Below are 144,179 nucleotides of genomic sequence, written 5' to 3' on the forward strand. Positions count from 1 at the left end.
TTGCCAGTCTCAAACACCGCATCTTGATGCCCGGTTTGCTCAATAAGTGCACACCACAAGAATCCTAATCATATTTGGAACATACAACACATTGGTCAAAAAGAAATTTCTTTCCGAATGGCCATCCTTTGACTCTTCAAATGTTTTGAATATCTTCCTATCATAAATTACATGAATGGTGGCACAAGTGTCATACCACCATCCTTGCACTTTGCCTTGGATGGCATTCGCCTCACTCAAGGTTGCAACCAACTCCTCTTCGGTTGTGTTGACCTTGGATCCATGGTTGCGGGACTTTCAGAACTTGCATTCTCTAGCCATGTGGCCACTCTTGCCACAAACAAAATAAGGGCCTTTATCACTTTTGAATTGCCATTCATTGTTCTTAGAGGCTTGATGAGTGTCCTTCTTCCATTGGGGTTTCTTGTGGGCCTTCCCTTTGGATTAAGAGGGTTTCTCTATTGTGTTAGCCTTGGATGGCCCAACATTGGACTCTTCCATACACTGGTCTCTAGAACGAGACTCCTCTTCAATCCTTAGGCTCTTTAGGATCTCCTCCAAAGATATCTCTTTATTCTTACAGAGAATCTTCTCTCTATAGCTCCTCCAAAATGGAGGCAACTTGGCTATGATCCCACCCACAATGAAGGTTTATGACAATGTTATCTTAAGAGTAGATAACTTATTCACAATAACTTGTAACTCATGTACTTGTGGGAGTAATGGTTTTCCACCAAAGAATTTAAATTTCATGTATTGAGACATGAGGAATTTCTTGGTACCTTCTTCTTCGGTTTTGTACTTCTTCTCAAGTGCATCACATATCTCCTTTTTTGATGTTGTATTGGTGTAAAGATCATTGAGACAATCCCAGAGGACATTGAGTATGTGGCCTCTACATATAGGCTCATCTTCTTCCATCTTCTTCCTTTCCTTAATCCCTTCTTGAGTATCATCATCCTTTGGAGCATCCAATGTATTCAAATTTTTGTCAAGGATGTAGTAAACCTTCAATGTTGTGAGAAGAAAATTGATCTTGTCTTGCCAACGAACAAAGTTTGAGCTATCAAATCGATCTAGTCTCACTAGATCTTGAGACGTGAACTTGAGGGCTGAGATTGGGGAGCTTTCTTCCATAGCCTTGGTAAATAGATAATCCTTAGAGATAGACAAACTTTGATACAAACTTAGGTTTGGGGTTAGATATTTTTTAATGTTGGAATTTGAGGCTATAAACCAAGCTTTGTAAAATATAGCCCAAAGAATCAAATGATGATAATCTATACTCTAATGGAAGAATAATACAAAGATCATAAGACAAATAAAATTGGTAGAATTGACCTTTGGTATTAAAGAACCTTGATGCATAAAATGACAAGTCTATGATTTTATGTGAATCACAAAATGTAACAAAGGCTTGACACAAATGAATATTTGTTGACTAAAAATCTTTAGTCCTAGCCTCTTCCTTGAGATTGTTTGAAGCTACTACAATGGAATGAGATTGGGATTCATAAGCCTTGAATCTTCATGCAAGTCAAGCTTCCTTGATGAAGATCTTGGAGAAAAATAGTTACTTGAAAGCTAGAGAGAGAAAGAGAATGAGAGGATTTTAGAGAGAGAGAGAGAAAGAGAGAAAGGTGAGTGGTCAATCCACCAATTAACTCAAATGACCCTTTTAAATAGTATAGAACCTTCATTAGATTCAACCAATAAGATTAGAGCATTTTTATTTGAATTTTGGAGTAAAAAACATGTCAATGTAAGGTCCTGTATGGACCGCCTAGGTGATGCGTAGCCTATGTAGTCCTTCATGGGACCAGCGACACGTCACCTCCCAAAGGTGACGCAATGCAGGTCCCACTGAATCGGCACCCCAAAACTTGCCCCAAAACATCTCCAAATCCCTTAAAACGTTTTGGCTACTCTTATATACTCGAAAGAAACACTTTGGACCCAAAAAGATGATTTAAATATGCCTATACCAAAAGTCAACTCTCAGATGTTGACTTTAGTGAAACCGTTATGGTTTTTGTACCTCTTCATGTCTAACTAATTTCACTATGTATTTAACCAATCATAACAAAACCCGCTTGCAATTTTTTTTCAAGGCAAGCGTATAAATACTACTTTTTGCAAGACTGTTTACACAGTACTGGAAATGATTGTGGATCGCGTACTAGCTCATAACAGTCTTCAATGTTCCTTTGTCTTTGTATATTTGAGACAAAGCAATCTCTTGGTGATAGTTTTTGGTGATGAATAAACCATCATCAATGTCAATCACTTCCTCTTTATTATTTATGTTTCTTTCATCTATCATTTCTCTAATCTTCTTGGAGACCAGTTTTGTATAATCAATAAAGTCTGCAACCTCTTCAGCAGTACAATCAACAACTGGTTCATCATCTGAATTTGATGTTGCTTCTTCTGTTTATGCAACTTCATTATATAGCTTATTATGTGTTGATGTATTCCTAGTTGACAAAAAAGATTGCTGCATTGAGTTGATTTCAGTTGTGAGACACAGTGGGTATATTGTGTGATTCATTTCCTTTTTCTTCAACTCTATGTAGAACATTAGTTGCAAATCATCAACTATTTTCAAAGGAGGGTATCCACCTTTAACTTGATACTATCTTGTCTATAGAGTTGATTCAGATTGCAACTTCAATTGATTGCATACCAATCAGGTTGTTGTCATTGCATTTAGCTGGAATTAGTAGAATACATACATCAAAGTTGATATAATTTTTGTTTTGATCCCATTGCCCATTGTGCTGGAGTATAAATATAAGGCTATCCATTTCCTGAAACCAAGAAAAACCTTATAAGCAACATATAAGCAAGTTATTCTGCAACCCTTAAAGTGACACTTTCAACTCTAAAGCAACCTTATATAGCAACTTGTTAAGAAAAACTTAAAACTTTAAAACAACCCTATGTAAAAATATAAAAAACATATCAAGCAACACTTAAAAACTATTTAAGAAATCCTTGATCAACCCTTAAGCAACTAGTAAGCAATCTATTCAACAACCCACAATCTTTATTATTAGCATATACAACAACATTTACAACTACTTAAGTAACTTATGCAGGAACCCACCATCTTTATTATAACCTAATTATTAGCAACCCTTAAAGAAACTCATAATCCTCATAAACAACATATAAAGAAACCATTAAGCAACCTATTCAGCAACTACCAATCATTATAAGCAACATATACAATAAACTTTACTATTAATTTAGCAACCCAGAAGCAACCTAACCAACATACAAAGAAAATCTTAAGCAAACTCTTTAGCAACATTTACAACCTCTTAAGCAACTAGTAAGCAACATATTCAACAACCCACAACATTTATTATCAACATATACAACAACTTTTACACTACCTAAGAAACTATAAAGTAACTTATTCAGCAACCCTTAAAGTAACACTTTCAACTATAGCACGACCTTATACAACAACATGTTAAGAAAACCTTGAAATTTTAAAGCAACCCTATATAAAAAATATAAGCAACATATCAAGCAACACTTAAAAACTATTTAAGCAACCCTTGATCATCCCTTAAGCAACATATTCAACAACTCACAATCATTATAAGCAACACAAACAATAACTTAAGCAACTTTAAAGCAACCTATGCAGCAACCCACCATCTTTATTACTTAATTATTAGCAACCCTTCAAGAAACTCATAATCTCCATTAGCAGTATATAAATAAACCCTTAAGCAACCTATTTAACAACTATCAATCATTATAAGCAACATATAAAACAAACTTTACTATTACTTTAGCAACCCATAAACAACCTAAGCAATATATAAAGAAACTCTTAAGCAACCTCTTCAACAACATTTACAAGCCCTTAAGAAACTAGTAAATAACCTTATTTGTAAACCATAACCTTTATTATCAACATATACAACAATATGTACAACTACTTAAGCAACCTATGTAGTAACCCACCATCTTATTTATAACCTAATTATTAGCAACCCTAAACTCATAAGCAACATATAAAGAAACCCTTAAGCAATCTATTCAGCAACTACCAATCATTCTAAGCAACATATATAAAAAAAAAATAAAAAAAAACTTCACTATTACTTAAGAAACATATACATCAACCTATTAAGTGAAACCCTTGAAACACCCAACACAAAAACAAAGCAACAAAAGTAATAACATAGCAAATTAAGCTACCAATTGATCTAAGGAAAGTATAAAATTAGATTTACCTCATTTCAAGCACTCCACCTTAAATCCCAGGAACTTGGCAATTGCTTGTTGTCCCACCCTCTTCCAATTTCTTGTTTTAATAATATTATTGTAGCAACATAAGCATTTAGAACAACCCATTCAGATTCAATGATATAAACCAATTGTTTTGTTTTTGAATTTTTTTTTCAAAATCCACATTTCAATGGTTAGTGATAGAATAATAATCCAATGTGCATCTGTTTTGAAATAAATTATATGATATTCAATTAAATTAGTTGATTAAAATCATATTTATAAGTGAATTGAATTTTAAGCTTAGAACTTACCTGAAAGTTGCAGAGATTTGAGTGGTTGGGTACGATTTTGAAGTCAAAATTCAATAGGAATTCAACCTAATTGCATATTTTTCTGAGATTAGAATGATTGGTTCCTCAAAATATTTGCAGAAGTTGATTCACTTTTGATATTTGATATGAGATTTTGCTTAATTTTTGAATTTTCAATATGAACTTGTTTGATATGGTGATTTGGATTTGACGAGAGTAGAATTCTAATTTCTTTTCGAAGGCTAGTAGCTACGACAATGGATGTCGCCAAAGCTGGTAGAGAAGATAAGATGAGATCGTGTAGATGGGAGAGGTGGAGATCGTGTAGAAGGGTGAGTGGGAGACCAAATATGACTTGAAAACCGTATTTTTTAAATAAAATCTTAAATTTATATATTTATAAATGACATATTTAGATACCATATTTTTGCATATCTTTACAATTATATGCATATAATATAAAATAATTACAAAAATCACCTACAAAATTTTATTTAGAAAAATGCCTCGCCACATCATTAAAAAGTATCTGATTCTAAAAATAATATACCTGAATTGGAAATATTCCCGAAATCCTTAATTTTTCGTTTTTTTTTTTTTGTCTTCAAAAGTAACATTTTGGTTACTTATGATGGAGATAAGTTACCAATTAATCACTTTTTTTATTAAAATTTTTATTTTTAGATCATATTATTTAAGTACCTTTTGGTTACCTCCAAAACTTATTTGTAGACATCTTAATATATCAATCAGTTATTTTTAGGTAATATTATTGTATCTTATTATTTCAGATACATTTTGGTAACCTTCAGGTTTATTTCAAAAACTAATGAGTTGTCATATAGTATAATAAGTTATAGTATAGTTTATTAATAAAAATTAATTTAGTATACTACACGTTAACTTTTAATAAACTTTTTTAGTCACTCATGTAATTTGCATGTCTTATTATTTAAGATACTTTTACATTACCTTCAAATCTATTTTAGAAACTAATTAGTCATCATATAGTATACAAAGTTACTCTAATTCTAAGTGTTGACGCTGTTTTTCGTCAACTTAAAATGTAGAGCAATTAAACAATAGGAACTATGGCATAGATGAATAATATGGTAGAACAACAAGAATTTTACGTGGTTCAGCAGTTAACACTGCCTAGTCCACGAGTCTATTTTCTTAAGACTTGGAGTTTTCTAGAAATCCTTCAGAGATAAATTCTCCACAGTTTCTCCCAAGATATCAGAAGATCGGTCCCTTACAAATGTTTATGAACTCTCTATTTATGGAGAGTTCTCAGAGTTCATTCCCACATATTTTGGGAAGATACTTCTGCTTATTAATTAAAATAATGATATTAAATACTGTAACTCCTATATACAAGGAAATATCCCCTGAAGACCAGGAAACGGGTAACAAACTTGTTAATATCCCTTTAATGTTGGGATGTTACAACAACAAATATCTCTAAACGTACGGAATGCATTACATCAGATGACTCATCAAATCTTCAAGGTCAGCAACCAACATCATGTCAGTCAAGGTTTACGGATAAGTTACGAACTAGCCGCCTTATTCCAAGACCAACTCGGAGCAGATAGACACCATCGAGGCTGTTACATTTCGAGCTTGTACTCTTTAAGCTCGGGCTACTTTATCCGAAGACACCCGACAACAGATATATCCCGATGCCATGTTCTTTCGAGCTTAGAAAGAATTTTGAGGTTACATGTCTTCGAGGTTGCCGTCTTGCTTCGAGGGTTTGACATCTGGACCACGAACATGCATTTTATATATCTCAAGCTCACACTTGACGAGTCCAACTTTCGAGGTCACAATCTCAGGTCTCGAAATCTGGGTGTAACATTTTGCCCCCTCAAAAGTATTAGTTAGAATCCTATGAGAAGGAAACTTTTGAACTACTTCCTTCGGGAACCATTCCATCAAACACACTCAAGTGTGGACACACGTCAGCTGGGTATTGCTCACTCAATGTACTTGAGTACCTTGGAAACCTGCCCACGTCTATCCGGCTGCCATCCTTTTGGGTACTATCACCTCACGGGTTCCTAGCCACTTGATCTGATACGGAATCTAGCCAATGGCCCATATTAATCCAACCCTTTGTATTCTCACAGGCTTATAAATAAGCCCTCAGTCGTCTTCTTCCTCTTTTATCTTCACATTCATCAGAGAGAAAAAAGGAAAGAAAAAACCAAAAACCTCCTTGCCCACTTCTTGCATGTTCTCCAAGCCGAGAAGACAAATCCACATTGGACTTTTTGACTCAGTGAGATCGCACTTGCAACCGCTCATACAATCATCCATTTCTCTGTTTTCGCCGATCACATCGTGTAAGTTTTCTGTTCATGGCTTCTTTGCGTTATATTTTTTTCTTTTTTCTATGTTTACGCTTCTATTGCACCATGGGCACTGGGATTTATTTTTGATCCATTCATTAGTTTAATGTACTAGGATGCTTTGACTGATAGACATTAGATTCAAACCCAGTTCTTGTGTAAAAAGATTCAAATATAGTTCCATCTCTGGGTTTTCAAATTTCAGAGTACATATCTTGCACACCAAGATATCGGGTACAAAATCAGGGTTGTTTAAAGAATGCACGATTCCCAAAAATATCACCTTTTTAATAACCGCCACCTTTTTTCCCTGATATTTTGAGATTTCCCATAACATATCCACCTTCCTTCCTTTTGGTGGAATACACGATCTGAGATTGGACTCATCTTTTGGATCGAGCTTGCCTTGTAGCCTCGATCATTCGAGCTTAGGTATTATTTATCTCTTTATTTCTTGTTCGCTTGGCCCTCACCCTTTTGCTTTCTTGTTAGATGCTGCAGAATTCAGGAAAGTGGTGGGGGTCAAAGCTCGCGATGCCTTACTCACCAATAGCTTCAAGCTCAGAATCTCCTTTTACTCAGAACCAGCGCTTAATTCGGGAGCACAAACTGAGGCATGAGCAAGAGGACACTTGAGACCACTTCCGACGTCAGATAGACGAGGTCGAAGAAAGGAAAAGGAAAAGACTAAGGGTCGCCCTTTATCCAGATCCGGACACCGAGCTTAGACCGATTCCTCTCGACCCTATGCTCAAAGTAACAATTGCCTTCAAGCTGGATGATCTCCAATTCTCGCTGAGGGGGAACCTTCTACCTCGCAATCGAGGAGAGAATTCTTCGAGGCCGAGCATTATTGGAGCTCGGTTACATCACTAGGTCAGATAACTGATATTCTGGCCTTTCATGGCATAGGACTATTGGGTTCGCTGAGGTGTCGAGCTCCGACCTCCCATGAGCGGATTTTCCGCGCTCCAGGAGATGGAAATCCTGACAGCAAGCTTGGAGCCAGAAGCATATGAAGGCAAGGGCAGTACTGCCCTTGAAGTCTTTTTTCAAGGACTTCACAAACTTTGTTGGGCTGGCCCTCTTCCAGCTCAACACCAATTATTACAGGGTTCTGGCTGCCCTGAGGTCACTGTACCATGAGCTGAAGTGGGCAGGACCTTCACCAGAAGAGATTTTATATCTCTTTTGCTTGAAAAGAAATCCCTCCCGAGCTCGGGGAGGAGATGGATTTTACTACCTCCCAAGCCATCCCAAGGAGAAAAAGATGTTCGAGGATTTTCCTAACCATCCTCCTGATTTCAAGAAGGCCTTCTTCTGGACCAATGGCCTAGCCTCGTCTAGATTCTACTCATTCAGACGGATTCGTAAGTATCTCAACTCCTCTCTTTTTTGTGCTCAAACTTTATTTTAGGCTCGTACTTAGTTGAAATGTGTTTGATCTTCTAGCCAATTACCATTGCCCTACCCCCACCTTCCCTACGGCAGGAGATCCCTCTCCTATCTCCTACATGAAGATAAGCTCTGGTCGTGCGGTCTCTTGGGGGAGGATCAGTCTACATCTGACTGGTCTAATAAGAAGTACGACCAGTGGGTGCTCGTACCTCTGCTAACCAGCAACCTCCCCCCAAGGAGAGATGCGAGGCCTCCATCTCCAGCTCAACGTCAAAGGAGTCCATAATCGGGGAATGAGGCCAATGATAAGGCCTCGAGCTCGGGCTCGGATGAACAAGGTACAGTCATCCTTAGCTCGGATTTGTGGTCTCCCTCACTACTAAAACATAAACCTGATAGATTAATATTGTGTGAGGATGATGGGAACCATTTCTATGTATGGTCTTGGGTAGATGAGAGAGTACATAGGTTCGATAGCTGGCTCGGGAAATACGACACCATGTATAGCCTTAACGAGGTATGGAACGGAATAGACGTCCAATACGGGACTAACGACTATAGGGACCTTTCGAGGTTGACATCAACCTATAGGTAAGGTACTCCCCCCGCCTCTTTTGAAGATGGGGGAATTTCATGGTCGCCAAGCACAAGCTCGGGGGAGAGTTCCAGTTAGGTTTCTCTCCACTTACCTTTTTATCCCTTGTCTGTCTGCATCATGTTAAATTATTTTGTTTTAGGATAACTCATAATGTGGTGTAAATGTGCAGGCGAGATGGACTCCGTCCTTGAAAACATTCTGGTGAGTGGCGAAGCCAAGAGGAGTAAGCACCCGAGGGGGTCGCGAAAAATAGACCGGCCTACTAAGGTCCTTAAGAGGACTGAGAAAATGCCACCTCCCCCGGTTGCGCCGAGCATGGCTTTGAGTCCACCTGCTCATGCCGAGACTTCCTCGTCGACCTTACCTCATGCTCCTCCTGCACCCCAGGTCAATCCCACAGTTGGCCCACCTCCGAAGAAACCCTCGTCCTCAAAGACACCGCTGCTTTCGATTTCTACTCATGTTGATGAGTATGTGATCGACAACACTGCTGGACCTCACTGGGCTACACTAGGCTTGGACGTTTTGTCTCGGGTGGGTCAGAGTTTTGGGAGCTTCGACGCTCCTCACTGGCAGTTTCTGAACAATGCCCAAGACTGCAACACTCTTTACGAGAAGAGCATCGAGCTCCATGCTATGGTAATCTTTCTTCCCTCACTATTAGCTGTATTTACACTTGGTCCATATGCTAATTTGATTTCTTTGTATGCCAGACTCTTGCTATCTCTGCTAGCTTAATTATAAGTTGAACAACGAGGTCCATTCAAGCATGTCTCTTGCTCAGGAGGCGAAGGATCTTCAGCTTAAACTAAGTGACGAGCTCAAGGCAACAAAAGCAAAGGTGGAGGCAGGAGCTGAGGAGCTTAAGGCCAAGACATCCGAGCTTGAAAAGCTGAATGCCCGACTTGCAGAGCTTGAGAAGGAGAATGCTCGGGTCAAGGAGATCAATGCCAAGCTTGAAGAAGAGAAGGTCGTCACTTTCGAGATCATGGAGGGTGAAAAGGCGCGCCTTCTTGAAGAGTTTAAGGAAAAGAAGGACTGGGCAGTCGACATGGCCATGTACAGAATCTGGGCCAACAATGACGACCTCGACACCAGCTTCTTAGGCCCTCTTGAAGCAAAGCTCATGGCTAAATGGCAAGCTCGGATTGATGAGGAGGAGACTGCTCGGGATGAGGCTGAGGGAGCCAGGGATGATGCCGATGCTGAGAAGGCCAAGGAGAACGCTCCTTCTTCTTAAATCTTGCCTCGGGGCTGCGTCCCTCTAAATTTCTTGTAATAGTTTTTTATGTTTTATGCCCCCGGGGCCAAGACAATTCTACAGCTCGTGAAAGAGTTGCCTTTTTATGATATTTGAGATATCATTTTTTTTTTTACTTTATTTTAATACATTTGCGTTACATTTCTTGGGTTGAAATATTTTGCACAATTTATATTAAAGTGTCATATATGACTATTTATTCATACAAACATAGTTTGGATTTAAGCTCGAGGTTCAATGCATTCATGCACAGTTTGCTTGAATTATCCGCTTCCGATCTCGTTATTTGTCAAGGTCGGATATTACTTTTATCATGCACCCGAAAGTACTTATATGGTGTGTAATGCAAATGGTTTAGTTATATCTTACTTTTTTAGTTACTTTTTCTCATCCTCGAGTAGCTCCCCGAGGTTATGAGGTCGAAACTATTATTTTGCAAGATGCTCCAGCCTCAATCTCAACTTAATGCGAAGTGGGTTATGCTCCAACTTATTGTCGAGTAATTTTAGCTGGTTTGTTCCAAACCTATTAAGGTCGTGTTAGGTTTGTAATCCATACACTTATATTTTTATCTCTTGATAATTTGATTATGTTCAGATTTTCTTATCTCGCTCATTTGGTTACATCCAAACACTTGTATGTTTTTGATAGTTTGGTTATATCCAAACTATCTTAGCTCGCGCATTTGGTTATTTCCAAACACTTGTATATTTTTCGTATATGCTTTTTTATTTTTTCAAGCTGATGGTATATGTACCACTAATTCCCCCTTAATATCCTATGAATGTGACCATAGGTTATTAAATTAAGAGAGATTGCAAAAAATACAGCATATTAAAACGAAATCAAACTTTATTTGAAAAATCCAAAAATAGAAAAACAGTACAGATAAACAAGCATGGTTATAGGTGACACCCTCCCTACATTATTGATAGTAAGGTCGTAGGTGTTTGCCATTCCATGCTCGTGGTACCAGACTTCCATCCAATCTTGCCAACTTGTACACGCCAGGTCGGATGACTGATTCTATCTGCTAAGGTCCTTCCCAATTTGGCCCGAGCACGCCAGCTGATGGATCCCATGTTGCTAAGAATACATGCCTCAACACCAAATCTCCTACGCCAAATTTTCTATCTCGAACTCTTTTGTTGAAGTATCGGGTAGTTCGCTGTTGGTATGCAGTGTTTTTTAATTGAGCTTCGTTCCTTCTTTCTTCGATCAGGTCCAAAGTTTCTTCGAGATGAGAGTGGTTCGAGGTTTGATCATAAGCGAGAGCTCAAATTGTGGGAATTTTGACCTCAATTGGCAACATAGCCTCGCAACTGTACGCCAGAGAAAATGGGGTATGTCCTATTGATGTACGGGTCGTGGTCCTATATGCCCATAGAACTTGGGGCAATTCTTCGGGCCATCTTCCTTTAGCTTCTTCCAACTTTTTCTTTAGCGAACTCTTTAGGGTCTTATTTACAGCTTCGACCTGGACATTCGCCTCGGGATGGGCCACCGATGAGAAGCTCTTTATTATCCCATTTTTTTCGCAAAAGTTGGTAAACAGATCGATGTCGAATTAAGTACCATTATCGGACACAATCTTCCTTGGCATCCCATATCGGCATATGATGTTCTTCACCACAATGTCAATGACTTTCTTCGAGGTTATTGTCCCCAAAGGTTCGGCTTCAGTCCACTTCGTGAAGTAATCTACGGTGACTACTGCATATTTTACTCCGCCCTTACCAGTCGAAAGTGAGCCTATGAGGTCAATTCTCCAAATCGTAAATGGCCACGGAGAGGTCATCATAGTTAACTCGGATGGTGGAGCTCGAGGAATAGTGGCGAACCATTGGCACTTATCACACCTCTTGACGTAGTCGAGCGAGTCTAATTTGATGGTAGGCAAGAAGTATCCCTGACGTATGATCTTCTTGGACAGGCTACGCCCCCCAGTATGGTCTCCACAGAACCCTTCATGAATTTCTTCTATGATTTTCTTAGCTTCGGGTGGGGTCACACACCGGAGTAGTGGCATGGAATATCCTCTTCTATAGAGCTTTCCATCTACAATGGTATACCTAGGGATTTGATACATCAATTTTTGAGCCTTGGTCCGTTCTTCCGGGAGAACACCGGTCTCAAGGTATTCAACTATCGGAGTCATCCAGGTTGGCTTGGAATTTATCATACACACATCCTCATGTTCTGGCTCGTCAATACTGGGCGTCGGAGATGTTCGATTGGCACGAGATTTAGTTCGTCATTCTCGGTAGAGGTAGCAAGCCTGGCTAAGGCGTTCGCGTTTGAGTTCTGTTCTCGAGGAACCTGTTCTATCGCATAGAACTCGAAATGCTCCAATGCCGATTTTGCCTTTTCTGAATATGCTACCATTCTCGTACCACGAGCCTGGTATTCTCCCAAAATTTGATTAACCACCAGCTGGGAGTCACTGTAGCAATGTATTGCTTTGGCTTTGAGTTCCTTGGCTATGCGGAGTCCTGCCAGTAGAGCCTCGTACTCGGCCTCTATATTTGACGCGTCGAAGTCAAATCTTAAGGCAGAGTGAAATCGGCTTCCTGCAGGGGTGATCAAAATTACTCTTGTCCCGATCCATTTTCATTAGAAGACCCATCAACATAAAGTTTCCACAGCTCGCGGGTCGGGGTTATAACTTCATCGTTGGCCACGCTAGTGCACTCCACTATGAAGTCTGCCAGGGCCTATCCCCTTATGGTCGTCCTTGGATGATAAGTGATCTCAAATTTTCTGAGTTCAACGACCCATTTGAGCAGTCGACCTGAGGCTTCTGGCTTGGACAAGACTTGTCTTAGTGGTTGATCAGTAAGTACATGGATGGGGTGTGCTAGAAAATAGGGTCGGAGCTTTCGAGATTAGTGAATTAGACTGAGAGCTAACTTCTCCATCAAGGGATATCTTGATTCTGTCCCCAGTAATCTTTTATTGACGTAATACACAGGCCTTTGCACTTTTTCTTCTTCCTGTACAAGTACCGCGCTTATGGCGTGCTTGGTCGTAGCAAGGTACAGGTACAGAACTTCTCCCGTAATGGGTTTTGACAAGATGGGGGGTTCTGCGAGGTGTTTCTTGAGCTCTTGAAAAGCCAACTCGCATTCCTTCATCCATTCGAATTTCTTGCCTCCCCTCAAAAGGTTGAAAAATGGAAGACAACGGTCCGTAGATTTTGAGATAAACCTACTTAGTGCCGCCATCCTTCCAGTCAAACTTTGGACATCCTTATGTTTCCGAGGTGAGGGCATATCAATAAGAGCCTGGATTTTGTCTGGATTAGATTCTATCCCTCGAGCATTTACAATGAAGCCCAGAAATTTTCCTGAAGATACTCCGAAAGAGCACTTCTGAGGGTTAAGTTTCATGTTATATCTCCTTAACACGGCGAAGCATTCTTCCAGGTCACCCACATGGTTATTGTTAAGTTGAGATTTGACTAACATATCATCAACATAAACTTCCATGTTATTACCTATTTGTTCGGAGAACATCATGTTTACGAGTCGCTGGTAAGTGGCACTAGCATTTTTGAGCCCGAATGGCATGACGTTATAACAATACAGCCCTTTGTCTGTTATGAAACTCGTGTGCTCTTGGTCAGGGGCATGCATGGCAATCTGGTTATATCCAGAATAGGCATCCATGAACGACATGAATCCATGCCCTGTCGTGGCATCCATGAGTTGGTCGATCCGTGGTAAAGGGAAGCAGTCCTTGGGACAGGCCTTATTGAGGTCCGAGTAGTCAATACAGGTCCGCCATGTCCCGTTAGGCTTCGGGACTAGTACCGGGTTGGCTACCCAATCGGGGTAAAAAGCATCCCTGATGAATCAGTTTGCTTTTAACCTGTCGACTTCCTCTTTAAGGGCCTTCTTCCTATCGTCATCCAGTAGTCTTCGCTTTTGCTGCTTCGGCGGGAAGCTTTTGTCGATATTTAATGCGTGGCTCACTACATTTGGACTTATCCCTATCATGTCCGAATGTGACCATGCAAAGACATCCTGGTTCTTCTTCAAAAAGAAAATTAATTACTATTTGGTTTCTTCGTGGAGGTTTTTCCTGACCTTTACCATTTTCGGGGGGTTTGATTCTTCGAGCCTGATTTCTTCGAGCTCTTCCAATGGTTCAAGATCAGCTCTTTCCTCTACTCTTGGATCGATTTCTTCATCTATCTCCAAGACTGTCTCGTCCTTCTTCTGAATAACGACGAGCGCTTGTGCGCTCGTCAGCTTCATTCCTCTTATGGAAATGCTATAGCAATCCCTTCCGGCTAACTGGTCTCCCTTCAGTCCCGATGCCACTAGAAGTCAGGAACTTGATGGCCAAATGCCTTACAGACGAGATTGCCCCCAACCCTACTAGGGTGGGTCTCCCGAGCAGCACGTTGTAGGCCAATGGTAGGTCCACTACTACAAACTCCATCATCTTGGTTGTTGAGACTGGGTAGTCTCCCAAGGGCACAGGGAGTTCAATGGACCCCATACAGGCAATTCCTTCTCCTGAAAAACTGTACAGTGTCGTTGCACAAGCTTTTAGGTCACGAAGCGTGAGTCCCATCTTTTCTAAGGTGGCCTTATAGACAATGTTCACTGAGCTCCCATTATCAATGAGAACTCGGTGAACCCTCTTATTCACGAGCTGGAGAGTGATGACCAGTGGGTCGTTGTGAGGAAACTGAACATGGGATGCATCATCCTCAGTAAAGGTTATAGGCTGAGATTCAACCTTTTGGTACTTTGGAGCTCTGGGTTCGGGTTCATAAGGGGACCTATCCCCAGTTTTCAGCTCGTTCACGTATTGTTTTTGGGCGTTCTTGCTCGATCCTGCGAGGTGAGGCCCGCCCGAGATGGTTACCACATCTTCTCCATCAATTGGAGGGGGTCTCTCTTCTTCCCTAGCCCGGGAATTGTTGTTTTGGGCAAGCGGCAGTGCAGCTGTCCTCTGGTTGGCAGAAGCCTGATTATTGTTCTGGTTCCTGACATATTTCCTGAAGTATCCTCTCGAGATCAGTCCTTCGATCTCGTTCTTTAGTTGCCTGCACTCATCAGTAGTGTGCCCAGTATCTCTGTGAAATCGACAGTATTTACTGGAGTCTCTCTTGAACTTTTGATTTCTCATGGGATCTGGTCACCTGAAAGGGACTTGGTTTTCATTAGCTAGGTAAATATTCTCCCGAGACTCGTTGAGCTCGGTGTACACCTTGTACACGAAGAAATACCTTTCCCCTTTCTTCTTCTTTCCCCCTTCTACCTCAGAGTTACTTCCTTCATTCTTCTTTCTTTTGGAAGGGTTTTCTACAGGGGGTTTCGAGGCTGATGGGTCCGCCGAGGTCAAGGAAGAGTTTACGTTTGTCGTTGTAGTTATGGGCTGAGAGGTCATGTTCAATGTTGACCTCGCCTCGTCTACATTGACAAACCTCTGAGCTCATCTATTAAACTCGGTTATTGAGCTTACAAACTTCCTTTGCATATCTTCCCAGAGGGGACTTCCCGGCATTACCCCAGCTCGGACGATCATTAAATGACCGCTGTTGTCTACATCCCAAGGTCGGGCGACTTCCAGATTGAATCTTGGAAGGTAGCTCTTCAACGTTTCATTTGGTTGTTGTCGAACGTTGGTCAGGGTCTATGCCTCGGGCCTTATCCCGATCATGGCTCTAAACTGCTTCTTGAAATCTTTTGACAACTGATCCCAAGAAGTGATTGAATGTCTCTTATATTTTTTGAACCAGTTTTTCGTTGGTCCTGTAAGCAATGCTGGAAATAACATGCATCTGAGCTCGTAACCCACATTACTTGCTCTCATTATAATGTTAAATGTACTTAAATGACTGTACGGGTCGGATTTCCCTTCAAAAGGTGGGACATGAGGAATCTGAAACCCTTGAGGAAATGGGGTGTTGGAAATGTGGGGAGCGAATAGTTCGAGCTCCTCATCAGAATCTTCATCCCGATTCCGACCTCGCTCATTCTGTAAGAGCCTAAATGCTCTTTCCAGTTGATCAATTCTTTCCTGAACTGGGTACACAGGGGGCCTCGCCTAAAATTGGTTATCATTGATCACAATTCCAGGCTCGCGCCTTCGCAGGGGATCCTTGCGCCCATTTAGGCGATCTCTCAGGTCTGGGTTCGAGGGATTACCACCACCCCGGTTTTGATTCAGGTGTTCCCGCAAGTCAAGGTGGTTCCTTTGGTTCCCTGTATTTCTACGTCCTTGATCATACTTACTGACTGATCTGGTGTCCCCTGAGTTATCTCTGGCGAGGCTCGTCGCATGATTGTTTTGAGATGGATTCCTTTTAGGCTACCTCATCTCTATAGTGTGAGACCGAGACATTTGGCTTCTCGTAGGCTGAGCGCCTCTTCGTTCTCTAGCAGCCTCTCCATTCCCCTGCTTCCGTCCAGCCCGCCTTTCCCTATGACCCTGAATCGGTTGTGTGTTCCTCCGAGGCGGTGAGGGATATCTTATTGGCGATGGAGGGAACCGAATGGGTGATGGTGGCTGCCACCCATTTCGGGGTCTGGATGGTCCCGAGTTCGCCTGTGCCGGCTCGGTAACATTCTGCATGTCACCAGGATTCTGAGCCCGAGCCTTTGCAGGGGCTCGGTTATTCCTAATTTCAGCTGGTAACTCAACAGTTGAGTTAACCGGAGCTTTAGCCTTGGTGTTTCTTTGGGGCCTCGAGGGAGCAGGTTGCTCTGCCGGTGGCAGAGGTTGCTCCGTTCTTCTTGTGGCAGCATTTTTGCGAGGCCGCCCACGCGGCCTGCGGGGAGGAACATGAACGTCTCGTGGAGGTGGGGCTTGGACCTCAGGCGGAGGTTGGGGCTGTGACGCATGTGCCTCCGTAGCCAATCTAGCCAACTCCTCGTTACGCTTCTTGGCCTCAGCCAACTGTTTTCTTAACTGTCAGTTTTCGAGTTCCACAATGGGGATATACCGCTTGGGATTATAATACATGTCCTCGTCGTCCCTGGGAGCCGGAGGTGCCGGTGGTCCTTGAGAATCGGAGGACTCACTTCTCTCTTCTAGTTCTGGATTCGTCATTGGCTGCTTCCCAGAGCGGCGTGGATAGTTTTCTTCAGGACTATTCTGATCATTTGCGGCCATATCTAATCAGGGATTGTACTGCTTAAGGCTCTCAATGAAAGCACCAACTGTTGACGTCGTTTTTCGTCAACATAAAATGTAGAGCAATTAAACAATAGGACCTATGGCGCAGATGAATAATATGGTAGAACAACAAGAATTTTACGTGGTTCAGCAGTTAACTCTGCCTAGTCCATGAGTCTATTTTATTAAGACTTGGAGTTTTCTGGAAATCCTTTAGAGATGAATTCTCCAGAGTTTCTCCCAAGATATCAGAAGATCGGTCCCTTACAAATGTTCATGAACTCTCTATTTATAGATAGTTCTCAGAGTTCATTCCCACATATTTCGGGAAGATATTTCTGCTTATTAATTAAAATAATGATATTAAATACTGTAACTCCTATATACAAGGAAACGTCACTTGAAGACCAGGAAACGGTTAACAGACTTATTAATATACCTTTAATGTTGGGATGTTACAACAATAAATATCTCTAAACGTACGGAACACGTGACTCATCAAATCTTCAAGGTCAGCAACCAGCATCATTTCGGTCAAGGTTTACGGATAAGTTACGAACTAGCCGCCTTATTCCAAGACCAGCTCGGAGCACCATCGAGGCTGTTACATTTCGAGCTTGTACTCTTTAAGCTCGGGCTACTTGATCCAAAGACACCCGACAACAAATATATCCCGATGCCATGTTCTTTCGAGCTTAGAAATAATTTCAAGGTTACATGTCTTCGAGGTTGTCGTCTTACTTCGAGGGTTTGAAATCTGGACCACAAACATGCGTTTTATATATCTCGAGCTCACACTTGATGAGTCCAACTTTCAAGGTCACAATCTCAGGTCTCGAAATCTGGGTGTAACACTAAGTTACCATGAATAACTTATTAGAAAATAATACCGATTGGTTATTTTTTTCATAACATAAACTTAGAGTTACTCCTAAAAAGTTACTTTTCATACATAACATAAACCAATTAACCAAATTTTGAAAATAAGCTTAAAGTTAATTAACTAAAATAATTATTTTTATAAAAAGGTAACTAATCAGTATATTTAATTGGTATTTATAAGCAATCAAATGGTTACTTTTGATTCCGGTGACGGCGAGAAAACATATGCTTCCAACATATCAAAATGATCACCTTGAATAGTAGGTCGTGATAGTACCACTCTTGAGCCAAAATGATCAACAGTGTGACCATAATTTTTTTTAAAATGTTATGGACAAGAGAAAGAATTAAATGATTATTTTAGTGTTGGCAATTCTTATACGAGGTATGTATTATTTTTATATGCGGTATAAAAAATGTTATTTTTGTAATTAAATTTTTTTAGGTTAAATTTTTAAATAAAATCAATTATTGGTTGTGAAATGTAATTTTCTCTAAAAAAAAATTCACTATATACATATTTACAAAAAAAACCCTATAGTTAATCCCTTCACCATAAATCTTGACTTTGTTTCTATAAAAATTATGAGAATAATTAAAGCAAGAAAACTTAATTGATAAGAAATAATGTGATGAAAGAAATTGATTAAATAAAATAGTGTACAATGTAAGTAATTAGAGAAAAAAAAAAGTGATGAAAAAGAATCACGTTGAGAAAAATGAGGAGAAAGATGCCTTGAAAATGAGAATAGAGAAAATTATGAAATTTATTGAGAAAAATGAAATGAGCAATGTAAAAGATGTTGGCTATAAAAGAAATAATAAATAAGTGATTGAAGAAAGCTTAGAATGTTATTTCAATTTTTTGTAGTACTATAAGGCGATGCCAAACATTCATATTGGTTCTCATAGAACAATATTTAATTTTTTTTTCTTTTAGTTACGATGTTAAACAAATAACTTGTATTTTTTTTCCTTCTACATAATTTTAAGATTTTGGGTGCATAATTTGTAAGTTTGATGTTACTTTGAATTGTTTAAAGTTTAATCATCGTCTAAATTTGGTTTTGATATTTAAATTTAAACATTTTTTTTAAATAATGATGTAAATTTCATTATTTGAGGCAGGTTTCTCATAATTTGCAATACTTTGAGGTAAGAGCTAAGAGTTTCCCACTTAATATTTAAGTTAAACCAGGAATCAAAAATTTCTGTCTCTATATTACAGGTCTTCTTTTCTGTCCCATCATTCATAATTTAACAATTCACCTATTTTATTAAATTCATATACTCACATATTTATTTAATACACATTTTCATGTATAAATGATAAGTTGTTAAACTTTAAATGGTGGAACAGAGAGAAGACATATAATTTGGAAACATAGTATTTCTATTTTTAGACAGGAGAGGTCATATATTTATACTACAATATTTTATTTTTGGTTTGATTATTTGAATTTTTTTTTCTAAAATAAGAGATTTTAACATTAATTTTTATTATATTTATAGGATTCTCATATATTTAATTTTTGCTTGATTTATTTTCAAAAGTCATATTTTATTTATATATATATTTGCAATTAAGTACAACCAATCGTGACCTTGCGAGGAGTGTCGACCTAAGGGCTCTGCTAAGGATCCGAAAGTTCTTGTGCTCGAAGGGAAACCCAAGAGGCATCCTTTGAGTGGGATGCATATCCCTTAGCGAGAAAACACACCCTCCGCTGGGAATTTCCCCACTAGTTAGTCCGAGTATGATGGGGACATCGACACGCGTGCCCACCTACCTCTATCATAAGTGGTGGTTGTGCAGGACATGCCTTCCTATACGTACAACCAACAAAGTAGATTCTTAGGAAAATGTGGAATCTTCCTTGGAAAGGGGGAATCAACCATCTAACACCTATTTGCGCCTTCCCCCATCAAGGAGCCACTTAAGAAGCATGGAAATAGTAGTCTTGTGCCACACACCCTTGATCTGGCCCACGGGCCGACTTCTTGTATTTATTCCATAAATTCTCTTGCAAATGTCAAGGTTACGAGGAGAATAATCACAATAATGTAAGTTAGCTCTAATCAGTGAGCTCTTAACTCCCTAAGCTGCCTTTAAATAGAGTTTGGGTTTATTTTGTAATGAATTCGAACTTTTGGTGCATGCTAAAATGTTGCAAAAATACCCATAAAGCTTGAACCCTTGCGAGTTCTTCATCCTGATACAACTGACTCGTGGACTATGATTAATTAATAACCTGAACCATATAAAATCATTGTCGTTCTTTACACTCTAGCTCTTATTCTCTTTTAAATTTGTTGTTGATGAAAAAACTAAGTCAACAACAGCCTATTCAAATGCAGGCATGAAACCAAATTCAAGTAACCACCCCAACCGCATTAACCAATCTAAAGCTTTGCAATTGATCACCTCCTGTATTTCCAACCACCATCTTCAATTCCTCTAGTCATCGCCTTCATCCATCAATAAATAAATAAAATACATTATCTAGCTTTAAATCCATAAGATTCATCAACAATTTCGATCGACTTAATGTTACCCAATATTAAAATTAGTCGATCTACAATTCTGATAAAAGAATCAAGACTACCAATAAATTTCATGGTTAAATTTGAATTTAAATATGAAATTAAATATGAATTTTTTTTTTTCCAAATATGAAAAGTCAATCACAATAACCAATTTCCATAAGAAAAATTGTATCTAGCTACAACATTTCTCGGTTTCAAAGTGGTGAGAGGTTATTAGACTACATTTTTTTTTTCTTTTGGCTATAGACTAGTAACTGATTATCACTATAAAGGTGAGAAAAGTTTCAACAAGTTACCATTCTGATAGTAAAAAATTATTTTTTTAATTTTTAAATTAGTAATAGAACAAAATTATAAGGATGTTTGAAGTTCCTTTGACACAACAATTTTTTAAAATTAAGTTAAAATAAATGTTTATATATATAGTATTTTTCATTATAATCCTTGGATTTTCAAAAAATTATGAATTTGCCCCCCTCATAATTTTTTTATCATTTGACCACTCTAAACTTACTTTTGTCTCCGTCCATGTTCACATTGTTAGGGTTGGTTAAATACATTGCATAAGTTGTTTTACACAATGTGGTGTGCAACATTAATGGTTTCACATGGTGGAAGTGTGAAATTTGAGTTTTTGTTATAGGCATTTAAAATTTGATTTTTCAGGTCTTAAGTGATACAATGAGGTATCCAAACATCCCAAAAATTTTGAGAACATTTAGAGTTGATTCGGCATGAAAACGAAAACGTTAACCAGACCTAGTGGCCAAGAAAAGAGCCAGCAATTTTCAATAGTGGGGGCTTAATTACATATACATATAATAGTATATAAATATTATGATACATTTGGGGCTAATGTTATATGTTTTTTTCTTGGACTAATATTATATATATATATATTTTTGTAAATGGACTAATATTATATATTTAGGAGCTAATATTTTATTTAAGTGGGCTTTATTATATAATTTCTTATAATTTTTATTTATAATATTCTTCATATTCACTTAAATTTAATATTATATAAATAAAATTTAATAATTTTAGTAGGTGTTCAAGCCCCCACTTGCCTCTTACTGGCTCCGTGGATGCTAGTAGCGATGTCTTGCCTCTTAGGAGGCGACACGTTGTCTATGGCCTTAAAGACAAATGATTACAACATGTGACACGTCGCCACTTGTTGAGTTGGCAAGGTTGCTTTTGCCTCCAAAATTTTGCGATTTAAATACTTTAATTCCATTGGTTGAGTCTAATAACAGTGTCTACACCATAAAATGGGTCATTTAGAGTTGTGTAGTTTTGATCACACTTCTCAACTCTCTCTCTCCTTCTAGATCTCTAAAAGCTCTTATTTTCTCCAAAAAAACTGATCAAAAATTGCTTGCTTGTATGAGTTTCAAGATTTGTTCAATCTCAATTCTCATTTTATCTTTGTAGAAGCTTCAAGCAACTTGAAAAGTCTTAGAATAGAGAATTTGGACAAAAATTCTCATTGTGTACAAGCTTTGGTACCAACATTTTGGTTTTCCGACTTCAACACGTTTGCTTTTCATTTTTGAGTTTGCCATTACTTTTTGTCATTTCTTTTGTGATCTATTAGTTGCATTTTCATGGTGTTGTAATCTCAATTTCGCGAACACATTACTTTCACTATCATCATTTTCTCTCTCCTTACTTTCTCTATCCTCATTTTCTATCTTCTTACTCTCATCACTTTCTAGCTCATCATCTGTCAGTTTATTGTTTATGATCTCTTATTAATTTTTTTTAACTTTCACAATTTTTTATTTTAAAAAAAATATATATTTATTAATTTTTTCATTTTAGATTTTCTCATTAGTCAAACAACAAAAAACTTTTTCGATTCTTATTCTGTAAACACATCTTAAATAACTTTTTTTTTTTAAATAAAATTAAAATAAAGCAAAGCCTTACATTTCATGGTTTTATCGACTTCAATTATGTTTTAATTAAGTCCAAACTCTCTGGTCCGCGTTAAATAATGAGGAAATTACTTTTTTCTTAAACTTTGAAAAATATGACATTTTTTTCCCTTAAGTTTCTTATGGCATATTTTTTTATTTACATTTTTATAGGAGTTTTTTTCCCATATAATTATAAAAAAAAATTGTATATCATATTTTATCTTTTATACATTTTTAGTAGTTTGTTTTGAGATACTTTTAATCTATTTGTATTATTTTTTATCATTCATATTTTATAAAATATATATTTTTTACATAATTTTTTGAAGAAAAAAATCTAAGACCTTTGTCACCATACATTTTATTCTCATTTATTCTTCTTTTCTTCCATTTGTTATCTTCTTCAATCAACATTTTATCCGCAGTACTTGGTTAACACTATCAAAACAATATAGATTTTTTTTTTTGGTGATAGTCATCCAGTGTCACTGTCAATTTTTTTTAGTGATGTGTGCTAAATGGTTATATCAATATAAATCTGTTTTAATTTTAAGTGGTTTTGTAGTAACTAGTTACAGTTATAAAAATAGTTTTGATTTTTTTAGTAATGCGCCATTATCAAAATATCACTTGGATTGTAACTGGTTACTTAGTGAGATTTGGAATGAAAAAAAAACTAACATAAAAAAAATTATTAAACTGATTGCGAAGATAACTGGTTACATCTAGGTCTGAAAAACAAAATAGATATGAAAAAAAAAGAACCACTTGCGATGGTAACCGGTTACTTAGCCAGGCATGGAAACAAATAGGATCACAAAAAAATGCTAAACTAGTTATAATTGTAACTGGTTACAGATCAAATCTAAAAAAAAATCCAATCGCTATGGTACCTGGTTACTTAGTTAGATTTGAAAACAAAATCAGATCTTAATCAACACAAATATAAATTAATTATTATTGTAATTGGATACAACTAGATCTAAAAAAAATCAGATATGAATAAAAAGAATTAGACGCCATTGTACCCGGTTACTTAAATAGATTTGGAACAAAAAACTCAAAAATCATAACAGATCATGACTGTAACCGGTTATAGTTAAGTTTAGAAGTAAAAAAAATATGAAGTGCAAAATCAGGTTTGAAATGACAAACCCATATTTGAAAAAGAAGAAGAAGGCCAAAGAGAATAAAAATAAAACTAGATCTGAAGAAGAAGAAGAAGAACTAGAGAGGTGGAGATACGTGGCAATCAGAGGCGAGGGTGGAGGTGCGTCGTCGTCGTCGGGGGCGGGGGCGGAGGTAGCATCGCTGACGAATGGCTGATATGAGAGAACCAAATGGGTGAAGAGAGAGGAAGAAATGAGAAAAGAGAGAGTGATGTCGTGAGGGTGAGAAAGGAGAGAGTCAGAAAGTTTTGTGTATTTATGATTATGACAATTTGTTTTTTATATTCTATGGAATTATCATATTTAAATTTTTTTTTCAAAACTTACCATATTTTGTATAATTATTTTTTTTCATAAATATAGAAACTATGTTTATTTTTCCCTTATTTATGTAAATTTCTCTTAAATAATAGGATATGTTTTCCTAAATAATTTTTTTTTTTTAATTTTGTTTCATTGTCATTTATTCTTATAAATGATTTCCGATCATAACAATTTTATGGGTGAAACTACCAATTTTCTGAAACAAACAAAAATAAATAAACTAACACTAAATCCAAATTCTCTCTAAGACTAAGAACACTATGTCAAGTTTCAAATCCTTCATTACAAATATACAACCAAGAATCACATCATACTTCATCACATTAATAAGAATTATTTGAATTTCCACGTAAGAAAATTACCATGAATAATTGTCCAAACGTCTTGACAACCTTCTTAACCCCCGTAACAACTTCCAATGCATAAGTACCATTGAACCATCTAAATCCAAACTCCCCTTCATCACCCACGTGCCCACAAGCACGTGACAACCACTCTTTCTTCAACTCAAGGTACCTCTTACCAGCCTCATTGACTTCCCCTTCAGCCTCCACCAAGTGAGAATTTTCCCTACTCATAAACAACTTCCCAAACCCCCAAAGCATCACGCCCTCCAAAGCCAGGTGTTTTAGACTTAATACATGTAGGTTAGAGCTGTTATTAGTTAGTTTGTTGGTTAGAGTTACTGAACTGTAATTAGTTAGTAATCTTTCTGTATTGATTAGTATAAATATTGTGTATCCTTTTTCATTTCAATAATATAGAGACTTTCATTCTCTTTCATTTCTTTACTCTTCTATTACTAAAATGGTATCAATTTAGGGATTTCTTGGGGCATTTGTTCTCTCCTCTTCTTCTCTGTTTTGTTCTTGGATTTCTCTCAAAATACATGGCTCGTACTTGTACTGGAGGCCCTCCTCGCACTGGTAGTACTTCTCAGAATACCTCCAATGGTGATACTGTTTTGACTTACGCGAATAGGATTTTTGCTGTTGATCAGACTGATCATTCTTCCAATGATGATGCTCGGAATCCTTATTTTCTGGCTTACAGTGATCATCCTGGTGCAAATCTGGTTCCCAAAATTCTCACTGAATATGAAAATTACAGTTCTTGGAAGCGGTCCATGACTGTCGTTCTTCTTGCTCGGAACAAATTGAAGTTTGTTCATGGAAAGATCACTCAACCCAATCCCAAAGATGATGACTATGATGCTTGGTGTCGATGTAATAGCATGATGATATTGTGGATTGTACATGTTGTTTCTAGTGATATTGCTGATAGTATCATGTATCTTGATGAAGCAGCTACTATTTGGTCTGAGCTTCATGACCGTTTTCATCAAAATAACGGTCCTTGTGTGTTTGAGGTGAAGCAATCCATGCAGGTCCTTTCGCAAGGAAGCAACTCTGTCCAGACTTACTTTACTCATCTCAAAACTCTTTGGGATCTGGTTCGTGAGTTTCGCCCACAACCTGTTTGTACTTGTGGCGCAATGAAGACGATTGTAGATTATCAAGAACAAGACCAAGTTTTGGAGTTCTTGGTGGGACTCAATGATTCTTATTTCGCTGCCCGTTCTCAAATCTTGATGCAAGATCCTCTTCCAACAATCAACAAGGTTTATGCTACAATAATTCAAGAAGAACGCCAAAGGGGTCTCAATCCTACTACTTCTGAATTTGTTGCTTCTACCTCTTCTTCTGCTTCTACTCGGTTTGTTGGGAGTGTTCAATCTGTTCGAAACAAGATTGTATGTAATCATTATGGTCTCACAGAGCATACTATCAACAAGTGTTATAAGCTTCATGGGAAAGGTCGTGGCTCTAGTTCTACCTCGGGGAAAGCAACTGCTAATCATTTTTCAGGTTCTACTGATGATAGAAATGGCGAAAATTCGGACACCTCTACAGACCTTGTGTCTTCTCTGTCTTACTCTCAATGCCAGAAAACCATAGCCTTTCTAGCCCATAAAGTTCAAGCCTTTTCATCCAATAATTCTTCATATTATTTTGGCCAGCCCCTCGTTTCTAACTTTGCTAGTAAGGAATTTCTTGTTCTTCATTTGAAATGGATTATTGACACAGGAGCTACTCATCATGTTTTCCATGACATGTCTTTGTTTTCTTACACTCACTTAAATGCTTTTTTAACTTCTGCTGTTTTACCAAATGGTCAGTCGACTTCCATTTCTTGTCTTGGTTCCGTCACACTTTCTTCCTCTATCACTCTTTTGAATGTTATATGTTCCATCCTTCAATTACAATATTTTATCTGTTAGTTCCTTAACAAAAGTTTCTCAATGTTCCTTCTCATTTTTTGACAATTATTGTGTCATTTAGGACACTACTCGAACTCAACAGATAGAGATGGGTGAAAGGCTTGGCAATCTGTATTACTTGGCTACTTCTTCTTGTGATTCTACATCTGTTTTTTCTTTTACTGATTCAAAGTCATCTATAGAAACTTTGTGGCACTATAGATTGGGCCATCCTTCATGTATTAAAAACCATTCTTTGAATAAAGATTTGCAATTTCAGTATTCCTCATCTTCTGAATTTTCATTGCTCTATTTGTCATTATTCCAAACAAAAACGATCGCCATTCCTTTCTATTCATAATGTTTCAAGTGCTGTGTTTTGATCTCATCCATGTTAATATTTGGGGACCTTTCCATACACTTACTGTTGATGCCCATAGATTTTTTCTTACCATAATTGATGATTGTTCTCGGTACACTTGGGTCCATTTCCTTAAACAAAAACCTGACGTTCACCAAGTTATACCTAACTTTATTTCTCTTATCAAAACTATAATGCCCCAAAATCCCCAATAAGGTTTAGGACCTTGATTAGGAGGCCGGGAGGGCCATAATTGATTTATTATGTTATTAAATGATTATATGCATGTTTATGTGAATTATATTATTATATGATGATCAATGCATGCATATGGGTCCATTTCTAATTATAAGGGCATTTTGGTAATTTGGCCTGTTGAGGGCGTAATTGTGTATTTTCATGCATGTTGGCGAATTATGAATAATACCACATTATATGTGGATTTTTTCGAGCCATTCGGCATGAGACGATCTTTGAATGCAAGTTATCGGTCTGGTCATAACGGGGTTCATTTCGGGGCTTGGGGTAAGTCTCGGTGTAATTTGAGGATTAGAACATTAACAGGAATTAAAAAGTAATGGGATATGATTTATTATTATTTAAGGATATTGAGAGTAACGGGAATTGGAGGGTGTTAATTATGATTAACGAAATAGGTGGGAAATGACGATTTTGCCCTTGGTGGCTGTTTAGGGTTTTAATTAGGCTTAGGGGCAATATGGTCTTTTCACCCTAAGGTTATATTTAGCCATTACAAGGCTGTGGAAGGCTAAGAAAAATAGATCATCACTTCTTCCTCTTCAACCGTTCATCATTTCTTCTTATTTTCTCCTTGGATTTTAAAGCTCTTTTGAGGAACCAAGCTAGGGAGCCAAGCTTTGATGATCTAGGGTTATGTTCTACCATTGAAGAGGGTGTGATTCTGAGATTTAGGTGAGTTTCTAGCCATTAAAACTATGGTTCTTGCTTTGTTTTTCTTATTGAGTTTCAGCTGGATTTTTAAGTTGGATAATGGGAATTGATGGGAGTTTTTGGCTAGGGGTACTTGGGTTGTGATGCCTAGACATGTGTAGATGTTATTTGGGTTCATTTGGGGGTTTGGATGATGTTTGGAAGCTATTTTTTCAGGTTGGAAATGGAAAACTCGAAGGAGGGAAAAACCATGGCTGATCAGCTTGGTCCTAGCGCTACAGCGCCCAATGGAGGGCGCTACAGCGCTAGCCAGGGCAAATCAATCCTGGTTGTAGCACTAGGGCGCTAGAGGGGCAACACTGTAGCGCTTCCCTGTTTTCCCTAATGCATATTTTGGGCACTTTTGAGGGTTTTTGGCTCGGGGTTTCAATTCCTAAGGCTCGGGATCGAATCTACTCATCGTTTGGGTACAATTTGAGGTCTTGGGAGTGACGTTTAGGTCAAGACCCTTTCATTGTTTATTTCATTAATCGGAGGTTATATTTGGTTATGACTAGGTGACCATTAAGGGATCAAAGGATCGATTGTTCTCATGGGTCGTTCAATTGTTATTTCTCGCTCGAACCAGAGGTAAGAAAACTGCACCCATTATGTGATGCATGAGAAACATGTGATTATGGCATGACATGAATGTTGAATATGAGATTGTTCAGAGCTTGAGTCTCTACATTTGTGCATGATCATAATTATGCTAGCAACTGTTAAGTAAGCATGTTGAATGCCCTACATCTGGATATTTGACATATGATATATGTCTGGCTGCATTGCTTACTTGTGCATGGCACTGACTCATTAGTCAGAATCAGCAATGGTGTCGGGTATTAATTGTGAAGTTGTGACTCATTAGTCAAGTTTGGTAGTAGTACTGAGCACTGGTCGTATGGTATTGACTCATAAGTCAAGAACAATCTTAGTGTGTTTAACGCAAGCCAATAAAGATTATATGTAATCGACATTAGCATTGAATGACTCATCATGAGCATTAATGTCGGACCGACCTCAAGTTCGATGAAAACTAAAAGCGCTTGTCTAGGCTATGGCTAGTCACTTAGAGCCAAGGCTAGAAGGCCCAGGTCATTGCATCATCACATGGCTATGGGTGCTGAGCCCACGTAGTGACTCACTCATCAGTCACTCATCTGATTAGGGCTATACGCCCCAGCATGGTTAATAGAACCTCAAGCGTTAAATAACTCATTTTATTTGGGATATAAGCCCCAGCATGGTTAACAGAACCTCAAGTGTTAAATCACTCATCTAATTAAGGCTATACGCCCCAACATGGTTAATAGAACCTCAAGATTTAAATCACTCATCTGATTAGGGCTATACGCCCCATCATGGTTAACAGAACCTCAAAGAGTTAAATCACTCATTTGATTAGGATTAACTTGATAGTCATCCATTCAGGAGGGCAGGATCCCCCATCATTATTTGAACCTATTTGCATGCATGAGTAGGGCTATTATTGCTAGGCATGCACATTATGATTAAAAACATGTTATTACTGTTCATTAGCATATTGAGTTTTCTTGTTCAGCTCCGTCTCACGGGTGCTATATGGTGCAGGTAAAGGCAAAAGAATGTTGGACCATCCTTGAGTTGGAGAGCTTAGGTGATGATGTGTACATATGCGGTTGCTCGACCGCCACAGCCGAGAGTTGAAAGGGGAACTAGGGTTAAACCCTATTTTTTCGCTTAGATTGGCTGGTTGTAAATATTTTGTTGTAATTAACATTTAAATTATATTTTTGGGATCCCAATGTATACAGTAAATGTTTTAGTGAAACGTTATATCTTAACAAAAAAATTTAACCCTAAATCGCTAATCATACTTAGATACACGATTATGGCCAAATGACTCGATTAGCGAGTTTAGCATTGTTTAAAATGCATACCTTAATGGTCCCTGGAGTTTAGGGCATTACAAACTTGGTATCAAAGTGAGCCAAGGTTAAGGGTTCCTGAAGACAAGCTGGGCATGTACACTCATCACTAAAGATAGCTTCACTCAGGGTATGGTAACTATTTATGTAGTTATGTGCTTAACTACTTAAATGGAATGTAAATGCTTTACCTACACATTGTATTAGGGAGCATGAGATTCTGATAGAGCCTGGCTCTTAACTATATGATTACCTGAATATATAAATATGATTATTTGCATGCTGGAGTTAGAGGCATGGTAGGTATGTTGGAAGAGCAGAGATTATGATTAATGTACGAATGCCATGGGCATGTTTCTACCACTGCAGTGGGTTTGTGTATGTGTTTTGTGAATGTAGTGTGGTAAGATTGTTCTCGTGGGGGGGAAAGCGCGTGATATGCTCATCATGTTTAATGGGTCAAGTTATTGATTGCAGATTCCACCAGCAGGTATGTATCCATGGCAGATAATGAGACCTGGTGGTGTTTATACAGTGGCTAGGAGTTTTAGCCAAGGGTTGAGTTCTTCATCTGCCCCTCAGAATTTTCAGCAAATGTTTATAGATGTGCAATTAAGATTTCAGGGGCAAGAGGAAGAGATTAGGAGTTTGAAGCAACAGTGTAATCTGTCGGGGAACACCTCTTCCTTTTTTATGCCAGGAGTTGCACCAGTTTTGGCTCAGCCTAGGGTTGAGAATAGATGGGAATTTCTCTATGGAAGCTTTCAGGAGTATTACCCTCCAGTCTTTGAGGGAGGCCTAGATCCATTCAGAGTTGAGCAATGGATTGGCATGATCAGTTCCATTCTTGACAGTGTGGGGCTGGTTGGTCACGATAGGGTGATCTGTGCGACATATGTATTGCGGGATGATGCCCAGACATGGTGGGAAGTAGTATCCCAGACACGAGACACAGTTGTGATGGACTGGAAAGATTTTAGGCAGCTGTTCAAGGAAAGATATTACTGTGATGCAGCCAAGACTACAAAGATGAAAGAATTTTTTAACCCTGTTCAGGGAAATGCAACAGTAACCGAGTATGTCATCAAATTTGATGGGTTATCCAAGTTTCCTTTAAATATGGTACCCACAGATTTAGCTCGGAAGGAAATGTTTATCCAGGGATTGAATCCCAGAATAGTTCAGGGCATTAGAGTTGCCCCAGTGCATGAAATCTCTACCTACGCTCAGGTGGTTGGGAAGGCTCTTGCTGTTGAGAGCACATGAAATCAGATTGAGCAAGAGAGTGCTAGAGAGCACGGAGCTTAGGTAGTGATACCTCCATTTATTGGAGCGAGTACGGAAAAGAACTGGAGGACTTACCCAAAATGCACTCGGTGTAAGAGGCGTCATTTGGGAGAATGCCGAGCAAAGGCATGTTTGTTTTGTGACATGGTTAGGCATTTCAAGAAAGATTTCCCAAGGCAAAGAAAGGATGACCAAAATGGGGTGGGTAGCTCGACTCCAGCTTAAGTGTTCATTTTGAAGGAGTCAAATTCGGAGACTGAGACTGAGACTGAGGCTGGTTCCTCAGGGATGGCAGGTCAGCTTTCTTGTTTTGATTTTTGTATTATGCTCACTGGTTTTGGTACCATGCTGTTTCTAGGTTTGGTCAACTATTTATTGGATTAGAACATGATGGATGGCTATTGTTAATGCTTTGTGACTAGGTTTTCAGCGAGGCTCGGGTTAGGGGACTATGCTTGGAACTGTGGTGCTCAAGAAGCTTAGGACACAGGTAAGAGAACTGTTTGTACCCGTAGAGTTATGTGTTGTATTGTACTGTGTGTATTGTTTATGGTTTGCTATGTCATATATGTGAATGTGACTGATCGGCAAGAGCCAGGAGCGGCAAAAGTCGGGGGAGGCAAGATTCGGGAGTAGCAAGGGGCCTAGAACGGTGTTGAGCACATGGTGTAACAACCCAAATTCACTAATTAGGCTTAAGGGCCTTGATTAGTGTGCCTGGAGGGCATAATGGGAATTATGTGTGATTTTAATGATTAAGATGCATGATTATGACTTAAAGCACGTTATATAGCTATGTGTATTATGTTATGTCATAATTAGGTTATGTGATTTGTACCACGTGGGTGTGGTGATATCAATGTGATGCACGTGCCGAAACGGTCCTAGAAAGCTAGATAATGGTAACTGGTGATTTGGTAACTTGTGTAACTTTTAGTAACCATAGAGAGTAACAGGTTTTGTTGGAGAAGTGGTAGAATTGTAATGTAAGTAAAAGGACAAGTGTGCCCTTGAGGTTTAGTTAGGAAGGGGTATTAGTGGAGGGATAAGGTGGTCTTTTGGCAGTGGTTTAGATGAGTTTCAGCTGAAGGAAAATGTAATCACGTATAACACTTTGGAAATTGATTTATGCTGAATTTTGGAGGCCTAGAAATAGAGTAAAAGAAAAGTAGAAGAAGGAAGCTGAATTTGAGTCTTGGAAGGAGAATCGAGGGGTTTGAAGTAATCAAATCAAGCCTAGGCCAAGATTACTCAGAGGTAAGGATTTGTCTATGATTTGTTTAAGTTTTAAGTCTAATTTTTAGAGAATAAGCATGAATTGAAACAAGATAGTGGTTGGTTTTGCATGAATTCAGAGTTGGAATAATCAAAAGAGAAGGTGATTTGAAGCTAGAGTTGAGGTGAATTCAAGCTGGGTTCTTGATTGAGGTAAGAGTGTATCATGTTTAATTTTCGTAACTGTTATGGTTTAAGAATCTAAAGGTCTGGTTTGCACTTTTCTCAAGTTTTGGTTCAAGGGTTTGAATCTGAAATTTAAGTATGAATTCTGTGAGTGGTTGTGTAATTGAGCTAGATTATAATGTTTATAGGTTGTTGAATGGTCTATTTGGGGTTTTGAATTGGTTTTAGGGCTTAGGTATGAATTCGGGATGGTTTGGAGTGGTTTGGGTTCGGGAAAAACGCAAGGGAAAACCCAGAAATCTGGGTTCGCGAAGGAGCGCCACGGCCCTGTTCTTGGGCGCCGCGGTGCAAGGCTCTTTCTGGGCAGAGCAACCTCTCTGACTTGCTGGGCGCCGCGGCGCTAGGCCAATTTCAGAGCATGGGATTTTGCAATTTTGAGCCTTTGCTCCGGGGGTTCGGGGGATGTCTTCAGTGCATTGTTTTAGGGATTTGGGGGATTCCAAGAGTGTGGGATTGGTTCCGGGAAGTAGTTTTGGATTGGTTAGTGACAAAGGATGTTTTATTTGTGTTGTGACTAGGTCTTTGGAGAGACTCGGGGTAGAGGACCGTGCTCGCGGCTTTGAGGCATCGAAAGCTAGTGAACTGAAAGGTAAGAAAACTGCACCCGGTTGTATGATTGTGATGGGACTAAGTGCTCCCGAGAGTTGTATCGTGTCAATGTTGGTATTACGCCATGGGACATGTAAAAGCGGTCTAAGAGTGTCGTACATGATTTTAGCGCACAGGGCGCGGATTGGCCACTGGCAGCCAAGGGCAACGGGATAACGGAGGGAGCAGCCCGAGGGCGCTAGCCCTAGTTATCATTTGTGAACTGTGTTTGATATGTTTTGACATGTTTAGTATGTGGAATACTTGATTGTACCGATTGGCTATATGGTTGAGATTATGTAATGCAATGTGAGATACTGACTTGTTTGCTAATTGCTTATGCTCTGTTGTTGTTGTGTTTTCTTCCTGGGCCTTGGCTCACGGGTGCTACGTGGTGCAGGTAAAGGCAAGGGCAAGCTGGACCAAGCCTGAGATGGAGAGCTCCGAGGTGGAATGTACATAGCCAGCTGTTCGATCACCACGGTCAAGGAGTGGACCAGGACAGGGATCACCTAACTGCTTGTTTTGCCTTAGTATGGCCGGATGTTGTATACAAACCTTGTGTCTTTTGTAAACGGTCTTTGAACTTAATATTTTTGGGATCCCATGTAACAGATGATGCTTTTTAATGAAAATGTGGCTTTTGAGACCAAAACGCTTTTAACCCTAGCTCCTTTATAGTTTCAATAACACGATTTTATTTAAATGACTTGATTAGCAAGTCTGGCACTTTATAAACACACAGTGTAACGATCTTGGCTATCCAGGGCGTTACACATGGAGTGCAAGCCGTTAGGGCAAGACCCTCCTAGGATGCTGGAGTCATCCTCTCGGTGCAAACCGCAAACCCAGGGCTCGAAAAAGCACTTGGGAAGGCATGGCTGCTATATGTTTAGCTTGTTGGCTGCTTCGTTATATGATGTTGTAACACTGAACTGCTGCTATATTATACTGCTAAGATGTTATGCTATTGTGCTTATGTGTTAATATGTTGCTATGATGCTATGTTGATGTACCTATGTGCTACGATATTGCTATGATGTGATGTTGTTGTGCTACTGTGCCATTGTGTATTCTAATAACAGTTTATAGGTGGTTTATTTCCTTGAATTAAGTGTTTAATTGTTGGGATAAATTATAGTATGTTGTGCTTTAAGGTTCTCTTGCTAGGCCTTGGCTCACGGGTGCTCTGTGGCGCAGGTAAGGGCAAAGGAAAAGACCAATCAACCATGAGATAGAGGGCATGGAGCGATGCGTACATGTTTGGCCTATCTGGTCGCCACGGTTGGGGTATTTTGAGGAGCTGCTCATGAACATTGATTTTGTCGCCTAGGTCGACTGTAAAGTAACTTTTTGAGTTGTAAATATGTTTTTAAACAATATTTTTGGGATACCAATGTAACCTTTTTCATGATCTAAAAGAACGACCGACTTTTTACACTGAAATCTTATTTAAACAAGTTTACATTTTAATTAACTACATATTTTAACCTAAAACCTTGATTAGTTGTTGATTAGCACATTTCAAACTCACTTAGTAACGACTCTAAGGAACTAGGGCGTTACAACTTGGTATCAGAGCATGCCAAGGTTTATGGTTCCTGGAAAATTGACTGAACATGTACGCGCTTGTTGTCGAAGACAAGCTCGACTCAGGGTCGGTTAGTATGGAATGAAATATTTGTCTAATTTCTTAATATAATGACTTTATCTGCTTGTTAATCCTCTTGTTTGTGGCCTTGCTCGGGAGTGGTTCCGAAAGGGATGATCATATCTGATGGATTGAGTCATTGACTGCAGACAAATTTAGAATTTATGCATCAGAGACATTCAAGGGGTGCAGTCATTGTTAATGCTGGGGTTGCAGATAGTATTCGGGACGGGAATTCTCCATCTGTTCCTGGGGATTGGCAGTAGGTGTTCGATGATATGCAGGCTAGATTACAAAAGCAAGAGGAAGACATTAAGTGGTTGAGACAGTGGGTTCCACCTGGAAATGTTGCTCCGTGTGTTTCTACGACATTGGCATAAGTTTTGATTCAGCCTGAGGGTGGATTCAGGTGGAAAATGATGTCTGAAAGATTCCAAAGGCTTTATCCTCCAGTTTTTGAAGGAGGTTTAGATCCGTTCGGGGATGAATAGTGGAAGGGCATGGTTAGCTCCATCCTCGACTATATAAGAACATAAGGCAATGATAGAGTGGTTTGTGCCACGTACATGCTACGGGAGGATGCCCGAACATGGTGGGAGGTGGTATCACAGACCCGGAATGTTGTTATGATGGGTTGGGAGAAGTTCCGACAATTACTCAACGAGAGGTACTATGGTGACGCAATCCGAATTGCGAAGACCAATGATTTTATGAACTTGGTTCAAGGCAGTAAAACGGTGGCAGAATATGTTGACAAATTTGATGAGTTAGCCAAGTTTGCATTTGATTTGGTGCCAACAGACGTGGCCCGAAAGAAACGATTCATTCAAGGGCTAAACCCTGGGGTGGCCCATAGAGTTAAGGTCGTTCCAGTTCATGAGATTTCTACTTATGCTATGATGGTAGGGAAGGCCCTTGCCATAGAGAATGTAGGAGGTGTGATATGGAGCGAGGGTGTCGTGGGGCTGGAAGCCCAGGCAAGGGTCCCCCCATTTGTAAGAACAGGTTAGGGCGGAGGACCTAGTAGTCAGAAAAGAAAGACCCCTGATAGTTCTACCACTGTCGGTCATGATGTTCAGGGCAGTCGCCAGGGCGGCAATGAGGTCTGGAGAAGTTATCCAATGTGTGTCAGGTAGAGGAGACGCCATTTGGGTCAATGCCGAGCGAAGACATGTTTTCTGTGTGGAATAGCTGGGCACATCATGAAGCATTGTCCAGAATCAAAGATAGAAGAATCCAGAAGTACAGATTGCTAGACCTTGGTTCGAGAGTCTGCCTGGAGGCGGCCAGAGCCCGAAGTTGGTTCCTCGAAAATGGCAGGTTGGTCTTCTAGTTCTTGTTTTTTATATTATGTTAACTGAGTTTTGTGCTACGTACCTTTTAATGGAGATATAGACATGGATACCTACCGAATGAATAGAATGTTGTGGGGCTTGAGATTTTGTGTTTGATTAAAGTTAGTAATTTCCAAGGAATGAAACAGAGTAGTACAGGCAGAAAATTTGTAGCAAGAACTGGTTGGGATGGTTATGCGATGGCCCTAGTATAGTCCGAAGTCTGGATCAGTTGGCTGCTAAGGGGACTCGATTATGACTTTGAAGTGTCTAGCCGTAGTGGTAGGTACCACTAAGGTTATGCTAGGTAGATCAAAGGGAACTGGACAGGTCAGTGGAATTTCAAATGGGTATGCAAGGGTTTTTCGAGATTGTTGTCATGAATAGGGAATGAAGCATACTACGGGAATAAGGCAAGAATAGAACTAGCACCAGAGACATCGTGAAGAATAACACTAATTAAACAGCTAAATTTAAAGGTTCAGTCAAGGGAGTTTCTTAACTTAAAGGTGATCAGACAAAACATCTTACAATAAGGCGTGCCAACGTCATGGGTTAAGGAGAAGGTCAAGTCTGCAAGAGTTTATGCTATATGTGGAAGCCAAATAAGGTAATTGTTAGGAGTGGTTATCCACTACTAAGAATGAAGGATTTATTTAGGTAAGCTATATGTATCTCTGTCAAGAATGGTTTGACTACTTTCAGTTAAGAACAGAATATGGGAACCCCCGGGTTGTCATCGCCGAGGCTGGGGAAACGAAGATTGCAGGTGAAATTTCAAAAAGGATAAACTCTGAATTCTCTAGTTGGTAGTTAAGGTTACCTAATGGAAAGTTATATGATTATGCATGAATCAGCTAGGATTGAGCCCACAAGACAATTGTTAAAGGAACACTTTAGGGGATTAGAACACTGTGGGACCGATCAGGCACCACGACTTCTGTCTGAGACGTCCTTGGGGATGGTTATACCCTTGATAGAAGTAATATAGAAATCTAAAATATGTTTGTGTGGATAGTGGTGTGATGGACTTCCAGAGATGCGAATAAGGGGCTTGATCTGCACGTCATGGTGTGAGGGTAGGCACAGGATGGACGAGTACAGGAAGACAGCACGGTGGGCACCGTCCTTGCTTGGAACATGGGGTGTCAGTGTGGTGCATCAAGGACTAGGGTGCGCCTGTATACACATTGAAGGAGTGATCGTCTGTATCCTATAACAGATATAAGGATAAGGACTTAGATGTTCTACATGGGAAGTCAAGTTGACAAGTGGTGCTGGTTAGCCACAGTAAGGATGAAGAAATGATTGAGACTGGCCCGAAGCCTGAGATTGATGAGTAACAGATACACTTCTAAGAATAAACAGTTGAACTCAGGAAGAAGATTTTGTAAGAAATGACTAAGAATTTCACCACCTTAGTACAGACGAGTTAGATATGCGAATTGGGTGAGTGATTCGGTGGGTGCTGGTATTGAAGATAAGACACGAGATGAGCTTTGGGTTATCTCTTTATAACTATTATATCCATAAAGTTGAGTACTGGGAGGCCCACGACTTGATCTTTTGGTAAGTAGAAAGTGATCATTAGAAGCTAGAAAGGCTATTATGACTCTAGGATATCCTAAGGTTAGTATGAAGAAATATTGCTATGGACCATTAAAGGTGAATCACCTCAGTTTGTAGGTAAGGTGAGTAAATGCGAAAAGCTATGACCAAATCTATTGGATTAACACACTATGGTTGGTGTGAGCAAGATGTCAAAGAGGGGGTGTGTATGGAAGAAGACCATGCGTCCCCACTAGACACCAAAGTCGACAATGTTAGATTGAGACTCTTGGGCTCCCATGTTCGGGAAAGGGTCATAAAAGGGTGATGAATATGTGGATGAAACCTAGAATTAACTGTGACAGTTATACGTGGCTCACATGGAAGAATAGCTCAGGGTTTGAGTGTTTACCTTACTGAAGGGTGTGGAGTTCGCAAATTTGAGTACGGAAACGTGAGATTCCAAGACTAAGGACTGTGCACTTCACTGAATATTGTGGGTTAAGTATAGTAAAATAGTTTGGGGAAAGGAGGAAGAAATTTTGGATCCTAGGTTGGGATAGATCTGCAAGATCCTAATAAGGATTGGGCTAGGAGCCTACAGTTGGCCTTACTCCAACATGGGTGGTAAAGGCTCATGAGATATTATCGGTGTCAATATTAAGGGGAGAGGTGTGAGTACTACCCCCGGGCAAAGAGGTCTTGGAGGTTCAGAGGAATCTGTTGTACAAAAGAAAGGTGGTTAAACCCTAGACACAAGAGATAGAAACATACAACTTAGACCATCCTTCTTGTGTTAGTATTGCAAGTAATGATAAGGTGGAGAACCTGGTTCTAGGGTTATAACCAGGGTTATGGAATTATTATCCTGAGAGGTTTGAATAAATTTTGAGGACGAAATTTCTGCAAGCAGGGGATAGTTGTAGCATCCCAAATTTGCTAATAAGGTTTAGGGCCTTGATTAGCGTGCCAGGAGGGCAATAATTGATTTAATTATGTTAATATGTGAATTTGATGATGATGTGATAAAAAATGCATGTTTATGTGAATTAATTATGCATGTGGGCCCCATATGGCTTATAGGGGCATAATTGTAATTTTAGCTCATTGAGGGCATAAATGTAATACTTATGAATATTGTGATCTTTACCATGTCCGAGTGGTGATATATCTGTGATGCACAATTTGAGACAGTCCTAGGGGGCGGTTTTGTTAGAATGTAACAACGGGGTCAAATGCCCAGCTCGGGAGGAGCCTGCGGTACTTTGGGAATATAATATGTGTTCGAGAATTATCGGGTAACGGGTAGTATTTTGGTAATCATTTGGTTATGTTGGGATTAAATGGGGATTTATAGGAATACTCGGGGACTTAACGGGAGTGGGTAAATGACTAAATTGCCTTTAGGGTTACTTGAGGATTTAAGATAAGCTTAGGGGTAGATTGGTCATTTTAGCAAATGAGATATACACTTAGAAGCTTAGGAAATTACTGGAATTCAGAAGAAGATAAAGCATAAAAACTCTCTAGACTCTCTCTCCTTTGGTTCTCCTTTCTTTTCTTTGTGTTTGAAAGCGTTGGACTAGCTGGAAGATTTTAACTAAGTTCTTTGAGGATTGGGAAGCTTTAAGCTCAGGGAATCAGTTCAGGAACTGACCTAAGTGTAGAGGTAAGCTTTTAAATTGAATTAAATTGTTGAATTTTTCTGGTTTTCTTGAGAACTCAAGCTTGTTTGAGGTTTGGCTTGATTAGCTATGTTTGAATGTGATTTATGGTATGGGTAAGGATTAGGGAGCTGTTCTTAGGTGGATGTGATGCCTAGGATGTGTAGATGAGGAATCCAAGCTTAATTGTGGGTTTAATTGATGTTTAAATGTGGGAATTGAGGTTTAGGCTTGAGGATAATGCAGGAAGAATGGAGGTTTTCTGGGTTTGGGGGTTCGAGCCGCGGCCTAAGGCTGGGCATGTCGCGGTCCGTGTGTGTGTGAAGGCCAAGGGAGGCCTCTATTCTTGAGGCGCACTGCGGCCCTAGGCAGGGCATGCACGGCCCATGTCTCCCAGCAGGGAGGCATTGTGCCTCTGTTTTCGGGCGCGCCGCCGCGCTTAAGGGGCTGGGCCGCAGCCCTAACTCAATGTTTAGGCCTTTTGATAGTTCTTGGTTTGAGAACCCAAAAGCTAGGGCTCGGAATGGGTTTTATCACCCCGATTGATAGAATCCAAGGTTTTGGAGATTAGAAATATATCTTAAAGTTATTTATTGGATTAGAACTTGATGGATACTATTGTTAATGCTTTGTGACTAGGTTTTCAGCGAGGCTCGGGTTAGGGGACTATGATCGGGACTATGGTGCTCAGGAAGCTTGGGACACATGTAAGAGAACTGTTTGTACCCATAGAGTTATGTGGTGTATTGTTTATGGTTTTCTATGTCATATATGTGAATGTGACTGATCGGCAAGAGCCATGAGCGGCAGAAGCCGGGGAGGCAAGAGCCGGGATCAGCAAGAGCCGAGAGCGGCAAGGGGTCGAGAACATTGTTGAGCATGTGGAGTGCAAGCCGTTAGGGCGATACCCTCCTAGGATGCTGGAGTTATCCTCTCGGTGCAGACTGCAAACCCAGGGCTCGAAAAAACACTTCAGATGGCATGGTCGTTATGTGTTTAGCTTGTTGGCTGCTTCGTTATATGATGTTGTCACATTGAACTGACGTGATATTATACTGCTATGTTATGATATTGTGCTTATGTGTTAATATGTTGCTATGATGCTATGTTGATGTACCTATGTGCTACGATATTGCTATGATGTGATGATGTTGTGCTACTATGCCATTGCGTATTCTAATAACAGTTTATAGGTGGTTTATTGCCTAGAATTAAGTGTTTATTTGTTGGGATAAATTATATTATGTTGTGCTTTAAGGTTCTCTTGCTGGACCTCGGCTCACGGGTGCTCTGTGGTGCAGGTAAGGGAAAGGAAAAGACCAATCAACCATGAGTTAGAGGACATGGAGCGGTGCGTACATGTTTGACCTACTGGCTTCCATGGCTGGGGTATTTTGAGGAGTTGGTCATGAACATTGATTTTGTCACCTAGGTCGACTGTAAAGTAACTTTTTTAGTTGTAAATATGTTTTTAAACAAAAATTTTGGGATCCCAATGTAACCCTTTTCATGATCTAAAAGAATGACCGAATTTTTACAATGAAATCTTATTTAAACAAGTTTACATTTTAATTAACTACACATTTTAACCTAAAACCTCGATTAGCGAGTGATTAGCACATTTCAAACTCACTTAGTAATGGCTCTAAGGAAGTAGGGCGTTACAGAATAGTGATTGGATTGGTGCCAGGAATGGAATCAGGTCTAAGGCACTGTATTGAACGGCTTTAGCAAAGTCGTTAGAGCTTAAGATTCAGTTATTGGATAAGGTGGTATTCTCCAAGGTGAATCTTTTATCTGGTTAGTACCAGCTAGAGATCAGGGAGAAGAATATGCAGAAGATTGATGTTATATTAGATAAGAGCACTGGGAGTGCTGGATGATGTTCTGAGAATTTGGTTAATGCCACGTTGTTTTGATGAATCAGATGAATAGAGTATTCAAGGATTATCTTAATTGGATTTGTGACCGTCTTGATTGATGGTATTATAGTATATTCTTAGTTGGAGATTTGCCAAGGTCAAGGAACACCTCAGAAGGCAGGAGTTTACCTGGATAGGCAGGATATTATATGTGCTTTGGGAAAGAGTTCTGAGTCTTCTTGCAGATCAGAATCAGTTTGCAGGTTGTTATGACACCTCAGTGACAAGGAAAAAAGGAATTGCGTATGCATCATGTTGGTTAAAGGATCTGACCAGAACTAGAGTAGAGTATCTGGTGGGCTAGGTGGCTAGTTTTATGCTTGAGTTTACTCCTTCAGAGAGGATCAAATGGAAAACAATTAAGTGAACCACATATAGGAATATTGAGGAGAATGTCTTAGCTGGATTAGCTAAGGATTATGCAGTATCAGGTATGGGCTTATTGTGATATAAGGATCAGATTTGGAATCTGATGGACACTGAGATTAATAAAGAGATTATTGATGAATCTCATACTACTATCCTATTCTCTTCATCCAGGCATAATGGAAAATGTACAGAGTTTGACAGCCTTATATTGAAGGCCTGTGATGGAGAGGGACATAATAGTATATGTGGCAAAGTTCTTAACCTGTTAGTAGGTCAAGACAGAGTATCAGAAACTAGTAAGGCTATTGTAGCATTTGAGTATTCCATAGTGGAAATAAGGAAACATTGCGATGGGTTTCACAGTGGGGCTGCCCAGGATAGGGGTTAGTGTGATTTGGATTGGGTCATTGTGGACCAGTATTTAAAGTGAGTTCACTTCTATCAGTGAGGACAAGTAATACAGTGATCGGTATACAGATCTCTATGTGAGAGAGATAGTGCACCTTCATGGAATTCGAGGTCTATCTTATCAAATGAAGACTCAATTTTTTAGTTCTAAGTCTTAAGGAAGGTTGCATAATGACATGAGTATATAGATGGAATTTAGTACAGTTGATTATCCTCAGATTGATGGTAAATCAGAGAGAAAGAGTTATTCAGTATCGGAGCGGCACTTTATGAAACGTTGTATAGTAAGAAGTGTATATCACCCATTCATTGGAATGAGATGGGTGAGATGTTGATTTTGGATCCTGAGGTAGTTTAGGGGATCATTGAGATTATTAAGAGGTTAGAGCTTGGATGCTCGCTTCTCAGAGTAAATGGAAAGGTTTTATTGAATTGAAAAGCAAGAACATGAAGTTCCAAGTAGAAGATTGTATCTTCCTTAAAGTATCACCATGGAAAGGGGTGAGGAATTAATGGCAAGTTGAGCCCTAGATTAATATGACTGTTTGAATCCTGGATAGGATCGGTCAAGTTGCCTTTGGATTGGCCTTAGTTTTGGCATTGTTAGCTGTACACAATGTATTTTATATTTCCATGTTGAAGACATGGGTTATCTCTACATATCGATTCCTCTTTGATTTGAATATGCTTTTGGATCTCCTCCAAAGAATAATCCTCATTTTTATGACGGATTCTTTTCATATAGCTCTTCCAAGTTGGTGGTAATTTAGCCACTATAGCACCAACTTGAAAGGCCTCGGGAAGCTCAATCTTTAAAACTTTCAGTTTGTTAACAATTATTTGCAATTCATGAATTTGAGGAAGAATAGGTTTATCACCAAAAAATTTGAAATCGAAGTATTGAGATATCAAAAAAAATTTGGTGCCTTCCTCTTCTGCCTTAAACTTTTTCTCAAGTTCATCCCATATCTCCTTGACCGATTTGGTTTCAGTGTAGAGGTCATAAAGCCTATCGGAAAGGGCATTGAGGATATGACCCCTACAAAGGAGATTGTCCTCCTCCCTCTTCCTTCTCTTCTCCACCTCCTTGGGAGTGTCCTTGTTGGATGGCGTTGGGAGAGGTTCTAGAGTGGATTCTAGAATGTAGGCGATTTTGAGAGTGGTCAAAAGGAATCTCACGTTGTCTTTCCACCTAGTGAAATTGGATCCATCAAACCTATCCAACCTCACTAGGTCTTGATTCATTATTTTGATGGTCTCACCTTCCATTGAAACAAACAAAGGGTTAAGCTTTTGAATGTTAGGAAAATATATATTTGCCTCAATGGAAATAGGTAAGATAATTACAACTCTAAACTAAATATTACAAATAAATATTATTGATTAAAAAGTGTTACAACTCTATGACAAAAATTACATGTAAATATAGAGAAAGAGGTAGAAGATGAAACTAATAACAGATACAACTCTAAGACAAAAAGATACAAATAAACTAGAAGTAGTAGAATGAAAGATATAGATGAGATTACAACTCTAAAACAAAAGATACATATAAAAGAGTAAATATAGAATAATAGAAGAAATGAAAAGCAATAGAATAAAAGAACAAGAATAAGAACAATAAACTAAGAACTCTCACTCACACAACCAAAGTGAAGAGTGTTGGGGATCACCAACTTGAACAAGGTTTGAAACCTTTGTCCAAAAGCTTATTTCCCCCTAACTCAAGCACTAAGGGATCTCTCACAGATATTGGAAATGCTTTCTGGAATAATCAAGCCTCAAGGTGTTTCTAGCTAAGTTCTCTAATGGATAGAAATGTTGTGTCTTACAAGTGAGTTATAGGCTCCTATTTATAGAGTTTAGAGACACCCTTTGAATTTCAAATTCCACCAACCCCGATGGCTGTTACCAATGTTTAATTGGATTAATATGGAATTAAAAATGAGATTTGGGAGTTATTTGGGGTTTTTGAGCCGTTCAACAAAGATTGAAAAAACTGAAAAATTGGTCAGTTTTTTGCCTGTGGCCGCGGCCACTAGTCTCTGTCCCACAGGGCGCGGCCACCGACCAATTTCAGGACTTAAAATGTGTTGTTTTTCCAAACGGTTCCAAACCCTCCCAAATGATTTTGTAACTCCAAAAATGCATTATTGGGGTTAAAATCATATCTCTAACAGCCATTTCACATATGGCTTTATGAAATTCATCTCAATATTGTGTAACAACAAATTTACACAATAAAGGGTAATATTTGGAAGTTACAAATTTGTAACACCAAATATGTTACATTATTTCGATATATCTCATACATCTAAATATTGTAACTCTCTATTATATGTTACAATATGTGACACTCTTTTTCACATTTATTTAATCTAAAACATTATATTATAATATAATATAATATTACATTACATTATAAAATAATATAACAAATTGTACCTTGGGTTAAGGTATGATACAGAAACAGTGAGGTTGAGGGGACAACCTGGGAAACTGGAATCAGTTGTGCAGAATTATTATTCCGGGCAGTTCACATAAATTTCGAGGACGAAATTTCTGTAAGGAGGGGATAGTTGTAATTCCCCAAAATCCGTAATAATGTTTAGGACCTTGATTAGGAGGTCGGGAGGGCCATAATTGATTTATTATGTTATTAAATGATTATATGCATGTTTATGTGAATTGTATTATTATATGGTGATAAATGCATGCATATGGGTCCATTTTTAATTATAAGGGCATTTTGGTGATTTGGCCCATTGAGGGCGTAATTGTGTATTTTCATGCATGTTGGTGAATTATGAATAATACCACATTATATGTGGATTTGTTCAAGCCATTCGGCATGAGACAATCTTTGAATTGCAAGTTATCGGTCTGGTCATAACGGGGTTCATTTCGGGGCTCGGGGTGAGTCTCCGGATAATTTGAGGATTAGAACATTACCAGGAATTAAAGGGTAATGGGATATGATTTATTAGTATTTGAGGATATTGAGAATAACGGGAATTGAAGGGTGTTAATTATGATTAACGAAATAGGCAGGAAAGGACGATTTTGCCCTTGGTGGCTGTTTAGGGTTTTAATTAGGCTTAGGGGCAATATGGTCTTTTCACCCTAAGGTTATATTTAGCCATTAGAAGGTTGTGGAAGGCTAAGAAAAATAGAGCATCACTTCTTCCTCTTCAACCATTCATCATTTCTTCTTCTTTTCTCCTTGGATTTTGAAGCTCTTTTGAGGAACCAAGCTAGGGTACCAAGCTTTGATGATCTACAGCTATGTTCTACAATTGAAGAGGGTATGATTCTGAGATTAAGGTGAGTTTCTAGCCAATAAAACTATGGTTCTTGCTCTGTTTTTCTTATTGAGTTTCAGCTGGATTTTCAAGTTGGATAATGGGAATAGATGGGAGTTTTTGGCTAGGGGTACTTGGGTTATGATGCCTAGGACATGTGTAGATAGTATTTGGGTTCATTTGGGGGTTTGGATGAAGTTTGGAAGCTGGTTTTTCAGGTTGGAAATGGAAAACTCGAAGGAGGGAAAAACTAGGGCTGAGCAGCCCAGTCCTAGCACTACAGCGCCCAAGGGAGGGTGCTACAACACTAGCCAGGGCGAATCAATCCTGGTTGTAGCGTTGGGGCGCTAGAGGGGTAACGTTGTAGCGCTACCCTGTTTTCCCTGATGCATATTTTGGGACTTTTAAGGGTTTTTGGCTCGGGGTTTCAATTCTTGAGGCTCGGGATCGAATCTACTCACCGTTTGGGTACAATTTGGGGTCTTGGGAGTGAGGTTTGGGTCAAGACTAGTTGACCGCTAAGGGATCAAATGATCGATCGTTCTGAGGAGTCATTCATTTTTTATTTCTCGCCCGAACTAGAGGTAAGAAAACTGCACCCAGTATGTGATGCATGTAATGCATGAGAAACATACGATTAGGGTATGACATGAATGTTGAATATGAGATTGTTCAAAGCTTGAGTCTCTGCATTTGTGCATGATCATAATTATGCTAGCGACTGTTAAGTAGGCATGCTGAATGCCCTACATCTGGATATTTGACATATGATATTATGTCTTGTTGCATTGCTTACTTGTGCATGGCACTGACTCATTAGTCAGAATCGGCAATGGTGTCAGTATTAACTGTGAAGTTGTGACTCATTAGTCAATGTCGGCAGTAGTACTGAGCATTGGTCATATGGTTGGTGATTGTGACAGTCAAAATCTCGTGATCCGTTAGGGGAAAGACCGGGTAAAAGCTATGCAATCCCACATCGCCTACGGAAGGTCAAGTATAATGATTTTGAGACTGTGTAGGTATGGGACTACACAGTTGAAGAGGGCTTAAATGGATTGATGGGTACTACCTATGCCAACAAGATGCATCTTCTTTTCGGCAGCCCATCACTTGAGAACTCCAAAGTTAAGCATGCTTGACCTGGAGTAGTCTCATGATGGGTGACATCTTCTGAAGTTTTCCCAGGAAGCGTGCGAGTGAGGATAAAGCACGCTGGAAAGACTCATGTTGGTTTGTAGGGCCAGTCGTCATTCTTGGAAGCATCCATGGTGACGTGGGGCGCTACAAAAACCCAATACAATACATAGCAATCTGATCCAATAATGCCAAAGAACTACAATTTCCTCAGCTTTTTAGCTCCTTAGGAATCATCCATTATCATTCATGTGTTGAGAGACCTCAACAAGATTCAATTGTTGAACGTAAGCATCTATACCTCCTCAATGTAGCCCGAGCTCTTCCTTTTTAGTCTCACATTCCACTGGTCTATTGGGCTAATTGTATTGCTACAACCACTTACCTTATTAATCAAACTCCAACACCCAATTTAAGGTTCTTCATAAGAAACCTCCCACTTATGGTCATCTTAAGGCTTTTGGTTGCTTAGCATATGAATCTACTCTTCCTAGTCATAGATCAAAATGTTCATCACATGCTACTTCTTGTGTTTTCATTGGTTATCCTCATGGCATTAAAGGGTATAAACTTCTTGATTTAGACACCAATCGGATTTTTGTTTCTAGAGATGTTCAATTCCATGAACACATTTTTCCCTTTGTTTCTACTCATTCTTTCTCCTCGAAGTCATGCCATTTTTTTTCTTATTCTATGCTGCTTGTTCATGTTGTATATCATGATATTTCTGATGCATCTAATCCCACTTCTGTGTCTACTGATATTTCTCTACAGCCAAATTTCTCATCTTCTAGACCTTCTCACAACACCCGAAAGCCTTCATACTTGAATGATTATCACTGTAATTTTTCAGCTAATGCTTTTTCTATTCCTTTACAGACTGCTGCACAAGTTACTCAACATCCTCTTTCACATGTTCTTTCTTACAATCGGTTGTCTCTCACATTTAAGGCATGTTTTCTTGCTATTTCAAGTCAGAGTGAGCCTGAATATTTTTCTCAAGTAGTTGGGGTACCCAAGTGGGATTAGGCCATGGCTGAAGAGCTTGATGCTCTAGAGAGGAAAAAGACTTGGACTATGGTTAGTCTTCCTCCTAACAAACATATTGTTGGCTGCAAATGGGTCTATAAGATCAAGCATCATGCCAATGGTTCCATTGAATGTTACAAGGGTAGACTTGTTGCTAAGGGATATACAAGAAGGTATTGATTATAATGATACCTTTGCGCCTGTTGTAAAACTAGTTACTGTCAAACTTGTTCTCGCACTTGTTGCCATCAATGGATGGTTTCTACACCATTTGGATGTCAATAATGTATTTTTACATGGTGACTTGCATGAAGAAATGTATATGACTCTACCTCAGGGGTATAGTCCTAAGTGGGAGTTATCATCTAATACCGTTTGAAAGCTTCAAAAATCTTTGTACGGTTTTAAAGAAGCATCACGACAGGGATTTGAAAAGTTTTCTACAGCCTTAAATGAAGAAGGTTTTATACATTCTGCAACAAATCATTCCTTGTTCATTCGCCACTCTAATCAAGGTTTCATTGCTCTCTTAGTCTATGTTAATAATGTGATTATAACAAGCAATAATCTAGTTGAAGTGGAAGCTTTGAAATCAAGATTAAATACTTGGTTCAACCTGAAAGATTTAGGTAACTTGCGTTATTTTCTTGGCTTGGAAGTGGCTTGGTCGCCTAAGGGAATTTCCATATCGCAAAGGCCTTATGCTCTACAAATTTTGGAGGATTTTGGCTACTTAGGATGCATGTCGATCAATACTCCCATGGAACCTACTTGAAGCTTAGTTAAGAATCTGGTGAAGCTTTAGAAAACCCTCAGCTATACAGAAAAATCATTGGCAAGCTCCAATACTTGACCATAACAAGATTGGACAAATCTTACTCAGTCAATAAACTGAGTCAATTTCCTTCTACACCACGTCTTCCTCACTTGAAAGTTGCTCAAAAGTTACTGCAGTATGTCAAAGAGAGTCCGGTTCTTGGCATTTTCTTTTCTGCAAGTTCTAAAGCCAAGCTGAAGGTGTATACGGATTCAGATTGGGGAGCTTGTCAATATACCAGAAAATCAACTATTTGTTTTTGTGTTTTTCTTGGGAACTCGTTAATCTCATGGAAAATTAAGAAACAACAAACAGTTTCAAGGTCCTCGACTGAAGCTGAATATAGGGCTATGGCAAATGGAACTTGTGAATTTGTTTGGCTGACTTTAGTGTTAAAAGAGTTGAAGCAATACTACTACAAATATTAGCCTTCTCTACGCTTTCTTTTCAACCTTAAAGAAAAAACGCAGAGAAAAGGTTTGAATGAGTCTAAATATCACATTTAATACTCACCCCTATTTTATTGCAGTTTTAAAAAAACACAATGTAAAGTTTGAAGGTTGGGGGAGGCAGGGACTTTTCTCTGTGGTTCTTTACAAAAATCGCAGAGAAAAGATTAGGGTTTTTATCCACGATTATATAGCAAAAACCGCGGAGTTTTTGCTATATAACCGCGGATAAAAACCCTTGTCCCCTCCAAAACAACCCGATACCTTAACTTCCCCTCACTTCCCACATTGGCCACACGAGAAGCAGCGGCTCCACCTTCGTCCCCAGCCATGGGTAAGTCCCATTTTCACCATTGTACTTTTTTTTCATTTTCTTGCATATTAAAGCTTTAAATCATGTAAATATACCTAATAAATATTTATTTTGAAGTTTAAGGGAAAAAATGAGGAAAATATTGAGTGAGTTTAATGGGGTTTCAATGTATGTTTATAGGGTGATTTTCAAAAAAAAAATCTAACGTTTTTTTAAAGTTGATATAGGATTAGAAGACATTTTCATTGTTCAAACACATGTATTGATCACTAAAACTTGATTTTTTTTAATATATATTTCAGTTTTTGGATATTTTTATATTATCTACCTAATTTATTAGTTTTTCTAATAAAGTTAATATTAATTATGTTAAATCTTTAGAATGTATTGTATTTTACATAATTTTTTATATTATAATAATGTTATTTACATAATTTTTTATATTATAATATTATTTCTACATAATTTTTTTTATATTATTTACATAATGAATTTTTTAAAAGTTTATTTTTGTTAATTATATTATTTGATGATCAATTCAATTACCATATATTTACTAACCAATGTTTAAACTTTTATTGTTGGAAACATTTGTTTAAATTTGAGGTGTGTTAAAATTGTTGACAATTAATTTTGAAGGTGAGTAATAATTACTACTTTTTATTTTTATTTTTGATAATTACAAACTATTCTTAGAGGAGTTTGAATATATTAGATATTCATTCGTAGTGAAGTAGGTTCTAAGATAAAATTGTGTGATGTGGAGATAACAGAAGGTTGAGAACATGTGTGTCTTAGTGAAGTAGGTTCTGTGAATTTTGTGTGTGTTGCGGTGGCTTAATTATGGTTGAGAACATGCATGTTGTTTGTTGTATGTTTTGTTTGATTTGAATTTATAGGTAGAAATAACTTGGGACATGCTATAAAAACAGAGAAAACTCTACCCAATTTTTTTTTAAGATTAATATATTAATTGAAAATGTTTTATAGGTTAATATATGTAATAATTATGTTTGTTTATGTTGAATTTGTAAATACATATGAATTTTGGATATGTTATAGAAATATAGGAAACTCTGCCCATTTCATTTTAGAATTTATTAATAGAACATAATTTTGTTCAATTACAATATTAATTTTCTTTTCATTATTGACCTAGGAATTAGGTAGATATGATCATTATGGATAAATCATGGATTCTTGAGAATAGAGAAACACAACAATTTCAAGACAGATTTAACCAATTTTTAGAATTTTTCCGAATAAATTGTAGTGATCCGGAAAGAATTCATTATCCATGTATAGATTGTGGTAATGGATCAAAAGGAAATATTACCATGATAAAGAATCATGTATTTTATCGGGGATTTGATACAAGTTATCGTACATGGTGTTGGCATGAGTAATCATTCAAAAATAATAATCCATATCCATTCGGGAGACGAGGGGTTGATGATTTGGGTTATAGTGATTTTGAAGGTAACCCTATGGAATTGCTCGATGATGCACAACAAGAGTTTGTTGATGGTCCTTCACAATTTGATAAATTGGTTAAAGATGCAGATAAACCATTATTCAATAGTTGTCTCAAACAAAGATTACCAATGATGGTAACATTTTACAACATAAAAGCAGAAAATGGATCAAATGGATGATGACTATGGATAGACGAGGCCAAATATATTTCATTCCTTGGATTGTTGAGTAAGAACTACTAATTAAATATTATCACAACTATGGTTGGATTTTAATCCTATAATAATTATAATTTATTATTGTTTTAGTCAACATTTGATGTTGGTGCTCGTGATGATGCGGGGGATGACCATAATAATGGACCCTTTAAAAAATCATAAATCTCCACCAATAATTAAGGAGGTTATGGCAAAAGTAAGTTTTTCAATTTTAATGTATTCGTTGTAAATTTTTAAGAGTTGAGAGTATAATATATATTTAATTAATTTTATGTTTTTGTAAAGCATACGCACAATGTTCGGAAAACAAATACATTGGCACATTTATAAAATTGTTGAGAGGTTCTTGTCCAAAACAGCTCGAAAGTCATGAATGTTGTTATTATGTACTAAGATACATTTATGGCCTTGTAAATGCACCGAATCCGGCAGAAATTATCAAGAAGAAAGTATGTTATTTTTTATACTCTTTTTTGCTTAAGAAAAACTAGATATAATATTTAATCATCTAATCCACATTGTTTTCAGGAAAAAAACCGCAGAGAAAAGTTTTTTTTGTAGTAGTGCAAGTTCATGAAGAACCTGTAGAGTTTTATTGTGATAACCAAGTTGCTCTACACATTGCTGCAAATTTTGTTTTTCATGATAGAACAAAACATATAGAGATAGATTGTCAATTGGTGAGAGAGAAGATACAATCTGGACTTATCAAAACTGCACATGTCTTTTCTCAAGAGCAGATTGCAGATGTGTTCACTAAAGCTCTATTTCCAAATCAGTTTAAGCTTCTTAAGGCCAAGATGGGTTTGCAAACTATATAAAATCCATCTTGAGGGGGAGTTCTAGACTTAAGACAAGTAGGTTATAGCTGTTATAGTGTTTTGTTATTAGTTAGTTAGTTGGTTAGAGTTATTGAACTTTAATTAGTTAGTAATCTTTATGTATTGATTAGTATAAATACTCTGTCACCTTTTTCATTTCAATAATATAGACTTTTGTTGAGTCTAGTTTTTGTCATGTTTAGGTGATATTTTAAGTTGCCTTTTATCTTATTTTTCTTTCATTTAGTGCGGGTTTATGCTTTGTTTGTTTGTCTTTGTGAATATCAGGAAGAATTGAGTACTTGGAGGAAAATGTCAAAGAAAGGGAAGAAATAACCAAGTTTTTCAACATATTTCGAGATAGGATGAATCTCAACATGATTTGGAAGTGTTGGTGAATTTTTGGGATGAAATCTTGAAAATTTGAGAAATCCCTTAAGAGCCACGGCATGAGCAAAGTAGAGCTGCGGCTAGCTGGTGAAACAGAACCACTGTTTTGACGGAGAACCACGGGCCGCGGCATGGCAAGAGAGGGTCGCGGCATAGATGGGCATCAACCCAAAAATATTAGACACGGGCCGCGACATGGAGAGAACAAATTGCCCAGAATTTTAGACACGGGCCGCGGCATGGTGCATGTAGAGTCGCGGCCCGCCTCTTTTAAAAATTGAATCTTAGGTTTTTATAAGGCGAAAAAGAGAGAAGAAAAGGTGTACGGACCTGGGATGGAAATTTGCTTGAAGGCTGAAGGCTTGGAGTATTCAATCTACATGTTTTTCTTCTACTTTCTGATGTTATCTTTAATTGTCTTTGTGATTAGTATTATGATTATGAATTAATTTTCTGTTTAGGATTTTTAATTGAATCACTTGAATCCTTATTATGAACTAATGCAATTTCAATTTTCTTCTTTTGCAATCTTCTTCAATTCCATATAACTTGTTCTTATTGATTGATTATTGATTGGCCATCTATAGTCATTATATATATATATGTTTTTTTTAAATCAAAATCTGAAAAGTGAGATTTGAATCTGATGTGGTTATATTGGACATAATTTTAATTTGGAACGAAAGTATCCATATTACTTGTGTAACTGTTTATTAAGTTGTCGAGATTAATGCTACCTTTGTGGTTCAATTTACCATAGAAATATAGGAAATTGTCACCTAGGTTGAGTCTATAATTCATAGTATGATTATAGGTTGTTGTATCAACTTGTTAATTGAATTAGGCAGAAAGAAGAAGAACTTAGTACTTTGCATTAGGGAATGATAGGGAGGATAGTTGATGAGATTAAACATCCTAATTATTTTGTCGGTGTTAAAATCAAAAGTTTTACTATTAGTTGTTATTCTATTTAATTTTCAATTATTGTTTCTGAATATTATAGTTTCTTTTGCTGTGTCTACAAAAATCAAGAATTTTAATTAATCAAATAGAAAGAGAAATTAATTGACTGGTAATTGAGAATTCAGTCCTTGAGGACGATACTTGGTTTCTTTACCATATTATTACAGATTGCGACTGTGTGCACTTGCATAGCATATAAAAATTCGCAACAAGTTTTTGGCGCTGTTGCCAGGGACTGAAAAGAATTATTAATATCAGTCTGATTAATTTTTATTCTAATTTGATTTTAATTTCTCTTGTTTCTAACCTGTTTAGTTGCTTAATTTGTCTATCTCATGTGAATTGTGTTATATGCGTAGCAGAAGAGGAGCAGACAATCTTGTTCCTTTGAATCCTGAGATTGAAAAGCCTTGCAAGCAAAACAGAAAGAACAAGAGGGAAGCCCAGAAGTCTGTGAAGATGGCACAGAATGATGGGGATGACAGGAATGTTTTAATTCCTGGAATTGCACAAGGGGGTTAGGCTCAGAACAATGCTGAGAGGAGCCTGAGAGACTATGTACTGCCCACTCTGACGGGAGTACAAAACAGTATACGCCCACCAGCTATAGAGGCTAACAACTTTGAGATCAAGTCAGCTATTCTACAAATGATGCAATCCTCTGTTCAATTTAATGGGTTGCCTTCTGAAGATCCTCACACCCATTTGTCTAATTTTCTGGAGCTGTGTGGAACTTTCAAATACAATGGGGTGAGTGATGACGCTATTAAACTTAGGCTTTTCCCATTTTCTCTGAGGGATAGAGCTAAAAGTTGGCTGAATTCTTTGCAACTGAACTCTATATTTACCTGGCAAGATTTGGCTCAGAAGTTTTTATCAAAATTCTTCCCTCCTTCCAAAGCTGCTAAATTTGAGGGGAGAAATCAATAATTTTTACCAGAATGATGGAGAATCATTGTATGAAGCTTGGGAACGGTTCAAGGAAATATTGAGAAGATCTCCTCATCATGGCATTGAACAGTGGATGTTAGTGCAGAATTTTTATAACAGTTTATGTCCTACTACTAGAACCATTATTGATGGTACAGCGGGTGGTACTTTTATGAGCAAGAGTGCAACTGGTGCTTATGAGCTGCTGGAGAACATGGCCACAAATAATCATCAGTGGTCTGAGGAAAGATCATCGAGGGTCAGAAAGGTAGCTGGAGTGCATGAGCTGGATGCAATCACTGCTCTAACAGCACAAGTAGCCTCCTTGACAAAACAGTTACAACAGAGCACTGTATCTGCTAATGCGGTTCAAATGGCAGTTAGGTGTGAAATTTGTGGTGGTTCTCACTCTGATCAGTGCCCTATCAGTATGAATAATAACACTCCGATGGATCACGCTCAGGTTCAAGCGGTGGGAAACTTTCAAAGGCCATTCAATAATCCATTCTCCAAGACTTACAATCCTGGATGGCGAAATCATCCTAATTTTTCTTGGAAGAATAACTAGGGCCAGCAACCTCAGTTTCTGGGCCAATTTCATAATAATATGCCTCAGCCACCAATGCATCAAGCCTCTTCATCACAACAACCTAGGCCTCAACAATCAATGAATCAAGCTCCACCTGAAAGGCCTAATGAACTGCAAGCTGCATTATTGACCCTCACCAATACTCAAACTCAGTTTATGATAGAGACTAGATCTTCTATCAGAAACCTGGTAACTCAAGTAGGGCAGTTGGCTAATATGCTTAATAACAGACCGCAGGGAAATTTGCCTAGTAATACTGAAGTCAACCCTAAGGAGAAAGTTCAGGCAATTACTTTGAGGAGTGGGAAGCAAACTGAGCAGTCTAGATCTCCATAGGCAGTGATTCAGAATGAAGAGATGGGTGAACAGTCTGATTCAGAAAAGGTTACTGAAGACCACCAGCTTTCAGAAAATAGTCCGCCAGTTGTTAATGAGCAGCCAATTCGAGTTCCATACCCTCAGAGGCTTAGAAAGACTACACTGGATAAACATTTTTCTAAGTTTTTAGAGGTGTTTAAAAAGATGCATATAAAGATTCCTTTCGCTGAGGCCTTAGAGCAGATGCCCAGCTATGTGAAATTCATGAAGGAGATTCTGTCCAAGAAAAGGAAGATGGAAGACTATGAGACTGTAGCACTCACTGAAGAGTGCAGCGCGATATTACAAAGGAAGTTACCCCAAAAGCTGAGAGATCCGGGGAGCTTCACCATACCTTGCACCATTGGAAAATTTGAATGCAAACACGCTTTATGTGATCTGGGGGCGAGTATTAATCTGATGCCCTTATCTGTGTTTAGAATTCTTGGTTTGGGGGAAGCAAAACCAACAACTGTCACTCTACAACTAGCAGACCGATCGGTGACACTTCCACGGGGTATTATTGAAGATGTTCTTGTGAAGGTGGATAAGTTTATATTTCCAGCTGACTTTATCGTTCTAGACATGGAGGAGGATACAGATGTACCTATTATTCTCGGCAGACCATTTCTAGCCACAGGTCAAGCTCTTATTGATGTTCAAAAGGGAGAGCTTAAGCTTAGAGTTCAAGGAGATGAGGTGGTCTTTAATTTCTTCAAGGCTATGAAGTATCCGGTGGCTAGTGACAGTTGCTATAGTGTGGATGTGATAGAGAAGGCAGTCTCGAAGAGAAGGATGAATAGTGATGCCTTAGAGGCAGTATTATTGGGTGATGAGGCCGACGATGATGATGCTGAGATAAGAGATTGTGTAAACTGGATAAATTCCTTCCTACCATACTGGAAGAAGTTTCAAGAATTAGCAGACGCGCCTGATAAACCGCTAACATCCATTCAGTATCCACCGCAGCTGGAATTGAAGGTTCTCCCAGATCATTTGCGATATGCATATTTGGGAGAGAATGAAACTTTACCTGTCATTGTGTCAGCTGACCTGTCAAAGATAGAATTGGAGAAATTGTTGAGGGTCTTAAGGGAACATAAATTGGCCATTGGGTGGACATTGGCAGATATTCGAGGAATAAGCCCATCAACAGTAATGCATAAAATCTTATTGGAGGAGAATAGCAAGCCATCCATAGAGGCCCAGAGAAGACTCAATCCAACCATGAAGGAAGTCGTACTTGAGCAGATTCTTAAATGGTTGGACGTTGGGGTGATCTACCCAATTTCTAATAGCGCATGGGTGAGCCCTGTGCAAGTGGTACCTAAAAAGGGTGGTATGACAGTGGTAAAAAATGAAAACAATGAACTCATTCCAACAAGAACTGTAACGGGGTGGCGGATTTGTATAGATTACCGCAAGCTCAACAAGGCAACAAGGAAGGATCATTTTCCTTTGCCTTTCCTTGATCAAATGCTTGACAGAATGGCAGGCCATAGCTACTACTGTTTCTTGGATGGGTATTCAGGGTATCATCAGATCGCTATTGCACCAGAGGATCAAGAGAAAACAACTTTTACATGTCCTTATGGCACATTTGCTTTCAGGAGAATGCCATTTGGACTATGTAATGCCCCTGCAACATTTCAATGGTGCATGATGGCCATATTTTCAGATATGGTAGAAAGGTGTATTGAGATATTCATGGATGATTTCTCTGTTTGGGTAATTTGGAGAACGTGTTGAATCGTTGTGAGAAGGCAAATCTGGTGTTGAATTGGGAGAAATGCCATTTTATGGTAAAAGAGTGGATTGTTCTTGGCCATGAAATTTCGAGTGAGGGAATTGAGGTAGATAGAGCAAAATTTTCTACCATTGAAAAGCTTCCTCCACCAGTTTCAGTCAAAGGTGTAAGAAGTTTTCTTGGTCATGCTGGGTTCTATCGAAGATTCATAAAAGATTTCTCTAAAGTGTCCAAGCCTCTCTCGAATCTGCTTATGAATGGAGTTGTCTTTGATTTTAATGATGAATGTTTGAAGGCTTTCAATTTCTTGAAAGAAAAACTTATTTCTGCTCCAATTGTGATAGCTCCAAATTGGGAATGGCCTTTTGAGTTGATGTGTGACGCTAGTGACTATGCAGTGGGGGCAGTTTTGGGACAGCAAATTGACAAGGTATTCAGGTCTATTTATTATGCTAGTCGAACTCTAAATGATGCTCAACTGAATTATGCTACTACAGAAAAAGAGTTGCTAGCTATTGTGTTTGCCTGTGATAAATTTAGACTGTATCTGATCGGTAATAAAGTGATTGTCTACACTGATCACTCTGCCATTAAATACTTGATGTCAAAGAAAGATGCCAAGCCCCGCCTCATTAGATGGATTCTTTTACTTCAAGAATTTGACATGGAAATTCGTGACAAGAAGGGTAGAGAGAATGTGGTAGCTGATCACCTCTCTAGGCTTGAAGTGGAGGAGAATGAAAATAAGAAAGTAGTGCAAATCAATGATTACTTTCCTGATGAGCAGTTGTTTGGGGTAAGTGAGAATTTAGCTGTCCCTTGGTTTGCTGACATAGTGAACTTCTTGGTTGCCAAGATCGTGCCTCCTGAAATGTCGAAGCAGCAATTAAAGAAATTCTTTTCTGAGGTGAAACATTACTATTGGGAGGAGCCTATTCTCTATAGGCACTGTGTTGATCAAATTATCAGACGGTGTGTTCCTGAAGAAGAGATGCAGTCAATTCTCAACCATTGTCACACTCAACAATGTGGTGGGCACTTTGGTGCATCCAGAACGACAGCCAAGGTATTACAAAGTGGTTTCTATTGGCCTTCATTAATCAAGGATGCTAATGCTTTTGTCAAGGCCTGTGATAGATGTCAGCGAACTGGTAATATCTCGAGGAGAAATGAAATGCCTTTACAGGGAATTCTTGAAGTGGAACTGTTTGATGTATGGGGCATTGATTTCATGGGGCCTTTTCCACCATCTTACAACAATGAATATATTTTATTGGCAGTAGATTATGTATCCAAATGGGTGGAGGCTGCAGCAACTAGAGCCAATGACGGTAAAACTGTGCTTAATTTTCTTCATAAACATATTTTAACTAGATTTGGCACTCCCCGAGCTCTTATTAGTGATGAAGGGAAACACTTTGTGAATAAACAACTTGATGCATTACTGGCTCGTTATGGAGTATATCATCGAAAAGCTTTGCCTTACCATCCTCAATCGAATGGGCAAGCTGAAATTTCAAACAGAGAAATCAAGAGTATCCTTGAGAAGACCGTTGACAGTTCGAGGAAAAATTGGTCGAAGAAGTTAGATGATGCGATTTGGGCCTACAGAACTGCATTCAAAACACCAATAGTGTAACGCCCCAACTCCAGGGACTGTTACGGTGTGCCTTGTAAACAGTGCTCAACTCGCTAATCGAGTCATTTGGCCAAAAACGTGTAACTAAGTATGGTTAGCGGTTTACGGATCAAACATTTTGGTTAAGATGTAACGTTTCACTTGAACGTTTAATATATATATTGGGATCCCGAAAATAAAGTTTCAGAGTTTATTACAGAAAATATTTACAACAGATCGTTCTAGCGGCAAAACAGGGTTCAACCCTAGTTCCACTTTAAACCTCGGTCATGGTGGACGAGCAGCTGCATATGTACATATCATCACCTAAGCTCTTCAACTCAAGGATGGTCCAGCTTCCTCTTGCCTTTACCTGCACCACGTATCACCCGTGAGCCAAAGCCTAGCAAGAAAACACAATAAAGCATGATATAATATCAACAACGATCATAATAACCATTCAGGACTATCAGTCCAGGAAAATAGGTGACAATAGCCAAAAGTCAAAATAATGAGCATAGCTCCCTCTAGCCATGTGACGATAGGTTCACCAGGGCTTAAATGATAAGTGATTCGTTCATAAGTTTGATCAGGACAGGTGCATGGTGAATGGTCACTAACATAACCTTCCTCCCGACTCTAGAGTCGTGCTATGGACAGCGTCCCCTAGCCATGTGACAAATAGTCACCGGGGTCATATACCTTGGCTATAAACATCTGGTCATAGACCAGGCAAGCGCTTATAAGTTCTTCGACTTTAGGGTCGGTCCCGCATTAATGCCATGGAGCTATTCAATGCGTGATCATCGACCTTAGGGTCGGTCTAGCATTAGTGCCATAGAGCCACTCAATGCATGATTCTCGACTTTAGAGTCGGTCCAGCATTAATGTCATGGAGCCATTCAATGCATGATTAATCGACCTTAGGGTCGGTCCCTAACTAGTCAGTGTCATACACAAGTAAGTCATGCCACCAATCATATATCATATGTTCTATATCCATAAACAAGGTATTCAGCATGCTTACTAAATAGGTATTAGTACGATTAGGACCATGCATAAACACAGAGGCTCAAGCTCTGAACGATATCATACTCAGTATACAAAACATGTCCTAATCACATGTCTCTCATGCATCATATGTAATATATCTAGCAATCCAACATGCACCAATAACAGCCATGCATGTCACGCTTAATAATCAACCAACATGCATCAAGAATAGCCATGCATGTCATACTCAATAATCAACCAACATGCATCATAATAGCCATGCATGTCATATTCAATAATCAACCAACATGCATCAATAATAGCCATGCATGTCACATATACACAGGGTGCAGTTTTCTTACCTCAAAGTCGAGCTAGAACGATTAAGAGAACGACCCTTGAGAACGATCAACTTTTAATCCTTTAGCGGTCACCTAGCCATAACCAAATATAAGGTATCATCAATAAAAATGATCAACATAAGTTCCCAAACCAATATCTAGCCTCCGGGACATCAATCCCCACTTAACCGGGTACTAGGATCAACCCCGAGGCCTATGGTAAGCATCCCTAAGCTAAAAACACAATTTTAGCCAAAAATACCCTGATGGGCCGCGGCTCACCACAGCCATGCCGCGGCTCATCTCCCTGACAGAGGCATTTCTGCCTCTGAAGCCACCTTAGGCCACGGCACACAAAAGCCAGGCGGCGGCTCATTACCCAGATCAGCCAAAAATCAGCAACGCACCAGCTCGACCTCCCCTGCATTTTCCCTTAGAACCAAGCCTTCAAACCAGTTCCAAACCTTCTCTAAACACACAATTAAACCTCTAAACATCACCCATAACTCCCCCTCATCAAAACCCAACCAAACATACACAAAAACTCCCCTTGATTCCCACTTTCTACATCAAAAACCATAAGCTGAAAACCAAAAGGAAAACAGAGCATAACCTGAATTTAATGGCTAGAACTCACCTTAAAAACGATTTTGAATCCCCTTAAATGTCTGAATCAAGTTCCCTAGCTCCCACCTTTGATCTCCTAGCTCAACTCCTCAATTTGGGCTCTCAAAATTCAAAGAAAAGTGAAGGGAGAAGCTTGTACGGGAAGAAAGGAAGAGATGAGGATGGGGCTCTCTGTTTTATTTTCATTCCACAGCCTTCTAAAATTCCCTTAGGCTGATATAAATCCTTAAGTTCAAAAGACCATAATGCCCTTAAGCCAAATAAACCCCTTTAAAAGCTTCCGAGGGTAAAACCGTCCTTTCCCGCCTATCTCGTTAATTATAATTAACGCTCTCCAATTCCCGCTATTCTCAATATTCCCAAATACCAATAAATCATATCCCATTACCCTTTAATTCTCAATAATGCTCTAATCATTAAATTCACCCCGAGACTCACCCCGAGCCCCGAACTTAAACCCGTTATGACTAGACCGAACACTTACATCTCATGATCGTCTCATGTCAAATAGCTCGAACCAATCCACCTTATAATGTGGCTATATTTATTAATCACAACCATGCACCCAAAATATACAATTACGCCCACAGTGGCCAAATTACCAAATTACCCTCATAATTAACATATGAACCCATATGCATGCATTCACCATCACATAATAATATAATTCATGTAAACATGCATATATTCATTAAATACTATAATAAATCAATTATGACCCTCCCGGCCTCCTAATCAAGGTCCTAAACCTTATTAGGAAATTTGGGGCATTACAAATAGGTATGTCTCCTTACAGGTTGGTGTTTGGTAAAGCATGTCATTTACCAGTTGAGTTGGAGCATAGGGCATTCTGGGCTATGAAAAAGTTGAATTTTGATTGGAGTGCAGCTAGTGAACGAAGGTTGTTGCAACTGAATGAACTTGATGAGTTCAGAAATGAGGCTTATGAAAACGCCAAGATTTATAAAGAGAGAACAAAGGCTTGGCATGACAAGAACTTAGTCAGGAAAGAGTTCCAACCAGGGCAGAGGGTACTTCTTTTTAATTCAAGATTGAGACTTTTTCCTAGAAAATTGAAGTCAAGATGGTCAGGACCATTCACTATTGTCCGGGTCTTTCCATATGGTTCTGTGGAAGTTCAAGGCAACTCAGGTGATTCTTTTAAGGTCAATGGTCAGAGATTGAAGCCTTACTTGGGTGGTAATTTTGATCAAGCAAAGTCGATCCTCCTTTTGAAGCCTCTCTGAAGAGGGGTTCAGCGTCCGGTTAAATGACGTTAACGACAGCGCTTGTAGGAGGCACCCTTTTTTTTGTGTTATTTATTTTACTTTTGCATCTGTAAACATTGGATATTTGGTTTATTTTTGGACTTTTCGAATCGTGAAAAACGTGAAAAATCAAAAAAATCAAAAAAATTAAAGAAAAAGAAAAAAAATAGAGAATCCTTAAGGGCCGCAGCATGGCCATATAATGTCGCGGCATTGCTGATTTCAGAGGCCCACGAATTTTGAAGAGAAGGGGCGGGCCGCAGCATGGCTGAGGAGGGCCGCGGCATTGAAACCCAATTTTCCCATAAAGGAGAGGCGGGCCGCGGCATAGATAACATAATGCCGCGGCATTTTATGCTATAAATTTGATGCGGGCCGCGGCATGGTGCTCGTAATGCCACGGCCCGTGTCCAAAATCAGGGGTAAAAAGCCCTAATTTTGCCCTCATCCTCATTCACTCTCACAATTTTCTTTTTACCAACACTCAAACCTCATATTCTCTCTCAATTCTCACAATCACTTCTCCATCTTGAGAATTTCGTCAGCCAAAGAGACAAAAAGGAGAAGCCTTGTGACAAGCAAGTAAGTATCTCACATCAATTCTAGAAGCTTTGTGAATGAAAGATATATTACATTTTGGCATTGTGGGCTGTTTTATATTTTTCTTGTGAGAAATCTAGGGGTTTTGTTGTTCTTAAACCAATTGGGGGGATTAGTCTGTTATTGTATTGAAAAAAAAAACATGGGTCCTAAGTGCAATCCTTCTAGAGATGCCTCCTCAAAGAAAGCCTCCTCATCCCGAACTCAACCAACACCACCTCCTCCTGCTGATTTTGATACGCAATTATTTGTCAATAAGGAAGCGGCTGACATGTTCAAAAAAATTCATAAGAAATCGGTGGTTAGGGAACGGGGATTTGAGTTTCAAGAGGAACCTTTTGCAAATAACCCTGCTTATGATATCATCCGGGCTGAAATAATGAGACGCAATTGGGGTTTCTTCTGCGACTCTACCTGTGTGGGAATGGCCAACTACTCTCAAATGTTTGAATTCTATGCCAATTTCCCATACCTTGATGCAGAAAAGAAAATTTTTATTAGGGGTAAAAAGGTGCCTACGGAAATTTATTCATTTAACCAATTACTGCACCTCCCTACATTGTCTGCGCTTGATGACGAGTATTGGCAGTTGGCCCATTTTAGCGAGCCAGATTATGATGTTGTGGCTGAAGTTCTGAGTATGGAAGGTGCTCGGTTTAATTATCATAATGGCAAGCCTAAAGACATGAACAGGTGGCAGCTTAACCAAATTGCTAAGGCATGGGTTTATTTTTTAATTTCACGCTTATTGCCGACCTCTCATGTTTCTACCGTTGATAGAGAGCGATGTTTGCTGGTTTATGCTATCATGACCAAGATGACAGTTGATGTGGGCCGAATAATTCGTTACAGCATTCGCAACATCAGCAAATTCAATACTACTGTTGGTTTTGCCCATGGTACTTTTCTCTCGACCCTATGTAACACTTATGAGGTACCAGTCTTCGCCAGCGATCTAGTTCGGAAGCCAATGGGGCCAATTAATCAGACTCTGTTTACAGCATTTCCTTCGACTTCTCTTACGCCGCCTTCCCCTGGCCAGCATTATAAGCGTAGACGGGTTGATGAACCAGCTGACATTGATCAAGCTGAGGAGGATGAAGCAGATGAAGCAGGCCCTAGTAATCCACCTTCGAATTTGACAATTGGTGGGCCTATTGATGAGCACACGCAGCGCACGCATGATCGCTTGGATTACCTTATTCGGCAAAATCAATACTTAATCCAATCACATCATGCGCAAAATCAGCATTATAATGAATTCCTGGCGCAATAGAATGAGTATGGGCGGGTTCGTATAAAGGAGTTGAATGCCTTAGTAACGCGGTGGACTACGAGCTCAGCTGATGAAAATTACTTCACTCCTCCACCGCAATTCAATCCATACAACCCGCCACCTCCACCTCCGCCATACTAACGTGGCATGCTTTGTGAGGTAGGTCTTCTTTCCTTACTCTTCATGTCACATTGGGGACAATGTGCAATTTAAATTTGGGGGAGGGGCTTATCAGTTATTGTGTTTCTCTTTGTTCTGTTAATTTTAGTTTGCTAATACTTTGTTTATAATATCATTTGTCATCAATTTGTGAGATAGTAATTGTGTGAATAACCGTGTGCTTGGTTGATTACTCTTGGGATTTAGTTTAAATGTTTTTTTGGAAATTTGAATATTTTCTGTAAATTGGGACAATTAGTATGTTATATATGTTTTACTTGGGTATGAGGAATGAATGGTGGAATCTGATAGAACTTGCATTACTTGTCTTTTGAGACAAAATCGTTGATAACATGTGTTTTGGAATATGATATAGGCAATCTTTTGGAATGTTTGGGCCTTTCAAGCTTACCCTTATCATTATTTTCCCTAGTTTGCTCATTTGTGCCTTAACTTGTTTTGTTGATTGTTTAACCACTTCATTAAGCCAAAATTGTACCAATTATTTTTCCCTGTCCTATGAATTATGCCATAAGTTTAGAAATAAGTTTAGGGGAGCGATTTGTGATTGGGTAGAGCGAAAAAGAAGGAAAAACATATTGGTGTGAGTGGATGAACAATGTAATTTTATCTTTCGATTGAGACAAGTGTAAAGTAAAAAAAATACTTGCAACATCACTGTAAATTAATTTCAATTTTCTTCAATAAAAAAAAAGAAGAAAAAATATATATATATATATAAAAAAAAATACATAAATAAAGTGATGTTGGTGTATTGGTTATGAGGTCTCAATCGTTGAAAAATGAGTTAAGTTTTGGGATGAAATCTTGAAATGCAATGTGGGTTGTTTGATTGATTTATTTTTAGGTGCTTTTGGTATAATGAAGCCTAAATGTCTTTTTATCTACCTTTACCTAAGCCAAAAATGCATGAACCTTAAAAGTCCTGTTGATTCCAAAACATGTGTTATTAACATTAGTGGAGAAATGCAAGTATGCAAGCATATTGAATTTTGGTGAGTGGATTGTTGAAAGAGTTAAATATGTATGATGTATTCTAATTGTTCATTTTGTTATTTACAACTCATATTCTAATTTCCAACTGAGGCATTTGGGTTAATTGTGAGAGTGATTATACTGAAATTCTGGTTGAAAATCGCATTTGCTATTTCGCGATTGATGACAGTGTGTTGTGGACAAAGTGGAGGCTTTATTTTTTGTGTGTTTTGTTTTGTTTCAAGTCTAAAGGCAATCTTTACTCGAGGGCGAGTAAAGGTTAAGTTTAGGGGAGTTTGTTGAGTCTAGTTTTTGTCATGTTTAGGTGATATTTTAAGTAGCCTTTTATCTTATTTTTCTTTCATTTAGTGTGGGTTTATGCTTTGTTTGTTTGTCTTTGTGAATATCAGGAAGAATTGAGTACTTGGAGGAAAATGTCAAAGAAAGGGAAGAAATAACCAAGTTTTTCAACATATTTCCAGAAAGGATGAATCTCAACATGATTTGGAAGTGTTGGTGAATTTTTGGGATGAAATCTTAAAAATTTGAGAAATCCCTTAAGAGCCACGGCATGAGCAAAGTAGAGCCGCGGCTAGCTGGTGAAATAGAACCACTGTTTTGAAGGAGAATCACGGGTCGCGGCATGGCAAGAGAGGGTCGCGGCATAGATGGGCATCAACCCAAAAATATTAGACACGGGCCGCGGCATGGTGCATGTAGAGTCGTGGCCCGCCTCTTTTAAAAACTGAATCTTAGGTTTTTATAAGGCGAAAAAGAGAGAAGAAAAGGTGTACGGACCTGGCGTGGAAATTTGCTTGAAGGCTGAAGGCTTGGAGTATTCAATCTACATGTTTTTCTTCTACTTTCTGATGTTATCTTTAATTGTCTTTGTGATTAGTATTATGATTATGAACTAATTTTCTGTTTAGGATTTTTAATTGAATCACTTGAATCCCTATTATGAACGAATGCAATTTCAATTTTCTTCTTCTGCAATCTTCTTCAATTCCATATAACTTGTTCTTATTGATTGATTATCGATTGGCCATCTATAGTCATTATATATATGTTTTTTTAAATCAAAATCTGAGAAGTGAGATTTGAATCTGTTGTGGTTATATTGGACATAATTTTAATTTGGAATGAAAGTATCCATATTAATTGTGTAACTGTTTATTAAGTTGTCGAGATTAATGCTACCTTTGTGGTTCAATTTACCATAGAAATATAGGAAATTGTCACCTAGGTTGAGTCTATAATTCATAGTATGATTATAGGTTGCTGTATCAACTTGTTAATTGAATTAGGCAGAAAGAAGAAGAACTTAGTACTTTGCATTAGGGAATGATAGGGAGGATAGTTGATGAGATTAAACATCCTAATTATTTCGTCAGTGTTTAAATCAAAAGTTTTACTATTAGTTGTTATTCTATTTAATTTTCAATTATTGTTTCTGAATATTATAGTTTCTTTTGTTGTGTCTACAAAAATCAAGAATTTTAATTGATCAAATAGAAAGAGAAATTAATTGACTGGTAATTGAGAATTCAGTCTTTGAGGACGATACTTGGTTTCTTTACCATATTATTACAAATTGTGACTGTGTGCACTTGCATAGCATATAAAAATTCGCAACAACTTTCATTCTCTTTCATTTCTTTACTCTTCTATTACTAAAAGGGTGGGCATAGGCCTCTCGAAGCATCACTTCAAGATCGTCGGCTCGTATGTACTCATTCTCAGAAGACATGTCCAGTTCAGTGAACCAAATTTGAAGACCAAGAATCCCAAGGTTGTCCAGAGCAAACTCACATTGGGCTCAATTGGGCTACCAATGTGGCCTTGGATCCCAATACCACTAACAGGTGCACCTTGCTCTTACAGGTCCAGAATATGTTGGATGTACTTCTCCGGACAGGATCTTGTATCACACCCAGAAGAAGGACCTTGTACATAAACCATAACCTTGGAAGGATGCTTCTCAATTCTAAAGGAGCCAGCAATCTCATGCCATCTGTTGTCATCATTACTAGAGCCAATCTGAACCCAAGCAGACACTTGATATGTCAAGAATAGTTTGACTTTGTCAGTGATCAATGAGCTGGCCCTGGCCACGTCTGAGTTCTATTCTTTACATGTATAAAATGATCGACCACTTAAAGGTTTTTGAGGTGGAAGGGAGTCTCTAGCCATTGGAGGAATTATATGAGGTGACCCAATTCCAACATTTAAGCTACAGTTTCCAAGGCTAAGCCCCCTATTTGTACCATTTCTTGGATTGTTGTTATCAATTATGTCAACTCAAAAGGCTGGGTTTTGATCAAAACAAAAGTTGTTGTGTTAGTTTTCAAGAATGATTGTCATAAGTATATGACTGACTATAAGCTCATCCTCATCTCAACTATCTTGGTAATTCTTAAAACATAATACTATACATTAATCTTAACCTGGATGACTATGCAAATTAAAAGAGATAAAAACACTGCCAATATGGAGGAAAATTGAAAGTATTATTGAACCAATCTCAATTACTGGCAGAGGTAAAGGAGGGGTTCTTTCTGCATGCTTGACGACTAAACTATTTAAAAGAATATCAGTTCCTAAAGGAGGGCCTTCTAAATATACGACCTCCTTTGATGGGGAACCATTTAGAAGGAACTTTCCTTTCAAGTTCAACTGCGTCCACTTCTTGTCTGTTGCTTGAACACTAAGAAAACAAAAACCAACCTTTTCAATGAGGGACTCATCATGTCATTCAGATGAATAAAGAAGAAGACTAAATAGAATACTAACTTGGCAATGCCAATATATTGATCTCTTCGATTTGGTGTTTGGACACATAAAGTGGCCCTCAAATCTGCACTTGTGTCGTTGTTACCAAATATGCGAACAACAGCAGTAACTTCATAAGCAAGCTTTCACTGAACTCTTCCACTGATATCCTGCTGAATTCCATTACAACTCTGCATGCATTCAGAAGATGAAGCAAAAACCTTTTCAGAAAGTGGAACGATTCTCCCATCTCCCGTAGAATCATGTAGAGCAATCTTGCATCCCCGTCCAGACCAATTAATCAAGCCATCCTCAAATGTTGGTTAAGAATGATATTACTGCCTCCAGTAGTAATTACCTCTGATTTCTTTGTTTTTACACAGATAACGATTACAGAATTGATGAGTAAGTCAACTCCTGGAGAAGGCCCTTCAAAATAGATATAGCCCTATCAGGCATTGTTGACAATGAAAAAGAGCCTTCCAAGGTTTCCCAAGTATGTTTTTCCACAGATGTTCTGCATGTTATAGAATCATTCAAACAAAACCTTCAACTTTTTCTTTTAAAAAATATCACAACAAGATGATGAATAAAACAACATCCATTACGTTCTAATAAAACAAAAGCTAGTTGTTGTAAAAACAATAACAAAAAGAACTAGCATAAAACAGAGAATAACAAATCAGATTTGAGCCAAAACAACACAAACAATTACTTGGTTCAGATCACAATGTAATTCTACATCCAAGGGGTAGAACAGCCTAAAAAATGGCTGAGAACTTCATTCATTAAGCTTGAGATCAGTACAAGAGTTTACACCAAGAAGCCTTGCTTCAAATTACAAAGAGAGCTCACACAATGAGAGATCAAGATCAGATACACTTGAAATCTTTACAACCCTCCAATCTCACTTAATTTCTAACTCTTAACCAATGTCCCAACAGACCAAGGTTCTCAAGTATTTATAGCTAATTCCCTTAACATAACTAACTAACTAAACATAACAATAAAATTGAAAGAAAAAGAACCTGAACTCCACATCAGCATATCAGTTAAAATGGCTTAACTAACACCACAAATCCACCTTAGACAGTCACTTTAGCTGAAAGAAAAATAAATTATAAGCTGAACTACCTTGAGCCAAAATGGCTCATCAGCACTAGTTAATGCTGAGTAAGTTTAGGCTATGCCTAAACTTTTGTAGGCTAACACTTTTAGTGAGCATATTAGCTGGGTTTTCTTCAGTACTGATTTTCTTAGCTTGAACCTCTCCCTTTGCTACAATGTCTCGGATAAAATGAAATTTTATGTCTATGTGCTTAGACCTTTCATGTAGCATAGAATTTTTTATTAGGTGTAATGCACTCTATTTGTCATGTGTCAAACCTTTGAGCCATAAAGCTTCCTTAAAAGCTTCTATAGTAGCCATGTATTCTGCTTCATTGGTTGACAAGGCAACTACCTTTCACAAATTTGACCTCTAGCTAACAGTTCCACCAAGTACTGTGAATACAAGTCCAGTTAAGGACCTTCTTGTATCCAAATTTGCAGTACAATCACTGGTCAACATATCCTACAACCTCTCCTTTTGATCCTACATTGCCATTAGAAATAAGACCAAGTTTGAGAGATCCTTTAATGTACCTGAGTATCCATTTAACTGCTGTCCAGTGAGTTTCTCCAGGATCTTCCATATATCTACTAACCACACTTAGAGCATAAGCTAGATCAGGCCGAGTATACACCATTGCATACATTAGGCTTCCCACAGCACTAGTGTAAGGCACCTTTTCCTTTAGTCCCCTTTCTGCATCTGTTTTAGGACACTGAGTTTGAGACAACTTGAAATGTGGAGCAAGAGGTGTTGACATAATTTTTGAGTTATCCATTCCAAACTTTTCTAACACTTTCTTTAAGTAGCCTTCCTGAGATAGTTTGATAACATCAGTTTCACTTTGATCAATTTCTATTCCAAGTATCTTCTTTGCTTTGCCAAGATCTTTCATCTCGAATTCACTGCTTAGTTTTCTTTTCAGCTTTGTGATTTCACTTCTATTTTTCCCAACTATAAGAATATCATCAACATATAAAAGTAAGTATACATGTTGATTAAAATAGACACAAGGATCACACCTACTTTTGGTGAAACCAATTTTGATAATGAAATCATTAAATCTAATGTTCCATTGCCTTGGAACCTGCTTAAGACCATACAAAGATCATTTGAAAAGACACACTTGATTAGGATTTCCATTGTCAAATCCTTCAGGCTGCTTCATAAAGATTTCTTCTTCTAACTGTCCATGAAGAAAAACAGTCCTCACATCCCTTTGGTCCACCTCAAGATTGTCCCTAGCAGCTTTTGCTAATATAACCCGAATTGATGTTTGTCTAACAACTGGAGAAAAAATTTCATTATAATCTACACCTTCCTTTTGAGTAAAGCCTTTGGCTACAAGTCTAGCCTTGTATCTCTCCTTTTCAATTCCTGGTATGCCCTCCTTTCTTTTGAAAATTCATTTACAACCTACCAGCTTTTTCTTCTCTTGTTTGTCCACCAGAATCCAAGTTTCATTTTTCAGTAATGAACTCATTTCCTCTTCCTTGGCTTGTTTCCATAGTTTGCTTTCAGGTCTACTGGTGGCTTATTTAACAGTTATATGATCATAACTAATTTCCTCTTCTACTACAGATAAGGCATATGAAATGAAATCTACATATCCAAGTCTTTCAGGTGCTTTCGCCTCTCTATCTCTCTGTCCCTAGCAAGCTGGTAATTACTCAAGTCAATTTGAGTTTCATCATGTTGAATCTAAACTTGTTGATCAGAAGTTTCAATTTCCAACTGAGTCTTTGTCTGTTTTTCATCACTAACTTCTTTTCAACTTTCATAGGCTTTTCATCCTCTCTGAAAACAACATCTCTACTTATGATGCATTTTTTGAAACATTCTTCAAAGCACCACAGTTTGTAACCTTTTACACCATTTGGATATCCAATGAACATGCACTTGACAACTCTAGGCTCAAGCTTGTCTTGTCGAATGTGAGAATATGTTGTGCATCCAAACACTTTTAAGTGTTCATAAGATGGTTTCTGTCCTATCCAAACCTCTTGAGGGGTTTTGAAATTCAAAGTTACTGAAGGACACCGATAGATTAAGTATTTAGCTGTAGTAACAGCTTCTCCCCAAAATTTACTTTCTAAATTTGCACCTTTCAACTTGCACCTCACTCTTTCTAGAAGAGTTCTATTAATCCTCTCAGCCAAGCCATTCTGTTGAGGAGTATTTCGGATTGTGCGATACCTTGCTATACCACCATTGCTACAATATTCGTCAATTTCCCTAGAGCAATATTCAAGGTCATTGTCAGTCCTTAATTTCTTTATTTTCACTCCTGTTTGATTTTCTATTAGTTTCTTCAAAGTGATGAAACTATCCAAAGCTTGGTCTTTAGATTTCAAGAGCAACACCCACACCTTCCGAGAGTAATCATCTATGATACTCAAAAAATAGTTTGCTCCACCTAAAGACGATACCCTTGCTGGTCCCCATAGATCAGAGAGAATATAAGCCAATGGAGCTGTAGCGTTATGGATTCCAGCACCAAATTTCACCCTACAACATTTTCCATAAACACATTCTTCACAAAAATCGAGCTTGCCACTAAGAACCCCTTGCTTCAATAATTCTGAGATTCCTCTTTCACTAATATGCCCAAGTCTTTCATGCCAAAGCTGAGTTAAATCAACATCTTTGTTTGAAGCTACTACTGCAGATCCAACAACAGATTTCCCTGCCAGAAAATAAAGACCTCCTCTGAATCCACCATTCATAACCATAAGAGATCCCTTTAGAACATTCATACAACATCCATCAATTTTCACTATACACCCATTTGATGCTAGGACTCCAACAGATAACAGATTTCTTCATAATTCAGGTACATACCTGACATTTTTCATAGTTCTACTTACACCATCATGCATTTTAATTACAATAGATCCAATTCCTTGCACCTTACATGCTTTATTGTTTCCCAAAAGAACAGATCCGCCTGATTTCTTCAAGATTGCAAAATAGATCTTTATTTGGACACATGTGAAAAGAGCACCCAGAGTCAAATATCCAATCTTCACATATTTTTTCACTTTAAACCAACAATACATTTGTAACGCCCCACGTCACTATGGCTGTTTCCTGGAATGACGACTGGCCCTATAAACCAACACAAGTCTTTCCAGTGTGCTTTGTCCTCACTTGCACGCTTCATGAGAAAACTTCCCAGGAGGTCACCCATCATAAGATTGCTCCAGGTCAAGCACGCTTAACTTTGGAGTTCTCAAGTGGTGGGCTACCGAAAAGAAGATGCATCTTGTTGGCATAGGTAGTACCCATCAATCCATTTAATCTCTCTTCAACTGTGTAGTCCCATACCTACACAGTCTTAGAATCATCACACTTGACCCTCCCCAGGCGGTGTGGGATTGCACAGCTTTACCCGGTCTTTCCCCTTACGGATCACAAGATTCTGACTGTCACAACATCAGCTGACTCATAGCCATCAGATACTACACTTGCTTCACCCTTTTCATTCTTTCCATCTCTATTCAGCTTGTTCTTGAGTAGAAAACAATCAGCCTTATAATGCCATTCTTTCTTACAGTAGTTACAAAACTTCCCTGGTTTAAACTTTGACTTTGATCCGTGATTACTACGAATCCTATGACCATTAAAGTTCTTGTGATTCTTGAACTCTCTTTTGTCAGATGTACCTCTAATCAATAAACCTTCACCATTGGATTCAGTTTCCTCTTCAGATCTTTTCTGAATTTCTTTTGAGTTTAATGCACCTTTTACTTCTGCCATGGTTAGTGTTTCTTTTCCATACAGAATAGCATCAACAAAATGCTCATAAGATCTAGGTAAATAACTGAGAAGAATTATACCTTGATCTTCTTCATCTATCTTCACTCCAATGTTTTCCAACTCGAGGATGATTTTGTTAAAATCATAAAAGTGTTTCCTCAGCTCCTTTGAGTCATCCATGCAAAGTGTGTAGAGCTTTTTCTTCAGAAAAAGCTTGTTCGCTAGAGACTTCTTGAGATAGATTGATGCCAATTTATTCCACAAACCAGAAGTTGTTTCTTCATGAGAAACCTCTCTAAGAACCTCATCACCAAAACTCAAGAGAATTGCACTATGTGCTTTTGTTTTTGTCTCTTTCTTTGTCTTATCGTCTTTGATTGCTTTTGATTCCTCTTCGTTCAAAGCTTCTGAGATACCTTGATGAACTAGAAGAGCCTTCATTTTGATTCTCCATAAGCCAAAATCGTTCTCTCCATTGAACTTGTCCACCTCAAATCTTGCTGAACTCATTCTTGCTTTTTTTTTCTTGATCAACAAAGATGATCACCAAGTAGTTCTTGAATCCTCCAATGCAACATGTGCGTCTGATACCACTTGTTGTAAAAACAACAACAAAAAGAATTAGCATAAAACAGAAATAACAAATTAGATTTGAGCCAAAACAACACAAACACTTACTTGGTTAGAATCACAATGTAATCCTACATCCAAGGGGTAGAACAACCTCAAAAATGGCTGAGAACTTCATTCATTAAGCTTGAGATTAGTACAAGAGTTTACACTAAGAGGCCTTGCTTCAAATTACAAAGAGAGCTCACACAATGAGAGATCAAGATCAGATACACTTGAACTCTTTACAACCCTCCAATCTCACTTAATTTCTAACTCTTAATCAATATCCCAATAGACCAAGGTTCTCAAGTATTTATAGCTAATTCCCTTAACAAAACTAACTAACTAAACATAAAAATAAAACTGAAAGATAAAGAGCCTGAACTCCACATCAGCATATCAGTTAAAGTGGTTGAACTAACACCACACTAGTCCTTGAACCTTGATATTGTAGCTCCAAAGTTGCTATGACGTTACCATTTCCCTCAAAAGAGCCAGATGCTCCAACACAAGCTGAAACGGAATACATAGAACCCAAAGAAATTCTACCAGTAATATCTTGCTCTAATCCATGCCAACATAGCGTACGATTCAAGATGATGGCATGGTTTCCAATGTATTTTACAGCCACTTCTTTCAAATTACATTAATCGAGAAAAATGTAATACCCAACTATTTCTAAGACCTTGGACCATTAAAACTACTAGATATAGCTACTACTTTGAAGAAAACATACATAAGAAATAATAATAACTTTATATTGTGCAAATTACAAAGTAAAATATAAAATGTGGTATGGGTACCCATTGTTTAATAAAACATAAAAACATAGCTTTAAATCAATTGTTCAAAAACTAGATGTGGAATTACAATAGAAACATAATTCAAAAGACTAAAATAAACGTCATCCTCGATCGACACGCAGTCCACTCAGTCCGTTCATCCTCAACACACATGCCAAGCTTTCAAGAATACTTCCGCCTCGATATCTATTTTCCTGCATCACACTAAAAATAAAGGGATGAGCCTAATGCCCAGCAAGGAAAAATCTACTAATCAATCATATAACATAAAACATAAACACAAGACTATATCACAAAAATATACTATAAAATATATATCACAACTCTAACCCATCTCCATGGTAAACATTAGGGTTTTCTAGCTAAGCAAATATAAGCCTCAAAATACATTGTGGTTTGCTAGCTAAGAAACTATGAGCCCCAAGCAACATAAAAATATTGGGGTTTGCTAGCTAAGCAACTATAAGCCTCAAAATACATTGAGGTTTGCTAGCTAAGCAACTATGAGCCCCAAGCAACATAAAAACATTGGGGTTTGCTAGCTAATCAACTATAAGCCTCAAAATACATTGAGGTTTGCTAGCTAAGCAACTACGAGCCCCAAAGACTACAAGAAATATTCATATATATCATAACATAACATATCATAACATATAAGCGTAAAATCTATCCTAATTTCCTTACCAACACCGGGATATTTGAGAACAAGGGCGAGATTTGGAACACTCCTAAAACCAACAATAAGAATGGTGAGTATTTCTAAAGAAAAGAGATGAAAAGAAGAGAACTAAAACCACCAATAAGAAACTTACCGAAAAGAAACCTTAAGTTCAAAGAACTTAAATACCTAACCAAGAATCGAAACAACGAGTTAGGATCTGAATGAAAACTAAGGAATCAAACAGAATAAAACTTATGAATAGTATTACCTTGGATGTACTAGAACCGATCTACACTTCAATATCGAAAACACACTTTATCTCACTACCCAAGTGTTTATAAAGCTTAAGATAATAAAGCTTTTATCCCAAAACCCAATTGTTTCTTTCTATAGAAATCCTAGCAGCTTGAAGGCTCTGATCAAATGCTTGAAGAATGAAGAAAATGGCTGAGCACTAGGTCTTATTTATAGAGTTTGAGGAGTGAAACTATCCTATTAAAAAAATAAAAATAAAATACTTAAACCCTTAAATAAACATGATTATGACAAGTATCATGCTCTTAATGGTTTTGGAAGGTTCTAGAGTTTCTAGATCTTTCTTTTATTTAAAAAAAATACTTAAATCCTTAAATAAACATGATTATGACAATTGTCATGGTCTAAATGGTTCTAGAAGATTCTAGAATTTCTAGAACTTTCTTTTATTTAAACTATAATTAAATCCTTAAATAAACATGATTATGACAAGTGTCATACTCTTAATGGTTCTGGAAGATTCTAGAGTTTCTAGAACTTTCTTTTATTTAAACTATAATTAAATTCTTAAATAAACATGATTATGACAAGTGTCATGCTCTTAATGGTTCTATCTAAAGCTTAGGTTATAATTAAAATATTTCTATGACTAAAAATATTAATAAAATCTTATGTTATAATTAATATTCTTAAACTATAGGTTAAACTTATAAAATTCATAATTGTTGCTACGAATTTCCAACTAACAACTACTACTATTGTTGTTGTTGTTGCTGCTGCTGCTGCGCTGCTGCTACTACTGCTACTGCTACTACTGCTGCTGCTGCTCCTTCACCTGCTGCTCCTGCTACTGCTCCTGCTACTTCTACTGCTACTGTTGTTGTTGCTGCTACTGCACCTGCTGCTGCTCCTGCTGCTTCTGCTCCTGTTGCTGCTGTTCCTGCTGCTTCTGCTCCTTCACCTGCTGCTCCTGCTACTGCTACTGCTACTTCTACTGCTACTGTTGTTGTTGCTACTGCTACACCTGCTACTGCTCCTGCTGCTGCTGGTGCTACTACTACTACTACTACTGAACATTCTAAGTATAATTATAGACAAGGGAATGTCTAAACTTTTTATTAGTACTAGCCAGAAAACAAAAATACCAAATGCAAGAAAAAATTAATTGGAAAATAATAGCCCTTCGAGGCCTGCATGTTATGATAGCCATTTACACAAAATCTTGTAAACAATAAAAATATATTGTAGTATATAATCCAAATAGTAAAGACCCCTCTACGGCAAGTCGTTTTACTTCACGTTACTCATTAACGGTATTGGTTATTTTTTCTGCTAAAGGCCATAACAGAGATAACTTTCTTGGCACATTATATATATTTGGAGGCCCTCTTTCTCATGAGATATGTTACACAAATATCAGAGTAAAAACACGTGTCAACAAGTTTCAAGATTCTTGAGTAGGTGACGATCAAGAAGGAAAGTTTGGAGAAGTTATTTCTGCACGTATACTGGAGAGTGTATTAGAGTTTACTGTGGTTGTAAACTTGTGGCTCTGCCATTGTTGTACAGAGTGAAGAAGAGAGAGAGGTTTGAGTATTGTTTGAGGGCTATAAAGACTTGTATTCATTTTTCTTTCATAGTGGATGAGCTCGAATTGGATGCAGGTTCCACATTTTTCGAATTGAACCAGTATAATCTCGTGTTCTCTTTCTCTCTTGCACCATTGTTTCTCTGTTTTGTTTACTAGATTATGTTCATCGTGTGTTTCTGTAATTGTCTGGCTTGTGAGTTTCAGGGAATTTTGAGTTCAAGCTTCGGTGTCTTGTTGAATCACGATATATACATACATATATATATATATACTAGGGGTATATAAGTAACGTGCAACAAGTTGGCATAGTTTTATTTATATATTATTATATTTTTTAATTATCATTTCAGTTTTAAATAAATAAATAAATAATATTATATATTATAAAAGAATTACACAAACATATTTTAAAAAATTAAGCTAAAACACAGTTATATATAATAAATAAATAATATCATAATTTTTATTTAAAAAAATCGTTAAGCTAAGAATCTATTAGATACACATTTTTACATATAAAACATGATGCATTCTAGTTTCAAAGTAAATTATTTAATGTTGTTTATTAGTTTAAAATTTAGTGTTCATAATAATTTAAATTTTTGTCGTTTTTATGTTTTGATTTATATATGGTGATTTTAATTTTAAAATGAAATAATTTTTTTCTAATATTCTTTTAGAAAAAATATTCAATATAATAAAATATTAAGAAATTCTAAATTAAAGTATGAATTTAAAATTTTCATTTGATGAAATTTTAATTATTTAATTAACAAAAATTTAAAGTGAACAAAATTTATATATAAATATATGTTATTCAATTAATGGTTAGAGCAATTAAAATAAATATTTTTTCATTAAAAAATCTAAACGAAAAAAATAAGAAATATGTATATTTATGTCTTATATCACTATTACATTTACATATATGCTTGGATAAACAAAATATATTAAGTGTGACAAAATAAATCATTCATAAACGAAAGTGCCGATTGCATTTTTCACTATCAACCTAATCCGAGAGTTTAAAGAAAATAATAGAAAAGAATACAAGAATTTTACGTTGATCAAGCTATAAAAGTGTCACAGTCCACGAGTCTATGGTATTTAGTGAGATTGAAGCTTGTTTGAGCAAACTTCAATGGTTTTTCTCAAACAGCATATATATTGCACTGACTTACAGAGTTTCTCTCTATAAAATTCAGACCATTTACAAGGAAATACCCCAGCCCTATTTATAGAGGTTGTGGTCATTAATGTCAATCATGAATTATTAATACAAATTTCCCCCTTATTGGGGTATTAATGTTGAATTATACAAAAAGGGTTGCACTAAATAGAGACTGCGACTCATGCAGATTGCAGGGGGCCCATTGCAGAAAGTTGTTTACAAGCTTTATGGGGAACATGCCCTTGACAGTGTCAGGCAGCGTAATAGGAAATGCCGATTGTCGAATGTACGACTTGACATCATTACTCGAGCCTCTCCAAGAGGTTGCCAGACAATCTTCTGATGGCCCACACTCACAATGATTGTCACCTGGTAGCTCTTCTAGGTCCCGAGGACAAAATCCTAGACCTAGAAGACAGCTGACTTAAGAAGGCGCAAGAACCTCTAAAATGTTCCTCGAGGTGTGATCTCACTTGGAGACATCCACACCTTGAGGACAAACCTTGGCGGGTGGCCTCCATTGGAGACATCCGCGTTTGGCCAGCTTGGAGTACGTGGAGGAGTTCACACGTACTCTGAGAACATCATACCTTGTCTTGTCGTTAATTACTTCTAATTGCCACGTGTCGATGGTGAAAACACATACAATAGAAAGAAAATAATAAATTTAAATACATAAATATTTTTTGGTTATAGTATTTAAAATATAATTTGTAAAATCCTTTTTTGGCTAAACTTTAATTTAGACAAAATATTTTAATTATTTAAAGAAAAATCAGTAGCAAATCTCCTTGTTGATATTCAGTTTTATTAGCAATATTCTCAGCTGATTTTGTAATGTGAAAAGATCTCTTCATGTGAATATATTTGTTACCTTTTTTATCTCAAATAATCAATTTTTGGTAACAATATATTTGTGCAAATATCTTGAGATTATTTTCAGGGATTATATGGGATTATGGTTATCCTGGAAATAAAGAAGGTATCGAAAATGAACATGGTCAAGAGAAATGACCATGTTCGTTCTGCCAGATCAAACGAATCACGTGCTGACTCATCAGTTTCCTTTTCTGTCGACTCAGAATCCATCTGGCTGGCTGTTTTCCTAAATCAAAGGAATTCGCAAATTGATTTCAAAGATACCAGAAAATCATGGCCTTGGACGATTTCCCTTCCTATAAATACCTTGCCAAGGCCTTTGGATTTTTCACCTCTTCCATTTTTGAATATTTGTAATCGTTATGCTATTTTGAAGAGTGTGTTTATTTGTAGAGATTAAGTTTGTTCACCTTAATCTTTGTGAGAGTGCTGAGTGTACTTGTGAATATCTATCTAGTCCATTGTAAACAGATAGTGTCTATTGTGAACGTGTTCATAAGGATCTTCGGGAGAGGATTCGAACTAAGTCTCACTTCGGGAGAAAGTGTGCACTCGCTGTTCTTTGAAGGGAGTTCAAGAGATTCAGCGTTTCATCAAACCAGATTCGTAGAGAAGAGTACAACAAGATTGCGGCAATAGTTTAAGAGGGAGTCTTACATTGTTTAAGTCAATGCTTTTGTACACTTTGTTTCTTTAATAATTGGTTTATTCTCTGGGCGTGGCCCCAAGGAGTAGGATATCCGAAAGGGTTTCTGAACCTTGTAAAAATTCACTGTGTTCTTTAATTTTTGCACTGTTTAATTTTTGTGTTCAATTCTGTCGTGACAAGTTCGGATTCTGTCTCGACAGAATTGCTTTCTGGGTAAACATCTAATTACCATTCCGCATTTTAATTAATTCATTGTTTAATTAATCTGGTAATTATTAAAAACGGAATTTCAATTGGTATCAGAGCGGGTCACTAAACTCTTAGTGCGATCTTGTATTTTTCCGTTTGTTTTGTGTCTTGTGAAATGTCTTTCTTTGCAGAAGGTGGATCTATAACTCGTCCTCCCTTGTTGAATGATTCCAACTATCCTTATTGGAAGGTTAGGATGAGAGCCTTTATTAAATCACAAGAAGAAAAGGCTTGGAGATCAATCTTAACAGGTTGGACACCCCCGTCTGAATCTGATGATATCACAAAGGTAAAATCTGAAATTAACTGGATTGATGCTGAAGATAAATTATCCAGTTATAACAACAAAGCTTTGCATGCTATCTTTAATGGGGTTGGTGAAGGTTACATAAAATTAATATCTTCATGTGAATCTGCCAAAGAAGCTTGGGAAATCCTTCAAACTCAATTTGAAGGAACTGCTGATGTAAAACGTTCTAGGCTTGTTATGTTAACTACTAGATTTGAAAATCTTAGAATGACAGAGACTGAGTCTCTCACAGAATTCTATGAAAAATTGTCTGATATAGCTAATGAATATTTTGCTTTGGGAGAAAAATTGGAAAATAATGTGTTAGTTCGAAAAATTGTTAGAGTGCTTCCTAACAGGTTTCAAACAAAGCTCACAGCAATTGAAGAAGCCAAAGATCTCGACACAATGAAAGTAGAGGAATTGATGGGTTCATTGCGAACGTTTGAACTCAATCAACAAATTCGCCAAAAGGAAAATCCAAGTGCTCCTAAAGAAAAATCAGTTGCTCTCAAATCTTCAAAAATAAAAGATTCTGAAGAAAATGATGGTGAAGACGAAATGGCTTTGTTGACCAAAAATTTTCAAAAATACATGAAACAGATTGGTAACAAAAAATCCTCGTTCAAATCTTCCAAAGGTAATCAATTTTCTAGACCTTTTGACAATAACAATAAAAGAGGCATGCAATGCAAGGAATGTGAAGGATTTGGTCACATTCAATCTGAATGTGCTAACACACTGAAGAAAAACAAAAAGGTAATGGCAGCTACTTGGAGTGATCATGACTCTGAAAGTAGTGATGAGGAAGATAACATGAATCTTGCCTTAACCTCTGTTGTTTCTGCATTAACACTAAATTTGCAGGATAATAAAAGGGTTGTTTGCCTAAACAATGCTGTTCAGGAAGATAATTCTGATTGTGAATCTAGTGAGTCTGATCTAGACGAGGATTCTCTGAAAGAATCATACAAAGATATGTATGATCAATGGTTAAGGGTTTGTTCTGATAATCGCTTAATGGCAAGCAATAATAAATTCTTACAAGAAAAGAATGATGATCTTGTAAACACTGTGAAAAATCTTGAAGAAAAAATTATTGCAAAAGATTGTGAAATTAAGCGATTGGCAAATGAAATTAATCACATGATTAAAGGTGTTAAAATGCTTAATCCAAATTCCAGGATTTTGGATGATGTTATTGATGCAGGTCAAAAAGCTGGTAATTTTTCTGGATTGGGATCTGATGGTTTTAAATCAAAAGGAAAAACCATTTTTGTGAAATCTGGAATACGTTCTGTTGCATCCACTAACCTTTCTGCAGGTACATCTCACACAGTTGATTCGACAAAAAGAAAATCTGTTTCCACATCTGTTAAACAGACCAATCGGTTCATTCCAATATGTCATTTCTGTGGAGTGAAAGGACACATCCGGCCCAGATGTTTTACTATGATGAATGTTTTCAAAAACAATTAATTAAATCATTATAGTAAAACAAAACATGTTGTCAGAAAACCTTCAAAATATGTTTGGGTTGAAAAAGCAAGAAAAACTTGTCATGCTGCTTTTACTTGTCATAAATCTCGTGCTTTTAATTCTTGGTATTTTGATAGTGGATGCTCTAGACATATGACAGGTGATGCAAATATACTCACCAATTTCAAATCTATGAAATGTGGTGGAGTAACATTTGGTGATGGTATGTCAGGTAATATTCTTGGAAAAGGTACTCTGAGTCTTGATGGTTTACCAAAATTGAGAAATGTTTTACTTGTTGAAGGACTTAAGGCTAATTTAATTAGTATAAGTCAGATTTGTGATCAAGGCTTCTTAGTAAATTTTTCTCGTGATGATTGCAATGTTGTTGATAAAAATGGCGTGAGTATATTGAAAGGATATAGATCCATTGATAATTGCTATACTCTTTCGCCATCTCTCACATGTCACACGGCCATAAGTAATACCACTGATTTATGGCATGAGAAACTAGGTCATATAAATTTCAAAAATTTGAAAAAAATTGCAAGTGCAGGATTAGTTCGTGGTTTACCCAAGTTGGGTAGAGAATCTGCAGGTAAATGTGAACCATGTCAGTTGGGGAAACAATTAAAAAACTCCCACACAACTGTCACGGGGAATCAATACTTCAAAAGTTCTTGAACTTTTGCACATGGATCTTATGGGTCCCATTCAAGTTGAAAGTATCAATGGAAAAAGGTATATCTTTGTGTGTGTTGATGATTTTTCTCGTTTTACTTGGGTTGACTTCTTAAGGGAAAAATCAGACACGTTTGATGCCTTCAAAAATCTGTGCATTAAATTGAGAGTTGAAAAAGATTGCAATATAGGCAAGATTGTGAGAATTAGAAGTGATCATGGTAAAGAATTTGAGAATACTGTTTATGATGATTTCTGTAAATCTCTAGGAATCTCTCATGAGTTCTCAGCTCCCAAGACTCCAGAACAAAATGGGGTTGTTGAGAGAAAAAATAGAACCTTGCAGGAGATGGCTAGAGTAATGCTAAACAGTAAAAAACTCTCCAAACGATTATGGGCAGAAGCAATATTCACTGCTTGCTACACAATCAATCGAGTTTTTCTTAGGCCAGGTACTTTCAAAACTCCCTACGAAATTTGGAAAGCTAAAAAGCCCAATGTAAGTTATTTTCATGTTTTTGGATGCATATGCTATATTCTCAGAGATCGTGAGAATATTGGAAAATTTGATTCAAAAATTGATATAGGAGTGTTTCTTGGATATTCTATGAATAGTAGAGCTTATCGTGTTTTTAACATGAGAACTCAAACTGTAATGGAATCATCCAATGTTGTTGTTGATGATTTAAAAGATTTCTCTGAATATTCCAATGAAGAAGAAATTGATAGGTTTATTGCAGAAACCTCTCAGACAGAATCTCCTACGGTGAAAAAAGATGATGTTGTGCCCTCTCATACCGAATCTGTTACAACAGAAGCTGAATCTGTTCCAACATCGTCCGATCGATCAACAAAGGAAAGGCCAGAAATCATCACAGATTCAATACAGAGAGAACCTTCTGCCAGAATAAAAAAGAATCATCCTTCAGATCTCATTCTTGGTGATATTGAAGAAAGCATGGTAACAAGAAAAAGGTATGTGAATTTGGTTCAATTCGTTTGCTTTGCATCCAGCTTTGAACCAAAAAAATGTGAAAGAAGCCCTGAATGATGAGTCATGGATAAAAGCAATGCAAGAAGAATTGGAACAATTCACAAGAAATGAGGTATGGACTCTTGTTCCTAGACCAAATCATACAAATGTTATTGGTACCAAATGGATTTTCAAAAACAAAACTGATGAATTTGGTACAATAATAAGAAATAAAGCTAGGCTAGTTGCTCAGGGGTATACTCAAATTGAAGGAGTTGATTTTGATGAAACTTTTGCCCATGTTGCAAGACTTGAGTCAATAAGATTGCTATTGGCTGTTGCCTGTGTTGTTGGATTCAAACTTTTTCAAATGGATGTTAAATCTGCATTTTTAAATGGAAATTTGAATGAGGAAGCATTTGTTGAACAACCAAAAGGATTTGAAGATCCACATAATCCTAATCATGTTTTTCAACTTAAAAAAGTTCTCTATGGCCTGAAACAGGCTCCTAGAGCTTGGTATGAAAGATTGACTCAATTTCTTGTTTCAAATGGGTATAAAAGAGGAGTAGATAAAACTTTTTTCATCAAAAATGTTGATTCTGATATTGTCATTGCTCAAATCTATGTTGATGATATTGTTTTTGGATCTACTTCTAACACTTTAGTGCAGGAATTTGTCAAACAAATGACGAATGAGGTTGAAATGAGTATGGTAGGTGAGTTAACCTATTTTCTAGGTTTGCAAGTCAAACAGTCAGAAGATGGAACTTTCATCTCTCAAAGTAAATATGCAAAAAATCTGGTCAAGAAATTTGGGATGGAGTCTGCCAAACATGCCAAAACACCAATGGGAACCACAGTCAAATTAACCAAGGATGAAAATGGTGTTAAGGTTGATCCAACCTTGTACAGAAGCATGATTGGAAGTCTTCTGTATCTCACAGCCAGTCGTCCTGATATAAGCTACAGTGTGGGGGTATGTGCACGTTATCAAGGAGATCCTATGGAATCACATGTGACAGCTGTAAAGCGAATCATCCGTTATGTAAATGGCACTCAGGAATATGGAATTTGGTACTCAAAGGAGACAAACTCTAATCTTGTTTGCTTTAATGATGCTGATTGGGCAGGCAATGCAGATGACCGAAAAAGTACAAGTGGGGGATGTTTTTATCTGGGAAACAATCTGGTTTCTTGGCATAGCAAGAAACAAAATTCTATCTCGCTGTCTACTGCTGAGGCCGAGTACATTGCTGCAGGAAGCTGTTGTACGCAATTATTGTGGATGAAACAAATGATGACAGATTATGGGTTTGATCTTAAAACTTTGACTATTTTCTGTGATAACACTAGTGCTATTAATATCTCAAAAAATCCTGTCCAACACTCTCGCACTAAACACATTAACATTCGTCATCATTTTATTAGGGAACTCGTTGAAAATAAAACTTTGATCCTATAATATATTGAGACTGACAAACAGATTGCAGATATTTTTACAAAAGCCCTTGATACAGTCAGGTTTGATTCCCTCAGGAAATCCTTGGGGGTTTGTCCCAATTAATTTTTTTTTGTGCTGTACCTTATCCCTGTGCTTGAAAAAGTTGTGTGATGTCTCCTTGTCCTTGCTCACAGAAAAAGTTTCAATCATTATGTCAAAATATATTTTTACTTCAGGTTAGAAATTATAGTTAATATAATTCATGCTATTTTTCTTCAAAATAAAAATTCAAAAACAAATAGTCCCTCCAATTAATATTTCTTCAATTCAATCTGTGTTTTTGTGTGTGAGTTTTTGTTCCTCGAAAAGTATTTCAAGCTCCATCTTAGAATAGAGCTACCTACACTGTTGTGTAAATTGCTTAACCTTGAGTAAGTTGGAACTATGTAACTAACAATTATGTAGAAGATACTCTACCACTGTTAAAAACAAGCCTTCAGTGTAGTGTGAAAGCATCTAATTTGGTTACTCATTGAGAAAAAGGCTAACAATTGCCACATAGGGCAATGTCCCTGAAAAAGGCTAAAAATTGCCATACAGGGCAATGATCTCTGCTTTCACAATCACACACAAATGCTTGAGATGTACTGTTGGGCAACATTTGTAAGTCTCATACACACTGATTGATTTGAGTGAAATATTTTTTTGTGATTGGAATAAATGTTTTGTGATATTTTATTTTGAAAAATAAAAGCATGATTTATATTAAATATATTTTCTAAACCTTATAGTAAAGATGTGTTTTGATATAATGATTGTTTCTTTTTCACATGCAAGGGCACGAAGACATTGGGCACTAATCAAAATGGGATATTTTTATTTTTTGGGTACATTCGGTTTTACTACTTAAAATAATAAAAAATAAATAAATAAATAAAATAAATAATAATAAATAAATAATATATATTTCTTTTTGAGGGAAATCAAATCTGCGTGTGTCAAAAAGGGTAAGTTGTATTTTGATTGTTTTTGTCCTTATCTCATTTTTTTTTAAGATCAAAAGTTTCTAATTTTGGCTTGTTTCCCAATTTGTGTCGTGCACTATTGTTGGCAGTTATTATTGAGATATTTGGTGTCTTCTTTCCAAAAGTGTTTATCCTTTTTATTGTCAATTAAAGGAATTAAAGATCAAATCCCTACCTTTTTCTGTCTTTATATTCGGATTTCCTTGGGCCCAATACTTCAACCGTCTCCTTTCTTCTCCTTTCTAGTTCCGTGTTTTTTCCTTGGCAGTTTTTTCTCTCATTCTCGTGCAACAATGGTGAGAACCAGAGGCAGTGGGTCTCGGTCTGTCAAGTCAGTGGCTGGTTCGTTAAGTGCATCTCCATCCCTCACCAAGAAGAAATCTCGGAAGAGTACCTTGGCTCATCCCATCCACATTGATGGTTCCATCACCACGAGCAAAGCCGTGGTCATTCCGGACCTTGAAGCCCCCAAAGTTCCAACTGAACCTCCTTCATCGGCGGCTCCGCTCGCCTCTGTCCCAGGGTCTTCCAAAAGGGGCCGAGCTTCTCCATCATAGGATGTCTCTGATCATGGTCGTGATCCTGCCAAAGCCCATTCTGATTCCTCAGAGTCACCTGATGTGCTTGCACCCAAGAAGAAAAGCAAGGGTTGGTTCTAGGTCTCTTCTTCTCGAAAATCTCCTCGTTCCAAAGGGGCCGATCCGTCTGATTCCACGCCAAAGGCTTCATCTCCCGTGGGTTCCACTCCTCGTTCCAAGTTTAGGTCAAAGGTAAAGAAAATTCCTCCACCTTGTTCTTCTTCTGAAACTGACCCTTCTTCAGATTGTGTTCCCTCTGATGAAGATCCCCTTGAAGACGACCCCTCTCTTGAGGAAAATGTTGGCTCTGAAGATGAATCTGACCCATCAGAGGACCCTCCTGTTTCACCAAAGGGCAAGAAGTCTGTGAATATTCCTGAGATTCACACCAAGTCTCCTTTGGGTCCTAAAGTCTCTCCAGGTTCTTCCTTTAAGGCTCACTCTCTGAATTTTTGTTTCAATGACAATGAGAAAAATATGAAGCATTATGTGCATCGTGATTTTATCTGTGAGAAAAAAATTTCATTCTCGGCCCATAGGGTGTTTGGGGTCATCAAAAATATTGAGAATCGAGGGTGGTTAGGTTCTTTAACCGGGCTGGATGGTTTTGTTCCTAGAGTTGTACAAGAATTTTATGCCAATCTCAATGATGATATGTTTGATAGGAAGTCTTTTATGTTTGGTCAAGTTTATGTCCGAGGGAATTGGTATTTGTTCAATGCTGCTGAAATTACCAAGGTTCTTAATTTGCCACTTTCTGTTGATAATGTTGCTGTGGAGTTTAACAAAGATAAGGTGCTTTCGGAGTTGGTGGGGCAAAATATGGTTTGGGAACCTCACTCAGTTCTCAAAGTAACAGATCTTACTCATTACTATGATGTGCTTCACAAATTTGCCACCTCCAATTGGATTCCCACTACTCATACCTCCACCATTACCTTTGACACGGCCTTCTTTCTGTACAAAGTCAGAACTGGTCTCCAAGTTGATCTTGCCTCTCTCATTTTTTACCAGATCACTGCCTTAGGGAATGCCAAAAAGAAAGGTCAATATTTGGTGTTTCCCCATTTGATCTACAAGTTGCTTGATTCTCAAAAGCCTCTTCACTTGGAATATGAGATCTTGACTCCTCCTAGTGCCGGAGCAGACTACAAACTCAAAAAGGAACCATCATCTGTTAAAGCAACTAAAGGGATTGCTCTCAAGGCTGGCGATGCTGATTATGTTGCTTCTGAACTCGTTGGTGTCAAGGCCACCCTGGAATCTGTTCAAACAGAAGTGATCAGCCTCAAGAGTTGTCTCTCAACAATGGTGTCTCACTTTGCAGCCGGTCCTTCCCACTGAGTCCATTTAGTTTTACTTTGTTTTTTTTCCTTGTTTTAATAAATTGTAAAAGAACGCTTTCTTAGTGTCTTTTTGTTTTTGGGTTACTCCTTTGGCTTCTTGCTAGACAACAAGGGGGAGTAATTGTGGTTCATTTTGCTCAGTTATTTTTCTGTTTTAAACTGTTGATTCATGTTACATTTGAATTGATTTTCGCAGGGGGAGTCATGCTATAATTTTTTGATCTTTGTTCCATTGCTATTTTGCTATTTGCTCTAACCTGTCTTGTCTTGCAGGATTTTTTCAAAATAAACACTTAAAATATTCTTGTCTATCAAGTTGCCAAAGGGGGAGATTGTAAAATCCTTTTTTGGCTAAACTTTAATTTAGACAAAATATTTTAATTATTTAAAGAAAAATCAGTAGCAAATCTCCTTGTTGATATTCGGTTTTATTAGCAATATTCTCAGCTGATTTTGTAATGTGAAAAGATCTCTTCATGTGAATATATTTGTTACCTTTTTTATCTCAAATAATCAATTTTTGGTAACAATATATTTGTGCAAATATCTTGAGATTATTTTCAGGGATTATATGGGATTATGGTTATCCTGGAAATAAAGAAGGTATCGAAAATGAACATGGTCAAGAGAAATGAACATGTTCGTTCTGCCAGATCAAACGGATCACGTTGTTGACTCATCAGTTTCCTTTTCTGTCGACTCAGAATCCATCTAGCTGGTTGTTTTCCTAAATCAAAGGAATTCGCAAATTGATTTCAAAGATACCAGAAAATCATGGCCTTGGACAATTTCCCTTCCTATAAATACCTTGCCAAGGCCTTTGGATTTTTCACCTCTTCCATTTTTGAATATTTGTAATCGTTATGCTATTTTGAAGAGTGTGTTTATTTGTAGAGATTAAGTTTGTTCACCTTAATCTTTGTGAGAGTGCTGAGTGTACTTGTGGATATCTATCCAGTCCATTGTAAACAGATAGTGTCTATTGTGAACGTGTTCATAAGGATCTTCGGGAGAGGATTCGATCTAAGTCTCACTTCGGGAGGAAGTGTGCACTCGCTGTTCTTTGAAGGGAGTTCAAGAGATTCAGCGTTTCATCAAACCAGATTCGTAGAGAAGAGTACAACAAGATTGCGGCAATAGTTTAAGAGGGAGTCTTACATTGTTTAAGTCAATGCTTTTGTACACTTTGTTTCTTTACTAATTGGTTTATTCTCTGGGCGTGGCCCCAAGGAGTAGGATATCCGAAAGGGTTTCTGAACCTTGTAAAAATTCACTGTGTTCTTTAATTTTTGCACTGTTTAATTTTTGTGTTCAGTTCTGTCGTGACAAGTTCGGATTCTGTCTCGACAGAATTGCTTTCTGGGTAAACATCTAATTACCATTCCGCATTTTAATTAATTCATTGTTTAATTAATCTGGTAATTATTAAAAACGGAATTTCATAATTGATAGAGTAATTTAAATACTTTAATATGAAGTTTTAAAATATGTGAGGATAAATTAGTATGACTCATTCATTATTTTTTAAGTCTTATTTTCAATTTATTTACCTTATTTAGATGATTTTATCACTTTTTTTTAAAATTTCTTTACCTTATTTAGATGACTATCATTTTTTATTTATTTTTTAAATTTATTTGTCTTATTTAGAAGACTTTATCATTTTTTTCATTTTTTAAAATCTATTTATCTTATTTGGATGACTTTAAAACTAACAGTATAAAAAACAATAAAAAAAAGTGTTAAATCTAACCGAAACCAACAATTTCTGTTAAACTCACATTTATAATATATATATATATGATAATATACATGAATAAAACAGCATCCATTACCTTCCAATATGACAATAGATAGTCTTTGAATTTTTATATTCTAGCTTCAAAGTGGCTATGACATTAGCAGATTCGTTGAGATAGCCAGAGACTCCAACACAAGCTGAAACAAAATACATGGACCCCGGAGAAATTCTACCAGTGATATTTTGCTCCAAACCATTCCAACATTTAGAACGATTAATGACTGCAGCATAGTTTCCTGCCGATTTCGCAGCCACTTTTTCCGAATCATTATATGAATCTAAGAAGCAACAATTGCATTGCTGCAGTTAGCATGCCATGAGTGCAGCCCTTGAGAAAAGTCATGGTTACTAATGATATTTGTAGCGTGGCTGCTACTGAGACTGGTCATACTTAATTTGGTTCACAATCTGAAAGTAAAACACCAAATGTCATGACATTGCCGATTCATGTACTCCTTTTTCTTAATATTATCATCCAAATTCGAAGCCTCGTTTCATTACTCTTTTATTAGATTCATAAATCATTGGTTGGTTATTTGCTCTTAAATATTTGCCATAGTTTCTCTGATAAGGGTATTCCATTAACTACATATATTATTAGTTTAATTTCAACCATATATGCATCTGCGCTGCAAGTAAGGGTAAAAGATGCCAGTATGCCACGATGTAGAATATTATATTTAGGGCGTATTTGGAAATAATTGAGTAATTACTAGACCGTGTAATTACTATGGTAGTAATTATATATCTGAGTAATTACACTATATTTTTAAATACAATGTATATTTGGATGTCGAGTGACAATTACTTATGGATTATTATTGTCATGCTTGGCAAAACAGTTAGTAATTGCATAGAAAAATAATGTTATGTAATAAATAATATTTAACATTAATAGTAACTAGTAATTAAACAATGTAATTACACTCAATTCTCATGGGAGCATGAGAATTGGAGAGTGTAATTGAAACCCATCAATTACTTCAATTTACATAATTTATGTGCAATTACATTGTTAAACAAACACGCCAAATTGAGTAATTACTCATAATTACACCCAATTCCAGTTACAGGGTGATTTTCCAAAGGCACCCTTATATATTAACAATGAGATATCTGAGCTTTTTAAATAATCCAAGTGAGAGAAAAAAAAAAAGAAAAAAAAATACTAAATGAAATAAAAGAGAGGAAGCTTCTATCTGGTAAAAGGATCAAGTAAAAAACATACTTTTCGCTCTAAATTTAGCAGTGTCGTTTGTCCATACAACCCCTGTGGTTTCTTTGGATATATATATATATGACCAGATGATGTCCTGCCTGGTATGGTAGCTGTTGACCCTGATTTTGGTCAACGACACGGAGTCTAGAAAACGACAGGAAAATGATATAGAGCTTGAAAATAATCTAATGGAAAGATAAAGAACACAGAGATTTATAGTGGTTCGACCCCAGTGATTGGTAATGACCTACGCCCACTTGATACTATTAATAATATTGAGCTCCAAAGGTGTGATCAAATAACTAGGGTTCCTGAGCTTCACAGACCTTAGAAGAAGAAAGCAATACAACGATGGATAACAATAGTATAATTCCGAAAGAAAAATATCGACCCCCTTCCTTGAGCTATTTATTGTGTATTTATAGGCTCAGGAAGAGTTACATAAATTAGGAAATAATATCTATCCTTAATGATTGGATCTGCAGGTCATAATGAAGAGATATTCTCGGATATCATCACAACTGTACAGATCTTTACATAAATGAACAAAATATACGACCAAGCTGGTCGTATATAAAACTTGATCTCTTCGTGTGGAAATAATGTTGGTCGATAGGCGAGCCGTATCTCTGCTACGTGTCTGCCACGTGTCAAAAATCCTTGCCACGTCATCAGCAGCTGATTTATGGATAAACATTTTCCCCCCAAGTTTATTTATTACGACCAGCAATAGGTAAACTTATGAAAATAACTTTTCGTATGCCCCACGAAATCTTTCAGAGCCTCTCGTGCGATCTTGAAAACTGTGACCTAATCACGTCCAATCATGCCTTTTCAGTTTTCAAGAAACCATTTCGACGGTTGTTACACTCCCCCATGCTTTGAAAAAGGTAACTCATGATTACCCCTTTTCGGCACACCTCAGTTTCTATAAATAATCCCCACATTCTTCTTTTAACTCTTTACACGCCATCTTTTTGCCAAGAACTCTATTCCAGAGCCCAGAACTTCAAAGTTTTCAGTCGCTTTTCTAAGGATCTTTCGCCTGCAAACCCAAAGCTACTCCTTTTCAGGATCTCCAATCTTCATTCAGGTAAATTTTCTTCAACGTTTAACCCTTGGAGATGCCATGCATGCTGCTTCTGTGCTCTGAAACTTTTTGTGTTCTTGGGTAGAAATTTGTGAAGATTTTGTATATATCGTTTGATGCTTGATAGGGTAGTGTAGTTTTGCTCTGTAAAAGTTAGGAATCAGTTTGATAGTCAGGATCATGGGTTTATGGCGTAAAATCGAAGTAAAAATTCAATTTTTAGGCTAGCTGAAAAACTGGGTTTTTCCCGCCCCTTTGGAGTTGAAAAAGCTTTTTTCAGAAAAACTTTTTACCTTTACTTTTTGATCCATTTTTCAAACTGCTCGCATAAAACTTAGTGTTTCGGTTAGAATGCTAATGGTCGATAGACGCGAGCAACGTTATTCCAACTTTCAACATAAGCTCTCAGGCTATGCGTCTTATCTCCTCCTTTGTCTGTTTACAATTTATATGCAAGACCCGTGGGGAGGAGAAAGACCCATCGACGACGATCTGCTAGCTCAACTGCTCGAGGACGAAGAAAAACCCTCGACATTGATACCCGATATTCCCTTTTCTCGTATTAATCCAAACACTTCCCCAGTCTTGACCAAAAACATGGCTCGCACCAAAACCAAGGCCCAGAAAGAAAAACCTCCGACACTACCCATCAGCCTGCTGCTACGGCTGATGCTCCCTTGACCAGTGGTCGAGATGAAAATGCTCCTGACCCAAACATCCAAAGACATGCCCACCCTCAACACGCTATTCAGCCGGATGTTGAGTGGCATGTAGTCTCTGAAAGTAGGGTGACGGTCAGAATGATCGCCAACTACTTAAGGAAATACAGTCTTCCAGGGGTGACCCTAGTCAAACCCAACCCAGACCAAAGGGATAATATGCCTGGAGGCGCCTATAGCGCCTGGTCATGGTTTCATATTGAGGCAGGGGCCACCTTGCCTCTTCACCCATTCTTTCAGGGGGCGCCCAACTATTTTGGAGTTTCCCCCTTTCAAATAACCCCGAATGGATATAGGATGCTTGCTGCACTCTATATCCTATATAGCCAGAAAAAATGGCCCATGCCATCGCCTCATGAGGTCAACTACCTGTTCGACCTCAAATCTAACCCCAACCATGAAGGCACGGGGTTCTTCCACCTTTGTCATCAAGAAACTGGGCGCACTTTCCTGACTGACACGACCCACATCTCAAACGTGGGGAGGTACTACCAAGAGTACTTCCTTATGGCTGACCTGGTCGCGGACAACCTAGCTTTCGCACGAGGAGGTAAAACTTTCATATCGCTAACTGACTTCTTCACTTAGAGTTTTCCTCCACAATGTCTTAAACTTTTGATGTCTTCTAGGTCCGTGGCTGCGACCAAACCCAACTCCGGGAATGGAGTCGAGATCGGCACTCTTAGCCAGCATGTCAAATGCTGAAAAGAGTGTCAAGAATCTGGTTACAGAGGCTAACCTTAGGTTGGCTGGCCTCTGGGCCCCTCAATCAGATACGAGGGGGCCTTCGGCAGGGAGTGCTCACGCCGAAGAGGAACCCGAGCAGCAATCTCAAGTGTCACCTCCACGAAGGAGACCAACTAGGGTCATGATCAGGGAACCTGCTAGCACTCCTCGAGCAGAGAGGCCCTCGGCCCCCTTAGGGAAAGGAAAGCAGAAGGCCACCGAGCCTGCCGAACTTTCTGATGACTCGTCGGATGACAACGGTATAGTAATTTCACTTTTAGACAACTTGCCAATTCCCTGTCATCTATTCGACGGGGACAATAATTTTAAATATGCTCCACACTTAGGGTCAGACTTCTTCGTGTCAAAGAATGAGTGTAAGACTAGTAGAGTCTGTAGTGTAGCGACCAGTAATAATAGCTCGGGTATTGGACTTTGCAATCCTTTTTTGTTTCTTTTTCTGCTGTAATATGTTTGGCTATTCATGCTATCTCACTATTTGACTTTGTTCTTGTTTTTTAGGCATGAACTCCACCACCGTGTTCAATTTTTACAGCACCCCAGAGGCTGCTGCTACCCCTCCAAGCAAAAAGAAAACCAGTAAGAGACATACTGGGGAGAGCAGCAAAGAGCCTCAGGCGAAGAAGGCCCGGAACATAGGCCCTCCGGAGGACAGGCCCTCTGCCACCGCGACTTTGTCTTCTCCCTACGAGTAGCAGACTCCATCTGCTGCGGCCGGGTTGACTCCTTCTCTCGACGCCCCATCTGACCAACCTCAGCAGGAGGATCCTGCCTCACCCAGGAACTTGATGGTTGGTCGTGCCTTTAAGCTGATCAAGGAACGAGTCACCAAAATTGTGAAGTACGAATGCTGCCGAGAGGCAATGGCATCTACGGAGACGATGGGTGTTGACCCAATCCTGAACCGTGCCTTGAACGAGTTCACTAGTGTAAGTTATCTCCTTTTGTGAAAACATGTCTTCGTTAGTTTACTATTTGTCTAATTTTTTGTTCTGACTGCAGGCCATGCTAACCCTTACTGCCAGCCACATCCGCCTGGGTGCAGTCACCGAGCAGGCTAAGAGCTCGGAGCAACGGCATGAGGACGAACTCAAAGCTATTGAGGCCAGACATGCTGATCAGCTGGCGGCGGTGGCTGCGGAAAAGGCCCAACTGGCTAAGGAGTTGGAGGAGAATCTGAAGTCTCTGGAAAAAGCCCGCGAGTAGAGGGACCAATACAATGAGTCCAACCGCATTAACTTCAAGGTGGCTAAGCAGCTCAAGCTAGACTTGATCGCGAGCAGGCAAGAAACCAGAGACTTGGAGGGTCAAGTTAAGGACTTGGAGAAGACCAACGCTGCCAACTTAGAGAGGTACAAAAATGCCACCCTGAGATGTTTCTACGATTTCTGGAAGCACAATCAGGGTGCCAACTTTGACTACCTTCCTGAGAATGCGAGGGAAGCTGAGTTGGCTCGCTGCGCTGCTCAGCTGGCTGAAGAAGAAGGATCGAGGGTCCCTGCTTCCCCTGAAATCTCGCTGGCCGACGGGACGGAGGGTGCAGACAACAAGGCTGTCGACCAGAATCATCCCCAGGATCCTACAGCTCCTCAAGCTCCTTAGTCTTTTCTTTTTATATTTCTTTTTTAATTACACGATCTACGGGTCGTGATGTAAAGACAATATAATTTTTCTTTGGTTTTGCTGCATGGGCAGCTCTTACTTATATTTTGAACAATTACATCCAAGCAGTTACTGCTCGCGATGTAAAAGGATCGCTTTGATATTATAATATATTTTCATATTATTATAACATCTATTTGTTCGCATGACCGAACTTAGCATAGCACTTTGGTTTGATTTAACAAAATATCAAAATTTTGAAAAATACTCTAAGTGCCCTAGCATGCTTTCACTTATTTTGCTCATGTGTTTACATACCTTTTAACGGTATGCTTTTCTTACTTGTTCTTTGTATGCCCCCCAAGTGATTGGGGAGTTTTAGGTCCTTGGTCACTTGCCTTGACTAGAACATGCCCGAATGTTACTGCTCGTAGCAATGCGATTAGAATTATAATACAGCAAAACAACACACGTAATGAGCAAATACTTGTAATAAATACAATAGTTGGCAAGAAATGACTGGCTGAGCACAGTCCCTTTTATTCTCGTAGTAAATGGACTAAACATGTCTTTATGAGTGATCAATAAGATCTTACACAAAACTTGTAAAAAGTAAAATTTATACAAGCCAATTCTTTAAGAAGAATTGTTCATTGATAATACTTGCGTAGGTGTTCTCCATTCCAATATCGAGGAACGAGATCTCCGTTTAAGCGTGCAAGTTTATAAGTGCCTGGGTGAAGGACTTCATCAATCTGGTAAGGCCCTTCCCAATTTGGCTCGAGTACTCTAGCAGCTTGGTCGCGGGTGTTAAGAAAAACTCTTCGGAGCACAAGGTCTCCAACATTGAATTTTCTTTCTTGAACTTTGGAGTTGAAATACAGGGCGACCTTCTGTTGGTATGCAGCTACTTGGAGCTGGGCTTGCTCACGTCTTTCATCAATTGAGTCTAAGGATTCCATCAGTAACTGGCTGTTAGAATCTTGGTAGTATGTTAAGCTACGATGAGAGGGTGGATCCAACTCAACAGGAAACATGGCCTCATACCCGTATGCCAAGGAAAATGGGGTATGACCTGCTGCTGTTTGGTGGGAAGTTCTGTATGACCAGAGGACTTCAGGAAAATGTTCTGGCCATGCTCCCTTAGCTTCTTCAAGTCTTTTCTTCAGTGTATCCTTTAGTGTTTTATTAACTGCCTCGACTTGCCCGTTCGCCTGGGGATGAGCAACTGAAGAAAAGCTTTTGATAATTTCGTGATGTTTGAGAAATCTGTGAATAGATCACTGTCGAACTAGGTGCCGTTACCTGAGACTATCTTCTTTGGCAACCCATAGCGACAGATGATGTTTTTGACTACGAAGTCAAGCACTTTCTTCGTCGTTATGGTCGCGAGTGGCTCAGCTTCGGCCCATTTGGTGAAGTAGTCGACGGCAACCACTGCGTACTTTACACCACCTTTCCCCGTAGGCAAAGATCTGATTAGATCTATTCCCCAAACCGCAAAGGGCCATGGACTTTGTATCTGCTTTAACTCATTTGAAGATGCTCGCGGGATTTTAGAAAACCTTTGACACTTGTCACATTTTCGCACAAACTCCATGGAGTCTTCATTCATGGTTGGCCAGAAATACCCCTACCTTAGGATCTTTTTCGACAGGCTTTGTCCCCCAGCGTGGTCCCCGCAAAAGCCTTCGTGTACCTCCTTCATTAACTCTTTGGCTTTCTCCTTTGTAATACATCTTAGGAGTGGCAGTGAGTATCCCCTCCGGTACAGGATTCCATCGACCAGGATATACCTAGCAGCTTGCCGCTGAAGGGTCCTAGCTTTGTTTCTATCCGTTGGTAGCACGCCGCTTGATAGATACTCAACATATGGTGCCATCCATGTATCCGTCATCTGGATGGCTAAAGTGGTTTCTATTGCTTGGATGTTGGGCGCGGATAGTCGCTCAACTGGCACTATGTTCAGAGTATCAGCATCTTTTGCACTTGCCAACTTTGCCAAAATGTCTGCGTTGGAATTCTGATCACGAGGCACTTGCTAGAGAGTGTATTTGTCGAACTGGGCTAACAGATTATTTGCTTTGTTCAGATAGGCGACCATCTTTAATCCTCGCGCTTGATCCTCTCCCAAGATTTGATTAATGATTAACTGAGAATCACTATGAACGTCAAGCGCTTTTATGTTCATATCTTTGGCTAACCGCAGTCCAGCGAGCAGTGCTTCATATTCAGCCTTATTGTTAGAGGCAGTGAAGTCAAATCTTATTACAAAGTGAAATCAATGCCCTTCCGGCGTTATCAATATCACCCCTGCTCCTGCGTGGGATTCGTTAGATGAACCGTCTGTGAACAATTTCCACGAGGGTGCTTGGATTTGACATTCGAGTTCGCTAGGCTCCTCGATCTGCTCGCCACCCACAGGCTCTGTGAACTCGGCGATGAAGTCAGCTAAGGCTTGTCCCTTTATCGCTGCTCTCGGCAGGTAAGATATATCGAACTGCCCGATTTCGACTACCCACTTTAGTAATCTTCCGGTAGCCTCTAGCTTTTGCAGAACTTTCTGAAGAGGCTGGTCGGTCAATACCGCAATCGGATGGGCTTGGAAGTAAGGCCGCAGCTTCCTAAAGGCCAATACCAAGCAGTAGGCTAACCTTTCAATGGGGGGATATCTCAATTCTGCTCCGATCATCCTTTTACTTACGTAATAGACAGCCTTCTGCACACCTTCTTCTTCTCTTACCAGAACAGCATTAGCAGCGTAATTCGTGATTTCCAGGTAGATGAATAAAGTCTCTTTATCGACCGGCTTCGACAAGATGGGTGGCTGCGCCATATGCGTTTTTAGTGCTTGAAAGGCCTGTTCGCACTCATCTGTCCATTCAAATTTCTTATTGCCTCTGGTAGATTGAAAAATGGGACGCACTTGTCCGTTGATTTTGAAATAAATCTACTAAGAGCGGCAATTCTCCCAGTCAGACTTTGGACATCCTTAATCTTCACTGGCGACTTCATCTCGATCAGGGCTTTTATCTTCTCGGGATTAGCTTCAATTCCTCTTGAGTTAAATATGAATCCCAAGAACTTCCCTGATCCAACTTTGAAGGAACATTTAAGGGGATTTAGCTTCATCCTATATTTATTAAGGACATTGAAGCATTCCTACAAATCCCTTACATGTCCTTCTGCCTTCTTCGACTTAACCAGCATGTCGTCGACGTAAACCTCCATGTTTGCCCTTATCATCTCCTTAAACATGTGGTTGACGAGTATCTGGTAAGTCGCACCAGCGTTTTTCAAACCAAAGGGCATCACCTTGTAACAGTAGAGCCCTGTATCGGTTCGAAAGCTAGTGTGATCCTCATCAGGGGGATGCATACTAATCTGATTATACCCAGAGTATGCATCTATGAATGAGAGGACCTCGTGTCCTGCAGTGGCATCAACCAGCTAGTCGATCCTCGGGAGTGGGAAATAGTCTTTGGGGCAGGCTTTATTGAGGTCTGTAAAATTCACGCACGTACGTCACTTGCCATTCGGCTTGGGCACAAGTACGGGATTGGAAACCCACGATGGATAAAAATCCACCCTGACGAACCCATTCTCCTTCAGCTTCTCGACTTCTTCCTTCAAAGCTTTCGATCGGTCTTTGTCGAGCAGCCTTCTTTTCTGCTGCACAGGTGGAAAGCTTTTGTCAATGTTCAGGACATGGCTGATGATTGCAGGTTCTATCCCAACCATGTCTTTATGTGACCAGGCAAAGACGTCCTGGTTCCTCTTTAAGAACTCCACCATTGCTTGTTTTGTTGTTGTTTCTAAGTTTTTACCGACTTTCACAACTCTGGTCAGATTTCCCTCATCGAGTTGGACTTCTTCAAGGTCCTCGATGGGGCCTACTTCTTCTTCGAAATCCCCAAAGCGAGGATCTAAGTCTCTATCCTCACTTTGGGCAATGCCCTATTTGGTGAGATTATCATCTGAGCAGGCTTGAACATCATATGCCATTTGCAACTCTTTTCCGGCGGCATCCCTCGATACACCCTTTTTTGCCTTGGTGATCGAGGCGTTGTAGTATTCTCTCGCCTCCCACTGGTTTCCCAGCACGCATCCTACTCCTGCGTCTGTTGGGAATTTCATGGCGAGGTGCCATACAGAAGTGACGGCTCGAAGGTCAACTAGAATTGGTCTCCCTATCACGGCATTATACGCCGAAGGACAATCAACCACTATAAAAGTAGTGAGTAATGTCCTGTTAGCAGGCGCAGTACCTGCTGTGACTGGGAGTCTAATTGACCCTACTTGGGCGAGCCCTTCTCTAGAAAATCCATAAATGGTTTGGTTGCATGGCTCTAGGTCCTTGATGGACAATTTCATCTTTTCCAGTGAAGACTTATATAGGATGTTGACCGAACTTCCTGTATCGACCAACACCCTCTTCACCATCATATTTGTGATTTGGACATCCACGACCAGCGGATCGGAGTGTGGGAATCACACATCTGGGCATCGTCGTCAGAGAAGGTGATCGGTTCCTCCTCTATTCGAGCCTTTTTGGGTGCACGATCTTCAACACTAATCATCTCGATGTCCTAGTCGTGGCGTAGGGTTCGAGCATATCGTTCCCTCACTTTTCCACTATCTCCTGCAAGATGCGGGCCTCTGCAGATGGTGAGTAGGGTACCTGCCACGAGAGCTGGCTGTAAAGGTGGCGAGCGCTGGCGTGCAGGCGCCGACTTGTTTCCACCTTGAGCCTCTCGCTGAGAACCTCTCGCGGCTCATAGATATCTTCTTAAGTGTCCCTGTCTTATCAGGAACTCAATCTCGTCCTTCAGCTGGTTACACTCATTGGTGTCGTGCCCGTAGTCGTTATGGTAACGACAGAACTTTGTTGAATCTCTCTTGGAGATATCTTTTCTTATAGGCTCGGGTCATCTGTAGGGCACGCTCGAGCTGGTCGCTTGGAAAACCTCGGCTCAACTTTCGACAAGGGCGGTGTAATTGGTGAATTTCGATTCATACCAATTATTGTTGGGGCGCTTACTCTCGGAGGTCGAGGGTTCGCCATTCACCCACTTTCCACCATTTTTACCGTTGCCATTCCCGTTGCCTTTGCCATTGCCATTGGGCTTAGACCCGTTGGCGGCTATGGCAGGTTCTTCTTTGGGCCCCTTGTCTTTTGCTGGCGATTTGCCTTCATTGGTAATCACGTCCTCGAGCTTGATGTACCGATCAGCTCGTTCTAAAAACTCCTGGGTAGTGTTAACCCCATGCTTCCTGAGGCTACTCCAGATAGGAGAATGGTGTCTAACCCCAGCGGTTAGAGCCATCATCTTGCCTTCATCGCCCACAGTCTTGGCTCCTGCTGCGACTCACATGAAGTGCTGAACATACTCCTTCAAAGGCTCCCCTTCTTTCTGGCGTATCTCGACCAGTTGGTTTGCCTCAGTGGGGTGCACACGACCCGCATAGAACTGTCTATAAAACTCCTTCACGAACATTTCCCAGGATATTATACTTGCAGGAGGAAACTTAAAGAACCACTCCTAAGCAGTATCAGAAAGGGTCGCTGGGAAGATCCTGCAGCGAGCGTCTTCAGAGACTTTCTAAATGTCCATTTGTTTCTCAAATTGGTTTACATGAGATACCAGGTCTCCATACCCATCAAAGTTTGGCAGAGTCAGCATCTTGAACTTGCTGGGGGTTTCTGCCACAGCAAGCCTTTGTACGAAAAGGGTGCCTCTCCTCTGATCGTACTTGATATGCGATGTCCGCCCCCCGACCAGCTGATGTACAGCTTGGTTCAGGGCATCGATTTGAGCTTGAACATCTTCAGGAATTTCTGGGGCCTCTAGCGCTGGGGGGATGTACTCATCGTGCCTTTCTCGGCGGTCATTGAGTACATCTCTCAAGTCATCGTCTCTTCGCTGCTGCTCGCTGGCTCCGAGCAGGCTAAAGACGTTGTTTTGTCTGGGCTGCCCCCAGCATTATGTCCTTCTTGTCGGTCTTCTCTAGGTGGGGGGCTTCTGCCTCCACCTCTCTCCTTGTTTCTCTGACTAGGATTCCCTCTGCCTGAGTCGGCCTCATTGTAGCCGTGATCATCTCTGAACCTTGACTGGCTATGGTGGGACCGATTGTTTCTCTGTTGCCTCCTTGGGCTGGAACTTCCCGAGCGTTAGGGGGAGGCCTACATTGGTCGGTGGGTCCCCGTGCATTGTCATGCCGTGGAGGGCCCCTGACCGCAGAGCCTATCTCTGAGTTCCTTCTGTTGGCAGAAGGACGTTGCCCCCTGCTCGGTGGGTGCGGCTCTTCACCCCCTGGGCGTCTAGGGCTGCAGGGCTGTTGCCTGACCCTATTCTGCCTTGGGCACGGGGGATTGCCTCGACCAGCCTGGGACGGAGACTGCGTCTTAGGGTCCCTAGGTGGGACATCATCTTGAGGCATCGGTGGCTGCTCCGGCCTTTAAGGGCTTGTTGGCTAGAGCGAAGGGCTAGGATTGGGACCTCTTTGAGGTGGCCCACTTGGGTGTTGATCAGGCTGCGAGGCAGGTGCAGCCTGATTCCTAGCCAAATGGAGGGCTGCTTCAAGGGCTACCATGGCATCCCTCTGACGACGGTCCATCTCTGCCTGTCTCTCACTCAGCTCTTGGCGATGGCGCTCTATCTCCCTCTGCTGTGACACCATTATCTCGGCGGCACTCTTCTGATTGGCCCTCAGAGCGGCCAACTCATCTTGCAACACCCCCAATGTTGTCTTCAGGGCCTCAGAGTCCACTTCCTCCTCATCGAACTCCAAATGAGGTTCATCTTCAGCCATATTTGGGGGAGGAGGCTGGGATGGTACAGCAGCAGCCTGTCCAGTCTTCTTGGTAGTCTTTGCCATTAGACTTTCTTGGATTCAAGTCTCTCAATGAAAGCACCAGAATGTTGACCCTAATTTTGGTCAACGACACGGATTCTAGAAAATGACATGAAAATGATATAGAGCTTGAAAATAATCTAATGGAAAGATAAAGAACACAGAGATTTATAGTGGTTCGGCCCCAGTGATTGGTAATGACCTACGTCCACTTGATACTATTAATAATATTGAGCTCCAAAGGTGTGATCAAAGAACTAGGGTTCTTGAGTTTCACAGACCTTAGAAGAATAAAGCAATACAACGATAGGTAATAGTAGTATAATTCCAAAAGAAAAAGATCAATCCCCTTCCTTGAGCTATTTCTTGTGTATTTATAGGCTCAGGAAGAGTTACATGAATTAGGAAATAATATCTATCCTTAATGATCGGATCTGCAGGTCATAATGAAGAGATATTCTCGGATATCATCACAACTGTACAGATCTTTACATAAATGAATGAAATATACGACCAAGCTAGTTGTATATAAAACTTGATCTCTTCGTGTGGAAATAATGTTGGTCGATAGGCGAGTCGTATCTCTACTACGTGTTCGCCACGTATCAAAAATCATTGCCACATCATCAGCAGCCGATTTATGGATAAACAATAGCGAATCGTGTGCCGCTAATCATCCGGGTCGTCCATCTTAATTATTTATAATCATGTGGCTAGAGCATGTAATTGAAAAGTATAATGGAAACTAACATGGTTGCTGGCTAGAAAATAAGGGTAAGTTTCTAATGACTCCAAGTAATGCAGATCATTTTGATTCCCTCCCAAACCCCCTATCTCTCTCTTCTCTATTACTCTTCCTTTATAAAACTCTTTGCTACCATTCCATTATCTTCATCCCTTCTCACTCAAACTCTTCTCTCTCTAAAGTTTTAATTTTGATTCCATTTAATAATAGTTTTTATGGTGATCTTTCTTCTCATCGAAAGGAATTTATCTTCAACTAGCCCACCATACAAACCCTCAATCAACACAAACGCCACCAATTTTTTCAACCCAGAGCTCTTTCCAAGGACCCAAAAGCTTCTGATTAAGCACTTTCTCCTCTCCGTCTCCATCACCGACCATTGCGCTGCACCATTGCCTTCCATTGCTAGGTGGTGGTGCACGGTGTCTCTTTTTATTATTCAGACTGGTGTTCACGTTTGGCGCTCTGTTGTCGTTGCTAGTGATTACTATGATCTCTCTTACTCTCATAGCAATGCACCCACATGCCTCTCTGTTCAACAAGCCATCAATAATTAATTATGTTTTTTTTCTTTTGAATGGGTCGCTTTGGCATTAAAAAACAAAATAGTTGGAAGGAAAAAGATAGACAAGTGAACTAAATGAACGACTGTGATGGAGGTGATAAACAAATATATCTTTCTCATCGATATAATAAACACATACTGAACAAGTTCTATGAAAGCAACACAGTGTTTGAGAAAACTTTCAGAGGTATACTCTGAGATATTGCTTAGAGAACTTAGCAACACTCAGTGATAGGAGAGCTCTTATTTATAGTGAAAAAATCAAGAATTAGATAAGCAGAAAAACAAGAATGTTACAACTGAACGTTATAACAACCAATTAGCTAAAATAGAATAGCTCTCTAACATAATACAAGCCTAAAAGAGAAAAACTAAAACCAACTCAGTGATGTTGGTTATAATCCCCCCTCAAAAGAAAAGGTGTCTTCACAACTTTGAGTTTGGACTTCAAGTACTCAAATCTGTCAATTGTTAGAGGTTTGGTGAGAATATCCGCCACTTGATAAAGAGACGGAACATAACGAACAGACAGCTTGTGAGCAAGAATCTGATCTCTCACAAAATGGAGATCAATTTTGATGTGCTTACACCGAGCATGAAAAACAGGATTAGCAGCCAAGGCAGTCATTCCTTGATTGTCCACCCATAGCATCGAACACTCAAGCAATGATACTTTCAGCTCTGTAAGAAGAGACACCAGCCAAATAATCTTTGCAGCAGCACTGGCCAGTGCACGGAATTCACTTTCAATACTGGAGAGGGCTACTACTTGCTGCTTCTTATCAGACTAAGAGATAAGATTTCCACCGAGAAACATGGTATAGCCATCAGTAGAGCGTCAATCATCTAGAGAACTAGCCCAGTCAACATCAGAGTATCCATGTAAGGATGAGATAGGAACTGGTCGAATAAGCAGGCCTTCAGAAATTTTTCCCTTCAAGTACTGAAGTAACCTCTTGCAGGCCTCCCAATGAGTCACTGTGGGAACATGAATAAACTGACTAAGTTTATTAATGATGAATGTTACATCAGGACGAGTAAGGGCCAAATATTGTAAAGGCCCAAGTGTGCTTCTGTAAAGATGAATATCTTCAAATGGGACACCATCTTCAAGGGACAGCTTGTGAGTAGAGGAAGTTGGACTCGGACAAGACTTTGCACCTTCAAGATGGAACTTCAGAAGAAGATCAGTAATGTATCTTGTCTGAGAAAGATACATGCCAATCTAATTTCTATGAATCTCTACCCCTATGAAATAATGTAAAGGGCCCAATTCCTTTGGAGAAAAGGATGTATTAAGGTCAACAATGAGCTTGGAGATGAGAGACTTATTTGGTCCAGTAATTAGTATATCATCAACATATACAAAGAAAAGAACAAGCTGGGAACTTGAACCAAAAATGAAGACTGATGTGTCTGACCGAGAAGCTTGAAAATCCCATTGGAAAAGAGTTTGTTTAAGCTTGTCATTCCAAGCTCTTGGTGCCTGCTTCAACCCATACATAGCCTTGTTTAGTCTACAAACATGAGTAGGATTGGGGCTGTCAATGAATCCTTGGGGTTGTTGCATGTATACAAGTTCATTGAGTGTTCCATTAAGGAACGCATTACTCACATCAAACTGTTCTACACTCCAATTATAAGAGAATGGAAGAGTTAGAACAGTCCTTATTGTAGCTGGTTTAACCACAGGACTAAAGGTGTCCTCATAGTCAATACCTGGTTCTTATAAATATTCCTTAGCAACCAATTGTGACTTGAAGTATCCAATGTACCATTAGCGTTTAGTTTTACTCGAAAGACCACTTATTTCCAATAATATGCATATTTTAATTAAATGGGACTAAGGTCCAGGTACCTTGTTTGAGAAGTGCATCATACTCATCCTTCATGGATTGATATCATCGGGGATCCTTAAGAGTAGCTCGAGTAGATTTTTGTTCAGTAGGTAGAAGGGACACAACTAAAGGATGTTTATTTTCCATGTAAGTCTTAGGTTTGTAAATACCATGCCGGGACCGTGTTGTCATTTTGTGTGTACGAGTAGAGGAAGTTCCAACAAGGGAAATATGCTCAGGAGGAGGATTTTGAGCATGGGATGTTGAAACTGGAGCATCATTGATACATTCAGTAGATGGCACAGGCATATGTTGGTCAAGAGCAAGAGAACCAGGGTGCACATGTGGTTCAAGCATAGGAAGCTCTGCAGAGTCTTTAGTAGGTGGAGTTGTGACATTTGGAGTGGACAGTTGAAGCTTAGGTGTGCAGTAGGCATAGGATCAGCACCAGTAGTAAGTGGAGATGCATCAGGCACAACCGTATGTTAGGAAAATATGTATTTGCCTCGATAGAAATGGGTAAGATAATTATTATTGATTAAACTAAATATTATTGATTAAAATGTGTTACAACTCTATGACAAAAATTACATGTAAATATAGAGTAAGAGGTAGAAGATGATAGAAATAGAAGATACAACTCTAAGACTAAAAGATACAAATAAACTAGAAGTAGTATAATGAAAGATATAGATGAGATTACAACTCTAAAACAAAAGATACATATAAAAGAGTAAATATAGAATAATAGAAGAAATGAAAAGCAATAGAATAAAAGAACAAGAATAAGAACAATGAACTAAGAATTCTCACTCACACAACCAAAGTGAAGAGTGTTGGGGATCACCAACTTGAACAAGGTTTGAAACCTTTGTCCAAAAGCTTATTTCCCCCTAACTCAAGCACTAAGGGATCTCTCACAGATATTGGAAATGCTTTATGGAATAATCAAGCCTCGAGGTGTTTCTAGCCAAGTGCTCTAATGGATAGCAATGTTGTGTCTTACAAGTGAGTTATAGGCTCCTATTTATAGAGTTTAGAGACACCCTTTGAATTTCAAATTCCACCAAACCCCATGGCTGTTACCAATGTTTAATTGGATTAATATGGAATTAAAAATGAGATTTGGGAGTTATTTGGGTTTTTTGAGCCGTTCAACAAAGATTGAAAAAATTGGTCAGTTTTTGGCCTGTGGCCGCGGCCAGAGACATTAGTGGCCACGACCACTAGTCTCTGTCCCACATGCCGCGGCCACCGACCAATTTCAGCACTTAAAATGTGCTGTTTTTCCAAACGGTTCCAAACCCTCCCAAATGATTTTGTAACTCCAAAAACTCATTATTGGGGTTAAAATCATATCTCTAACAATCATTTCACATATGGCTTTATGAAATTCATCTCAATATTGTGTAACAACAAATTTAAACAATAAAGGGTAATATTTGGAAGTTACAAATTTGTAACACCAAATATGTTACATTATTTGGATATATATCATATATCTAAATATTGTAACTCTCTATTATATGTTACAATATGTGACACTCTTTGTCACATTTATTTAATCTAAAATATTATATTATAATATAATATAATATTACATTATTTTATAAAATAATATAACATTCCCCCACTATATTAAATAGTTATCTATTGTAACACTTATCTAATCAATCATTATATTTTGAAATATAACATATCCCCCACTTGATTAAATAAGAACTCTCTCTTATAGGAGTCATTGCATTAGTGCATAAAGCAAAGTGTTTTTCAACTTGAACTTTACTATAGTGTAATTATCACAAAATTTGTCGAAAATTTGGTTGCACTAGGCATTGAACCATCTTTTCATGATAACACACACACCTTTGCGATGTTCACTTGAGACCTCTATGTCTCGCTTTGCACCGTTAATGGACATGTGCACTTTCCATTCATGGACGTTCTTGAGAATACTCTCAATTCTTATGAGAGGCAGCACCACCCCTAGGTCCATATAGGCAGAATTCTTACAGTATTTTGTTACCAAAAATATTTTTCTTTACAAGGATGAATTCTATTAAAAAAACCTTTTGGTTTTAACCATCCACTTGGTAACACACAAGTGCTCAATATCTCAGATGGGACTTGTTTTGAGTACAACTAATATTCACTTGATTGACTTATTGTTACCTATGGAACCTAACATTAGTTGAATAACTAGTGTTAAGATAGGTTACCATCAATCGTGAATCTCTTTAGGGAGTTTAAGTCTCATCCCACGAGATGATGCAGCCACTAAATCCCTCGCTAGTGCTTAGTGAAAGGATCCGCCAGATTTTCACTTGTTCTCACATAGGATATTGAGATGACTCATCTTTGAATCAATTCACTTACATATCCATGTCTTAGACTAATATGTCTAGACTTCCCATTATACACTCCACTGTATGCTCTAGCCAATGTCGCTTGGCTATCACAATGTATCGATGTAGTAGATGCATTCTCTTTGATTAGGGGAATCTCTATCAACAGATCCCTTAACCATTCGGCCTCTTTGCCGGTAGCAGCTATAGCTATGAACTCTGCTTCCATAGTGGAATGAGATATATAGGTTTGTTTCTTGGAACCCCAAGAAATTGCACCTCCACCAAGTGTAAATACCCAACCAGTTGTGGACAAGTTGTCCCCAAGATTGGATATCCAACTTGCATCTGTATATCCTTCTAAAATTGAAGGAAATTTGGAGTATTGAAGGATTAGTCCTTTGGTTTTCTTGAGATAACCTAGGACTCTTCCAATTGCCTTCGAGTGATCCCCACTTGGATTACTTGTAAACCTACTAAGTTTACTTACCGCAAATGCTATATCAGGTCTAGTGCATTGGGCAGCATACATTAGACTCCTTATAGCACTAGCATACTCCAATTGAGCCACTGCTCTTCCTTCATTCTTCTCTAGTTTTACACTATGATCGAATGGAGTATTGGCATCTTTAACCTTGAGATGGTTAAATTTGTTCAATACTTTCTCAACATAGTGGGCTTGCCCTAACGCAAAACTCTCCACTATGTTTCTTTACTTTGATACCAAGTATGGTGTCAACTTCTCCAAGATCTTTCATCTTGAAGGTTGATGATAGAAACCTCTTCGTTTCTTCTATCCCTTTCATGCTATTGCTTAGAATAAGCATGTCATCCACGTATAAGCAAACAATGATCACATATCCCTTACAAGTTTTGGAATACAAACACTTGTCTCCATTGTTATGTCTAAACTCATTAGAAATGATGGCTTGATCAAATTTCTTATGCCATTTCTTAGGAGCTTGTTTCAATCCATATTAGGATTTTACAAGTCTACAAACTTTATGTTCATATTTTGGTAGGACAAACCCTTCGGGTTGTTCCCTATGGACCTCCTCATTGAGGTCACCATTAAGGAATGTTGTTTTGACATCCATTTGATGAACATACAAGTTGTGTATAGAAGCTAAAGCGAACAAAATTCTTATAGAAGTTGTTCTTGCAACAGGCGCATAAGTATTGAAATAATCGATACCCTCTTTTGCCTAAACCCTTTAGCTACTAATCTAGCTTTAAAGGTTTGGATAGTGCCGTCAGTGTGGTATTTTCTACTAAATACCCACTTACACCCAATTGGCTTAGACCCTAGTGGGAGGTCTATCGATTCCCAAGTGTTATTGGAAATAATGGAATCCATCTCATCATTGATGGCTTCTTTCCAAAATGCACTATCTCTCGATTGCATAGCTTCTCTATAAGTCTTAGGATCAATCTCAACGAGAAGTACAATAGGAATTTTCCTAATAACTTCCTCTCTATTTCCTTCTACCATGTAGAATGAAATTCGTTGAGAATCTATCTCATCCACTACTAGACTTTTATGATTTTTAAGCCTTTGACTTCTTCTAGGTTCAAAGGGTTTCTTTACATCCTTTTGAGAATTCTCCTCTTGAGAATCAACTTTGGATGTAGAAGCTTGAGAATTATTCTCATATAACAAATTCTCCTTTAGAGATGTTGAAGCTTGAGAATTGTTGTCACATAACATATTCTCAAAAAATTCAACTTCTCTAGATTCAATCACAATATTAGACTCTAAGTCTAATAGCCTATAAGCTTTACTATTGTTGGCAACCTAACTTTGTTCTATTAGGTTCGTTTTTCTTGCAATATGCAAGACACCCCCCACACTTTGAAGTACCCTATGTTGGGTTTTCTTCCTTTCCATAACTCATATAGAGATATCTCATTTTTCTTCATCGGTATTCGATTAAGAATGTGACAAGCGGTTAAAAGCGCTTCACCCCATAAGTTGAAGTTCAACTTAGAAAACACCAACATAGAATTTATCATCTCTAGATAAGTCCTATTTTTCCTTTCGGCAACACCATTGTGTTGTAGTGTATAAGGTGCAGTGCACTCATGAATTATACCATTTTCTTCACAAAATGTATTGAATTCATTAGAGAAGTACTCTCCTCCTCTATCACTTCTTAGCACCTTAATCTTTTTATTTAGTTGATATTCAACTTCTAATTTATACAATTTAAAAGCATCAAAAGTTTCATCTTTATGCTTTAAAAGAAACACATAGGTATATCTACTAAAATCATCTATAAAAATAAGAAAATACATTTTACCACCTCTAGTTAAAACACCATTTAATTCACAAAGATCACTATAGGTTAAATCTAGTAAATTAGATGATCTTTCTATACTAGGAAATGGTTTCTTAATCATTTTTTCCTTAACACATGTTTCACATTTACCATAGTTTTTAATATTGCATGCAATCATACCACATTTGACTACTATTTTCATGGTTGAAAAACCTATATGTGATAGTCTAAGATGCCACAAAAATAAATAATCATACTCAACAATATAGGTGGAATTAGGATTTTTATTGATAACATTAAAAGTTACATCATTGGTGCACAATTTAACCATTCCCTCACAAGAGTACCCTTTTCCCAAGAATACATTTGATTTGGTAAGTATAAGTTTACCGAACTCAAAAACGGCTTTAATGTCGGGCTTGCCAAGCAAATCACCACTTACCAAGTTTCTACTCATTTCGGAAACATAAAGTACATTCACTAATGTAACTTTCTTGCCGGAGGTGAAGTAGACTTCAATAGTACCTTTGCCAAGTACCTTGGATTTGCCCTCATTGCCCATTTGTATCTCATGGTTGTCCTTTGACTCTTCAAATGTCTTGAACAATGATTTGTCATAGGTGACAAGGACGGTGGCACATGTATCATACCACCACCCTTTCACCTTGCCTTGGACCGCATTCACCTCACTAAGGGTAGCAACTATATTTTCCTCTTGAGTTGCGTTCACCTTAGGTCCTTGTTGGTATTTTCTATGCCTACACTCTCTAGCATAGTGACCCTTTTTTCCCACACACAAAGCAAGGACCTTTCTCGCCCTTAAACTTGTTTGGGTTGGTTTTTGGACCCAAAGGTTTCTCGTTACCCTTTTTCCCTTTATTTTTGGGATGTTTTGGTTGTGACACCGCATTTTCTTTGGAAGTCTCTCCATTAGACCCCTCCACAAGTTTATCTATACATATCGATTCCTCTTCGATTCGAATATTCTTTTCCTAAAGTTCTTCCAAGTTTGTGGTAATTTAGCCACTATAGCACCAACTTGAAAGGCATCAGGAAGCTCAATCTTTAAAACTTTCAGTTTATTAACAATTATTTGCAATTCATGAATTTGAGGAAGAATAGGTTTATCACTAAAAAATTGGAAATTGAAGTATTGAGATATCAAAAACTTTTTGGTACCTTCCTCTTCCACCTTAAACTTTTTCTCAAGTGCATCCCATATCTCCTTGGCCGATTTGGTTTCGGTGTAGAGGTCATAGAGCCTATCGGAAAGAGCATTGAGGATATGACCCCTATAAAGGAGATTGCCCTCCTCCCTCTTCCTTCTCTTCTCCACCTCCTCGGGAGTGTCCCTATCGGATGGCGTTGGGAGAGGTTCTAGAGTGGATTCTAGAATGTAGGCGATTTTGAGAGTGGTCAAAAGGAATCTCACCTTGTCTTGCCACCTAGTGAAATTGGATCCATCAAACCTATCCAACCTCACTAGGTCTTGATTCATGATTTTGATGGTCTCACCTTCCATTGAAACAAACAAAGGGTTAAGCTTTTGAATGTTAGGAAAATATGTATTTGCCTCAATAGAAATGGGTAAAATAATTACAACTCTAAACTAAATATTACAAATAAATATTATTGATTAAAAAGTGTTACAATTCTATGACAAAAATTACATGTAAATATAGAGTAAGAGGTAGAAGATGATAGAAATAGAAGATACAACTCTAAGACAAAAAGATACAAATAAACTAGAAGTAGTAGAATGAAAGATGTTGATGAGATTACAACTCTAAAACAAAAGATACATATAAAAGAGTAAATATAGAATAATAGAATAAATGAAAAGCAATAGAATAAAAGAACAAGAATAAGAACAATGAACTAAGAACTCTCACTCACACAACCAAAGTGAAGAGTGTTGGGGATCACCAACTTGAACAAGGTTTGAAACCTTTGTCCAAAAGCTTATTTCCCCCTAACTCAATCACTAAGGGATCTCTCACAGATATTGGAAATGCTTTCTGGAATAATCAAGCCTCAAGGTGTTTCTAGCCAAGTGCTCTAATGGATAGAAATGTTGTGTCTTACAAGTGAGCTATAGGCTCCTATTTATAGAGTTTAGAGACACCCTTTGAATTTCAAATTCCACCAACCCCCATGGCTGTTACCAATGTTTAATTGGATTATATGGAATTAAAAATGAGATTTGGGAGTTATTTGGGTTTTTTGAGCCGTTCAACAAAGATTACAAAAACTGAAAAATTGGTCAGTTTTTGTAACTCCAAAAGCTCATTATTGGGGTTAAAATCATATCTCTAATAGTCATTTCACATATGGCTTTATGAAATTCATCTCAATATTGTGTAACAACAAATTTACACAATAAAGGGTAATATTTTGAAGTTACAAATTTGTAACACCAAATATGTTACATTATTTGGATATATCTCATATATCTAAATATTGTAACTCTCTATTATATGTTACAATATGTGACACTCTTTGTCACATTTATTTAATCTAAAACATTATATTATAATATAATAATATTACATTATATTATATTATATTATAAAATAATATAACATCGTAGATGTATCAGTAGAGACAAAGGAGTCATTATATGTGAGAGGTGTAGTGCGAAATTGAGCATTAGGTAAAGAACTAGAAGATGAATGTTGTACCTGAGACTCAGTTGTAGTGAGAGAAATTGAGAATCTAGTTTTATCAAACACCACATTACAAGCAATAAAAATTTTGCCAGCAGCATTCTCACAAAGATAGTCTTTATGTTGAGGTGAATAGCCCAAGAAAACACACGGTTCAGATTGAAAAATTAGCTTGTGAGAGTTGTAGGGCCTGAGATGAGGAAAACAAATGCATCAAAAGGTCTTCAAAAAGGCAGAATCTGGTTGTTTTCCAAACAGGCATTGAGATGGACTGATATCATCCAAAACAGGAGTGGGCAATCGATTGATGGAGTAAACAACACATTGAAATGCATGCCACCAATATGCAAAGTCAAGACCAGATTGTGCTAATAGTGTTAAACCAGTTTCTGTAATATGCCTATGCTTCCTCTCTGCTCTCCCATTTGGCTCATGAGTATGAGGGCAAGGATGTAAAAATCGAATGCCTTGATCTTTGAGAAATCTGTCAAAAACCCTATACTCACCTCCCCAACCCGCTTGAACATCTTTAATAGGCAAGCCAAATTGTTTTTCCACCAAAGTTTTAAACTGAATAAACACCTCAAAGGCTTGAGACTTGAGAACTGATGGAAAAATCCATGTAAATCTGGTGCAGTCATAAAGAAAATGTACATAATATCTATAGCCATCTTTAGAAACAGTATGGGAAGGACCCCAAAGATCGGTGTGTATGAGTTCTAAAGGTTGATTTGCTCTAGTAGAAGATAATGGAATAGGTTATTTATGACTCTTCCCTTTTAGACAAGCATCACAGAATTTAAGATTCTTTAAAGAACCAGAAATGGAAATCTGAGACAATATTTTACTAAGAATTCTAGGTGAGGGATGCCCATGTTTGCAATGCCACACATTAATGTCATGTATAGAGTAGAAGAATAGGTTTGCAGATCAGATTGATCAAAAGAAAAGGAATTGACATTTTTATTAATTGAAAGATTATTACAAGAATGGTCTGTAGAAATAGATGTACATTCAGAAATACATGAATCAGTGCAACTATTAGAAATTGATACAATATTGAAATTAGACACAGAAGTGGTGGCTAAGTGGCATTGCAGATGAGTTTGACACAAACCGGGACTGTCCTCTCCGAGCATGTAGAGACTGTTTTTAACCTTCCCTTTGAGCAAAACATCCCCCCGAATGTTTGCCCTTAACAAAACAACAAGACTTGTGAAACTCAAGATAAACATCATTGTCTTTAGTTAGCTTTGAAACACTAACTAAATTTTTAGTAATAGAAGGAACTTTGAGAACACAATTAAGATTCAAAGGAGTAGAGGAAGAAGAAGGAAGAATAGTTGTACCAATATGAGATATGTGCAATTTTTTACCATTACCTACAACAAGAGTCTCAGTACCCGTGTATTGAACAACAAAATCCAAATGCTCCATTCCAAAGGTAACGTGGTTGGTAGAACCAGTGTCTGCATACCAAGGCTAATCATCACATATTTCAGGCACAGTAGAGGCAATGTAAGCCTGAGGATCTATCTCAAGTTCTTGTTCTGTTAGAAATGGACGAGGTTGATTTTGGGGAGCTTTAGGTGTAACAAAAGCCTTATAAAATCTATAATGGCCAATCACAGCAGTGTGACCAAATTCAAACAAACTTGGCAAAGAGATCTAGAAGAAGACGTAGAACCTCTTGAATAAGGTTTGCTAGAAGTGTGTTGACGAGGGTCATTAGGCTGTCCTCTGCCAGAATGAAAGGGAGGGTGATAAGGGGCTTGAGGACCATTTCTTGACGAGCCAAAGGTGAGGTTGGCAGCCATCTTGGTGGACAAATCAGCCTTTTTGATGATGTTGTTCAAGTCTACACTCATGGGACATCAGTAGAGCTTGAATTTCTTCCAAAGATTTCGTTTCAGAACTGGAGGTGATGCCAGACACCACAGGATCATACTCCGGGCCAAGTCCATTGAGGAGTTGAAGCTCAATATCATTACCATTGATAAGATATCCAGCAATAGCCAATTGATAAGATTATAATATTGTCAATATAATCTTAAATTGAAAGAGTACCTTTCTGAATATTGGACAATTGGCCTTTGAGTAGAAGCAACCGAGCTTTCAATTGACTGGAAAATCGTTGCTCAAGGGCACGCCAGAGAGAGTAGGAGGTGACATGAGAGGCAAGTGAAGCAAGAACCGCTTCTGTCATCGAAGAACGAAGCCAAGATAAGAGTAATTGGTCTTTCCTCTTCCATTGATTGTACTCTAGATTAGGGGCACCCGAGACCAAATTTTTGGGCGGAGTAACATTACTGAAGAACAATTCATCGAGATCATGGCCAATCACCGTGGGAACCACTTGAGATTTCCAGGGGAGGAAATTGAGTCGATCGAGCTTGATAGTGAGAGAAGAGGTCAACGAGTTGGAGAAGGGATTCCATATCGTTTGAGGAGCAGGGGGAGCAGCAGGAGTTGTTGTCGCTGTCGGCAGGGAAGGATCTTGATGGTCATTAGAAGAATCAGAGGTAAGTGAAGCCATGGAAGATCGTAGACTCTAGTCAAAGGCTCTAGATACCATGAACAAGTTCTATGAAAGCAACACAATGTTTGAGAAAACTTTCAGAGGAATACTCTGACATATTGCTTAGAGAAATTAGCAACACTCAGTGATAGGAGAGCTTTTATTTATAGTGAAAAAATCAAGAATTACATAACCAGAAAAACAAGAATATTACAACTAAAAGTTATAACAACCAACTAGCTAAAACAGATTAGCTCTCTAACAGAATACATGCCTAAAAAAGCAAAACTACAACCAACTCAGTAATGTTGGTTATCACATACACACTGCTTTCTATCTTTCTTTCTTATTCACCATCGACGACATTCATTTAATTGTTGTTTGTTTGTTAATTTATTAATTTATGTTTTCACTTTTGAACTCTGTCATCTAATTGGTTCTTAATTAGCAATTTTTTTTAAAGAATTTTTGTTGCAATTTTAAATGCCTAATTGTTATATTTTAGCTGAATTATTTATTGTACCACTTTTCAGAAGAGATACTTTTTTTCAAGGATTTACTCAGCACAATCTATACTTTTAATTTGTCGGTGTACTAAAGCTGCACAATATTAATTTCAAAGATATTAGAAAATCATAGTAGTATAAATATGTAAATTTAAATTGTGTTTAACTTTAATTAAGTACATTATGTTACATTTGTAAATTGTGAGGTAAAGTAAGTTACCTTTTTTTTTATTTAAATTAATAAATAATAATAGTATTTTATTTCACTTAAGCACTCCAATTGATTGGGACTTCACCAAAATAAATTAGTTTTAAGTAATAAATTTTGATTTTAATTTTAAATAATTTTAGTTATTTTAAAACCTTATCACTTCCAACATTTTCTTCAATTTCTATTCTTTACTCTGTATTTTATGAAAATGTTGTATATAATTGTCTAATCTAATTTTTAAAGCCAAAAAATATTTATCAATCATATTTTTTTTCTCCCACACATGAAATTATTAAACCAAATAAAACATTTTAAGAACAAAAACATTAAAGCATCTCCTTCTTCCCTAATCTAGTAAGAAAATCAAGAAAAAATATATTGTGATTCCTAGATAAATAATTGTGTAAAATAATTCAAAACATTGTGTTTCATTAAGTTTTTAATGTGCCAAACCAATTTACGTTCAATGCATGTGATTCATATGCATGCCTACTCACACTAGGGAAATTACTTATTACACCCTTCTACCATTATTCAAAATTAATTCTTTAATCCAAAAAATACAATTTAGTGATTCAACCCGCTACAACAAGTTAAATTTCTCATTTTATAATATAATTATAGGAATTTGCTCGTTTAGTACCAATGTTTTGTCACCCTCTATTACTAATATTACTCACTTTGTAATCTCAGTTTTCATAATTAGTTAAAAATTGTACATTTTCACTTAAATTTGGTCTACATATTTTTAATAATGACCAAATTAGCCTTAGTTAGTAAATTAATTGGTCTTAAAAATAATTAAAATAAAATATTTTAATTAATAAATAAAATAGATATGTATTTTCAATAAAACACTAATTAAAATTAAATAAATTTAAATCTTCATCTTTTGCACTAAACTGAGTGCAAATCGAGTAATGAACACAACTTGCAACCAACCTGAACACTGCAAAATCCAATCAAAACAACATTTGGAGCCATTCAATTCAATTAAAAACCCAACTTGCCAAGACAAAAGATTCATGCCAAGAAACCATTAATTTTTCAATCATGAAAAGAAAACAACATACATCTAAGAACAAAACCCGGTGATCTTGAACCCATATATCGAATCTCTGTCTCATTCAAAATCACTTGCATTGATTCAAAATCCAAACAAAATTTCAAAAGCTCATGCACAAATAACCATTCGTTTTTCTTGTTTCGTACCAACATTTAATCAAATATTTTAGAAACTTTTATTGCAGATGTGATGAAAGTTTCATCATCGGAATCCCCCTCAACCTCACAGATCCACTCATCAAACTCGGCTGCTCAAGTTTTTTGCCAATGTTGGTGAGGTTGTGTCGGAGCTCAGTCACGGTGAAGGATGAGCTCGACCTCAGAGACAGTACGTTGCTTTGACCCATCGACGAGAGCGACCCACCGATAGTGCACAACTTCGACCCACTGATGAGTACGACTCGACATTGGAGACAACGAGTGACTTCGACATAAGGTTGAGAGTTCAAAGGTAACGCAGATCGGAGAGTAGTCGAAGAGATGGTCCACTGGCTTGAAGTTTTTAGGCTTGAACCCTAAAGCTTTTGGGCTTGGTTGTTTTGCAGAAGAAAAAAGGAAGAAGAGAAAGGGGTCGGGGAAGAAAGGGGGGAGAGAAAGTCAAGATATTCTTTTTTAATTTTGTTTTTAAATAGATTTTTTTTATTTAAATATATTTTTAATCATTTAAAAATCATTTGAAAAGAAATATATAAATTACTCCAATTTAAACATGTGTCATTACATTTTTTCCAAATTAATTGTATTTATTTATTTATTTATAATTGATGGGTAACTTGGTCATATCAAAAAAATTACAGACTAAATTTATGTTTAGGGTATTATTTTATACTGATTTTGCAAATAAACGCTATCCAATGATAATTATTGGGAATAAAGAGTAAAAAACTATAGTTTGCAAAAAACACAAGTACCTACCCTATAATTATAACAAAATGTGAGCCTATAAACCTATTAAGTTTCTTTAGAAAAGTACGGCCACAGTAGCACATTATTTGAACTTGTGTCAGTTTAACAAAAAGAAGGCGTGAATCATTTCATTGTCGTACAAAACAGCTGGAATCGCGGACTATATATATATATATATCTTCTATGTAACGTAAATAATGAAAAAAAATTATTTTAATAATTTTTTATTTTTTTAATATTAAATTTAATAAAATACTTTGATATTTAACAAAATATTTTTATATTTAAGAGTAGTTTAGAAATACTTAAACTTAATAAAATAAAATAAATAATTAAAAAAATTAAATTATAATATTTTTGATATATTTTACAATAATAATTATTTAAAAATAATAAATAATTAAATAAATTAAAATAAGATATTTTTCTGAATTATTTTAAAATAATAAATAATTAAACAAATTAAAATATGATATTTTTGAGATATTTTACACTGATAATTATTTAAAAATAATAAAATCATACATTTTATATTTAATTAAACTTAAATTCACTTATTAGAATAATATAATATTAAACATATAATATACTCTACTATAAATTAGCAACAAATTGTTTTTTTTTTAAAAAAACTAACAAGAAATTTAAATTTAAAATCCAGGTATAATATTTAATATTACATTAAATATATAATATATAATCTTGTTGTCACTCCCAAATTCAAAAACTAGAACAAAGATAAATTTAAAAAAAAATAAATAATTATTTAATTAAAATAAGATATTTATTTCAAAATTTACATCACATCAATATAAATTTAATAAAAATAATTAATAAATTCTATAAATAAAACTAGGCAAACGTGTATATTGCACGTTGTTTGTATCTAGTATATATATAAATATATATATATATAAATCACATTAGAAAAGCTTCTAACTAGAAAAAAAAAGGGCAATGGGAAATTAAAAAAACCATTAGAGCAACTCAAATGGTAGCTACCCTATTGGTTGTCCAAAATGTCTAAGTTATCCCAAAATATAATTTTGTATTTTCTCTCTCATCTAATCACTTTTGGCAACCTTTTCCATAAAAATGCTTCAATGCTAAGCCACTCCAAAAGTTGTCAACTATGGTCTCACATATCTTTATTTAATATATTATTTTGTAATTATAAATATTATCACACTAATTTTTTTAAACTCATATTTAAATATAAATAAATATTACATGAAATTTAAGTTAGAAGAAATTTAAAAATAGCTCATAAAATGACATAATCATAATTAATAAATCTAACATAATTTAAAAAATACTAATCAAAATGATTTCTAAATTTTGACCATATGTTCTCCATCAAGTCCGCTTGAAGATTGCGATGAATATTTTTGTCACGAATTTCTGAATTTCTTTGAACCATTGTCGGGAAATCAGAAATAGGTTCATGCAATACTTCAACCGTTGGGGTGTCGGCGAGGCCTTCGTCATAATTAAAATCAAACAAACTCTTATATGCATTTCTTTCATCCTTGACAATAATTTTGTGCAATATGATGCATGCGTACGCATTGGTCCTCGTACAATGGCAAAACGAGATTGAACTACTCTGAATGCTCGCTTAACATCTTTGTGTAAGACTTCTTGGCACTGGGTAAATAATATTATTTTCTCTCCTTGAGGCAGTGAGATAGTTTTAACAAATGTACCTGTAACGCCCTGGCTACCCCAGAACTGTTACGGTGAACGGTGAATCGAAAATTTGACTCACTACCTGAGTCCTTTGGTCAAAAGCGTGCTCTAAGTGTAATTAACAGGTTAAGGCATAAAACCAATAAAAAGGAAATGGAGATTTTTATTACAAACTGCTCTGCAGAGCTAAACAAAATATTTACAAGTGGCTCTCAGTTCAAAATGGTCATTACAGTTTAAGATTTACAATCCCGCCGACCTAAGCGGCAAAAATAGGGTAAACCCCCTAGTTCCTCTGAGAACTCCTTGGCCGTGGTGGTCAAGCGGCCGCATATGTACACAACACCACATCAGCTCTCCACTCAAGGCTAGGTGAGTTTTTCTTTCCCTTTACCTGCACCACATAGCACCCATGAGCCAAAGCCCAGCAAGAAAACATAACACTTTTCATAAACATTATTAAATGATTATCATTATAATCACACTGAACATAAAGCTTTCGAACAAACGAGTGAACATCACATGTTCTTAGCGGGGGAGAGTGGCTGCTAGGTAAGCCACTAGCCTCCAAGCGCTTATTTCATTCATCGGCCCTCGGGGTCGGTCTGGCATTAATGCTCTTTGAGCCATTCAATGCTAATAGTCGATTAGATCTAATCTCTGTTGGCTTGCGTGATCCACGCTATGGCCGTTCTGACTAATAAATCAGTGCTATGTGACCAGTGTCCAGTATCACTGCCAAACTTGACTAGTAAGTCACAGCTTCACAGCTGATACTAACACCTTTGCCAATTCTGACTAACAAGTCAGTGCAAAGTGACCAGTGCCCAGTACCACTGCTGAACCTGACTAATAAAGCACGGCTTCACAGTTGATACTAGCACCTTTGCCAAATATTCTATATTCAAACCATGTCCATATTACACAACCAACATGCCTCACGAGTATCCATGCATGTCATACTTGGGGTGCAATTTTCTTACCTCTGGTTCGAGCAAGAACGAATACAAGAACAACCCTGTGAACGATCAACTTTTTGGTCCTTTAGCGGTTACCTGGTCATAACCAATTATGGGATTCCATCAATAAAATGAACAATAAAAGGTTCCCAAACCAAAACCTAACCTCCGGGACATCAAACACTACTCGACTGGGTAGTAGGTTTAACCCCGAGGCCTTAGGCTTGAATCCCCATGCTAAAAACTCTATTTTGGCCAAAAATTCTTTAAGGGCCGCGGCCCTCCTTGGCCATGCCGCGGCCCGCCCCTCAAACATAGGCGCCTAAACTCAGCAGCCCCCAAGGGTCGCGGCTCACCCTGGCCATGCCGCGGCGCAAGCTCCAGTTCAGCCAAAACCCCTGTTTTTCTTCCCTTGCGTTTCCTCTTAGAACCAACCCTTCAAACCCAGTTTAAACACCACCCAAAACTCTTTCAAACACCCATTTAAACCTCCAAACATCACCCATAACTCTCCCTCATCATAACCCAAGTAAAACATCACAAAAGCTCCCCTTGATTCCAACTTTCCACACAAAAATCTAGAGCTGAAATCTAAAAATGAAAATAGAGCATACATGGAAACTAGTGGCTAAAAGCTTACCTCAAGTTTAGGTTATGGTGCTCTTCCACATTGGAACACTCTCCCAAAGTACCAAGGCCTAGCTCCCAAGCTCAAATCCTCAACAAGATCACAAAAACTCACAAGGAAAATGAAGGAAGGAGAAGGTACGGGAAGGAGAAGAAGGAAACTCTGTTTTTGGTTCTGTTTATTCTACAGCCTCCAACATCATATATATCCAAATCCCAAATGACCAATATACCCCTAGGTCTAATAAAGCTTCTAAAACCACTTCAAGGGTAATTTTGGCATTTTCCACCTATACCGTTAATGATAATTAACGCTTCCCAATTCTCGCTAATCTCAATATCCTCAAACACCAATATTTCACATCCCGTTACCCTTTAATGCCCGGTAACACTCTAACCATTAAATCACCCCGAGACTCATCCCCGAGCCCCGAGCTTAAGCCTATTATGACCAAACCGATAATTAACACTCCTTGATCGTCTCATGCCAAATGGCTCGAACAAACCCACATCATAATGTGGTCTCAATATATATCACCAACATGCGTACAAATAATCAATTTACCCTCAACGGGCCAAATTACCATCACACCCCTATAATAAGAAATATGGACACACATGCATGCATTTCACATCATATCATAATATAATCAACATATACATGCATTTATCAATTAATTACATAATTAAGCAAGTATGGCCCTCCCGGCCTACTATTCACGCCGTTAAACATATCGGAGAATTCGGGGCATTACAGTACCCCACTTAGGATAGATACCATCTTCTAGATAGTACCTTTGTTCTCTTGTCTTCCATTTATCGTATGCTCAACTCTTTGAGCTTGCCTGTAATGCCCCGAAAATCCCTAATGCAGTTTAATGGCTAGATTAGTAGGCTGGGAGGGCCATAACTGTTTAATTATGCCATTAAATGATAATATGCATGTGTTATGTGAATTATATTATAATATGATGTTAAATGCATTCATGTGGGTCCACATTTAATTACAGGGGTGTTTTGGTAATTTGGCCCGTTGAGGGTGTAATTGTTTATTTGTATGCATGTCGGTGATATATTGTTGAGACCACATTATAATGTGGATTTATTCGAGCTATTCGGCATGAGACGATCGTGGAATATTGATTAGCGGTCTAGTCATAACAGGTTTAAGTTTGGGGCTCGGGGTGAGTCTCGGGGTGATTTTAATGATTAGAGTGTTGCCGGGAATTAAAGGGTAACGAGATATGAATTATTGGTGTTTGAGATTATCGAGAATAGCAGGAATTGGAGAGCGTTAATTATGATTAACGAGATAGGTGGGAAATACCAATTTTGCCCTTGGGAGCCTTTAGAAACCCTTAATTGACCTAGGGGTATTTTGGTATTTTCACCCCTAGGATAGATATAAACTATTTAAGGCTGTAGAAAGAAGAGGAAAATAGAGTATAGTTTGAAGCTTCTCCTGTACCTTTTCTCCTTCTGTGTTTCTTTGTGATTTTTGAGCCATTCTTGAGGATTCAAGCTTGGGAAGTAAGTCTTGGGAGTTCGGGAGTGTGTTCCACCGTTGAAGAGCATCATAATATGAGCTTGAGGTAAGTTTCTAGCCATTTAAATCCCTGGTTTACTCTGTTTTAGTTTTGGTTTTCAGTTGGGATTCCTAGGTTGGATGATTGGTTTTGTTGGGAGTTTTGGCTAGGGTTCTTGTGGTTATGATGCTTGGGGTATGTGAGGATGATTTTTGGGTTCATTTGGCACCAAAAATGAGGTTTGGAAGCATTGGAATCGGGTTAGAATTGAAGGAGTCGAAGAAGGGGGTTTTAGGGGAGCATTAGTCTGGGGGTAACGCTATAGCGCCCATTAGAGGGCGCTATAGCGCTACACAAGATGATTGTTGGGCGGTTGGGGGTTCTGAGTATAGCGCTGGGGTGCTATTGAGCGGCGCTGTAGCACTACTCTGTTCCTCCAGAATCCCGTTTCGAGTGTTTTTAAGGGTTTTTGGCTCGAGGTTTCAATCCTTAAGGCCCGGGATCGAATCTACTCACCGTGTGGGCATGTTTCGAGGTCCCGAGAGTGGGGTTTAGGTTAAGACCCTTTCATTGTGATTTTCATTCATGGAGGTTATAATTGGTTGTGATTAGGTAACCGCTAAGGAACCAAAAGGTCGATTGTTCTCAGGAGTCGTTCTTGTTTTGTTTCTCGCTCAAACCAGAGGTAAGAAAACTGCACCCTGTGTATATGACATGCATGATTGTTGTTGAGGCATGTTGGTTGATAAATGTGGACATTGATTGCATATTAAATGCTAGCGGATGTTGTTTACTTGTGTATGGCACTGACTAGTCAAGGATGGCACTAGTCGCGTATCACTGACCGAGAGTCAGAAACGGCATAAGTGTCCTGAAGGCAGGGCCGAATGAAGATTAGATCTAATCGATATCAGCGTTGAATGAATCTAAGGCATTAATGCTGGACCGACCCTAATGTCAATGAAACTTATAAGCGCTTGACTAGTCTAGGACTAGTTACTTAGAGTCAGGGCCTAAGGCCTAGGTGACTGCTTGTCACATGGCTAGGGAACGGTGTTCCATGGTTATGACTCTATGGTCATGAGGTAGGTTATGTTGATGACTAGTCATCATGCACCTTGTTGACCCAGAATTTGGCCAACTGACACGGAGTCAAGATATGTTTGACGTGGAAGGATACGTTGGAATAAATGTAATGATGAAAATAATAAGAAAACAAGATTTTAGAGTGGTTCGGCCCCAGGATCTGGTAATAACCTACATCCACTTAGATTGTTATTGATATAAGATCAGAAGGAGTGATCAAAGAAATAAGGTTCAATGAGTTTCACCAACCTCTGAAGAACAAGACAATATCTCAAATAGAATCCCTCTAGTCTTAAATAATTCGAAAGCCAAAATGAAGTCCCCCCCTTCCTTGAGTTATCTTTCTCTATTTATAGGCTCAAGGGGGATTACATGAATTTGTTACAGATATCCTTTCCTAAATAATCGGATACTCAGGAGATTGTGGGAGTCAATTTCGGGATTTACAAAGATCTTTATAGAAACATCATGAAGCATGCGGAACCCGCGACCATACTGGTCGCAGGTAAGTTTCGGCTGCCTACTGCTTATAATTTGTCTTCTGGTCGATATTCTAGCAGAGTTCCTCCAAGTGTCAGCCACGTGCCCGGGAATCACTTGCCACGTCATCCATGCCAGTCTTTTGGATAACACACCTAACCTGTTTAAGCTAGTGAAAGGATCACTTATCTTTAAAGCCTCGGTGACCTTATCGTCACATGGCTATTGGGAACTGAACCCACCTTAGTGACTTTTCCAATTGTCACCTCTCTATTTTGGACTGAAAGTCCTGAATGATTATTATGATCATTGTTGATATTATATTCATGATATATTGTGTTTTCTTGCTGGGACTTGGCTCATGGGTTCTATGTGGTGCAGGTAAAGGGAAAGAAAAGCTCACCCAGCCTTGAGTGGAGAGCTTAGGTGGTGATGTGTACATATGCGGCCGCTTGACCACCACGGCCAAGGAGTTCTCAGAGGAACTAGGGGGTTTACCCTATTTTTGCCGCTTAGGTCGGTGGGTTTGTAAATTTGAGATAGTAATGAACGTTTTGAGTTGTAAATTACTTGTAAATGTTTTGATGGGCCCATGAACAGTTTTATGTATTAAATAAAATATATCCTTTTATTTTTATTGGTTTTCCACCTTAGCCTGTTAATAACACTTATATGCACGTTTTTAACCAAATGACTCGGGTAGCGAGTCAAATTGCCGGTTCACCATTCACTGTAACTGTTCTGGGGTAACCAGGGCATTACATTGCCCTTGTAAGATGTTAGTGAATAATGGAGATTGATTTAATATGTTGAGAACATTATTGGATCATGTAACACCAAAAAATTCATGTCAAATCCAGAGATCTTGTGATGCAACTGCTTCGAGCATGATTATTGACCTGTCGTGATCACTTCGAGTGAATTGTCTTTTCCCTGTAATTGGGAATTTTTTCCATTCCTAATACATACAATCAATGCTTCCCAATATGCCTGGAAAACCAAGCACCTCCCTCAAGTAAGAGATGAATGTCCCCGACATTGGGCCGTCTCAAATATTCGGTCCCAAAAATTTTATTCACTCCCCGAACAAAATTAACTAGGCATTATATATCGGTGATTTCACCAATTTGAACATACTCATCAATGTAATCGGCAGGCACTCCATATGGCAACATTTACATAGCTGGGATGCGCTTCTAAAATGGCGAAAGCCCTCTTCTATCGACCACATCAAACCTCATCTAGAAATACTTTGAATGATTTGCTAGAGCTTGCACTATGTGTAGGAATGTGTCTACACATTCTAAATCTTCTTCAAAATTGATATCCAGTATACATCAGTTAATCAGAAAAGTAGTCATCGAACAAACGTTGGTGTCCTTCTACATGACCCCTATCAATGAAGGCTCTCTCTCTTCCTCTCATTGTTGAGCTACCCCATACATGAAATCTTTAAAATATTGATCATCATACTCGTCGATACACTTTTCTATTATAATATCGTCTAGACTCATATTATCGTACGGATTCAGAGAGTTTAGCAAATCTGTTGTTGAACTTAGAGTAGATGATATTTGGGAATGAAAGATGACTGAGAGAGTAAAATGAACGATGTAATGGAGAGTTGAGTAAAATAAAGATTGGAATTTGGTATTGAAAGACACAGTGACATTTATAGCCGTTGAAATATAGCTGTTAAAATATAGCCATTAAATTATAGTCGTTAAAAGATAGGTGTTAAAATATAGCCGTTAATATAGTTGTTAAAATATAGCCGTTAAAAGATAGGTGTTAAAATATGGTCGTAATTCACTCACTAAATAATAAAGGATAATTTATTTAAATGAAATAAAACATAATAATATGATTGATAAAAATACATAGCAATTACAACTTCAGGATATTAGTCTTAATATAAATACATAAGTTTTCATAATCTTTCTTTTGCTTAGGAAGTCATATGCGACGTGTCCATGATAAGATAATCCATATATTTTGTCATCCTATTATCTTCTGCCACTTTCTCCCTAATCGCCACCAATTTCTCCAATGCAGATGTTTTCTGTTTATTAATCTCTATAAATGTAGTATGTGTGTGTGTGTTTTTTTTTCCTCCCTTTTTCACTTTGCTGCCTTTTGGCCAGTAGGCTGCACTTCACGTACTTCATCATCACTAATGTCTGCATTGGACGATGAGGTATATGCCCTTGATTCTGACACCTTTGTTCTCTTACCACCTTTTGGTTAGTACATTGTATTCCATTTCGGCTATTCCTTTAGCAATCTCCAACAGTCTACAAGCACAAAATTTGAGTTGATATTTTCATATTTATACATTTGATGTGCATTCTAAAGAATTTGCTCATCAGACCAACCACTGTGATGTGCTTGTTGTGCTCGTGATAACACCCATTGAAAGGTGCCACCTTTTGATTCATCTTATTCTTATGGTCTTTGCATTGCCTTGCAGTTCTTGTTTGGTCGCCTTTTTGGTTGGTGTTGTAGTCATCTGTGATCGAAGCTCAGAAATTTTCAGAAGTTTGGTCATTCCCCATGATGACATCCTTAGATGTATTAAGGCATCCACTTATCAGAAGTATTGTTGCTTCCTTGCTCCATTTGACTTTACCTTTATGGCTTGATTCATCTTCATTGTGTAGAACTACATTTTCCAACCATTCAATACCATGTTTAGGTTGAGTTTCAGAGAGAGATGTCGATGAAGTTTCACGATTCAAATCAATACTAGACTTTTCCATACTTGACCTATAATTTCTTGAAACCATTTCAGGTTGGTGTAGGGAAGGCGTATGAAAGACATATGGTAGTGAATTTCTTGGTGTGAAGAATAGAGCATGTTGGGGTGTCTCAAAAGAGCCAAAATTTTGGAAAAGGAAGAGGACATGGGATAATTTTGAGATTTTGAAATTTTTTGGTTAAATTGAAAATATTAAAAATTATGATTTTGGGGATTAGTAGAGGGAGAATTTTGAAAATTTTGATTGAGTTGGGAATATTGAAACTTTGGATTTTCGGGATTGGTATGTGGAGAATTTAATGAATTTTGAAAAATTTGAGAATATTGAAAATTTGGATTTTTGGAGATTGTATGTGGATAATTTTGAGAATTTTGGGAATCCATTTGTAAGAATTTTTTTTTTTTGTGATATTGACAATTTTGAATAATAATGTATGAAATAGTATGAAAATTGAATGAAATTAATGAGTATTTATAAAAGAAAATAAATTAAATATATTGTTTGAAAAATAAAAACAAGCCAAAGGTAAAAAAAGGGTCAAAATTTTGACCCGTGTTTAATTTTTTTAGGGAATTTTTCAAAAATATGACTTTTATACCATCAATGTGCGAAAATCTAGAAATTATATTTTTCTTAATTTGTACGAGAAAATTTAATAAAGAAAAAATTAAAATATGAGAAACACAATTAGTAGTTAACTAAAATATGGAAATGCAACATTTTTATCAAAGTTATGTTTTTATTTTATTTTATTTCTTCCTTCATTTTTTAATTATTTTTTCTTTCTTTTTTTCCTTACTTATTTTTTCTTATATTTCTTCCTTTTTCTTTTCTTTTTCTACCAATTTTTTATTCATCTTTTTTTTTCTTTCCATTTTGCCATTCTTCCTCTTCTTCTTCTTCTTCTTCTTCTCATTTTTATTCATTTATCTATTTTTTTTCTTTATTTCTTTCATTTGTATTGTTTTATTTTTTTGTTCATATTTTTTCTGTTTTCTTTCCTTTTTTTTTCTTTATATTTTTTCTTCATTTTTGTATTTATTATTTTCTCCTTCCATTTTTTTTTCACAAATATGAGTTTTTTTTTTCTTCTTCCATCTTTTTCTACCAATTTTTTCATTCATATTTTTTTCTTTCTATTTTTCCAATATTTTTTTCTTCTTCTTCTTCTAATTTTTATTCATTCATCTATTTTTTTCCTTCATCATTTGTTTTGTTTTTTTTTTCCATATTTTTTTAGTTTTTTTCCTTCATTTTTTGTACTTATTCTTTTTCCATTCCATTTTTTTCGCACATATTTTAACATTACATAATTATTTTACTATTATTTTATTTATTATTGTAATTTTTTTTTATAGTTTTTTCCACTATATGTAAAAAAAATCAAATCAATTTTTTCAGCATTTTCTTTTTACTGTAACCCTTATAGGAACACCAAAATTTGGAAAGAAAGCTAATAAAATATGAAAACGTTAATGGGTAACCAGTTACCCTGATGAGAGCATTCAAATCTAGAAAAAAATTATATGAAGAAGATGGGAGAGAAAGAAAAAGGGGGCGAATCTAATTTTCTTTATCTTTAGATTTGTGGTAACTGGTTAGCTTCCCGTTCCTTGTGTGTATATTTCTAGGGGTAACTAGTTACCTTCACGTTCTGATGTGTGTGTATATTTCTGGGTTCTTTATGGTAATTGGTTACCTATGTTACTAAAATCATAGTTATTTCTTCTTCCTTTTTTAATGAAGCGTTCTTCCTCTTTTTCCTCCAAATTTGATGTTTCTTTTCATATTTAATATGAGTAACATGTCACCCCTCTTATCGTAACTGGTTACCCTTCTTATGGCAGAAAGTTACTCATCTCTGGATAATTGATTACCCCTCTTGGTAAATGTTATTTAGCCTAGCTCTAGGATTTTTTTTACATAGCTATCAAAGATCAAACAAGTAACTGGTTACCTTACTCAGTATTTGAAAAAAGAAACGTAAAATCTAAAAAAAGGGAAAAATGTTTATAATAAATAAAAATAATTTTAAACACGATTCATATTAAAAAAAAAAGAAAAAAAATTGCAAAACAACCAAAGAAATTTTTAATATAAAATTAGTAATATAAAAAAAACAAATAAGAAAAAAAATAATAATCAAATTACAAACATACCCTTAAAAAATTATAAAACTTGATTAAGAGTAAAACTATGACATAAACCAATTTCCATAAAAAAAAATATGGGAAAATAAATCCATAAAAGTGAAAATTCTTAAAAAAAAAGCCATAGATTAACTTTTTTTTTTAAAAAAAACTATATTTTTGCACTATATTAAGAATCTCATATAAAATGCAATTTCCTCAATTTTTAACGTTACATTATATGCATAATAAAAAAAAAGCACTAATGCCTTGGCAACATAGCCTATTAGATATATTCAACGTACTACCATTTTGGTGACCAGGATTAAAGTTGCTCTTAGAAATACTTGGGACCCGTTTGGCTTTGTTTTTTGTTTTCAAAGTTGTGTTCTCAGAAATGAGAACAGAAAATATTTTTTGTAGTTTTCAAAAAACAAGAGGTGTTTGGTTAATGTTTTCTAAAAATAATTTTTTAGTTTTATTTATTTTTTAAATCTTAAATAAAAAATTAACAAATATATTTACAAAGATAAAAATCTTTTGAAAGTTTGTAATAAATAATGAGATAAAATAATTTGAAAGAAAAAATTATGAAAAATAAGGAGTGAGAAAGTAATGAGAGAAAATTTGAAGAAATAGAAATTGAGAAGAGAGAAATTGATCGATGCAAGAAAAAATTAGAGAGAATGTGATGAGAAAGAAAGTAAAGAGAGAGAAGTGAGTAAAAAGAGAAGAAATGGCGAGAGAAAATGATGAGAGATAAAATGAGTATATATTAAGTGATGGGAGAGAAAGTGAAGAGAGAGTAAGTAATGAAAGAGAAAATGATGACATAATAAATTATGCAAGAGAAAATAAGGAGATAGAAAATGATGAAAGAGAAAATAAAAAGATAAAAAGTGAGAAGAGAGAAAATAACAAGAGAGAAAGTGAAGAGAGAAAATGTAATAAGAGAGAAAGTGATGTAAGAAAAAGTGAAGAGAGAGAAAATGATCTGACAATAAATGATGTTAGATAATAATAATTAAAAAAGTGATGTGAGAAAAAAAAATAGACAATTTTTTTTTTTAGAACAACATAAAATAATTTTTTGTTGTTCTCAAAATTTTCTATTTTTTGTAACTTTGTTTTTAAAAATTATTTTCTAAAAATAACACCAAACACCCTAACTTATTTTAAGAAAATAATTTTTAGTTTTTAAAAATAAAAAGTAACTTTTTAGTTAAAGTGCCAAAGACATTCCTAGTTTTGGGTCGAACAAAAAAAATAGGAAGGAGTGAGTAGTAGGATATGAGTAATGTGTTTGCTTTGAATAAGTTTGATCTTCTCGTGTATTGCAGCTTTTTTTGTGCGTTAATTACTGTTTATTACTTTAGCGTTTGAAGTAGAAGCGTATGGAGCTGAATCGTTGTCTAAATTTGGTTTTTATATTTAAATTTAGAAGTTTCATTTCTTTGGAAAATAAAGTTGTCAACTTCATCGTATTTCAGGCAGGCTTTTCAATTTTCACCGTTTTCAATATTTATTTTGGAGGCAATTTCGAATAACTTGTTTCATAAAAGTTTCTTTTTTATTTATTAACTATGTAGAGTAGAAAATTACAACAATTTTATTATTACTCAAGAGTAATACAAGAATACAACATTATGGATAAATGAATTCTCTTATGGGTCTATTTGGTACGAGGAGTTTACAGTTTTCACATTATTTGGAAAGTTGAAGAGGGTAATATGATAGTCTGGAAACTTACATCACTTTATTTGGTTATGCACTAGAATCTTATGTATGATTCCAAGGAATATCACTTTATGTATTTGGTTGCGCATAAGAATCTTTCAAGTTTTCATATTTTCATAAAATTAATATAATAATATATTTTATCAAAATAATAAATAATATAAATATAGATAGAAAATGACATTTTAAAAAATTACCAAATTATTCCTTTGAGTATAGTGCCAGGTCTCAAGCGCAGAGACCCTGGATCAGAAGCACTTGTCTGACATGATACTATTACCCTAGTTACGATGTCGAGTCTGTAAGAGCGACAATTAGGATGTCTCACGACGCCGCCTGACATGGAAAAACATGTAGTTTCCCACTGACACTATCAGGGATGTGCTACCCAAAAAATTAATGGGTTGTAACCTCGTAAGTGGGCCCGAGGAGATACACTGAGACCCACCATCTCCGTAATTAGTGGAACGTATATTTATTAGCATTAATGCCCCATTAGGAGAGAAAGCTTTGTAAGTAAATCCCCATTAATGGAATTAATTGCCCTTGGCCATCTATAAATAGGGCTAAGGCACACTAGCCCTCGGCCATCCTTGATTGATTCCATACTATTGTATTCAGAGCATTGCTAAAACACTGTCTGACCTCAATTGAAGCTTGAAACCCTCAATCTTCATAAATACTAATACAAATGACTCGTGGAGTAGGGTTAATCGATAACCTAAACCACGTAAAATCCATGTGTTCTTCTTGCATTTTCTTTAAGCTTTTATTTAATTAGTTGATAGCGAAAAATACAATCAACATTTTGGTGCTTTCATTGAGAGCTTGAAGAAAGCTTCGAAGATTTAGACATGGTGACTACCAGACGGAATGCCACTAAAGAAATCCAGCCTCCCAGCGTCACTGAGGGAGGAGAGCCCAGTCGATCACCTCCACGAGCTAACCTAGAGGTGGCCCATGACGACGACTATGACAAAGATGATGGCTATGACGGCGACAACAAAGGCGACTATTATTAGAGCGAATACTCTCAGTCGGGCTTCCGAGCCCATTCATGTCATGAGGAGGGTCATCGACCAACAAGGTCATGGCACCATCAAGGTCACTAGCGTTCGCAGAGCCCAAGTCCTTCCGGCTAGGCATGCTATGACAAATTGCTCCAGGCCTGGAAGTGGTGTCCCTCTAATGTCTCGCCAGTCCCAAAAGAACCACGAACAAGGGGATAATAGGAGAAACGTCACCACTAACTGAGGGCAAGGAATTAACATCTAGGCTAATAACGAATACATCGACTCTAAGGGGGAAACCGAGGTAGGATACCCTAAGGACGGTGGTCACCACAATGAACAGCTCTACTTGCGAGATGATTTGAACACTTGCAGGAACAGAGCAGTTACCGAGGACCTCCCCAGGAGACAGTCGCAGCCAGACGTCCTAGACAATCTTACCGCTCGGAGAAGAGAAGCCATTCCTGGCCAAAGGGCACATGCGGCACATAGTGCCAGCCAAGACTACGACCCTCTCCACGTAGAGTTGGAGAGTTTGAAGAGAATAATGCTAAAGATGGCCTAGTGACAAGGCCATGACTCTGACTCAGATGATGAGGATGGGGAGCCATGTGCTCCACACATTGTTGAAGCCTCATTGCCTTGAGGCTTCAAGATGCCAGACATCACTCGTTACAGTGAGGCACAGAACCTTCCGACCATTTGTCTAAGTTTACCAGAATGATTTCCGTCCACCGAGTGTTTGAGGATGCTAAATACCACGTCTTCTCGTTGACCTTGACGTGACCCACAGACGAGCGGTTCAAGAAGCACCAGCCATGATCCATCTATTCCTGGATCCAACTCTCCACCGCCTTCCGAAGACAATTCATGGTTGCTCGGAAGGTACACTTCTAGGTCAATCCTTTGGCAAACATTAAGCAAGGACCTTTCGAGACCCTTAAGGCGTATATCAAGCTCTTTAAGGATGAAGCAACCAGAACCAAGAGGGTCGATGATGGCCAACATTTGATGGCCTTACCAGCTGGTATCATCCCAGGTTCTTCGCTATGGGACGACTTTCAGCAAAGGGGATGCCACAAGCTTGACGACTTCATATGCCGAGCCCAATAGTATATTTACTGGGAAGATGCCCAGATTGGAGCAATTAGAGGACCGATTTCCTTCCCAGCTCAAACAGTCCCAACTGCAGCATCATCGCGACCACAGTTCTCACCATACACTCTTGTCCAAGCAAGTGTTATGAGTGCCCCACAGTAAATTCCAGCCATTCCCTAATTTGGTTTTAGTGTCGCTCGTTCCGGCTATGAATCGGCTCCCACTGGATACAGTGGTTTTCAACTTGCGTTCAGTGATGGAACAACGACTCTAGCCCAGTCAGTAGCACCAAGCGAGACTCCCAGTGGGAGCAAACGTGGGGGAAAAAGACAAGGGAAAGAATTCCAAGAGAATTGGTGCTCTTGAGGATAAGTATACTCCTTAGTATTCCGAGTACACAAATTTGGTGGACACTCGTGAAATCATTTTCCTTGTTACGGAATAGAAAGCCCACTACCGGAAACCTTAGCCCATCCAAAATTTCTACAGATTCCACAATGACGTTATGCACCACACCAACGAGTGCAGGCAACTAAGTGATGAGATTGAGAATCTCATTAAGTTGAGATACATTCACCAGTATGACAGGGCTGGAGCACGCCAAGCCTAGTCTCCAGTCGCGACCATGCCTCCTCCATAATAGGTGGCACCTCCTCAGGCCCCAGGCCAAGTAGCTGTTGCGCCGCAGTAGGTGGCCCACTGTCCTCCTCCAGTGAACAGAAGAGTAGGGACTATCTCTTGAGGACCCCAACTAGGGGCACATCAAGGGGCTTGCAGAATCGATACGCACGGGCCCTAAATCATGATGGTGAAGTGTTTGCGCTAGCCCAGCTCCTAGTACAAATGCCTCGGATGACAGATCAGATCATCACCTTCTCCGAGGATGATGCTCGGAGAGTGCACTTTCCCCACCATGATCCTTTGGTTGAGAGCCAAATTTCCAATAAGATGGTTGCTCAGATCTTGGTGGACAACGGGAGTTCCATGAACATCCTATTCAAGTCAGCCTTCAAGAAGAATGGGCTAACGATGGGTGACCTTTCCTCATGCCCCTCTACACTCTACGGGTTCTCGGGTGAAGGTCTGATTCCAATTGGACAAATCATACTGCCACTGACACTTGGAGAAGTGACCCACCAGTCCATCAAGTATTGCACATTTGTAGTGGTAGACGACTCATCTGCCTATAAATCTTTCTTGGAACACCTAGCCCTAGTGGAGTTTGGGGTGGTCACTTCTATTCATCATTTATGGATGAAGTTTCCAATGGAGGTGGGAATAGGCACTGTCTGCGGGGACCAAAAGAGGTCCGCCAGTGTTACAACTTGTCACTGAAGCATCCAACAATGGTACTTGAAGGAGTAGCTCATGAGCAATCTCCTCCGGAGGAAATGAAGATTCGGGTTGTTCAGCAAGATAGGGAGTCCAATGAGTTGGACCCTAGGGTTGAAGATGAGAGGGATATTGAGCCCATGGAGGAAGCTGAAGAGAAGTCATCCTTGACATCTCCAACCCTGAAAGAAAGACAAAGGTTGGGAAGAACCTCAAGGCGGAGGACAGAGAAGATCTGATGAGTTTTCTCTGAGAGAACCTGGATATCTTTGTCTAGTCCTATGCAGACATGATGGGTATTGATCCCAACATTATCTGTCACGCCTTGAACATAGACCCAAATGTTGCCTTGAAGGCTGAAGTTGACAAGCTTCTTGCAGATGGCTTCATCTGAGTTGTACAATATCCAAAGTGGTTGTTGAACCAGTGCTATTGCCAAAGTCGAACAACACCTGGAGAATGTGTATCAACTTCTTCGACCTCAATAAGGAGTTCCCAAAGGATTGCTTTCCTTTGCCAAAGATTGACCAGATGGTTAACGCTACCTCCAGGTATGAGCTTCTATCGTTTATGGATGCGTACTCAGGGTACGATCAGATATCCATGCATGTCGCGGATCAGGAACACACCAACTTCTGAACAGACTTACAAGGTGATGCCTTTTGGCCTCAAGAACACTGGTGCCACGTACAAAAGGCTTGTAAACAAGACTTTTAAGAACCAGTTGCACATAACATGGAAGCATATGTGGATGACATGTTGGTGAAGTCTAGGACAGCCCCCGACCATGTGAGAGATTTGGCAGAAGCATTTTCAGTCCTCCGCAGGTTTGGGATGAAGTTCAATCCCCATAAATGCACTTTTGGGGTAGCCTCCGGGAAGTTCATGGGATTTATTGTTAGTGCCTAGGGAATAAAGGCATATCTCGAAAAGATCAAAGCCTTGATTGAGATGTCATCACCAAGAAAGCACAAGGATGTGCAAAGCTTAATGGGTTGGACAGTAGCTCTAACTCGTTTCATCTCCAAGGAAACCGATAAGTGCATTCCCTTCTTTAACACTCTCCGAGGAGGCCGGAGGTTTGAATGGACAGAGGAGTGCGAACATGCATTCTAGCAGTTGAAGGCTCACATGGCGAATCCTCTAATACTGTTGAAGCACGTAGATGGCGAACTCCTCCTCCTCTACATGGCTATCTCTGGGAATGCCATAAATGTTGTCTTAGTTCGCGAAAAAGGCCGCGTCCAACAGGCTGTCTATTATGTAAGAAAGAGACTTCCCGGGGCGGAGTCTAGATATCCGCTAATGGAGAAGCTAACTTTTTGCCCGATGATGGCTTCCTGGAAACTCAGGCCCTACTTCCAGGCACATCCTACTAAGGTTATCATCAACCAACCATGAAGGCAAGTCCTCCAGCAGTTGGAGTCCTCTGCGAGACTCCTTAAATGGGCAGTCGAACTTAACCAGTTATCACCCGAGGACTACCATAAAGGGGCAAGCACTAGTGGAATTTATTGCCGAGCGCACAAGAACACACGAGAGACCCAAGGAGGCCCAAGTTGTAGAGCCTATATGGAAGTTTTTCATAGATGGATCCTTCAATGTAAATGGGGTTGGAGCAGGCCTTATATTGGTATCCACAGGGACATAGAGTGCACAATGCCCTAAAGATTCAGCTTTGATGCCTCAAACAACAAAGTTGAGTACAAAGCCTTAATTGCTAGATTTTGGGTGGCCCTGGAGCTCACCTTATCGTGAACCAAGTCCTTGGAGAGTACCAAGTTCGAGGAACCAAGATGGTCGCATATTAGGCCAAGACCCAAGAGATGTTGTACGACTTCAAGAGGTTTACCATCCAACAAGTGCCACAAGAACAAAATTCTAATGCTGACGCCCTAGCCAAACTTGCTACCACCAAAGACGCGAATTTTCTCAACGTGGTCCCCATTGACTACTTGGCTTCTCCGAGCATCACGACCCTCGAGGAGGTAGAAGTGGTCCAGCCTTAAGATGATTGGATGGGACCAATTGTGAAATATCTTGTTTCCAGAAAGTTACCGCAGGACAAAAAAGTAGCTCGGAAGCTACTTTATCAGACGCCTCAGTACGTAATCATGGGCAACAAGTTGTACATGCGAGGATATTCATTTCCTCTACTCCAATGTGTGTTCGAGCAAGAGGCTAAACTCATCCTTCGAGAAGTGCATGAGGGCTTTTGCGGGGACCACGCTGGGGGGCAGAGCCTCGCTAGGAAAATTTTGAGACAAGGGTACTTCTAGCCTACAATGAATGGCGATTTGATGGATTATCTCAAGAAGTGCAACAAGTGCCAACATTACGCCAACATTCTCCGAGCTCCTCCAAAGTTCTTGGCCCTTCATAATATGGGGCATTGACTTAATCATATTCTTGCCCACGGGAATGGGAGGAGTAAAGTATGCTATTGTGGCAGTCGACTACTTCACGAAGTGGGTCGAGACCGAACCTCTCACTACGATCATCTCCAAGAAGGCATTGGACTTCGTCATAAAAAACATTGTTTGCAATTATGGGCACTTGAGCAACAGTCTTTGATAATGGCCTGCAGTTTGATAGTGAATTGTTCACTGAATTTTGATAAAGGCATGGAGTCGTGAAGAGTTTCTCCTCCGTTGCTCACCCCTATCCAAACGGACTAGTGGAGGCGGTTAATAAGACGCTTAAGGCCGCTTTAAAGAAAATGCTAGAGCAGGCGAAAGGCGGCTGACCCAAGGAGTTGCCTAAGGCATTATGGAGCTATTGCACCACTGCTAGGACCTCCACTGGCCACTCGCCCTCTCCATGGCCTGCGGGTATGAAGCCATGCTCCAAGTTAAGGCAAAAATTTCCATTCACTGAAGAGATACTTCTAATCCGACCACGAATCATGCTTTACTTAAAGAATCACTAGACCTTGTGGAGGAGCTCTGAGAAGCTTCACAGCTATGTGTCACATCCTTCCAACAGAAGGTGACCAAATTCTTCAATTCTAAAGTAAGGAAAAAAAATTCAGGGTTGGAGACTTGGTGTTGCGCAAAGTTTTCCAGGAAACCCAAGATCGCGTGTCTCGAGACATAAAAGCTGGCTCAACTGAACGAGGAAGTAGTGTCCCATGCATGGAATGTCGAGCATCTTCGCCGATATTACCAGTGATATAAGCAATCTTATTTTCTAATTTTTTTAATCGTTTGTAGCCTCTGGGAACATTAATGGAAATTGTGTGTGCAAAACACAATGGGTGAAATTCAGAGAGTTTGCTTGTATTTTTTTATTTTTATTTATTTATGTTTCACTACCCTACAAGTACCCGCTCGCTGGTCTGGACAAGAGAACACAGACTAGTCTCTGATTACTTTGGGGGCATAGCTGGGTCACCTTGTCAGGTAACCACTCGTGGAGCACGAACTAGGGAACTAAGCTTATTCTGAACGGAGAAAGCCTAGTGTCAAGACTTGTGAAAAAAATGAAATAACCTAGGGAACTAAGCCTGATAAGGGCAGAATAATCCTAGCGTTGTAAGAACCAAAATAACCTAAGGGTGGAACACTCGACTTATCTTTCGAGGACTTTGTGCCTGTAGAGAAATAATGAGTTCCCGAATTCCAATGGATGAAAGGTATAAAACCCGAGTTGCCTGTACTCGGGTCTAAGCCTTAAGTTGCCAAAAACTTAAACAACCTCGAGTAGCCTACATTCGGAGGCAAGTCTAAAGTTACCCTAACTTTAGCAAAAAGACCCGTCTCTTAGACAGGGCACGAAAACTAGGGAGCTCAGTGCGACTTCTCAAGGACCAGGTACCCTTGAAACAACACTAAGCTCCAAACATCCTAAGTTATTTTGGTCTTCCAAATCTCGAGTCCCCTAGACACAAATATAAGCATTAAGTTTCCAGAACTTGATAACTTGAAGTTACTTCTGAGGACTAGGTTCCTGTGAAGCAACACTAAGTGTTAGGAAGCCAAAAAACTTGTGGATAAACAAGGCCCGAGTCGCCAAGACTCGAGCACGAGTCCCAAGCTGTACCAACTAGAGTAGTCAAGACCTAAGTCTAGGCCCACGTATGGTGGATAAGTTGAGGTTAAATAAATCGATATTTTCTATGAAATTGCATTACATTAAAAGTTGGAAGAAAAACCTTGTCAATTTTAATTCCAATTTGCATTATTACTAAACGCTGTTAAAAAATGTGTTTTAAGTAAAAAAGCAAAGAAGGAAAGTAAATTGAGCAAGCAAAAGCCATTCTAAAAAATTATATGTACACATTTGTGCTCAGGGGCTCGAGCATTAAATTTTTTATACCCTTGAAAAAGGGAAGAGATGGAAAGCATGCCTAATTACAAATAAAAGAAAACAAAATTACAAAGAGGCGACTTAGATCTCACCAGTGGGGACCTCCTCAAAACATCGATGATGGGGTCTGTCTTTGGAGCTACGCTAGCTTCCGTGGCCGCGACATTGATCGATCTGTCAGCCTTTGTCTCCTGTAAGCGTTCCTAAAAAAGTAATCGAGTCTTGTCAGCTTCTCCGGTGAACTCCAAGTCCATCTCCTGAATGTGGAACCAGGCCACGTGGAACACGTTCTCTGCTATGGTGTCGACCTCCTTCTTGAGGACTGCCACTTCTCGCTAGAGGGACTTGGTCTTCTCCACAACTTGGAGAGCCTTGTCTTCGCTAGCCCGGGCTTTGTCAAGTGCCTTCGTGGTCTCATGACTAACTTTAGTTGCTCCCTCCGTGGCTTGCAAAACATGCTCTGTGGCCTTAGTAGTGTCATCTTTGGCTCTCCGAGCCTCGTTCTTGGTAGGTTGGAGCTCTTCAGCTGCCTTCATGGCCGCCTCCTTGAGCGTTTGGGTGGCGGGCTGCTCCACCTCTAGTGATGTCCACAAGCGGGTCAGCTCCTTCGGAGGTACCCTCACTTTCTCGTTTAGTGCTGCCACTCTGGACTAAGCTCGATGGAGTTTTTAGGATTTCTCCATCATAATGTCTCCAAGGCGTTGACAAGCCAGTGTCGAATAAGATTCAAGGCAATCAATTGATCAGTTTGACTCACAACAAAATAGGAAAGGGATAGCTGGTGGAAAGAGCTGACTTACCCGAACGGTGGCATATTGGTTGGAGGGGACGAGTGACGCCTCGTTATTATCACCCAGTTGGGTGAAGCTGCGAGCAGTTAGCTCACACATTTTTGAGCAACCATGTCTCCAAGCTTTGTGACAAACAAGATCTCTAGCTCCACGCAGCCTATGGGAGCTTTCACTTGCCTTTCCCTAGGAGATTTCAGCTGGAAAAGAGCCTCCGCGGTCTCGTGCAGGGCCTTATTTCCCTCCTCCATCTGTGCCTCAAAGTGCTCGACCATCGCTTGAAAATGGTCAAGCATCGCCCCTTCATATATCTTCGGATACACCAGGAGGCTGGGTTGCTTCTCCATTTCCTGGCTCCCCACTCCTTGAGTCTCCTTGACAGCTGGAGAGGGTGAAGAGGAAATTTCATATACGGGTGCATCCTCTGCCTGGGGAACCCCTTCATGGGGGGAGAAGGTCTGTTCTGCTTCGCTGGTAGAGGAGGAATCACCTCCTCCCGGGGCCGTTGAGATCCTTTGGTAGAAGGCACACATGGATTCACCCCAAGTCCAAGGGCTGAAAGACTGATATTAGCCAACCCCATTTGTTCTACATAAAAAAGATAGAAAGTTAGAAATTGCAGAATAAAATAAAGACATATCATCGGGCATAAATTAAAAGATGCGAGTCGAGAACACTTGGGCTTCTTAGAAGCACCACCGCTAGGCAACTCCTATGGGTGAAGAACTGCGTGTGCAAACTCCCTAACAAGTCTTCCCATCTCTTGGGTAGTGTTGGTCTCATACATACAAAACTAGTCCGCGTGGAAGAACGTCACGTCATCCATGAGCACAAATCCTTGTGAGGGGAGCTACCTCCTCGGTGGTGGAGGTACACGCGATCAGGTCCTGGTAGTCTTGGAATTCTTTAGAAGTCTAGGGGCGGTCCGATGAAAGCCCACATCAGAGGAGAGGGGGAGAGACCCACACGTGCTCGAGACTTACACCATCTCCTACTTGTCTAGCATTGTAAAGAATAATTGGATATTTACCTTGGTCAAGGGATGAGCACTCTATCTCCTCCTGGAGCTCCTCCTCGATTTCATGGTCTTCCCAAGCTTCTTGAGCTACTCGTGCAGCTTGAGCATTATCGAAACGTTCCTCCAACATTTTTTGGTTGAATATCTCGATGGGCCAATCATCAATGTAATTGATGTGGCAGAACCATCAATGTAGTTGATGTTGCAGATAGCCAATGCGCGAGACTTGTTGGAATTTATGTATTTGGCTAAGTCCACATTGCTAATGCGCCGCCCCATCTGGAGAAGGCACACAACTGTCAGGTTCTCCTCCGTGAGTAGATAGCTCAGTTCCAGCTCTATGTCTGGGAGGCCCTTCATCTCTTGTAGGTGACCTTCATACACCTGCACGTAGGGAGTTCGGCGGAAAGTAACTATATAGAAAAAACTACTAAGTATTGGACGAGTTATGAAAATGGGAAAAATACAAAGCTCAGACGTGAAGATACCCACCAACCCTGGAGAACTCGAGTATAAGGGTAGGGTTGGTCTTCGTGAGGAAACCATTGGTGAAAAAGAAATGGTCTTTTTAATCCTACGCATGGCTCTCTTTGTGGTGAGGAGCCTTGTATACTAGGTTGGGATGGACATACTTCATCAAGGTGTAGTACTCGTCGAGGTCACTCTGCTTCTTCCTCTGGCGAATTCCTCCTCCGGTACAAGACGTACAATCCAACGATGACCCTATACCCGTTGGGGGACAGTTGGAACAGAGGAATCCCCACATACTTCAAGAAGTTAACTGTAACATCCTGATTTCCCTAATAAGGCTTAGTGCATTGATTAGGGGGCCTAGAAGGCAATAATTGATTTTAATGCATTATTATGTGATGATATGCAGGTTATGTGAGTTATATTATTATATGACTGAATTTGCATGCATGTGAGCTCGTTTCTTATTAGAAGGGAATTTCAGTAATTTTGGCTCGTTAATGGCATATTTGTATATATATATATGTGTATATTGATTGAGACTATATTATTATATGGATATATTTGAGTTATTCGGCACGAGGCAATCCTAGGGAGCAAGTTAGCGGTTTAGTCATAACGGGGTCAAATACTAGGCTCGGGGTGAGCCTAAGAGTAATTTGGTAATTTAGTACATTACCGAGATTGATCGGGTAATGGGAAACTATTTGGTAATTATTTGAGGAGATTTGGAATTAATAGGAATTATGGGGCGTTAATTGGGATTAGCGGGGAAGGTGGAGATGACGGTTTTTCCCTAAGGCGCACTAAAGGACCTAAGCCTGACTAAGGGGTATTCTAGTCATTTACTAGCGTAAGGGAGAGATATACTCAGCCCATTTTAGAACCTAGTAGAATCAACAAACACATTGAAACACTCTCAGCTCTCACTCATCTACGATTCTCTCCTTTTCTCCATTTGGTTGGGATTTCTTGAGGAAACTTGTAGAATTTGAAGCTTGGATTGAAAGCTTGAGTATGGTTGGATTAGCTGTAGCTAGGAGGACTTAATCACAACTGAGGTAAGGCTACAATCTCTGTTTTGATTTAATTCTGCCCTGGTTTTACAGTGTTCTTGGGCTTGGGGTTTAAGGTATTGAATTGGAGATTTGGTGGGGGTTTTGAGTGAGCTAAATTTGGGTTTTGATGCTGGTAAGATGTTGATGTTGTTTTGGGATCAAGTTGTGATTTTGGGTTTTGTTTGGGGTGATTTTGATAAGGTTTGGCTGAGGAAAACAGGGAAAAAACTGGGTTCGTAGGGTCGCGCTGCGACCTATGTGAACCTAAGGCGCAGGGGAGTTCTATTTGGTGTAGGTGCACCAAGACCCTCAGGGTCAAGTCATGGCTCGTGTCCCTGGGGAAAGGCAGGGGGAGTCCTTGGACTGGAGGCGTGTTGCGACCCATAAGGGGGCGCCGCGGTGCGGATAGGAAATTTTGGCCAACTTGGGTTTTGAGTGACGGGAACTCAAACCTAAGAGCTTGGGAAGGATTCTACTACAAGATTTGGTAGGATTTTAGGTGCCGGAGGCTAGGACTCGGTCCGGAAGCCTTTATTTACACGATATTGATGAATATCATTTATTATGGTTGTGACTGTAACGTCCAAAATTTCCTAATAATGCTTAGGGCCTTGGTTAGGGGCCAGGATGACAAATTATGGAATTATGTGATTATATGATATTTATGTGTATTATTATGTGAGTTATATTATAATATGACTTGATATGCATGTTTAGGTGTATTAAATATGCATGTGTGCCCATTTCTATTTAATTGGGCATTTTTCATAATTTGGCCCGTTTTGGGTATATTTGGCATATATGTGTGGGACCACATTATTATGTGAGTATGTTTGGGTTACTTGGCACGAGATGATCATAGGAAGCAAGCCAATGGGAAAGTCACAATGGGATTCATACTTGACTCGGAGTGAGTCAAGGGGTATTTAGCACATTAATTGTATATTAGGTAAAGGGAATAAATATTTGAGGATAAATTGGGAGATAGTGAGATTAGCAGGGAATTCTTGGAATTTTGATTATTTTACCCCAGGGGGCGTTTTTGCGGGACCCCGAGCATTAGGATTTGCTTGAGGTTACTTAAGCTCGAAGTAACCTGTCAAAAATAAAAAGAAAGTTCAGAACGCTCTCTCTCTCTCCTATTCCTTTTTTAACATCGTTCACATTTTCGAAGGAAACTCAAGTTTTAGGACTCGGATTCAAGCAAGGATCGAGGCATGGTGATTCTAGGGAAGATTATAAGCTTATTAGCTAGAGGATTTAGTTGGGAAATGACTTAATCGGAGGTAATCCAAGTTTTAAGTTTTCAAGTTTTTAAGCTTTGATTGGATTTTATGTTTTGATGAGTTTTTGCATGATTTGAGACTTGGGTTTTAATGGTTTTGGATAATTGGGATGTTTGGGAGCTTTGATTTTGTGATTTGGATATGTTTGGATAGGTGTTTGGAGGATTTTTAATGGGAGAATACGCAGGTTATGGCTGGTTTCGTGGTCGGGCCGCGACCTTATTCTTGGGTGCCGCGGCCCAGGCTTGACGAAGATGGTGAAGTTGGCTGATGGGCATTTAGGGCCGCGGTGCAAGGTAGGTGCGTCACGACACTAGGCACAGGCAAAGAAGGGGCTCAACCTCTGTTTGGAGGTGGGCCGCGACTCAAAGGTGGGGGGGGGGGGGGGGGGGGGGGCTCTTAAGGGCAGTTTTGGCCATTTTGGGTTTTTAGTCGTGATAACTTAATTCTAAGGGCCTGGGATCAATCCTACTACCCAGTTGAGTAGGATTCAACGTCCTGGAGGCTAGGATTTGGTCAGGAAGTATTTATTTACTCATTTTGATGGGGTTTTATACTATGGTTGTGACTAGGTTATCGCTAGGGGCTTGGAAACAGGATCGTGCTTGAGGGTCATTTATTGGTAACCTGTGCTTGGACCAAAGGTAAGAAAACTACACCCAGTATGTGATGCATGCGATACGTGTGACTATGGCATGGCATGAATGTTAAATATGGAATTGATCAGAGCTTGAGTCTTTGTAAATGTGCAGGATTATGATTACGTTTGTGATCATTGAGTAAGCATGCTGAATGCCTTATATTTGGATATTTGACATATGATATATGCCTGGTTGCATTGCTTACTTGTGAATGGCATTGAATCATTAGTTAGTACTGGTCATGATGTCTTGACTTATCAGTCATGATCGGTAATATACTGAGCGCTGGTCGTATGGAATTGACCTATGAGTCAAGAGCGGCATTAGCGTATTGAATGCAGAGCAGAAATGATTAGATCTAATCAACATGAGCATTAAGTGCTTGATCGACCCTAAGGTCGAAGAAAACTAAAAGTGCTTGTCTAGTGTAAGGGCTAGTTACTTAGAGCTAGGGCCAAAAGGCTTAGGTGAATGAAACGTCACATGGCTTAGGGCGCAGAGCCCCAGAGAGAGACTTATTAGTCCTCTACCCAGAGAGTGATTCATTAGTCACCTACCCAGAGATTGACTCATTAGTCACATGCCCAGAGCTAGATTCATTAGTTATCTATTCGGGGAGCAGATCCCTAGAGATACACTCGTTATTCATCTATTCAGGGAGCAGATCCCTAGAGACAGACTCATTAGTCATCTATTCAGGGAGCAGATCCCCAGAGATAGACTCATTAGTCATCTATTTAGGTAGCAGATCCCTAGAGATAGACTCAACAGTCATCGACTTAGGGCGCAGGGCCCCATAATCATTTATTTGAACTTGCCTGCATGCATAAATAGGGTTACTACTACTAGGCATGCTTATTATGATTTAGTGACATGTTATTATCTGTTTATGAGCATGTTGAGTTTTCTTGCTGACCCTCGGCTCACGGGTGCTATGTGGTGCAGATAAAGGTAAAAGAAAGCTGGACCATCCTTGAGTTGGAGAGCTTAGGTGACAATGTGTACATATGCGGCTGCTCGACCACCTCGGTCGAGGGTTTAAAAAGGAACTAGGGTTAAACCTTATTTTGTCTCTTAGGTCAGTTGGTTGTAAATATTTTATTATAATAAAATTTTAAAATATATTTTGGGATCTCAATGTATACAGTAAACGTTTTAGTGAAACGTTGTATCTTTGGCCAAAAATTTTAACCCTAAACTGTTAATCACACTTAGTCACACGATTATGGACAAATGGCTCGTTTAGCGAGTTTAGCACTATTTGAAATACACAGCGTAACAGTCCCTGGGTAGTAGGGCGTTACAGTGACTAGGATACCGCTAGGGCTAAGGAATGGATCGTGCTCGAGGGTCTTTCATTTTTAACCTATGTTTGGATCAACGATAAGAAAATTGCACCCAATACGTGATGCATGTAATTAGGGCTTGTCCTGGTTGCTAGATATAGCTTTGATTAGGGCATGGGCCCCTATAATGTGCATGAATATGATTATGCCTGTGATGCTTTGATTAAGCATGTTGAATGCTCTGTATTTGGATAATTGTTATATAGTGTATGCCTGATTGCATTATTTGATTGAGAAAAGCATTGACTTATATGTCAATTGGCGGCAATAGTGCGCTGAGCACTGGTCGATATGGTTAGGCCTAATGAAGAGCGCATTATACGCTTGTCTGACCCAATGGTCGTGGAAAATTACAACGACATGTACGCTGGGCCAGCTCCAAGGCTAGTTATACAGAGGATAGGGCAACGAGCCCTGGGGTGACTTATTAGTCCCATATCCTAGGGAACTGGACCTTAGTCAGACTTATTAGTTAGTTTATTAGGGCAACTGGTCCTTCCTTTTTCCTTAGGACATGGGCAGGACACCCCAGATTCTATA

The 144,179-nt window shown here is 38.4% G+C and overlaps 1 non-coding gene and 1 pseudogene across 1 annotated transcript; both read right to left on the reverse strand.

Annotated features, from left to right (window-relative positions):
- Positions 1–2,179: 2,179 nt before the first annotated feature.
- Positions 2,180–88,804, reverse strand: LOC133805732 (endo-1,4-beta-xylanase 1-like; annotated as a pseudogene).
- LOC133807682 (small nucleolar RNA R71) lies at positions 53,694–53,800 on the reverse strand. The gene has a single exon (XR_009879583.1). It is a non-coding gene; the product is annotated as a small nucleolar RNA R71 (small nucleolar RNA).
- Positions 88,805–144,179: the final 55,375 nt, after the last annotated feature.

Source organism: Humulus lupulus, chromosome X, assembly GCF_963169125.1.
Source record: "Humulus lupulus chromosome X, drHumLupu1.1, whole genome shotgun sequence".
Classification (NCBI taxonomy): Eukaryota; Viridiplantae; Streptophyta; class Magnoliopsida; order Rosales; family Cannabaceae; genus Humulus; species Humulus lupulus.